Source organism: Zalophus californianus, chromosome 2 (genome assembly GCF_009762305.2).
Source record: "Zalophus californianus isolate mZalCal1 chromosome 2, mZalCal1.pri.v2, whole genome shotgun sequence".
Classification (NCBI taxonomy): domain Eukaryota; kingdom Metazoa; phylum Chordata; class Mammalia; order Carnivora; family Otariidae; genus Zalophus; species Zalophus californianus.
In genome coordinates this window covers 20,322,106-20,466,284 of record NC_045596.1, presented here as the reverse complement: position 1 = coordinate 20,466,284, position 144,179 = coordinate 20,322,106, and the positions used below count along the sequence as shown (strand labels likewise).

Below are 144,179 nucleotides of genomic sequence, written 5' to 3'. Positions count from 1 at the left end.
TCACGGACCCATGGCCCCGCTCTTGAAGGGGGAAGGGGTGCTGGTCCTTTCACAAGCCATGACCCGATTCATTGAACAGCATAACAAAAACCACGTGACTCCAGGAGAACATCAGCTGCTGGTGAGCAAGGAATTTTGTCTGCCTCATTTCCTGTCTCATCCCGAGCCCCTGGAGAAACACCTCTAAACATCTCAGCACTGACAGCATGTGGCCAATGGTCAGCCAACAAGAATGGCTAATGCCTGTCTCCCTCACGCAATTGTGAGTTTCCCGCAGAGAAGACTAAGCTGGTTCCTCTTTGTATCCCCTGAACTCCAGCATTTGTTCCTTATTCACTCAACAAATATTTATGATGTGCACCATTCCAGGCATAAAAGATACAGCCAGAAAATAAAAAAGGTCCAAATCCCCCCACCTTCAAGATTTACTGGAAGAGTCCTGTGTGCCTGGAACCATCCGAGGCCACGGGGACACACCAATGAACCAGGCAGAGGTCCCAGCTCTCAGGAGCATTGTAGTGCAGGATAAAAGACAAGAAGCAAGCAAGCAGATAAATAAATGAAACCATCACTGACTGAGAGAAAGGCTATCCCAGCATCCAGCAGGGCCTCCGCTGGTGTGTGAAAAGGAGAGGTAGGGGGTGGATGCTAGAACACGCTCAGGAAAGGAGAAGGTCATGGCTCGGAGGCCAGCTGTGCCATTCCGCAGCTGAGCGGCCTTGTGCGGTCTCGTCGGCTCTCCAAGACCAAGTTTCTTTGTCTACTGCACCTACTGCGTGGGGAGGCTGTGCTGACCAAGTGAGTTGAGCATGGGAGCGAGGCAGAGAGAGAGGAAGCAGGCAAGCCGGCCCCTATGCCAGGTGAAGGGGAAGCCGAGCTGTTAGGGGTTACTTGTGACCCACACTCACGTCCCCTCCTGGGGCTGAAACCAGGCAAAGGCAATAGCCCTGCGATACCCAACCCCTCCCCAGGCTTCATGAAACACCTGGGACTGCTTTTGCAGGAATTTTTCCTCCAACACTCAGATGCCAATTAACATTAATGTTCGGCTGAAAAAGTCCCGCCAAGCCATTCCTGTCCCAGATTCAACTGGGACCAAGCAACTCAGTGTCTCCCTGGATCGACTGAGTGCACGCACAGCCCACTCCAACCACATCAAATGCAGAACAACTCAAGGAGCAGGGAAGACCTTGCCTGGGGGATCAGTCCTCAAATCAAATCACATCTGTATCTGATCACTCATTCATCCAACAAATGTTTATCCCAAATCTCGATGTAGCGGGTGTTGTTGGACTGGGGTGCAAAAATGGCGCAGGTCGCCATGTTTTTACAGGTGCCAGTTCCTGTCCTGGAATGTCCTTATGGATCCCCCGACCATCACTGCTTCCCCATCTGCCTATCTCCCTTCATCCGGTGAACTTCATCCCTCAAGGCTAAGTTCAGGTACATCTCTTGGCCACCTCTCCCAGTCTAGATGCCCCTCTGCTATGCCCCCACATGACCCCACCCTGGGATCAGCTCTGTCTTGTGCTTGGTCTGCTGTGTGGTTCTCCAGTCTCACTAGACCGTGACCTTCTTGAGGGCCTTGAACTGTAGTTGCAACTTGATAAATATGTGCTGAATGGGTATTTCTGACCCACTTTGTCCATCACAGATTCAAAAAAGGGCAATGTCTGAAAAATTGGTTCATAATATATAGACAGGAGCCCCTGCTATCTGTCCTGATGATATTCAGCCAAAATGTTTCTCAAGACCGTGTATATAAAATACCCCACAGTGCTGAGCAGGAACTGAGTAACCAGTTGTGTTACGGTATCGTTGTGTGATCTCTTTGATGATGTTAATGATGATTATGAGAGAAGATATTTAAACTTGGCTGGAGGAAGGGACTGGAGGTCAGAAGACCATGACTGTTAACCATGACTTCCAAACTTGTGCTGTGACCTTGGACAAATCCTGCTGATTCCAGCACTATCATCACCTGGAAATTGGGAGTAAAAGCCCTTTCCTAGTCCGTCTGAGTTTCTGACGGGCAATACAGTTTAAGCCTGTAGCCCTCATCCTACCTCCCTTCCAGGCCCAAGCACCAATTTAATTCCGTCTGGAGCGAGGTCGAGAGTAGGCCCTGAATCCCAGGGTCTGCAAAGCCATCCGTGGTGACATCCTGTTCCTTTTCTGGTCTATGCTCTCCAGACCCTTGTGTTCCTACCACGCATTTCCTGAGGCACATGGCTAAGGATGATCCCACCTGAAAGCCAGCCGGAAAAAGTCACTGCCACAAGTAATGCTTGAATGGTTGTGGGATGCCCTTTAAAGAGCCCCGAATTGGGTCACAGTGAAGACCTGCATGAGTGACCCAGCCAGCCCACACGATGCACATAGCATAGTCAAGGCTGTTGTTACCTGTCAGAAAACAATGACCAGGGCCTTTGGGGACACCGTGGCCAACTCTAGGGCAAGTAGTGATAATGACACCCATCATTCTGCAACCCACATTTTCTGGAACATTCAAGACAATGCTCCTAGGGCCTGGGTTTTATCCCACTCGACCCACACTTCCCCCCACCCCCCTCCCCAGAACCTTGGGGCATGGATGAAGGGCTGAGACATTTGGGGATATCTGGGAGTTATTTTGATGGATACCAGTAAAGGCATCGTGGTTCTATTGGGGGAATCCATTGATCCACATGGCCCTCTGGACCTCTCTGGCCAGGCCCTCAGAGGAGCTCTAAAGCTTGGCCAGAAGAAGAAGGGAAAATGGAGAAGAAACAGGAGAGCTTTAGAGGCTCAGGGCCCCCACAGTAAACCTAGAGGCTAAGCTGATTCCCCTCTCCCCCTGGCCTTGGACCTAAACCTCTCTAGGAAACCTAAATTACCTCTTTACAGACCTTCCTGCAGGGCCATGATGTCACCTCTTCCAGGAAGTCCTCCCTGACCTGGTTGCATAAGCCTGGCCAGTTTTGGCATTGACTGTTGGAGCTCCCCATACCACCTGTGCTTATCACTACACTCATGTCACAGAGTCCTAATTGCCTATTTTCATGTGAACTCTAGGGGGTAAGAATAAAGTTAGAGCAATTAAGACAAAAAGTCAAGCTGGAAAATGGCCTGGAGCACAGCAGACAGAGTTGAAAAGCCATGCACAAGTGGAAAACAGAAGTGGTAAGAGGAGCTCTACTTATTGAAAAGTGAGACCATCCCCTTTCATGCTCCCACATTCCCACGTACCCTCAGATTCCAGAACACTGGCAGCCAGGCTTGCATGCCCCAGGTTAAAGGCTGGGGGGTACTTTACCAGAGGGATCAAGCTCAGAAACCAGCCTAGGAGAAAAGACCCACACGTGCTACATTTGGAGGCTTGACAAAGAAAAACCTTGGCCCCTGCCCAGCTGTCCCACCATGATTCCTACAGGTCAACCCGGTCCTCCCTTTGGTTTGTTAGAGCCTCGTTCTTAAAGATGGACAGGCACTCAAGGTGCACCAGACATCCGAGGAAGGCCTCCCACAAGAAAGTCAGAGACAAAACCAACACCAAGAAGAAACTCACTGGGAGGAGAGGCACCTCAGGGAACAGAAGAAAACTTTGGAGAGCCCACAAAATCTCAAAGACAAAAGAGAACGGATTGCCCCATGGAACAAGAACAGAGTACTTGAAAAAGAGATACTCCAAAAACAGAAAAGGCATTTGGAAATAAAAGTTATAGTGATTGATTACATATGCGCATATGTTCAATAGAAGAAGAAAATACAGAGAAAATAGAAAGGAGAAACTTATCAAAGAAAGAAGAGTATGCTCCCCAAATTGAAGAACAACATTTTCCAGATTTAAGGGGCTTATCCAGTACCTAACAGTGAATTAAAAAACTGCCCCATAGAAAAGTGACAGAGGTGTTAGCTAACACTACAGTGGTAATCATATTGTGATATATAAATGTATCAAATCAACAGGTTGTACACCTTAAAGTTACACAATGCAATATGTCCATGACATTTCAATACAAAAATAAATAATAAAAAGTGCCATATAAAGGCCCATCGTCATGAAATTTCAGGACAAAAGGGTTAAAAAGAAAATCCTAAAAGCATCCCAGTTGGGAATCAGTAACACATGGGACTTCAAACTGGAAGCTAGAGGATAATGAGCAAAGCCTTCAAATTTCTGACGGGGAATGACTTTTATTCCAGATCCTACATCCAGTCAAACCATCAAAAACATGTGAGGATAGATGACAGTTTCCGACACGCCTGATGCAGTCCCTTCCTCGCCCTTCCTGGGCTCTCCTCTCCTCCACAACGGGGTTGAGCTAGCTGCTTTCTGCCATCCATGCTCAATGGGGGCCAGATCACCCCCACATGGGCAAAAGTTGGTTCTTAGGTGGTGTGAAAAAAATCATATTCTTTTTAGTATAAAGCACAGTTATATATGCCATACATAAATCAATATATAGCCTCTCCAGGGTATGAACATTGTAGGGGGAGAGGCAGTTAGGCGAAAAATGTCCCCTTGGGGAGACGAAAATAGAGAAAAGGTTGAGAAAGATTAGGTTAGTCAACGGAAGACACTGGCAAGAGACTGAGGAGCGAAGCCATTGGAGAGGAAGCCCTTTCTCTACTCGGCCTCTCTGCTCTCTGGGGCAACATCCTCAGCAGTGGCCACATCTCTGCCTTAAATCCAGCAACTTCCGGCTTAGGCTGGCATGACCCCGCCCCCGGGCTCCAGTGACACCATCTCCCAGGTCTCTGGGGATGGCAGGAGCATCCTGCTGTTGCTAACCCGTGTTCGGGGCCGCCCCATCCTGTCTGGCTTCTTAGTTCTTCCATCCCTCGGGTTCAATCCCCTCTGTTGACTATAGGAGGGAAATATGGCAGCCCTCTTTGGCCTCGTAAGCTCTGTACTTTATACGGCTGTGAAAAGCGTTGTTGTAGCTTCATTAAAAGATTTAAAACTTCCAAAAGGAATAGTGGTTCATTTTTTCAAATAAAATTAGTAATAGCTGGCCCAAAGCAAAAGGGGTGGGAGGCAGGGTGGAGGGAAGACAGCGAACAAGCCATGTTTCCAGTGATGAGCACAGAAGCCACGTGATGGTTGCCCAGCTGTCGGGGAGCCCAGCACAGGGTCTATAGAGCGCACTGCACATCCTAACAGGAGCCTGCTGGATGAGATGAGGGGGCGCAGGTGGGCCAGAGGGACTGTCAACACAGGCCAGTGACTGCAGGGCCCCAGCGTGCCCCTCCTGGGACTCCTGCTGGTCACAGGTTGGGTGGAATGGCCAAGAGACTTCCATTCGATCAGCCCAGTGCCCCCGCAGACGCCTGGGGGGATTCCCCCCCCATAACGTCTTCTCCCATTTCTAGGTCTTCCCGGATCCGCATGGATGAGCCAAGGTTGTCAAAAGAATTTGAAGAGTTAGTATTTTTGTTTAAATCAATGAAAAGAAGTGTCCCTTCTCCTTTTCATGCATCAGGAAACCACAAAGTTCCCCGAGGCAAGTTCAGCTTACCCTTCATTGCTGAACCCAAGCCCTCCTCTCTGGATTTTTTTTTTTTTTTTTTTTAAGGAGCACAAAAGGTCCCTCCAAAATCGATTCTTATTTCTATAGTCAGTGAGGAGACTCATGTAGGCTCCATTCTTTCTCAGCCTCTGTTCCCCAAACTGGTAAAAGTGGGCATCAGGTGAAAAGCAAGTTCAAGATAGCTAGCTGTGTGTTCTACTGAGCCCAGGGCTTCACCTTTCTGTTCAAGAAAACTAGGAAGAAAGATAAAGAACCAGAGAAGGAAGGGAAGGAACGAGACAGAGAGACACAGATGGGCTCGGAAACAGACCTGATGGTTGTGATCATTTTTCTCTTCTTTCTTTTTATTTGTATTCATTTATTTGCTTATTTGTGTTTTCTAATCTGGTACAGCATAAAGAGAAAAAACGTTGGAGTTTTCCTTGTTTTGTTTTCTGTCAGAAACTAAAGTGGGGAGGGAAGGAGCAAGGAAGACACAAAGGAAACACTCAGAAATGTTAACACTGGAACTCATTGGTGAGCCTGAGGGCAAACCTTCTTACTTATTTATCTTTTCCACCCTTTCTACTAGGACCATTCTTGGCTTCTGTAATAACAACAAAAATCCCTGTACACAAAACAAAAACAGCAATAAAGATTTTGTCTTGTTTCTGAAAAAGACTAAAACTACTCCAAACTATAAACAGAGTTTTGTTTTGTTTTTTTTTTCTGAATGATAAGATTTGGGGCACGTTTTTCCTTTTTACTTATCTCTGATTTGCAAATGTCAACAAAGAAAAGATATCACTTGCGTAAGAAGGAATATCAAGGCAGTTGTGTTTCACGCCTTCCCTCGACACACCCCATCACCCCGGGATACCCCACGAGGGTCCCCAAACTGTAGCAGGAACAAAGCCACCAGAGAGACTTTCAGTCCCTTTTTCACCTCTCTTTCATTGCCTCAGGGAGGCAGAACCAATATCAGGACTTCCAAAGAGGACCTCACCTTTCCTCGGGGATAGGTTCAGAATCACACGGCAGAGAATTTTCTTCCACAGGGTTCTTAAGCTCAAATCAACACATTTATTCTTCCAGTAGGTTGTAGGGTCTTTGAGGGAAGGAAGTATTCCCCAGTCATTGTTATATCCCTCACAGTGCCTATTAAATTATCTATAATAGGTGGCCGGTGCTTTATCATTCATTCAACAAACTTTTATTGGGGGATCCACGGAACACCATCAACTCAGTGAGGTCCTAGGAGATGGACCAGGGCCTGGGCACTGCCCTAAAGGTCCCCTACTTCTCCCATCTGTGTGGAGGACAAAGTGTCCACAATAGTTACAACCCAGAGTGACAAAGATTAGGCTGCACCAGACTCAGCAGGGTCAGCTGTTGAAATGTTTAAAGTTGCAGGGCACTGGGTGTCTGGGATGCTAAATCAATCCATGTGTTTCCAAGGTCTGAGAATCCGTGGACCCATGGCTATCTGTTTGTTCCACTGACTTGCTTCAACCTAACTCCAGCTTCCAGAGCCCGGGGCTCCGCCCTACTCTGTACAGAGCTCCCCTCATCCACTCTCCCCTTGGCTGTTGGGCCGTCCATTGTCAAGGACACTAATTAGATGGATTGGAATATCCAAGCTCGCCTCCCCTCACCCTACAGGAGGCTGGGCTCTGTTCCTCAGTAAAGACTGATGGGATTCTAGTAGAACAAACAAAAAGTTCCAATAGCACCTTTGTTGATATGCGGGAGTCTAATCAAAATCCTCAACGAAGTTCCTCGGAATCACATTACTCCTGCCATGTGCCACGTGGAAACACCAGGACAATGCTCCTGAAGAGTGGAGTGCCTCCTTCATGGGCCATCTCATCATCCACCCATTCAATACCCAGACTGACTGCCTACCCTTGGCCAAGTCATACCAGGCTCTAGGGACACCGAGAAAAGAAGCTCGGGTCTGGTGGGAAGAGAGAAGTGCAAGCAATCCTGTAAAAGGAAAGCCCATGGAAAGTGGGGTGTGTGGACACGGAGGCTGGGGAAGGAGAAGGCACTGGGCAGAGGAGACCACGTGAGCCGGAGATGCAGACAGGTGAGAGGCTGACAACTGGGGGGACCATGGGAGCTGGGAAGACGAATAAAGAGGTGAGGCCTAGCAGTAGTCAGGAGCCGCACCGAGATGAACCCTGCATACCACAAAAAAGAGATTGTGCCGGGTCCCACAGCGGCTGGAGTCACTGACGAATTTTGAGCAGGGGAGTGACGCATCTAAAGTGGGAGAGCATTTCAAGGAAAAGTAGTCAATAGAGTGATCCAAAAAAAAAAAAAAAAAAAAAAGGAGAAGTTTAAAAATTCCTAAGCATCGGATTTGGGAACTCGGAGGTGATTTGGGTCCTTCTGGCATCTGCTGGGGAGGTCGGAACATCTGGAGAGGGGACGGGTACCGGCAGGGAGAAAGGTAAAGAGGGAGTTTATTACCACAGGCCAGGTGAACAGGGCCCAGGGGCTGAGCCAGGGCTGGGGCAGTGGTGATAAAGGAGGGGGGCAGACAGGAGGTCCAAGGGGCAGAATCAGCAAGATTTAGCAGCTGGTTGCAGTGGGGGAGGTAGGGTATGGTCGGAAGTGAGAAATGAGCCCTGGATCTGGCCCTGCTGAGATCACCGGGGTGCGTGACAAGGCTAGTTTTCTAGGCAGCAGTGGAAACGGAGGAGAGTTTGGGGCAAGTTCAAAAGAGGAGAGAACAGGAAGTGTAGACAGTTGCTTCCGGTTTCATGGGGCAGGGGGAGGGTGGGGAGACGGAGACAGAGGGCAGCAGCTGAAGGCTCTTTTATTTAAAATTGGGGGTGTTATAGCACACTTGTATGCTGACGGGAAGAAATCAGAAGAGGACGAGAACCTAAGGGTACAGGAACAAGGAGACCCATGTGGGGTGAGGGCTGGTAGGACTGGTCCAGAAAGAACGTGGAGGGGTCATCCATGCTGTGGGAGCGGAGGCAGATGCGCCAACAGAGGCTGGTAAGAGCATCTTTTCCCTGCTTGACTTACTTCACTCAGCATAACCCGCCCCCCCCCCCCAGTTCCATCCATGTTGATGCGTGGAACATAAGCAATAGCACAGAGGACCATAGGGGAAGGGAGGGAAATCTGAAGGGGGAGAAATCAGAGAGGGAGACGAACCCTGAGAGACCATGGACTCCGGGAAACAAACTGAGGGTTTCAGAGGGGAGCGGGTAACAGGGTGATGGGTATTAAGGAGGGCACGTGTTGTGATGAGCACTGGGTGTTATATGTAACTAATGAATCATTGAATACTACATCAAAAACTAGTGAGGTACTATATAGTGGCTAACTGAACATAATTTAAAAAAAGAGCATCTTTTCCGTTTGTGTATATTTTCTCAACGAAATAGAAAGCTGCATGGGGGAGCTGCGAGCATGAGGATGGGAAGGAGGTTTGGGGAGTCTCAGAAGGGAGGAAATGGAGTGTGATTGCTCTCAAGGAGAACAAGAGAGGACACTGAGCTTTGGGAAAGAAAATGGTGATCCAGGTGCCTGCAGCCCCAGGAGATCATGCAGAGGTGACCAAATGACCAAGACAAGGAGGGGGCAAGTGTGAGCCCTGGGAGAGGCGAAGAGCCCCAACAGGACTAAAAAACCCCATGAAAGCACAGACAGTATCAACCACTCTGGGTGTGGGGTGCAGAGAGTCACAGGGGAAATGGGGTCCTCAAGCTAGAGCCTGGTTTTTACTTGGGAGTGTGTCAATAATTGGGGGCTCCAGGGGGCACCATGGCAAACATTAGGAGTGAAGTCAGAAGTTATAAAATAGCCATTGAAAAGTTACTTTCCAGTTGATAAAAGTGGACACTTTCCTTCACAGCTTTGCAAACAAAGCCAATATACTCTTGTTTAATTAGTGATATAGAGTGATATAAGTGAACATATGATACAGTTACCATAGGGGTGGGTCCTGGATCACCCTGGGTCATCCAATGTCCTTTTCCCTCCTCAAGCTGACTGTGACGAAGAGTTCGTCCCCCAGAGAAACCACAGAGCTCTGACAGCTCTTTTCTTCACTGTTCCCAGAAGACAGACCGTCTGCCACTGGTGCACCTGTTGGTCCGCCCTGCCCCACCCCCCGCCCCACCCCCCCACGGCACCAACAGTCCCTGCAGAGAAATAACTCATCCAGACCCAGGAGCCCAGTGCACCGACCTCGTCCCTCCCTGGAGGGCAGGTGGGAAGTTTTCAACCACAGAAATGCACTGTGTCCATGAGTCACGGGGAAGGTGATCTTACATCACCCCCTCAGGCATCCCATCCACTTCTGACTTTACATGCCCAACCCTGCCCTCTGTCTCCACTTCAGAAGAGCCGTTTCAGTGTCTAAATCTCATTTGTGGGGCGACTGGGTGGCTCAGTCGGTTGAGCATCTGACTCTTGGTTTCAGCTCAGGTCATGATCTCAGGGTCGTGGGATCACGCCCTGCACTGTGGCTTTGCATGGAATCTGCTTGGGATTCTTTCTCCCTCTCCCTCTGCCCCTCTCCCCCCGCCCTCTCTCTCTCTAAAATAAATAAATCTTTTAAAAAGTCTCCTTTGCATCCACCACCCTTGCTCCACCCACACCCTCATGGCTCCGCTGTGGATGCCACATGCATGACGCAGCCTTTTCCTGGCCAATCCCTGGCAAAAAAGACAGACATATCATCCCAGGAGAAACAGTCATTCCTCCCCAGGCTGCAGGATGGGTGCCAGATCCCTGGTTTTATCAGCAAAACCCAGGGGTCCTTCACTGCCCTTGCTAGCTGATAAAAGCCGAGAAGAGTGTTAGCCATGGTTCACAATCTTTTGAGAGGTTCTGGAAAGAAGAACTGCCATCAGCTGATTGTCTGCTCCCGATATTGGGATCAGGCTCCACTGTGGCTGCAGGGTGAGACGCTGCAAGTGACCGAATCTGGCAGGGGGCTCCGAGAGTCAGGAGGGGTCAGACTGCTGAAGTGTGTCCTCTGTGCTGCAGGAACAGCCAGGTTCTGCCATCAGTGGATTGGAGTTTGAATCCTGACTGCACCAGTATAATTTTGAGCAATGCCCTAACCCCAGCTGCGCACCAGTGTCCTGGCCTCCCAGAAGGACCCGCCAAGACATTCTCTCCTCCTCCCCGCTCAGGGTGGTTGTGCAGATTCCACTGCTAAGGCAAAGCAAGACTCAGACACTAGGGAGCAAAGCTTGATAAACGTCCCATCCCTTCCCGGGTGAGGTTTGTATTTATAGGACTCTAAACATCGCTGATGGAATCCCAGGCCCCACCGAGGTGGAAATGGGGCTAATATAAACCAAGGCATCCCCTTGGAACATAGGAAGGCAGGAATGAGACCGTGCAAAGAACAGCTCTCCAGACCTGTCGGGGGTCCGCTAGTGGGCCAGCACGGCCCTTGAGGGCCTGCCCGGGCCTCTCTCAATGACTCCGACGTCATCCCACCTCCCGTGCACTAACTGGTGGGGCTCTCCCAAAGGTCGGTGCTCTTTCTGCTTCCAGGTCTTTGTACATGCTGTTTCCTCTGCCTAGAAAGCCCTTCCTCCTCTTCTTCACCTGGATATCCCTGACTCATTCCTCAGAACTAAGCTCGGGGGGCTGTCTCCCAACCAGGAAGCCTTCCAGGCTCCCACCCAGGCCGTGCTGGGCACCAGGACTGTAAGTATCTGCTTGCTTGTCCATCTCCCCACCGGACCAGGAGCCCTGGAGCCAGGGACTAGAATTCACAGACATATTAACGTTTCTGGCATCTGGCACATCGAAGGCACGCAATATATGTTTGATTCATTCACTCAACGAGTATTTACTGAGCACTTGCTATGTCCCTGACACGAGTACTGCAGTTAACAAAAAGTCGAATTCCCTGCCATCATGAAGCCAGGAGACAGACATTAAAAAGTAATCCAACAGGGGCGCCTGGGTGGCTCAGTCAGGTGAGCATCCGACTCTTGATTTTGGCTCAGGTCATGATCTCAGGGTGGTGAGATCGAGGCCTGCGTCAGGCTCCTCGCTGGGTGTGGGGCTTGCCTAGGATTCTCTCTCCCTCTCCCTCTGCCCCACCCTCTCTCTCTCTCAAAGAAAAAAGAAAGTAACCAAATAAGTATAAGCCAACTCATACGAAGTACCAAGAAGAAAAACTGAAGCAGGGTAATAAGGATGGGGGGGTGTGCTGGGCAGGGGCAGCTGCTATTTTATGCAGGGTGCTGAGGGAGGGTGTGGAAGCGGGGTGGGCATTTGAGCAGAGCCCTGAAGTGAGCCAGGATAGGCCATATGGATATTTGCAGCAAGCTGACTGCCCAGATTTAAATTCCAGCTCTGTCACTCATCATCTGTGTGATTTTAAGAAAGTCTCCTAACTTCTTTATGCCTCAGTTTCCTCGTCTATAAAATGGGAATAATCATAGAGTTGTTGAGAGGTTTGGTTTTTTTTTACTGTAAAATAGACATAAATTAAATTTGCCATCTTAACCATTTTCAAGTGCACTATTTAGTGGCATGAAGTACATTCGCATTGTTGTGCAAACATCACCACCATCCATCTCCAGAACCCCTTTCATGTTCCAAAACTGGAGTTCTGTGCCCATTGAACAATGATGCCCCTCTCCCCTGGCCCCTGGCAACCACCATCCAACTTTCTGTTTCTAGGGGGTTCACCAATCCAGGTGCTTCATTCACAGACATGGAATCTTACATTGTTTGTCCCTTTGTGGCTGGTTTATTTCACTTAAACATCATGTTCTCAAGGTTCATTCATGTTGTAGCATATGCCGGAATTTCCTTCCTTCTTAAGGCTGAATAATAAATATTCCATTGTATGTATGTGTGTGTAGATATCTACACACACTCATATCCCAGGAGAAACAATAATTCCTCCCCAGGCTGCTATAAACATTTTGTTTAACCATTCATCCATCAGTGGACACTTGTGATGTTTCCATCTTTTGGCCATGTGGATATGGCTGCGATGAATACGGGTATACAAATATCGCTTCAAGACCCTGCTTCCAGTTCTTTTGGATGTATACCCAGAAGTGGAATTATTGCATCATATAGTAATTCTACTTTTCATTTTTTGAGGAACTGCCATACTATTTTCAAAAGTGACTGCATCATTTTATATTCCCCACCAACAGTGTATGAGGATTCCAGGTTCTCCACATTCTTGCTGATACTTATTTCCTTCCTTCCTTCCTTCCCTCCTTCCTTCCTTTCTTCTTTCCTTCCTTCCTTCCTTCCTTCTTTCCTTCTTTTACTTTTTTTCTTTTTTTCTTTCTTTCTATTCATAGTAGCCATGCCAATGGGTATGTACTGATAGGTTTGGTGACTTCATACCTCGTCTCTAGGAAGTGCTCCATTAATGTGAGCCAAAATTCCCTGGGTCTTGACCATCTTCTGTGACTTTCTTCCTCCAACAGTTGGAATGAGGCCGCACCGAATGACGTGCTGTTCCTCGAGGTGAGGCCGAGTCTTCTCCCCTCTGCTTCCTGCCCAAACTGTCCTTCACTTGGATGGCCCGTCCCCCATCTCTGCCTGGTCAGAGCCCTCCTAGGCACCCCAGCTGCCGGCTGGCTGCTTCATTCCCACCGTGAGGTCTCATTCTCTCTTCATCCCGATGTTTCCCTCTACTGCATCCAGCGTGAACTTAACCTCATTCAGTTAGTTGTTCTTCCATTTATTTTTTAAATTGTGGTAAAATACTCATAATGGAAAATTTCACCCCACTTTTAAAAAATGTTACCAGTTGAATGGTACAAAATACATTCATATTGTTGTGCAACCGTACCATGGTCCATCTCCAGACATTTTTTTAAAGATTTTATTAATTTATTTATTTATTTATTTATGTATTTGAGAACAAGTGCACACAAGCAGGGGGAGGGGCAGAAGGAGAAGGAGAAGCAGACTCTCCCCGCCAAGCAGAGAGCCTGACATGGGACTCGATCCCATGACCCTGGGATCATGACCTGAGCCAAAGGCCGACGCTTAACCGACTGAGCCACCCAGGCGCCCCAGAACTTTTTATGCTGCAAACTGGAATTCTGTCCCCATGAAACACCAACTCCTCATGCCCGCCTCCCTTATCTCGCATGTCCCAGGCCACGGAAGGCCCAGAGACGAAAGAAGCTGTCACACTTCCACCAAGATTTTAAAGTTCCGAGGCCAGGGCCCGGGGTGAAGCGGAGCGACTTCGGAGGGTGGACAAGGGGCCTCGGGGCAGAGGAAGCTGGTTCAGAGAGAGGGCCTCGTGGGGAGCAGCAGTGGCTCGGGGTCACCGCTGTGGGGCGCCTGGGAGAGTGGCCGAGAGGAGCCAGAGGACCTCGCCCACAGCCCCTCCCTGTCCCTCTCTGAGCCCCCGCATCCCCATCTGTACAGAGGAGGCCACAGCAGCGCCTGGGCCTCCGACTCCGCAGGGCACCGGATGAGAAGAAGAATCCGAAAGAGTAAAGGCCTGGGGCAGCCCTAACGCCCGGGGTGACGAGGGACACGGCGCCGGCGGTCCTGTCCCGTCCGTGGCCACACACCACAGGAGGCCTGGAGAAACCCACCCCTCCACCTCGGGCCACCCAGCCAGCCGTCAGGGCCCAGACTCTGCAGCCCGCGGCCCTTGGCCTCTCTCCTTCCTGGCTGTGTGTTCCCGGGCAAGTTACTTAACCTCTCTGTGCCTCTGTTTCTTGGTAAATCACAGCTCACAAGAGTTCCCACTTCACAGGGTTGTTATCATTAAATGGATTCCTGCTGATAAAGGACTCACGGTGCCATCCAAAGAGTGTGTGCTACGATCCTGTGGGGCAGAGGGGCTAGGGCGGAGCGGTCGCTTGTCACAGAAGCCACGGAGGGCCGTGCGTCCCGGCTCCCAAGAGCGGAAACACGCCAGGGTTGTCGCTCTTCGGGGTCATTGCTCCACCTCCTAATCCCCTTGTCTTAACTGCTCCTGTTTGACGCTGTCACCACCGCTGTCCACTAGAGGGAGCCACCTCCCCCTGCCTCTCTCCCCTCGCTGTCTCTGAGTCTCTGTGGGTCTCTGTGTCTCTTCTCTCTCTTTGCCTCTCTCTCTCTGTCTCCTTTCTCTCTCTCCCTGTGTGTCTCTGTCTCTGCTTCTGTCTCTCCCTCTCTCTTTGTCTCTCTCTGTCTCTGTCTCTTCTCTCTCCCTGTGTCTCTCTGTCTCCCTCTCTGTGTGTGTGTCTATCTGTCTCCCTGTCTCTGTCTCTCTCTGTCTCCCTCTCTGTGTCTCTGTCTCTCCCTCACTCCCCTTCTTTCTCTCTCTCTGGATCTCGGTTTCTCTGTCACTGTCTGTCTCTCTCTCTCTGACAAGCCTGCTTTGGTAACACTCCTCTTTCTTCTTAGCAAACCCACATGGCTTCGATCTTTCTGAAACAGTGTTCACCAAGAAACCCAGACATCTATATGATCCCACGAGTTCAAACCAAAGTTTACAAAGTCTGGGTTCGCACTTTGCCCAGAGGCCACGCCGAACCAGGCCAGCTCCCCAACCAAGACGGTGCTGACCTGCAGGGCCCGGTGGGTCCTCATGTCCTTCCAGAGTCTGGCCTTTCTGTCCACCGCCCTGTCTGGGGAGCTCGGCCTGACTCCCACCCGGGGAGCAGAAGACTGATTCTGGGTAGCGGGGAGGGGGGCGCACTCTCCTGACCCTCCTCAGTCTCTTCCTCCTCCCCCAGACCAGGGGCTGGGGAGGCCAGAGGCACCATTAAAGGGCTCAGTGGTTATTTCCTTCCGGGAGAGCCATGAGGCCAGGCGCCCCCCAGCACACGGTCAGGGGCACAGACTCTCCAGTTGCAGGGCCTTGGCTCGCTGCTCAGAGATGAATTCCCCCTCCGAAGCCCTCCTGCTGTAACCTCCCCAGGGAAGGCTGCAGTCCAGGCCAGCCGTTCCTGGCCTCCCGGGAGTGGCTCCTCTGTCGAGGCCGGCAGGTGACTGCCCCTGCTGGTGACCTGCCGCTAACCCTGCTGGGCCCTGGGCCCAGTCATCTTTATCCCAGACGCCCAGCCCTCCATGGCTGCCTGGCCCCATGGCTGTTGAGAAGAAGAGATGGAGGAATGGAGGGGAAGGAAGGGAGGTGAGGACGGGCGAAGGAGGACGGAGGGAGGGGCGAGGGAGGGACGGAGGGAGGGGCGAGGGAGGACAGGGGGAGGAGCGAAGGAGGGACGGAGGGCGGGGCGAGGGAGGGACGGAGGGGCGAGGGCGGGGCGGGGGGAGGGGCGAGGGCGGGGCGGGGGAGGAGCGAGGGAGGACGAGGGGAGGGGCGAGGGAGGACGAGGGGAGGGGGAGAGGGAGGGACGGAGGGAGGGGCGAAGGAGGATGGAGGGAGGGGAGAGGGAGGGATGGAGGGAGGGGAGAGGGAGGGATGGAGGGAGGGGAGAGGGAGGGATGGAGGGAGGGGAGAGGGAGGGACGGAGGGAGGGGAGAGGCGTCATGGAGAGCAATTTCAAGGAAGGAGCCAGACATTAGGAAGCAAAAGTGATGGTGCCAAGGCACCACGTCTACCCTCCTTGAACCCATGAAGAGTTTAGATGACTTGCCATTTGGGCCACGGAGCCTTGCAGGGTAGACTAAGGATAGACAGAGCTTGAGCCTAGGTCTGCCGAATCCAGGGCGCCCGGAGCTTCTGCACTGTTGGTTCAGGACACCCAGGGCACCGGGCGAAGACGAGGCAGGCCATTGCATGCTGTTGTGAGGCTGTGGACGGGCTGCACAGGGCGCCCCCCCCCCCCCCCCCCCGGGAAGGGCCCTGATGCCGCCCTACTGCACTGCAGCGCCAGGAGCCCCCAAAGGGAGGGACTGGATGGGCTGCTGGCCTCTCTGCCCCCCACCTGTACTATCACTTCCCGCTCCCGGAGAATGCTTTCAGGGGGGTACAGTGGCCCCCGGGAATCCACAGATTCGGGTCACCTGCAGGAACCCCCCGGCGCAGGTCTGCGGTGTGGAACTGGCGCACTTGCCCCGCCCGGCAGCTGTATCCCCTGTGGGCCGCTCTCGTGGCTGCCGAGCGAACCCAGTGGCGGGCCTGGTTCAGAGCTCAGTGTCACCTCGTGGTGCCCCGTTGTTTCCCCTTTTGTGGCGAGAGCTCGATGGAGGATAGTAGTATTCCTAAATATTACAATTATTTTTAGAACCTCAAGAAGTGTATCATTCAGGGAGGGAGAGGGGTGGCATGCCCCGAGGGTTGAGTTGAGTTTACTAAAGGGGTTACAGTTACTTTATACAAGCAGGGAGCCCACGTGATACAATCCAACTGGCCTGGCACAGGTTCGGGGACTCAGTGACAGAGACGGGTAGGGGAGCAAGGGGAGGGTATCCCGGGCTTCTGCTCCCCTTTGACGACTGAAGGGCCCTCCTCAGCTTCCAGGAGTCCTCAGCTGTCAGCCCTTGTGGGGGGCACCAGGGCCCGGAACCTTCCCCTCAAGGGGGTGAAACATTTTGGCAACACTACAGAGGTGGTGAGGAGCTAGAGAGAGGAACTCTGACGCTCCGCTGAGGGTGTAAATGGGTACTGACCAACTGGAGATCCATCTGGCAGGACTAAGGACGGTGGGATGTCTGCAGAGCACTTGAACTAGAATTCCACTCTGAGATATATATTCTAGAGAAACTCTAGCAAGAGTGCGAGGACACTGGGACAAAAATGGTCATTAACATATTGTTTGTAATAGCAGAAACTTGCAACAGCCTAAATGCCCATTGGCAGAAGACAGCGTCAACAGCTTGCCATGTATTAACACGATGGAATGTTCTACACACACGAAGTGACTGAACTCTAGCTCTGTGTATCAACATCAGGCAAATGGCCAAAGGATAATGTTGAGCAAAAAAAAAAGAAGGTGAGTTGCACCAGGCTGTATATAGTGGTATAACAATCTCTAATGTGTATGTATATATAGATATATATACATACACATTAGAGATTATATATATATATATAATTATTATAGAATAAAAAACTTTAAGATATGTAAACTTTAACACCACATGCAATAGCATAATTATTTAGGGAGACAATATTTGTATTAATAATATAAAAACATGCCTGGGAATAATAACTAAACTCAGAGGGAGGGGAGAGAGGGAAGAATCAGGGAAGGGTACAGAAGGGGGCTCTAATTGTGTCTGTATTGCTTTTTTTAAAACTGAAGAAAATCGGGCAAAATGTTAAAATTCTATAAACCTGGTAGCAGGTACACGGGTGCTCATTAGATTACTTGCTCTTCTGCTCACTGGAACCTTGCATAAATTTTCAAGGTCTCTAATATTTCATGAATCTCATTCTGGGCCCCCAGGGCTGAATATTTTCATCACCCCTTAATTAACTAACTTGGCTCGCTTGTCCCTAAACACTTGCAACCTCCTCTAACCTCTCCCCACAGGCTCTCTAAAAGCCACCCCAGGCTCCCCCCAGCCCGGCCTGGAGTCCTGGAGAACGCACCCTTGTTAAATACAGTGTTTGCTTCAATTTGTTTGAAGCACCATCTCATACGCAACCTGCCTCCCAAAACACTTGACTTAGTTGTGCGTAAGCCCTGGAGAGGCTTTGAGCACGACAAAAGGAGTCCGGAAAACCTCATCTTCCTCACCAGCTAACTCTGGAAGGCCCTGGTACCGGGAAGCCTGAGGACATCCATGCAGAAGCGAAGGCTTTTCCTGTCATTGTCACCCCCAGAGGGCCTGGCTCCCCTCCGAGCCCTCAGCTGATCTCCACCCTTGGGAGGTTTTGGGGGGGCGGGGGTTGTTGCCTGCCTTTCCCAAAAGCAAAGACCAACCCCCAGGATTTCGAGAATTTCACTTTGGGGCAGAAAGCAATGCCCCTCCAAGTTATTTCTCCAAATCCACACTAAACAGGCCTTTAAGGACATATCTAATCAGCTTGGCCTTGGGTCCTGACAAGAAAAACCAAAGTGGTCCTTTGTTTCCGACCTCAGAAACCCCCACTCCCACACTTTTGGTTCTCTGCCTCCTCCACCCCCTGCTAGAGGGAAGATGAGAACTCACTCACTCCAGGTGACACAGGAGGACAAGACAGAACCCCGGGAGGGCGGGAAGGGGGGGGCGAGTCCGTCCTTCCATCCTGGCCTTGCCGGCCTTCATCCCTGGGCTCCGCAAGGCCCCCTTTACAAAGGGGGCTGCTCCCCACCCCCCACTGTGCTCCCACACCGAGCACCTGCTGGCCAGGTGGCGGTGAATCTGACAATGACTCCCTGCCTCCTCGGAGCTCACCTTCTAGCAGGGAGACAGGCGATTTACAAGGAAACAAATAATCAGCTGATGTAATTGCAGGTGGGGACACATGCTTGGTAGAAAAGCAAAGTGGGAGCGTGGGAGAAGGCAGGACTGAGACAGGAGGCGTGGGAGGGAGTCCAGGGCCTCATCTGCAGGATCAGGAGGCCTCTCTAGGGCGGTGACTTCTGAGCAGAGCAGACATCTGAACAAAGGCTAGGAGCCAGGCATGGAGACATCTGCGGGGGAAGCAGTCCAAGAAGAGGGGCCTGTGAGGAGCTAATAAGAGGTGCAGGGAGCGAGACAGCCAGGGGGAGCCCTTGTCATGGGGCAATGTCCTGGCTGCCATTTTACAGAAGAAGAAACAGAGGGTCCAGGAGGTTACAGGGCTTGCCAAGACCACGCAGCCAGTACGTGCTAGCTGAAGCCAGGCCTGACTTGGAGAGGCATGACGCCCCACTGTTTCCCTGTCATAAGACATACACAGATCCACATCCCCAATCTACAAACCACAAAATCCTAAAGGCTCCGATTCGAGAGAGTCCACGCACTGCTGGTATGGCATGATCTGTGACACCTCAGGGGGATCCAGGACAGCACCCGCAACTAAACATTGCAACATAGCTCGCCACAATTCAACACGTTCATACTTCGGCAGTAAAACAGACTCATCGTCATGCTCGGTGGGCTAAATAAGAACCGAAGCCCAAATAAGAACTGTTCAGGTGAGGTTTGGCCACCAAATTCAGGTCACGTTTGGTGCCAAATTAGTTACCAAAATCAATACGTGACTTTTGGATTTCAGAGCCCTTAGGGTGTCCACTCAAAGCATGGGGGGGTGCAGTGTTATAACCTCTGAAGTGACAACCCTGTGCAGACAGCGGTGGAGAAACCAGCTGGAACCCAGGTCCCCCACTTGCCCTCTCCCCACTCGCTGGAACCCAGGTCCCCCATTTGCCCCCTCCCTGCTCCCCTGCACACACCACAGGGCCGTTGCAGATGTTGCTTCCTCCATCAGGAATGAATCTATCCCAGATATTCAACTGGACTCCCCTCCCACCTCATTCAGATCTTTTCTGGAAGGCCCTGCCTAACCTAAAATAGCAACTTCTTCCCTCTTCCTTCCTTCCTCCTGAGCTCCTTAATCTGCTTCACATTTCTTTATAAGAAGCGCCATTATCTGAAATAATCTTGCTCATTTCTTTACTTCATGGTCTATCCCTCCCACCATGAGCACGTAAGACCATAAGGGCAAGGATGGAGTGTCAATGGATATGTATCACCAGTCCCCACAGTGGTGAGAGCACATAGGAAGTGCTCGATAAATGTTTGTTAAATGAATAAATGACATCCTAACTTCTTAGCATGACACACAGTCTCTCCCTGATCTGGTCTCTGCCCACTTCGCCAGCCAGATGTCCTGTTCCTCTCTCCAAGAATACTCCAGCCACACTGAACACTTATGGGCTGGGGAGGTGACCCAGTCATTGACAGGCCCCAAGTCTTCACAACAGAATGTGCTATTTGTCTGGAATGCCCTTCCCTACCTTGTCTGTCTACGGACAACCTGCTCTTATTTCTAGATTCAGCTTGAGCACTACATCCTGACAAAGCCTTCCCAGGCTCCCACAGACCAGGCTACCCCTCTCACTCCTTTGTCTGGTACCTCCCGTACTCAAGCCTCTACACCTCTTATCTCACTTAGGTACTTGTCCATCTGTGTCCTCCTCCAGCTGCTCAAGGGCAAGGCCAGGGTCTCCATCTTGCATCTGCTGGAGCCAGCACAGAGCCTGGTACCCAGCATGTGCCCAGGGAATGTTGGTTGAGTAAGAGAAAGAATCAGCCAAATCTCCTGAGTTTTATTTTTCTTAATATTACTCTTAAAATTACAAAAGTAATCCATGCTAATTAGTTTTTGTGCAAATACCCAAGTGTGCATATACAGGGAAAAGTAAAATTTTGAATTTTTTAGAACTCTCTTGAGCTGCTCCTGACCCCCAAGCACATCCCCTCTAGTTTGGGGGAGCCCAGGCAGAGAGCCAGACGGTGCAGGGAAAGGAGACGGCCCAGGACCCTGACCATGGCCTACCCGGGTCCTCCATGCATGTACCAAGCAGAAGTGGGAGTGAAACCCCCTGGTGAGGAGGTTGAGGCTGACACAGCTGACTAGCTGACTCCTCTCCTAGAAACTTGGGACACCCTCTGCCTTCCCCTCCCCCCAGTCCAGGAAGAAAAAAAATGTGCCGATGATGCTTTCTTATCACTTTGGGGTTGCCCACATTAGAACTTCCTGGAGAAGTTGGTAACATTAGCATCAGGAAAATGGATTCGTTGATCGTTCAGCCTTTCTATTTCTTCTTCTTCTCCTGTTTTTGGAAATAAACAGATTCTTTCTCAAGCTGGACCTTCACCATGGCCTTGGTGTTCCCCTTCTGCAGAAACCAAACACAACCACTGAAGGCCCTCGGCGGCCAGGCCCACACAGCACTCCAAGGCAGCCTTGGAGTCTACCAGAAGGTAGACTCGGGCAAGCCAGCCAACTTACAGCTCAAAAGTTGGCATCCCACATGGTTTTACTACAGAGAAACGATGCCCCGGTTGGCAGACGAGTCTCTGGATGGCTCGAAAATCGTACTTCTCATTGTAAGTTGTGATTTTTAGGTTTTTTTCACTCCTAAAAGAGCTCTAGGCACTGCCTTTCCAGAGTCTACTCCATGTCCCTCTTACTGCCTTCTCCATTGTCCCTGCCTCTGGCCCCCAAGCCTGACACTTTGCCAAGGTCTCCTGTCATTGGTTTGGTTGACCAAGTGTATCAGTTCCACGCCTCAATGTAAAACGTAATTCACATTTGCCTGGTAACCTCAGGTTCACGGTTTGCTTTTGCATCAATTATCTGATTGAACCCTCTCCTCGTGGGGTGCAGAGACCCATGTTACAGGTGAGCAGACTGAGCAGCAAAAAAGGGAAAGCGATTCACTCAAAATTGCACAACTGGTTATGTAGCGCACTGAGACACAGACGGGCACAGTCTGATCCTGAGCTGGGTGCTTCTCCGTCTACACCACGGCATACCAGGGGAGATTATCTGCTTCATCTGAAATAAAGAGAAGAAGCTCCCTGGGCTCAGATCTGGTTTGCAGAGACTTGGCTAAAGGCACCAAGAAGGTCAGAATCCACAGGAAATACGGGAGCCAGAATGGTGCCTTGTGCAGGAAAATGGTGAAGAAGATTGAACTAAGCCAGCACAGGACAGCACTTTAAAATGGGAGAATGTTTAGAAATATTTTAATGTGGGTTAACCCAATACAACATTAATCAGAAAAAAAAAAGTAACCAGACAGCATTTAAAATTCCAGAGATTCCCCAAAACCATAAAACAGAACTGGTTTCCATTGTGCCTTCTGTGGCAAAACCAAATGGAAAGATGAGCCTCAGGGATCCGGCACTGTGGTTCCTGCATGAAAACGGTGGCCGGCGGTGCCTGGCCCTGGGACAGTGAAGTCTACCCAGCGGAGGCTGGAGGACCTGAAAATCCACTAGAAGCTCCACCACATTGCTGGCTTATCATAAACGGGTTGATCTATGTAACAATTTTATGTTAACATTTCTAAAACATTTCTAAAAAATAGAACTATAGAGAAGAATAAGAGAGGTGTTAGAGTTCATCATTTTAATAAGCATCACAGGGTGGGCTGGGCACTGAAATGAGACTCAGTAGAATGGGGAGGATTATGTTATGTCTGACCAAATATATGACTCGGGCCCGGCAGGGCTGATTCTCTTAGATTCAGTAGCACTACAGTCTACACGGCTTCTGGAGTATTACAGAGTCACGCTTGGCTCCAACTGGTGGTGGGAGCTTGACATTCCAATGGCCCAGGACAAACAGCAGCCTTTCCATGAGTCAGGCTAGGACACACTCCTCATGAGCTATCACCTGCCTTCTGGATCCCAGCTCACGTGAGATATCGAGTCCCCTGGAAGGCACCATGTCACACAAAGGAATTTTGCAGCTAGGGACATCTCAGAATAATGGGGTTTTATTTCCCAGTGACCCTGGAGTCAGTCCTTACAGATACCACAGTTTTGAATAAAATGGTGGCCCCAAAGTTCTCGCTGCTTTACCCTGGGCCATCTCTGGATTCTTCCCCATCCCATTTCCCCAGGCAGGACCCTTGAACTGGCTCTTCACAGAAGATGACTTACAAATGGCCAATAAATATATGAGAAGGTGTTCAACTTCACAAGTCCTATGGAAATGCATGTGAAACTACAATGGGATAGCACCACACACCAAACAGAAAGGCCAAGGTGAAAGAGGGGGACAATGCCAAGTCTCGGCAAAGAGATGGTGCAGTTGGAACATTCCTATACTGCAGTACGACCATTGGAAAAACTGTTGGCATACATCTCATGACTCACTCCTAGGTATATGCCAACAGAAATGCTTATATGTGTTACCCAAAATACATGTACATGAGTGTCACAGTCGTTTCATTTCGAATAGCCTGACGCTGAAAACAACTCAATGTCTATCAGCAATAGAATAGATAAATCAATTCTGGTATATTCAGACAATGGAATAGGAGAAGCCAATGAGAATATCAGATTGTCACTACACATAACACAAATGAATCTCACAAAGATGATGCTGAAAGAAAGAAATTAAACACATCACAAAAATGTAGAGTGCATATAGGTCTGCTTATATGAAGTTCAAGGCAGGCAAAAGTAATGGATGGTCAGCATGGGAGTTACCTTTTGGGGAGGGGGCATTGAGGAGGCTTCTGGGATACTGACAATATCCTGTTTCTTAATCTGAGGGCTGGTTACCTGGAAGTTTTCAGGTCATGATAATTCATCAGAGTATACAGTGATAATGTGCTTACTTTTCTTAATGTATGTAATACTTCACTGAAGGATTTTAAGACACCATTAGTTTAATAGGAATACAGGATAAATATAGGCTTCAATGGTGCTGGGTTAGAATGGTATAGACAATCTCACATATTTTCACGTTGGCGGAGCAGGTTGATGACTAGAGTCATGGATAGTTGAAAACACCTACAGATGGAGTAGCCTGGGTGCTACAAATAGGAACAAATAGGAGTCTGAACAGGAGTCAAAAGCTAGAATGGATGGCAAGTAGCAGGAACGGCACATGCTTGGCTGTTGGTCTGGACCATACCTGCACTTACAGATATGGATCACTGCCACAAACACCCTCGTCCAACATAAGGGAAGCCTTTTTAATAGACCCTGTGTGGCCATCTGCCAAGGGACAAGCAGACTCCCCGCGGGGCTAGGAGCCTGATGTGGGGCTCGATCCCAAGACCCTGGGATCATGACCGGAGCTGAAGTCACTTACCCGACTGAACAACCCAGGCGCCCCTGTTGTGAATATTGAATGAGTTAAAACATGTAAAGTGCCATTTATTCATCTTCTATTCATTTATCAATCCCATCTAATATACTGCTTTCAGACTGGGTCCCAAGGATACCCCAAAGGTTCACTGATGGAAGATTCTTGGAGGTCCATGAAATTTTTCCAATAAAGGAGCCCATAACTAACTCAAGTTTCAGAAATCCTGATCAAGAGGCTCAAAACTTTGTTCTAAACATCAACAGGAGCCTCAAAGACATGTAAGCCCGAGTCCCTTGAAATCCCGCTCACAATATCCTGTTGAATAAAAAAGCAAGTTGCAAAATAATATGTATTGTATGATCTCAGTCTTACTAAAATATATGTATGGACTTGAAACAAACTTGGATGGATAAATATCCAGGTGCATTCTCTCTAGATGATGGGTTGTGGGTGTGTTTTTATTATTTGCTTTTCTGATCTTTTCTGTATTTTCCACATATTCTACCACAAAGATATATTACTTTGGAAATTTAGGAAAAAAATACATAAATGTTTATTATTTTAAAAAAATCACTCCTAGCCAGAAGGCATAGAAAAATCATATAGCTCCTAGCTGAACGTACATATGTTCTCACGTAAATGTTAAAAAGACTTGAGCCTGTATCTTTATTTAACACCTCTCACAGCTTTTCTGTCCTCTATCATATGCTAGTCCCTCGGTTTCTGGGAGAGGGAGTGTGAGGACTATGAATTCCACACAGTGCCCAGCGGAGCGCTGCTCACAGAGGACACCCGCGTGCAAAATAACCAGCATCACTGTTACAGAATCGACTGCCGATGTGGGGGCATCCGGCCAAGACAGACCTGTAACAGGCACTTTACATGTTTTAACTCATTCAATACTCACAACAGGGACGCCTGGGTTGTTCAGTCGGGTAAGTGTCTGACTTTAGCTCAGGTCACGATCCCAGGGTCCTGGGATCGAGCCCAACGTCAGGCTCCCTGCCCAGTGGGGAGTCTGCTTGCCCCTCTCCCTCTGCTCTCCCCCCACCCTCCGCCTCTCAAATAAATTTTTAAAAAATCTTAAAAAACGTATTCACAACCTTCTGCAGTGCGTAGCATGGTAATCCTCAATTTACAGATAAAAAAACTGAGGCACAGAGAAATTAGGTGACTTACTCAAGGTCACTCCCCAGGCATTGTGTGGGAGAGGAGGGGTGGAACCGGTGGGGGGGAATCTAGAACCACCAGAGTTCTCACCCCTTCCCTTGCCCACAGGGAGGAACGGGGGCAGCTGACATTTCTGAGCACTTTCTCCGAGAGCAAGGGGAGCTTCACGCTTTCCACCCATTGGCTCACCTACTTCTCTGACACCTTCCGCAGGCCCAGCTGAAGGGTAAGGCTTCTCTGCCCCCAGTTTCCAGCTGAAGGAGCCAAGGCTTCATGAGTTAGCCAAGGCCTCCCAGGAGGCTGGGGAGGCACCAGGCCTCACAGCCAGCCGGTCCAAGCCTGGAGCCCACCCTCACACCACAGGTCCACCCAACATCTTCATGCTTTTGGATAAACACTTGTCCAGGTGGTGGGATCTCAAAAGCAAGCCCCGGGCTCACTATTTTTACCCACCATTTTATGGGAGGAGGGACGATGAGGCTTGTGTCTGTAAGTGGGGAAAGGAATGCAAGGGAGGGAAGGGCCTGAGAGCTCTCTTTAGCTCAGCCTGCAGTTAGCCTGAGACCAAAGACCTGTGACTTCTCACCCTTGTCACAGCCCCCCTGAGGAGTTAAAGTGGGTCTTGCCAAGGGGTTGACATTTCCTCATAAAGCAGGACAGAACATCCTAAGCATGGGGGTTCGACACAGTAGTGCTGGGCCTCAGTGTCCACCGTTCACAGCAACGTGCTGTTAAGAAGGAAAGAGCTGGGAGCACTTCAGAGTTGTTCCGATGAGGCTGGGGTTGCTGTGGACCCCTCCCCAAGGGGTGACTCTGGGCAAGTCAGTTTACCTCTGGAGCCCGTGACTCTGCTAGGAAACGCTGACCACAGCGTCGCCTTGAGGCTTAAAGACGGTGTCCTCGGAGCACCGCGACTGTCACCCAGGAGCCTGTCTGTGCATCCTGTTAAGGGCAACACGGTGTTAAGGGGATGCAGTCCCCAGGGCCGCGTGTGGTAGGTGTTAAGGATGAGGATGCGTGTGAGGAGGACAAGCAGGAGGGGCAAGAAAGGAAGGAGGGTGTTGATGTGGACATACTGCCTCTCACAGAAGTATGAGCTCCAAAGTCATGGAATAAAACGGAAATGAAGAATAGAGGCAGACACCTGGGTCTAAACAACAAGCCACAGGGGTGCCTGGGTGGCTCAGTCGGTTGAACATCTGACTCTTGATTTCGGCTCGGGTCATGGTCTTGGGTCATGAGATCAAGCCCTGCATTGGGCTCCACGCTCAGTGGGGAGTCTGCTTGAGATCCTCTCTCTCTCTCTCTCTCTTTTCCCTCCCTCTGCCCCCCACTCCACTCTCTTTTTCTCTCTCTCTCTCAAATAAATAAATCAATCTTTAAAAAACAAAGAAGTGACAAGCCACTAACTACTCCATGGGATTTCTCACCTGAGGAGTCTTCACTCCCCATCTTACTGGGCCTCTCAGGATCTTCCACGGTTGACCACCTCTCCTTCCTGAAGGCTCTACCTGGCTTCTCTGACACCTGTGAGCCCGGGCTCCCTCCTACCCCCCAGCTGCTCCTTCTTGGGTTCCTTTGCAGGTCCATCCCTTTCGCAGAGTTCCCACATCTGGGAGGTCTATGGTTCTACCAAGACCCTGTGCTTGTCTTACTCTCTGTTCTCTCCTTAGATCATCACTCCCAGGCCAATTTCTGAAGTTATAGTCCACTTTTATTTTTCATTCTTCATTTTTAATTCTTTTTAAGTAAGCTCTGGACCCAGCATGGGGCTTGAACTCATGACCCCGAGATCAAGAGTCGCATGCCCTACCACCTGAGCCAGCCAGGTGCCCCTATATTCCAGTTTTAAACCACTCTTCTGAACACCCCTGACAGCCAGCAACCACACCTGGATATATCAAAGGCACCTCCAATACCATGTGTCCAAAGTCAAGCTAAAGATTATACTTGGAAATAAAAATTACATACACACACACACACACACACACACACACACACACTGCAATCACATACATTTTCAGGGACATCAGACAAGACAGAGATACCCATGAGACAAGGAGACAAGAACAGGATCTCGCAGAAGAAGGTGGGGGTGGAGGACGAAAATTATAATAATCAAGGAACAAGAAAGAGCTCTTGGAAATTAAAATATGCTAGAAAAAATTAAAATTAAAAGACTGGAAGACAAAGTTGAGGAAATCTCTCAGAAAATAAAGCCAAAAAGCAAGGAGATTTTTTAAAAAGAAAGAGAAAAAAGATTTTAAAAATAAGAAAATCAGTTCACACAAAGTCCAGAAGAAGAGAACAGACAAACATGAAGGGAAGAAAAAACAAATCAAGAAATCATAATTTTTTTTTTTTTAAGTCTCAGAGCTGAAGGACACAGGTTGCAGTGGTGAGCGGGGGCCGTCTTATTCTGACTTGTGACAGCCACTTTTTAAATTTTCAGGAATTTGTCAAGGTGGTTTCTAAACACAGCTACAAAGAAAAAAGTAACATTATGTAAACTTACAATTAAATAAATTGTATTAGAAACAAATGTAAGGAACTCTCAAAATGCCTTACTTCTCATCAGTTTGTAACATTTTACGAGTTACTATTATTCTCTGTGCTTTTGAGGTTGTTTACGCCCGTTGCGTCTGTGAGGCACTTCGTTGTCTGACTTTGTCTTACTCTTGAACACAAACGGAAACATCAAGCAACAACCATTCCGGAAGTACACGTGTTCGGCGATGACACGAACACCCTCTTTGCTGAACCGGCTAATAAACGGGGATTTGCTCGTAATCCGATTTTGTCCAATTGCACCTGGATTGCAGCTAACGGCCGGTTACAGTGTAAGAGTTCAGCAACAGCAAGGAAAGCAGTCTTTGCGAATCGACTGGCCATATAGAATTTACAGCAAAGCCTACTGCATATTTTATTATTCTTTGTAAATGGTGGGCCTGGCTTTCCAGACAAAAGCCCCATTAAGATCCCAATAAATGAATGCAAGGAGTCCCACATGGAAACCCATCAGTGAGATCTCAGAATACTTGGGTCGGGGGGGAGGGATGATGCTAAATGCATCCAGAGGAGAAAACAGACACAAAACCACAACCCAGGTCATCACGTAGGAAGCACAGATCACCGGCAACACAGACGGCTGGGAGAGGGTAAGGGAGCAGCGCCTTCTAAACCCCGAGGGGAAACGGTTTCTAACCTGGAAACGTGCACCCAACCCAAGTGCCAATGGATGTCACAGCAAAGACATTTGCAGAGACAAGATGTCTCAAAGTCTACTGTCATGTACCCTTCCTCAGGAAGCTTCTGGAAAATGTGCTCCCCCCAAAACGGGGGGCGGGGGGTGTTGACTCAGAAAGAGGAGGGAAGGGATCCAGGAAGCAGAGGTGAAGGGGATCCTGGGGTGCTGATGGAGGGGGTGCAGGCTCCAGCCGTGACAGCTTCGGGAAGACCGGAGCAGGACAAAAGGCTCGGCCTGGTTTGCGTACATTTTTTGACAGTCATCTCCCACATCAATTTTAAGACGCCTGGTACTTGTGTTTGAAAAACCCTTGGGTTTGGTTCAATCAAAAGAAAGTGCATCTGAGTCTTGTTTTCTAGTCTGTCACTCAGGTGTTCCTTAGGCTTCCCAGAGACTTTTGTGAAGGCTGCAAAGTACCGAGTTGGGGGTGGGGGGTGGAGATCGAGGTCACCAAGAAACTGGGGCAGGGGACACATGGCCAGGCAAGGCATTTAGTGAGCACTGACTGCATTTCTTTTTTTTAAAGAAAGCAAGACTTTTATTTATTTATTTATTTTAAAGATTTTATTTATTTATTTGAGAGAGAGAGAATGAGAGACAGAGAGCATGAGAGGGAAGAGGGTCAGAGGGAGAAGCAGACTCCCTGCTGAGCAGGGAGCCCGACGTGGGACTCGATCCCGGGACTCCAGGATCATGACCTGAACCGAAGGCAGTCGCTTAACCAACTGAGCCACCCAGGCGCCCGCACTGACTGCATTTCTCTGGCCACTCGGCACCAAGGTAAGCACCAGGCGTTTGCAAAGCATCACCACCACATTGTCCCACGAGTCACCCACGCCAGGACCAGCCAGATGCAACAGTCTTGAAACTGATAGCGTCACGGGGGGACTGGGGAGGGGGGACACTGGCTGTGGAGGAAGGCGGCAGTGCCCCTGGCTGCTGGTTACTAATCCATGCCATTTACAGTGTCCACGTCCCTTCCCCCGGATACTCCACTTCGGAGGTGTGACTCTGAGTAAGGCGGCTTCTTCCTTCCCTCAGGCCTGTGCATGCAAATGAGCTCTTGCTCCTTGAAAATGGCCACGGGGCAGGCCACGGGGGAGGCCACATTTCTACTCCAACCCAAACCGCTGCCTTTCCACAAGTTTAGGGAGGACCTCCTTGGCAGCTCCACAGCCCCCGGTGGCATATTCTCTTGAATCCCCTCAGTGGAAAAAGACTGTCACCCTTTGAGAGTCTGGAGGGCACGCACAGCCAGAACAGATGTCCAAAGTAATAGGAAATGGGAATATTTTCTTTGACCAGAAAGCAAACTTGAACCAAAGCAGCGAGGTGACGGTGATGATCTAGAGCTAGCCCCGCAAGTGAGCAGGTTTACAGAATGTGGGTCTGGGCCTGGGTCCCTGCGGTGCAGGACCACTGTCCCATTTCACAGACGAGGAAGATGAGGCTCAGAGACATTAAGCAGACTGGTTAAGGCCTCGTGGCTACTAAGTGGCAGAGTGTGGCCTGTGAGCTGGCTCCGTCTGCCCCCCAGAGCTCTGTCAGGACTGGGGAAGGGGCTGGGGGACTGCTCCTTGAGGAGGCAGCCTTCGTGCAGGGTGGTAAGACAGAGGGCCTGGCATGGGCGGGGGATGGAGGGGAGCTGGGTGACCCTGGGAGAACTGTAACGGGGAGCAGAGACCAATACAGACAGAGAAGCCTCAACACTTCTGTGCAAGGGTTTAAAAAGCCACACACCGCTTTTTTTTTTTTTTTTTTTTTGCAGTGAGCCCAAATTAGCAAATTATTGTAAGAAGTTTCCATTTTCTTGCTTCTGAGAATTTCAGGGGGCCTTGACGTGGCTCTGTGGACAAGTGGTGGGCCGGGAGAGCCACTGCCAGGATGTGGATTTGCAAACCTTGGGAGTTGCCCAGGTGAAATCCAAAATTGGCCCCATGTGCAGAGGGCAAAGAGAGACTGAAGAAAGTCAGGCCACTCCAGGCTGGTAGGTGGCAGGTGTCATAAAGCTGCAAGACCAGGAGATCTGCACCCCCCGCCCCTGCCACCACCACTTCTGCCCACTACATCCGTAAAACCATGTGGAGACCTTGACGTGGTTCAGTTACATAGACCATCCAGATGGTCTCAACACCAAGGCTACCTCCTTGAAACAGCTCCCTCTGTGGGAACGGTGGACAGAAGGTACATTCCAAGGTCAGGGAAGGGGGTGGGGAGCCTGGGACTGCCTGGGCCCAGCTCATGGGTCAACCAGAGGTCACATCCTCTTAATGACCTCTTCCAACACAGGAATAGCCAAAGAATGCCTTGAAATTAGATTTTACACTTGTAAAAAAAAAAAAAAAGATTTTACACTGGTTTTGTATATAACACGGTGCTGCTGAGGTCCTTGAAAATTTTCCTGGCAACCGATGAAATATTACCCTTCTCCCTGCAAACTTTTTGTACAGTGCATTGGCTTAGCAAATTTTTTTTTCAAAAATAGACCAAAACTTCTCTACTTAAAATGAACAGGACCCAAATTAGTAAGATTGGAGCCGAAGTAGATGATCGTTGTGGCCCGCACCCACAGCAGACTCACACAGCCCAGACTCACACAGCCTGGCCACGGCAGGATGGAAAGAGCAAACCGGAGGGGTTGCCAGCTTGAAAAGGAAAAGGGCACGTCAGCCAGGCCCCGAGGGCGTTCTCCTCGGTGCCCGGGCCTGGGCCCCCCCGGGAGGCCCTCAGTACTTGGGGACAGTACTGTCTCCCATTCTAAGTAAAAGTTGAAAACTGCAGCTCGATCACCTGCCCCCAAAACCACATAAAAGCTTGCCTGGTCATGAGTCCAAAGATGAACACAGGAAGGATGGCACTTGCGTGGCCCAGGGTGACGTGAAAATATGGAAACCCCTGTCCAGAATCCCCAGGCGGCAACAGCAGGGTGACAGCCTGAACATACAGATGGATAGTCAGCAGCCGGACCGTATATAAAAGGGGGGCTCTGACCCACAGCCTGCAGCAGCCTGCCCAGGACACCAGCACCTCAGCCACCACGCTCAGCCCAGGAAGCCAGCCTGGTAGCCGTCACTCCTGCAGGAAGTCATGCTGCTCTCTCTAGTGACAATCCAGGGGGCCAAACGATAACGCCTGTACCAACCCACCCCAAGTGGCCGGGACTTGATCACTAACCAGCAGCTTCCTTAGTGTTTGCTCCCATTTCCGACTTGGCACCAACCAGAGAGCGCCCAACCTGCGCCCCGCACGGGTCCCAGAGGCTGCCCAGTTTCCAGGCTGCCCGCCTTCAGGTTCCCGGCCAGGACCCTACCCTCGGCTCCCCTACAAAGCTTCCCCACCCCCCCCAACCACCTTCGAGTCTCTCTGCCAACACACAGGTGACAGCAGCTGACCCCCTGCTCGGAGTAAACAGCCTTTGCTTGGGCTCACTTGGCTGGTCTTCATTTAGCCCCAACTAAGCCTGGCCCTTCCGCACACGAGGCCCCAGGTCACACCCACCTGTCGCCCAACCGAGCCTCACAGGAACTGCGCAAACAAGTCAACTACTGCCCTCTGCTGGGATTTCCGACCATCCTCCCACCGGCGAGCCAAGAAGACCTCAGGGACCCCGCCTCCGGGCGGGGACCCTCCCACACAGTCTCCCCCTCTGGGATGTCCATCCCTGGCAGAGCACTGCCTGGCGACCCTCCTGGGTGGAGGCATTCCCATAGAGCACCCTCAGAAATGCACGTGGCCGTGGCCGTGGCCGTGGTGGTGGCCGTGGCCGTGGGGAGCAGTCCCTCCTACCTTGGATGGCTCAGCTCTGTGGACCTGGCCCTGCGGGCTGGGAGCCTCAGGCACTGGCCCACTGGGGGCTCAAGTTAGACTTCTCAGGCACCAGGGGGCGCTGTGGCTTCCCAAACAGAACTGGAGTGGGCCCAGATCCCCACCAGTTTCAGGGGCAGGGCTTCCCAGGGGGCACGGATCTTGAGTGAGTGGCATTGCTGAGCCAATCTGCAAATTTGTTCCTTTGACTTCCACTTCTCAAATGGAAGCTGCATTGTTATATGCCCCGCTCTGCCACCCCCCAGCCTGTCTCACCCCATCAAACCCCCCTTTGCCTGTCGGGAGAGTAAATAGGATCATGGGTGTGTGATGTTCTGAGCTACTTTGTCTAAAGACACAAGACGTCCCCGGTGTTTGCCTGACACTGCATTATCACAGCTTCTAGCCTATAATTAATGGCCCAAGTGTGTTTTCCTAGTTTGTATTTCCTGGAGGCTGTCTTCCTCGGGGTTCACAGCTGACCATTCTGGTTTCTATGGTTTTCCCACCGCAAACTGCAAATCCGCCCTCTGCTTGGCCCATGTTTTCATTCTGAGGATCAATTCCCTGCCTCCCCACCCCCGCCCCCTGCCAAGCTCGCCTGCTCTCCGTTTTCTGTGGGCCCTTACCCACTGCAAGTCTGCAGACCAACGAAATGCAACACAATCTTGATGAACTGGGCCCTGCTGGGGAGAAAGCACGGCTCTCTCGCTGACACCTGGGCCACACACATTCCAGAACCTCCTCAGGAGGCAAAGGAAGACGACACGGGTGGCTACTTGTGGGCAGTACTGCCTGGGAGGAAACCACCCTCCTCTTGGGGGTCAGAACTTGGGGTTCGTGTCCTGACTCGACCACCTGCCACCCCCATGTCTGCAGGAGAAAAAGCATTGCTCTCCCTCGCGGCCTGTTTCCTCACAGAGCTGACAGCAATCCTGAATGAAGGGGCTCAGCCTGAGCGGAAGCCTCGTGGTCATCGGTCCACGAGGCACAGATATGATGGTGACCAGGCCACTCTGGGAAGACCGTGCTCAGGAGATGGCTGTGGGCAAGGCAGCTGGTGGCGGCGGGGGGGGGGGGGGGGGGGCGCGGGGAGGGGGATCTCCGAACAACACAGACCCCAGATGCGAGGGCCCTGCAGCACACCGCCTGGCCTCACACCCCTACCCCACCCCCTGCTGCCCGTGTCGTTACCATGGACAGGTTAGAAAACTGCCCTCCACCTCAGTTTCCTCATCTGTGAAACAGGGATGGTGTCAGTAAGAGCACTTGCCTTGTGGGACTGTGGCGGGGCATCAATGCCCTATTCACGAGCGGTGCTGGGCATGGCGCCTGGCTCCTACCAAGCCCTCAAACACGGTTAGCAATCTTTGTTATCTGGGCTTCGATCGTCAGTTTTGCATCCTGGCTCTACCACCTACGACTGCGATTGAGACACAGCGAAACCCTCTGAACTTATTTTCTTTTCTGTAAAATAAGGGTAGCAATGCCTTGATCGCAGAGCTAATCAGAGGATTCTACGGGATCCCGCGGTCCTTCCCATGCTGTTCCTCCTCTGGGACAGACGTCTGCGTAGGAGAACTTCGACAAGCCGCATGTAGACAAGGAGGAAGGGGATGGGCGTCCACGGGTGCAGGAAGGGACCCTCTGATCACGACCAGCCTCAGACCTGGCCCCAGAGCGCCTGCAACCCCAAGCACTCGGGATTTTCACATACAACCTGGCAGACCCACGGGTTCCCAGGGCGAGGTCTGCAGACGCAGAGCCAGCAGACGCTGACGTGCACCTTCACACGGCGGGGGGAAGGCGGATGGTTCAGTGTGAGCTCCTCCGGGGCCCTGTTTGGCCCTTGAGCCAGGGCTCACTCGAGCCCACGGTCCTAAGCAGTCGCCATGTTCTGCCACATAACTGTTTCCGCCAACAGCATGCACCGAGGACAGGATTAGGCGGGACGGCCACCCGAGCCACGGCCTCCTGGAGCCAGCGGGGGCAGCTGCGGCCTCTGATCTCACCTCAGCTACAGCCTTTAATGGATGGCCCAGATGGAAGAAGTACTAACCTGTGGCTGATCCGCGAATTACACTCTCCACGCTCACGTGTGGCTTCATATCTTATGCTGCACCGCATCCCTCTAAGCGTGGGCACGTGTTTCCAGCTCCTCTGGGGCAGTTGGCCTGGGACTCGGGAGCCGGGCTGGGCCTCAGCCTGCCTAGGTTCGAAGCCCAGCCTCACCAGCCCCCAAGTGACCGTAAGTGAGTCGCTGACTCCCTCCAGGCCTTTGGAAGCACAGACAGCTTCCGGTTCTCTTCTGTCGCAATCACTCCTATCCTTGCCACTCCCGGGTGACCTCAGGTCCACGCCCTCCTACCTTCCCCACCATCACTGCTGTCACTGTTTGGTGACTGTCACGGCCTTCCTGAAACCCTGGCCACTCCGTTCCTGACCTACCCAGCTCTGGTGAGTCCCTCCTCCTTGCCGGGGCCGGCGGCGGGGGGGCGGGGAACAGCCCCCAGCACCACAGTCGCACTGCAGGAAACGCGGCGTTCCACCTCCTCTGGAAGGGTCACTGCAAATGGCCCTCTCCAGCCACCGTCTCTCCCTGTGCTCCCACCGCTGATTCCAAAATTCCACAATTCTCCACCCTCCGAGCCACCGCCCTGTCACTGTGGTACCACCTTCCCAACACCCTCGCCCCCTCTGCCTGGTCGTAATGGGCTGACAAAACCCAAACCCGGATTAAACCCAACACCCCAGCGGGAGAAAATGATCCCGTGGAACGGACACCATGTCTCCAGGGCGCCCTCGACATTCCCAGTTCCCCAGCAAGCAGGGGGGAAGTCACTGCTCGTGGCTCTCTGCTGAGACCGTGACACCTAGTTCCCAGGGGAAATTGTACGTACCGCCCGCCTGTGTCCCCACACAGCCCCCGTTAGGGTGCAAGGGACATCGTGCTCCAGCCCAATGCTGAGCCCTCCCCTGGTCGCTGGCTCTCAGGCTTTTTGCCTTCTTAAGGATTTCACTCTCACGCTTCCCCTTTTCTCGAGACATGGTCAGTTTCTCCCCCTTCAGCACGTCACTGCTGTGGATGTATAAATATGCCTTGTGTCATCGGTCTTTTTTAAAGCTCCCTGATGCCATTCATGCCCCCTCCTACTCTTCAGCAAAATTCTTCGTGCGTTGCCCCCGTGGGCAGCTCTGCTTCTCGCCTCACCCCTGCCCCACACCCACACCCACTCCCACCGGGCTCCTGCCACCGCCACCCTGGGAAACTATGCCTGTCGGTGTCATGACTGATTTTTTTTTTTAACTAAAAGTCATCTTTTAAATACATGATTTCTTAAGCTTACAAAAACAGAGGCCTTAAAATTTATGTGGAAGCTGAAGATGAGGGATTCTGATTTGGAAATCTAGGTGTAAGGTCACTAGTATTTGGGTGGAGGAGAGGCTCCCGGAAGATCGGTAATTGTCACTTTCAGGGGCACAGCCTGGGCCAACCATGATAGTTTTTATGGAGACGAATGTAATCTGTCAATCAGTTTGCAATTTTGGGGGTACCACCCATTTGTGAACAAATTCGAAGCACTGTAATGTTAAAATTTCAGGATAATTTCTTTCAGATCTCAAACCAGTGTCCACTTTGCTGTATGCTAGGATGTTTGGTAAGCCGATCATCCAGTATTTCTTGAGCAACTACCATGTGCTAGGCACTACGGTAGGCACTGGGTATGAAGAGGTGAACAAATGGGCATGATCTCTGTCACAGGGTTTATAATCCAATTTAGGCAATAAGATAAGCACCAGATTAGGCCATAACTGCAAATCAGGACATCTGGCATGACAGGGAAGGGGAGGAGAGACTCCTGAAAACTCAGTGGGCTTTTCCGAAGAAGACATTGGCTGAGGAATTTAATGTGAGGAGTAAGCCTGTGAAGTGTTAGGGAAAGGCATTCCTGGCAAACGGCACGTCCCAAGGCTCTGCAAACGGCAGAAAGAATCCGGTTCCTCCAAGAAGAGGAAAGAAAGCCAGTATGTGCCAGAGGAAAGTCCCAAGATGGCTGCCAGGGAAGACTGCGGGGGCAACATGCCCACAGGACTGAAAGCTGCTGCAGATGCAACCACCATGACTCAAGTGTTCAGACATACTAGCCAATCCTCATCACTCCCTTCCTCCACTTCTTGGCAGCACTGGACATGAAGGCTCCCCTGACCAGGTTTCCGTTAAAGGCGTCACCTGGGTCTCCACCTGCTTCCAGGGACCACTCTTTCCACATCTCCTCCGATGGCTCCTCCCCCAGCAGGGAGACAATGAGCTCTACACCCCGTAGGACCCCACGGCCATGGTCTTCGCCCCTTCCATGTGCACTCTGTGACTCAGAGATCTTGACTTTACAAGCTAAGACAGCAAACCGTACCATACACATATTAAATTTTATCCTTCACACCTCTTCCTGCAACAGGCGGGCAGGACACAGTGGTGCAAACTAAGTGGTGGAAGGAAAAAGGGGAAGCAACATGTTACCAATGTGAGAACATTTTCGCCGCATCATTTGACATGCTGACAGTCGTGGGTATCAGTTTATAGTATCTAGTTGGGCTCCTAAATATCCGGTTCTACTGGGGCGCCTGGGTGGCTCAGTCGGGTAAGTGTCTGCCTTCAGCTCAGGTCATGATCTCAGGGTCCTGGGATCGAGTCCCGCATCAGGCTCTCTGCTCAGCGTAGTCTGCTTCTCCCTCTGCCTCTCTCTCTGTGCTTACTCTCTCTCAAATAAATGAAATCTTTAAAAAAAAAAAAAAAAGGAAAATAAATACCCAGTTCTGCTATCTGAAAAGTGGAAAAAATACAAATTAAAATAATCATGGTCACTCTGCAACAGGAATCAGGAATACAGAACTGAATAAAAACAGTTCCTAAGGTTTCCAGCCTGGCTGGGGGGATATGGGAACACTGGCAGTTGGAAGGGCAGGAGGCACGAATTACAAACTTGTCTCCTTGTTTTAACATTGAAAGCATCTATGGAGCCAGTCCGCACAGTGTCACACGGCCATGCCGCGGGGTGGACTGACCACCCGTACCGCAGCCACCACACAGGCCACTTAGCGCCTGGGGGTGCTGTGTGCTTAGTCTGACTGCACACCCCAGAGCGAGGGTGTCATTGATGAGCCGTAATCACCGGTTAGCCAGCCTGCTTGGCCCACACAGACACACTTGGCATCTACTACTCGGTGGAACGTGGGCTTAAGGCTGAACTGTGGCCTTCTGGGATTGGGTTCTATACGCTGCAGTGCCCAGACTTGGGATAATTAGGCCCGCCGTTGTTTAAACAGATTTACAGAACTGTGAGCATGTTGCATGTAAAATTAATCACATCAGGGTCATCTGTAAGGAAAAAAATATATCCGTTTTCAATGCATCTAAGGGAGCAGCTTTTAATTAAAAAATGATAAACGTCTAATTACTAAAAAATAGCTTCCATAGACTATAAAGGTTCTCAACTTCAGTGGGCATAAGATCAGGTGAGCTGTTAAAAATGCAGGCCTGGGCCCTGTCTCCACATTCCAAGTGGTCTTGGGTGGCCCCCATAAATGTGTATTATTAATCACCGGCCCAGGAAGTTTTGATGTGATGGTGTGTGCTTCATGGAAGATCCTGTTCCAGTGAGCCCAGAAAGTGAAAAACATTATCTATAAATTAATAATTCATTTTCTTAGGACCAACCCTTTAATAATTGAGAATTTCTAAACTGAATATTCCTAAGACTTCACGTACTACTTCCTGCTCTAAAATAATCCTTACTCTCATGCTCTAAGGTTTCTGTGACCTTGACTTAGTATAATCCTAAGTACCATCTCCCTCTGCTCAGTGAGAATGAAAAATGGTATATTGGACAAATGTATATTCTAATAAATGCAATCAGTCTATAATAATTGTCACAAATGCAAGAGGTACCAAAGAAATTGATTTGCCCTGGAAAACTCATGCAACCCACGATTTCAATTATGGCATCCTCTAGAAGTATGTAGCACATTTGCTTGCTGGATTTCCTCGAGAACTGCAAGTATTTAGATTAACTCAGACATCTATGTCTGTACCTATATCTAAGAGGCATTCCTTAGTTATGGGGTCATAAACCCAAGGTTATACTATAATAAATAGTTTTCTTCACATTTATATTCAAATGCTCTAAATAAAGAAGATAAAATGTTTTAGCATTTTGCTAAGTGTAAAATTTTTTATTTTGGAAAAAAATCAAGAACAAAAGGACAAAAAAACCAAACCTACAGAGCCAGAGAATTAGCAAGACTATTATCACAATCCCATTAAGTCGGGCACCAAAAAAAAAAAAAAAAAAAGGCTATTTGAATTCCTAAAATATCAACACATCTTATCCTGGAAAAGAGCAGCACAGAATTTTATTAAGTGCTGATCTTTATCAGGTGTCTCCTGTGTGCCAACCACAAAGCTCTAGGACACCCATTTGGTCCTCAAACCCTGAGACAGGTAGTTGATTATCTCCACTCTATGGAGGTCAGGGCCCAGAACCCCACGCACAGCCTGTGTGTGCCAGTGCCCAGCACTCAGGATCCCACATGTCCCACTTTCAAAACTCAAATTCCACACCTGCTGCTAAATAAACCAGAAGTGATAGTCTATAATGCTCAAATTCTAAGTATTAAAAGCAGAGTTTCTGACAGTGTGGAAATCACAGCCTACGTCTAAAAATATAATGATAAAACAGATTATCTGCACTCCACTTATTAAAACTTGAAAAGGAATTCAGATATCAGTTCAAACTTTTCTACTGCGATATAATACAAATCCAGCTCCTAAATCATTTATCATATACATTAAAATCATTAATGAAGAAACTATCCTCCTAAAATTAGGAATGATTCACAATTATTTAACTCGATGATAAGGGATAGCTAGTACATCAGTAGAACTAGTACCGATGCCTGGTTCAAGATGATGGCAGAGTGTGGGAGTCTCGGTTTCAATTCATCCACAGGCTGGAACTGCAGAAAGCAAGCATGCACATATCAAAAAATCTTTATAAATTTCATGCTGAAGTCACATGGGGCAGATTACTGTCTAATAAAGAACTGGTGGCTCATTGTGAAATTGCAATTTAATCTAACAAGCTGTAATGTTGCCTGAGAGATTACCTTTCTTGCTCACAAAAGCTAATTCAAGACATCTGCACAATGCCATGAAACTGACCAACCACCAAGAAGCATTTATGTAAATTACATATTAAGCGTGTTCGAGGCCTGCTATGTGCAAGGCCGCACGCGGTCACAGCCAGGATCCTGAAGATCATAGTTCTAATCGCCAAGCTCACGCACACAACAGTGGCTTCTTGTCAGTTTTCCCTTCAAAACCGACACAGATCAGACCAACTGAGGTACCTGGAGTATCTAAAGCATGATGTACCTAAAATCCAAGTGCAACAGGTACTATTAAAGAAACAGACAAATGACACAGAATCCGGCAGTTACCCACTCATGTGGTTATAGTATATTTTCCTGCCTGAAGATATTTAAAGCTTCAAAAAGTGAAGCTTTCATTTATCGGTGAACTGATACTAGAATTCATATATAAAACGGAAACTCTTTGAAAGTCTCATGAGAATACTACCCAACTTTAGGAATGAGCACCAGGAAATCAATAGGAGCTCATTTGCACTAATGTTAAGTTAGACTTAGTTGATCCCATGTTTCTTGTGTTCATAAGGCGTTGCACAGAAAGCCACCATGTGTCTCTGACCAATTATAAACAGAGGAAAAAGACACATCTAAATGCTGCCAATTCAAAGGATTCAGAGCTCAAATCCAGTAACAAAATGAGATAATTATGTAGGTGTCAAGCAGTGTTTTTGCTGTTTAGATCATAAGGACAGTATCCATCTTCTGGCTTATTTAGCATTACAGTAAGGCAGTATAACTTTGAAAACATAATTCTGGAAAGCATTCTGGAGACTGAGAATCAACTAGAAAGGGGAAGATGGAAAAGGAGGAATAAATGTTATCTACGTTTTTAAAATATTAAAGCATCAAGACTTCCAGTGATGAATGACTATTTAAATGTAATTTCTGCTTGATATAGGAATGATTCCTGACACCTTTTAAGAGAAAAGACTGAAATTTTCCTCACATTCAATTTATGTTTTCTTTAAACATGAGTTCTGCATGCACACAGTATTGAAAAGCAATCTCAGCAAAAAAAAAAAGTCTATCATAGTGACTCTACTACTGAGAAGCTGAGGCAGAATAAGGAAAAATAAAATGTATGGTTTATTTCTTTGTTATACAAAGAAAATTAGAAGTGGTCCAAAACATCTTTGTCCATCTCCCATGTCCTCCCTGACATACCGAGAACATACAAAATAAGGGCAAACTAGATCAGGAGTCCAGCTCAGGGTCAAGTTTTTCCACCTTGATGACTACATCTGGAGCTGTGGCAGCAGCTCTGGCCTGCTGGTTCTCCGCCTCTGACTCCGACAGCACCTCCTCCTTTATCTTCATGGGCTTATTACTGGCTTCCTCCTCTTCATCCGAAGACTCATCAAGCTCCCATTCATCATCTATGTCCATTTCAAATACTCTTACATGACGGAGGTTTGAGCTTAACTGGAGAAGAAAAGGTCAAATAAAGACTCTCTGAATTAATGGCTGAACTAATACATAATATATAAGAAATCAGAAGCTTAAAGAATGGCTTTGTATGAAAGTTATTTTCCCATCAATTTACAACAAAATCACTAAACTTAGCCTCATTTGCTGGAGAAGAATCTCTATATACAACAGTGACAATTTCATGATAATTAAAATCTAGGGGTGCCTAGTGACTCAGTCGCAAGAGCATGAGATACTTGATCTCAGGGTCACGAGTTCGAGCCCCATGTTGGGTGTCGAGACTACTCAAAAAATAAATAAATAAATAACATCTAGAATTGTATTCCTCAGTCAGCTTTCTGAGAATGAGAAAGCTACATAGCTAAGACTACAACATGTTCATAATCAATAAAAGCAATACACCACAAAATGTTTACACTTTCTGAAAGGACCTTATAGATCCAAAGTCACTTCCTCCTGTTACTCTCAGTCAGTAAACAATCTGTAAATACTTACCACACAGGACACTTTGCGAAAACCGTTCCCAGCAACATACTGAGCTTTCATACTTTCCAGTAATCGCCAATGCTTCTCAAAATGCATGGTACGTGTGGGAATAGCACTGCACTGTTCATCTAGCCTGGAGAGGGGAAAAACCAACCCCGGAATGAAAAGGCGATCTTCTCCCTGGTTACAAGGGGTAGTATTAGGATCCACCATGGGTTCGATTTCTACCAATATTCCCATTTCCAAAATAATTCTATCAGCCACTGTTTAAAAAGTATTTTCCTATATCCTAGGAAAATACTGCAATTCCAAATAGCCAGAATGGTGCCTTACTAAGGTTTCTGATTCCAGCTCAAGGAAAGCAAACAGACACATTTTTTAAATTAGAGAAGGGTTAGGGTTAGCTGTGTACCTCCATGTGGCTACTGACGTCCTAATTCTAGAAGGAAACCACTAGGAGCAAATCTAAAATAACCAATTCTATCATTAACTGGGGTTAATGCTACCCTTAAAAATAGCATAGAAGTCCCATTCACCACTCCAAATAATTCCCCACCTTATTTGAGCAAATACTCTTGATTTATTTGTAAAGCAAAAGGGCAGAAGAGCTGTTGAAGTCAGTATTTTTTTAAAGAAAAGTACTTCTGCTCAGCTGACTTTCCTATCCCTAGTAAGCACTGTCTAGCATGCCTAAGGAGCTAGAATGTACAATACACATTCAAAAGCATTTAACCGTTAGGTCAGCAAGACTTTCTTACTGATGAGTTAGTTACCTTGTGGAGTAAGCCCCAGTGAACTGATATTCTGCAGCATCCTCGCCATTATACACTGAAGCCAACGGCAACTGGACCAGGAGTCTATCTCTCCCTTCGCGCCCCACAGTGTCTTTCAGAACTACTGTTACGGTCTCATCATCATAAAACTGTGCGTCTAAGCAGCTGTAGGCACTAGAAGTGAAGGACGTTCTGTTACATCACAGATGATCAGGACTACTGAGGAAGTACTGTGGTACCACGCAAAAAATTAATACAACAAAAACCAAGTGACATTCTACACTAGTACACTAAAAATACATCATGAGTTTGCATTAAAATCAGTTACCGATTGCAGTGATTATTCACAAATAGAACTAGGCCCTAAAAACAGGTCATCATGAAAAAAGAAAAATCTGGGAGGGTGAGGTTGGTTCACAGTTCCAGAAAACTCCTGATACCAATAGTCAGGCCTTAAGGCTGTGGAAATTCCACGAATGGCACCTTGTAGATATACTGCCTAAACAAACAGAGCTAACTAGACTGAGAAGTAAAAATAAGACTGACAGAGGAAAAGTCACAACAACTTCAAAGACATTCTCATAAAAATCTCCTTTTATGTAAGGAAAAGAGAGTGAGAAAAAAATTGGCCTGTGATGAGTGTCCACCCCACAGCCTCAGGGACAACTTTGGTATTGTTACCCTTTTATATCCTAAGAACATCCCAGAGCAGGGGGAATGAGGCCACCTCACGTTAGTGTTGGTCGTAATAGGAACTTCAGCCACATGCCCCCTGGAGCCACCTTGCTTTCATAACAGACAGGGGAGCTCAGAAGTATCAATCACGGGAAACCAGGGCTCTATAAACCCCTAAAGGGCAGTAAGGTTCTATTCAATTGTGAAGTCAATCAAAGTATAAGCTATGTGAGCAATTCTGTGCCCTCTGCTGCAAGTTACAAAGGCCTCGTGGGCATGACATCATCACTGTACCTGAGTCTAACCACATTTCTGTACATATCATTTGTACATGTAAACAATCTCAACCAGGGCACCTGGGTGGCTCAGATGGTTAAGCGTCTGCCTTCGGCTCAGGTCATGATCCCGGGGTCCTGGGATCAAGTTCTGCATCGGGCTCCCTGCTAGGCGAGGAGCCTGCTTCTCCCTCTGTCTCTGCCTCTCTCTGACTCTCATGAATAAATAAACATTTAAAAACATATTAAAACAAAAAAAATTAACCTTAAAAAAAAAAATCTCATCCAAACAAGATTCAAGATTTACCTTCTTCTCACTTTTTCGGTTGTAGCATATGTGAAGCTCCCAAACTTAACAGCAATTAGACCGTTACTTACAGATCTTGAAGAAAGAAGGGGAGAAAAAAGAGACTGTGGAACAACCTGGATAGCCAATAATCAAAATGCTTGAAAGAATATGATTGTCGGTGTTAGTATATTTACCTAAACTGCCAAGTCCCAGACCCAAAATACCATTATGCTCATTCTGCAACAGTGACAGCTAATTTAAACACCTGGACAGACAAACCTCCATCAAAATTACAACTTGCTTTAAAATCTTAGTCACTCAAGTAGGTAGATACCTTATAAAATTAAGGACAATTGGGACAACCAAATTACTTCTCTTTGGCCCCATCTTGGGTCTCAAAACATTTCCTTCAAATTCACATTAAAAACCATTTGAGATACTAAAAACGAATACATTGAGAAACACGTATTCTGTATGAGATTTATTTTTTAGAACTTTTACTTCAGATTCTCAAAAGAAGTCTCTATAGGCAGGCCTCTTGTTTAATGAAAGGCATACCTAGCCTGAGGCAAAAATCCTTTCTATAAGGAACCCAAACCACGGTTTTGAACAGCTACAAGTTCATGAGATAATATCCTGAGTGTTCCACTGTTGTATTTTTCCTAACGCTAAAGAAACTCTGCAAGTCACAGCTATACCTGTACACCATTAATAATCTAGACTCAGAAGGGATCATATAGCTTCCTGATTTGGCATTATCCTCTTAATGATGTGAAAACTAAGACTAAGAACAGTTCAGCGACAAGCCTAAAGTCATAAGGTAGCTTAACTGAACTCCAAAATGTAGGGGAGGGAAACTGTATGTTTATTATTAAAAATAATACATTCTCATTCTCGAACTCAAACTTTAGATTAATACTTACTGAGAAATATCAGTATGTCTCCTTAAGATGCACATTTTATAAAGTGAATCTTCTAAAATAGTAAAAAGAAGATAATGTAGGTTTGAGGTTTTATTATTCCACCTAAGGAAAAAAATTTAATGTCAAAACATGATAGTCAGCTGTCACAGTAGAGAACGAAACTGTTTTGCTCGCATGAGATGGGGAGAAACACACACTTACAGGAAGGGAAATTTGAATAATCTGCGTGTACAGTCCTGACTAAAAAAAAAGAAAAAAAGGTAAGAAAAAATTAAATTGGCCGCTGAATTTTACCACCCAAAAAGTAAACATAATTACCTTCTAGCATCCCTATATAATGGAATACAGATTGCTTGATTCATCGATCTTCCAATGACATCCTAAATAAAATAGATTAAAACAATCCCATTAAAGCATTTACATACACACAGGTATGTATTCTACATCTACAGAAAGTCCCTGACCTTCACTGCTCAAGTCTAGTAAAAAACCATCCAGATCACCAAGCTTTCACATGAGAAACTTCAATGACAGTCCTAACAGCAAGGAAAAGAGACAGAAGAAACTCTGAAAAGAACACGGGAAAGAAGCACAGACTAAGAACTCCCAGCCCATCTCCCTGTCTCAAGGCACAGACCTGCCCTCCTGCGGCAGTGCGCTAGACACAAGACAGCTCTCTAGCCAAGACCATTTACAAGAAGTTTGTTCTGGGAACAAATAAGATAATAAGGAAGCCAACACTCTCAATAACCTTGTTATCTGTTCACTTTTTAGTTTATGTAAGAAACTAACGATAAGAGGAAATGTTAGGGTGAGCCCAAGGAGCCTGCCATTTTTGTTAGCCAAAAGGTGAATAGCAGCATTTTCATATGGCTCCCCTGAGTAACTGTGATCGTTTACATAAGTGAGCCCCATATTGTAGATATTCTCCCTCCTCCACAAAGGCACGCATTTCTTTTTCAAACTTACTGCTGGTTTTTGCAAGCACAGATCAATAATGTTCTCCATCCGCCTTTTCACAAAATGCAATGATTTTCGAGGATAATATGGAAACAGCAAAGGACTTTCTGGTTTCAAACAAGAAGAGAAACAAAAACACAAAGCTATATTAAACCAAATGATTAGGAGAAAATAATCTCTTGTCTGAGGCAGCCCGCACCGCATCTCTGGCGGCAGCTATCTCCCTGGTCGCTTCATTATCCCTGCACACAACCTCACCACACATGACTGTGGCCTCCCGCCTTTCTCTCCTCATCCCCTGCCGCTGGCCCACTAAAACCCACCACACCCACTGCAGGCCGAGTCCTAGCAGCTCGATACTCTCTTTTCTATTTTCTCCACCCAAATCTGACAGTATGCTTCTGCTGGGTATAAGAAGGAAAGGGTGATTTGGGAACCACAAGACACATAATAGAGTTCGTTCTCTACTCTGCCACAGTGGAGTGACAACAGCAGTCCAGTATTGTTTTCCAAGAGTGTAATACTAAAAACAGAAACAAGAGACAAGACCCTAGTGCTATGTAAATAAGCACTTTACTTTTCAAAAGGCTACTTTACCAGTAGAAAGTAATACATAATTCAGCGTTCACTGGTAGCGATTCCGCGAGATTCCTTTCTATCTGTTACTTCTATTGCTCACAACAGCTGTAAAAGTAAGCACCGCACTCTCCAACTTAACAGATTAAAAAAATGAGGCTCAGGAGGTTTGGGCAATTTGTCCAGTGTGAAAATGATGAAGAATCCACACCTGTGACTCCAACCCTCGGGCTCCCAGGCCCACCACCCTCTTCTCCTGAGCTCTGTAGGCTTCCCTCACTTGAGGCATCTCATATCCCAGCTATGCTGGACAAAATGGGTTTTAATCAGTTAACATTTTAAGCTCCCCACAGGTGACAGATGCTGTGGGAGCAGAGAAAGATATCTGGTCTTTGTCCCTGGTTCCTGGCACAGAGCTTCTAAAACCCTCAGAATTTCTTTAGTGATAGGGGTGACAGGAACATCTTTTGGTGTAAGGAGGCGAATCTGGGTAGATCGCTAGATAGTTTCAGGATGAAGCCTGATTACCAGAAAGACTAAGCCCCGACAGAAGCCTGGACTTTTTGGCCCTCATCCCCCAACTTCCAGGGTGGGGAGAGGAGCTGAAGTTGAATCCAATCACCAGGAATCAATGGTTTAATCCATCGCACCCCATAAAGAACCCCTGAACAGACAGCTTCCGGCTGCTGGGAGGGTGGCATGCCCAGTGCAGACGCGGAAGCTCTGAGCCCCTTTCCCCATACCCTGCCCTATGCATCTCTTCCACTTGGCTGTTCCGACTTGTATCTTTATAATAAAGCAGTAAACCATTTTAGCAAATTACCAACCTGAAAGGCGGTGAGGGGTTGTGGGGACAGAAATGTGGGCCACCCAGGGACCCGATCCTTAGGCCTGAAGTTGGAAGCGGAGGCAGTCTTGTGGGACTGAGCCATGGAAGTTGTGGAGTCTGGGTAGTTAGCATCAGAACGCAACTGCAGGACACCCAGTCGGTGTCAGAATTGGTCTCAGGAGGAAAAACCTCCCATTTTAGTGTCAAAAGTGTTCTGAGTAACAACAGCTCACATGATAGCATCCTGATTGCTCAGGAGCCATGAGCCAGGCAACAAGTGCTCTACCTACATTTACTGAATCTTCACAACAGCATTTCGAGGGAGGCACTACTATCGTCCTCGTTTTACTGAGGAGAAAACTGGGGCACAGAGAGGTTAGATGGTCTGCTCTCAGCCACACTACGAGGAAGTCGTAGAGCAGGTTCCAACCCCCGCGGCCCAGAGCACCAGCATTCACCCATCGTACAACACCGACGCTCCCTCATGTACCCTGAGAAAGTACATGTAGCAGATAGTTAGCACATGATTTTTGCAAAGTGCTAGAAAGAAGTTTCGTGAAAGTTTTCTTAACAGTCCCACAATGATGGGGCATCTGGGTGGCACAGTCGGTGGGGAATCTGAGCCCAGGTTTCGGCTCAGATCATGATCTCAGGGTTGTGGGACTGAGCTCTGCAGTGGACTCCATGCTCAGCCCAGAATCTGCTCGGGATTCGCTCTCCCTCTCCTTCTGTCCCTCCCCAACACACTCTCTCTAATAAATAAATAAATCTTAAAAAAAAAAAAAAAAAAAAACAGAAACAGTTCCATAATGAGAGTCTGTATTTCTTCACACTAGACTAAGAAACGGGAGAATTAATGAGCTTGTTCCAATTCACATACTAAAAAAACCTTGAGCATTTAAGAGATGGGAGTTAATAATACGAAGTGTTATCTTGGTTAAATATGATGCTCCTAGCTAAGATTAGGCCTTCCTGTTCAGTCATAGAAGATGTGAGGAAAAAAGGGGTAGGGCCTATTTTTAGCCCATCCAAGTCCAGGACCAGTATTAGCCCACTCCCAGACAGGGTTCAGGTGCCACCATTCCTGGCACACTGCCATGAGCCCTCCTCAGGCTGGGGATGCATCCTGATTAAACAGCAATAGCTTTATTCTCCCTCCATTCAATAACTAACTGACATTAATAGATCTCAAGCAATACAAAATGTCCTGCTCTGAAAAAGAATTTGGACTTCTAGCATTAAAACAAAAGAGCAGCAAGCCAAGTTCTGAGCTTCAGAGAATTCTCTCCTTCCCCCATCCATCCTCATTCATTCATTCATTTATTCAGATAAACAGCAACCAGACAGAGTGGCAGAGGTTACCACCGAGTCAAGTTAAAAACTCAGGCTTTGAGGTCAGCAGAACCCTACTTCCATCAGGTACCAGCTTGTGTAATCTTGGGCCTTCTCTGACCTTCAGCTTCCTTGTTAGGAAATGGGGATAACAGGTGTCTACCCCCTAGGCTCCTGGGGGCATTAAGGGAGGGGCTATTACCCTAGGGACCTAAGAAACTGACAGGCTGTGATCAGATTACTCTGTGAGAAAGCAAAGAAATACAACTTCAAAAATATTTGCATCTACAATAGTGAAGTTCTGATATATTTAGTGGTTGCTATTTTGTGTTGCATCCTGAGTAATGCTGGATCATTTTCCTATACCAACATTCAAGATCCTAGAGAATGAAAGGCACAAATACACACAAACCTACAATCTCAGGAGAAGAGTTAAGCATCACTATGCTTTTAGGAGTTAACAGATTGGAATCAGCCAAAGACTTCTCTCACTAGCAGGCTCTATAATTTTCTTCCCAATATCCTATTTTTTTTATAGGGTACAAAACAGACAATGTAAGAATACCTGGGAATAAGCAATATTACCCCATCGCAGTTAATTTCAGAATGTTTTCTATCATGGTAATGTCATATACTATTTGTTATTTTGCTGTTTCTCTAATCAAAAACAATAGGCACAAATGATCTAAAGACCTGAAATAAATATTCAGTAATTGTCCAGCAACACTCATAGTTAATATAGTGGTCTCAAAGCAAGTATAAACATGGTCAAAATCCACTAAGTTCATTAAATACCTTTAAGGTGGTTGCTATTTTGAAGAAAATCATACCACTGGTTTCCTTCTGTGTTAGGCGGTGACACGAGATCATCATCTTCATCTTTCAAGTACTAGAATTAACACCAAATCAAAATTTTAAATGTTGTAAACAAAGAAGAAGGCTTCACAGACTTTATAGTTAACATTATTCTATTTAAAAAGTGATTCTGTTTTACTGCCAAGTGCTCTGAAATTGCATTGCTATTATTCCAAGTGAAGTGACCAAAATCCGCTAAATGCCAAGCCACTTAGCAGGCTGCAAACTTCTGGAAGATCAGGATGCTATGGATGCAGAGACCACGCACTGAGTTTAAATTTTGTGTTCCATTTTCATGAAGGACATTTTAATCTTTTATATGCGTGTGTGTGTGTGTGTGTGTGTGTGTGTGTGTGTGTGTGTGTGTTATAAATTAATTTTAAAAGTATCAACTGTCGATCTACTCCAGGGCAATAGTCCTCAAAGTGTGGTCGACAGACCCCTGGGAGCCCCAAAGATGCTTTAAGGAATAATGCAGTCAATACTACTTTCATAATGTCAGAATGGTATTTGCCCTTTCAACTGTGTTGACGTCTGCACTGAGGGCCAAAAGCACAGGTGGGGAAAACTGCTGGTACTGGGAGGCAAGGTGGTGGCCTCAAGCCATACTAGTGCGCATTGTATTCCTTTTTGCCACTTACTGACGGTTTCACTTATTATTTAATGAAGCTATTAAAATAATTAATTTTATTAAATCTCAACCCTGGAGTACAAATCTTTTTACTGTTCTCTATGAGAGAACTTTTACCGATACCAAAGTACAATGGCGACCATGAGGAAAAACATTTAAGAAATTGTTTTAGTTGTGGGTAAGCCAGGCACTTTGTTGCTGTTAACGGAATTCCATTTTTATTTGAAAGAATGCCTGGTAGATAAGCTATGATCATTCGTACGAGGATATTTGGTAGACAGTTTCTTGAAAATAAAGCAAGACTGTCACATTAAGAAAAACAACTGGCAGTATTTGTTGCCAATGATAAAATTTAAACATTTAGGCAAAAATTAAAATTTTGGAAAATCTAAATCTGCCACTGTGTGCTTGACAGCCACAGTACTTAAAAATTTTCTGATGATATTGGTACGGATATTCATAAAATCTGACTTTTGGTTACTGCATGGGGAAATGTGTCAGCATTTGGAAGATCTGCATAACTCAATGAACCAGTATTTTCCAAACGACCAATACATAATATTACAAAAAATCATGCATGGGTAAAAGATCCATTCGAAGCACAAGACAGATGAATGGATTTTAATGTATCAGAGTATGAAAAGTTCACTGATGCAATTTTAGATTCCACATTAAAGCCAACCTTTAAGACACTATCTCTTATCAAGACTTGGTATAATATCAAAAAACATCCACAATTATCTGAAAAAGCCATTACAATACTTCTCCCTTTCTAAAACCTATGTGAGGCCAGATTTTCTTTACATACATTGACCACAGAAACCCAACACAACCGACTAAAGAAGCAATGAGAAGCTGTTTTCTATTAAGCCAGACAGCAAAGAGATTTGCAAAACTACAAAACGATGCCACTCTTCACTAAGCTGTTTTATAAAACATAGTCATTTTTCATTAAAAATATTTATGTTAACATGTAATGGTTAAGTGGAACTATTGTTACTTTTAAATAATTTTGTATTCTGTTTCATTTCTAATGCCTACTAACATCTACCATTGATAAAGATAACCCACATTAGCAAAAACTCTTTGGGGTCTTCAATAATTATTAAGAATATAAGAGTTCTGGGCGCCTGGGTGGCTCAGTTGGTTGAGCGATTGCCTTCGGCTCAGGTCATGATCCTGGAGTCCTGGGATCAAGTCCCACATCGGGCTCCCTGCTCAGTGGGGAGTCTGCTTCTCCCTCTGACCCTCTTCCCTCTCATGCTCTCTATCTCTCATTCTCTCTCTCAAATAAATAAATAAAATCTTTAAAAAAAAAAAAGAATATAACAGTTCTGAGACCAAAAGTCTAAAACTGCTCCTTTTTGGTTACTTTACTAAAAGAACAGGGCTGCTGTGTAAGCTGGCATTGTGTTATTTTCCAGAAACTTTGAATAATAAAGACTAACACTGCTAAAGTTTTAACATTAGTTTTTAATAATTTCTTTTTTTTAAGATTTTATTTATTTGACAGAGAGAGACACAGTGAGAGAGGGAACACAAGCAGGGGGAGTGGGAAAGGGAGAAGCAGGTTTCCCTGCTGAGCAGGCAGCCCGATGTGGGGCTCGATCCCAGGACTCCGGGATCATGACCTGAGCCAAAGGCAGACGCTTAACAACTGAGCCACCCAGGCGCCCCAGCTTTTAATAATTTCTAAAAAAAGTAATAACCAAGTTCAATCAAAAGCCCATACCTGACCAACTTTTTCAACATTAAAGTATTTTCCTTTTCGATTATAAAGGTCTGGAGCCTAGAAAGAATAAGCATAGTTTAACTCTTAAGTCAACTCACAAAAGAGAAAGAAAAAAATTCTTAAGCTTAACGAAAGTCTTTATTTTTTGAGAGAGCTGTTAGTGGCAGTTATCTTTCTTTTAGGGATTGGACGACACATATCCAAACAAAAGTTGAATTTATAAAGGCTCTAAAATAAGTATTGCCATTAATTAGTTCAATAGTTTAAAAAGTACAACTGCTAAAAATGTCAATTAAATTAGATTAAATGTGATTACTTCTCACCGTTACCCAGGTTTATTGCAATTCTTTAAAAAGAGAAAAATTATATAAATACCAATTTCCTACCTCATTGAAATGTTCAGTAAGAAATTCGGCAACAAATGTGATATCTTTTTGAGTCATCTATCAAAACCAAAAAGGAAAAGAAAAACAAATCAAGATAAAAGAAAGCTTCCCAATAGATCTTATATTTTTGTAACAATAAATGTGACTTTTTTTTTACTATCTACTAAAAGCCATGATACAAAGAGGCAACACTGCTTCAAAGAAACATCAATAGAAATCCAAAAGATTACACAACTGTGAAAATATGAAATCTTGAGGCTCTGACAAGCCTGTAATTAAACATTTTAAACCCATTTTCCAATCAGCTAATCCAGTAGCTACAGAATTCCTTATGGCCTAAAGTTGTTTATTATTTTAGGCCTTGTGCTAAGACTGTGTGTGCAGGGTCCCTGCTCTGGAAGAGGAGACTGTACGTCCAGAGAAGTCATCTTGCCTTGAGTGAAGACCTACAAGTCAACAGTGATGCTCACACAGAAATCAGGCGGGAATGTTGCCCTAGTCTGAAAGTTCTTACTTAAAGGAAAGTCCACGGCCACTTGTCACAATCCTTGTAGTCAGAAAAACTGTTTACCAGACACCAGCATTGGGACTAATATCTAAAGTACCAGATTTCCAAGGAAATAAAAATGCATTCAAAACTTAAGGAAGGTAAAGAATACAAGCACCTACATAATACAGGTTACAAAATCTTACATAAACATGAAAATTATAAAATTAGATAGCCATGGTAAAGGTATTTTGTGTGATGAAAAATAAAACAAATTTCTTAAAGGAAAAAAAAAGGGTTTACTAAGCTGTATTTATCGTCTACAGCCTGACATCTTGTAAACTGGCAACGGTGTAAGAATACCAAGACAAGCAGCCAAGCTGAGCTCAGCTAGAGCGGCATTAACACGCTGGAAAACGTACTACCACATACTACCTTATTCAGCTCCGGAAGCACATGGTCCTCCGTCATTCTCAGCATTGCTGGCAACAGAAATAAAAAAAACTGTCTTTAAAGGAAAGCTACAAACGTAATTTTAATATAGATACATTTCAAAGACTAAATGTGTTTCACTGGACTAAATCTTCAATATTCAACCAAAGAAATCTTTTCACCAAAGAAAACATTTTCCTTCTAAATACTAAAGCATGAAGACTTTAAATTTGACTTGTATTTTCAGGTTCAAAATGGCTGGTCTAATGATCCTACTAAACTATTATTTTTTATTTTCTCCTTCAACTCAACCCATTGCCACTCTGGACAGACCGATGTGACGGATGCTTTGTATGAAGGCGATGTGTGCAGATCGGATTCTTTCCTCTCCTAACACAGGGCATTTCTTCTCCTAAAATCTGCAAGCAATTCGTTCCTCCAAAAGCCTTAGAATACCAAACAAACTTGTTTCTCTCCCCTGGGTCTTTTGCAACACAAAGATATTTACACTAAGACTTTCATGTATATACATACACTTATATACACATATGTTTACAGACTCTTTAATATCTGCAGACGATTCATTTTGTACTTTCTGAGGGTTGTGTTTTTATATTATGTTCACCTAAGTCAAGAGGAATGCTGCACATGTTTCTGCACAGTGTTTGAATGTCCTTCTTAATTGCATTCGGTCAGGAATAAACATGCTAGATGTGATTCTGCAAACACAGATTATTTTAGAAACTGTTCTTAATTAGTTCAAACTTCTAAATTATCTGAAAAGCAAGCCATGATCTAGTCTACTCATTCATTCATTCATTCATCTGTCCAAAAATTATTCATTGAGCATACTATAGGTGCTGGGGATACAATGGTATAAAAGCAGTCCTGCCTTCAGAGCCTACATTTTTCAAAGGAGCAAACCAAGGCCGTACAGCTAACGAGTGGCAGAGCCGGGATTATAATGAGGTCTCTGGTTCTCCGATCCAGCGTGCTTTCTGTAATGCCCTGCTCTAATGATAAGGACTGAGCAGTAATTCATTTCTCTTCTAATCAGACTTCTCATTAGTTAGGACATGCAATAAGAATATAAGCTGCCTCAACTACTCCAGTAATTACAAGTAAAACCAAACCTCTTCTGTAAAAGAAAATTATTTCAAAGACCTCATTCAGTTTTAATATCGTAATTTATTCTAATCAGCATCTCTGATATTAAACAGGCTGGCCTGATAAACACTCTGGCTCCCCATTCTGGCTAGCACTGGTACGGTTTTGAGAAAAAAGTGAAGAATTTTAAACGCCAACATCTGCGGATCCCATTTTTTTTTTATCACAAGCAATTACATTAGGCTGACAAATACAAAGTCTGTTTATAAGATACCAGAATTGAAGATTTGGGCATTTGTTTAAAAGATATGAGCACATTACAGATAATTTAACTTCTATTTTATTTACTCTTTAGAATTTTAACAAACATGGGATAAATCCCATTTAAAACTAAATTTTGCCTGTGTTGGAAGGGAATGTATGCTGGATTATTTCAAAGATATTAAGGGGGGGGGGGGTCACAAAAATAGTACAAATGGACCTACATAAAATATGCACACGCTGTAGAGTAAGCATTAATACACTATCAAGTCAATAAATCCTGGTTAACTACCTACAAATGAAAAGACACTGTGGAGACACAAAGAAAGGCAACGAGTGGTCTGCATTCTAGTTAGCTAGGGCACAAGTGTCTGATGGAAAGGATGCTAGAAACTTCTTGTTCAGTGCTGTTCAATGTGGCACTGACAGTGTGTGGCTACAGAGTACTTCAAATGTGCATAGTGTGACTAAAGAACTAAGTATGTAGCTTACATAATTTCAACTAATTTATTTATTTTAAAGATTTTATTATTTGAGAAAGAGAGAGAGTGCACGCGCACAAGCGGTGGAGAGAGAGAGGCAGGCTCCCCGCTGAGCAGAGAGCCTGACGTAGGGCTCGATCCCAGGACCCTGGGATCATGACCTGAGCTGAAGGCAGCTGCTTAACCAACTGATTCAACCAGGTGCCCTATAATTTCAAATAATTTAAAGAGCCACAGGTGGCTACTGGCTACCCTAACGGATGGCATACATCTAGAAACAGAAGATCAAGAAACAGAACAGAAAATAAGCTACTCAAGAACAGAGGCCAGATCTTTGCTTTTCCCGCCCTCTCATTTTAAAAAACCTAACACCTACCAGTGCTTAATACATAGCAGAGATTCAAAAGTGTTATTTTAACCTAAGGAGAAGTTACAAAGTTAAAAAAAAAAAATGTTAACCATCAGCAGTGAGTGACAGGGACAATCAGTGCTACAAGTGACATCTGGGGGGGCTGGGCCTGGTGGTACAGAAGGAGGAAGGCGGGCCACGTGTTGAAACCACTGACACCCGTGAAGGGTACAGAGGGGTCATTTATACCATTTGTTCTACTCGTACGGTTACTTGAAATTTTACCAGAATAACTGAAATGTTCTAAATTGATACTCCCACAATTTTTAAAGAAGTGTTAAGATAACAAGAATGCTTTATTAAATTAACTTACCCACATAAAGCCAGCGAAAAAACGCTTTGAAGTTTTTCATACTACTATCTATAACTCTGAAAAGATAAAAGAAATCAGCAAAAAAACGCTTTGAGGTTCTTCATACTACTATCTGTAACTCTGAAAACATAAAAACAAACCAGAAATAAAATTATGATTTGTGGTTCATGTATCATCGTTCAATTGTTGTGGGATATAATACTCCTTACCATTCTCTTTTATCCTATCTGGAGGACATTTAAACCTTTGATTTTACAAATCAAACACATACCTAAAAATAAAGCTTCAGAAGAGCAAATCCTGGTTCTTTTCACAAATAAAGCAAATGACTCAGGCTCTGACTGGTTATAACAACCTTACCACAAACTGTAATAGCCTTTCCCAGCATTCAGTAAAGTATGAAATCCTTTCCCACTTTGCAAATAAAAGAAGTTGGGGAAAAAAACGTTTTCAGCATTATTCTCAGTTAAAAAAATACTGGTCAGTAAGAAAAAACATCAACGCCAACAGAAAGTCATGATCATAAATTTGTACTATGTCACTGCCTCTGCTATCAGTGGACATTATTTTTGGAAGTTGATTTTTGATGCTTATAGTAACTGATCTCAAAAACTGAACTTCCTTAAGCTTTACAGAAATGGACCCCCCAAATTTAAGTATTATAATACTTATAAGTGGAAGTCATTGTAATTTTGATGAAACTGTCTCTAAATATGGACAGGGGTATCACTTTTTAAAAAATCTCTTTAAGCTCACATCTACAAGATAATTACTCAGCAAGTAATACCTGTACTTTTCTTTCCTAAATCTCAAAGCCCTTTCATACTAGTTTCATACTAGTATGAGCGGTGGGTCAGTATCATTAATCTAGCTCTCTAGAGTAAAACACTTGACATAAAAAGACTGCGACATTTCTGATGTTACCAAGCAACATAATCAAAACTCTCTTATGGCAAAAATGGGAAAAGGGAAGAAAAGTTCCTTTCTGTCTTTCCCAATCAATACTCTGACCCCCTCCCCACACCCGGAAGGCAATCCCTGCTCTGCTACAGGCGAACATCAAAATTCTCACCACCTCAATTTCTTCATCTATAATCTAAAATAATAATGCTATATTCAACTTACCACCAGCGAGCAAGAAGTTAAATAAACTACCTTGCGTTCATATTGAAAAGTGATCACAAAAAGCTTAATATTTTATATTTACTCTCTGCAAATACGGTGACCCAAAAAATAATTCAACACAGGGGAAAAGCAATGTCATCTCTCCTCTCATTTTGTCTTCTGAACACAAGTGTGTCTCCAACCTCTACCTTCTAAAACCCCATTAAAATGATAATGGACCGGTGGGGAGGGGTGTGTTATTAACTCACAACAACAAAAAGGACGGTAGAAAAGAAATTAATTTCAGAAATGTCAGAAAGGACACGAGGCTGACGAAGCTCAACAGAGGCGGCCGCATGCAGGACACGGAGAGGACATCCAGCAAGGAGACTTCCGGCCTGCGACATCCCAGGGACACTCAACCTTGGGAACGTCAGGCTTGACAGCAGCCCTCAGGATGACACGCGGGGCTGGACACAAGAGGACAAACTGAAATACAGAGCAGTCAGTATGTCCTTTCCCCCAAAATGTGAACGCCTACGGGTTTATCTCCCAAACGAAAACGAACGAACGGGGTTCTCCCAAGAAAGCACGTAAACTGGGAAGAACCGAGGTAGCTCCGTGCGGGCACTGGTGGCCCACGGCACAGCTCTGCACATCCCGGACAGGGCACCGAAGCCGGCTTTCTGCTGCCCCTGTCCGCACAGATTCCAAGCAACTTCAAATCGCCTCATGAATAAACATGAGTAAACACCGGAGCAGCAGGTACCAGAAGAGAGCTTGAAACAAGACACCAAGACAGACAGAAAAGTGACCCAGGAATGGGAGATCATTCAGGGAACAGCAGGCTTTTAAAAATATCTAATTAATGTCCTCAGAGATTTGAGAAGATGTCATCTACAAAGCAAGAGCACAGCTCTGAGAAATGATTAAAGAAGTAAGAAAACACATTTGGAAACTGAAAGACTAGGGCTGCTGCGATAAAGAATTCAATGCAAAGGTTCCGGTAACGGTCACGTCCTCCACCTCACCTGACTACTGATTCCAAAGCTGACAGCTTAGACCCCAGCACTGCCAACGTGAACCCTCTGACTTTTGGTTTTTTTGGTTTTTTTTTTTAAAGATTTTATTTATTTATTTGACAGAGAGAGACACAGCGAAAGAGGGAACACAAGCAGGGGGAGTGGGAGAGGGAGAGCAGGCTTCCTGCCGAGCAGGGAGCCCGATGTGGGGCTCGATCCCAGGACCCCGGGATCATGACCTGAGCTGAAGGCAGATGCTTAACCAACCGAGCCACCAGGGCACCCCCTCTCTGACTCTCAATGTCAAGCATGCCACTCACCAACAACCACCTCTCTTCCCAGGGACCTCCCTCCAGCACCTCAGCTTTCGTCTCCCCAAGACTACTGCCCACTGGTTCCCCACCTCTCCTCCCTGTCTCCCACTCACACCGTGTCCCCACTTCCCCCCCAAACCAGCTCAAATTCCAGGTTCATTTGAATCATGCCCTCGCTTTAATTCCCTCACTCTGGCTTCACTTTGGTCATGAAGCCTAGCAAATCTAAGTGCTCACCTGCTCTGTGCCCCGGCGCAGCTGGCTGACCCCAGCTGGAGAAAAGCCAACAGCCACGCTGACCGGGGTCACTTCTACTCTCACAAGGGCTCCCAAGTGGCCCTTAGCACCAGCAGCATCCGCCTATTTCTCCCGTTCTTTCTCCCACTGCCCGAGACAACCGGCTCACAGCTTTTCCTTTACTCTTAAACCACCTCCCCAACCTTACCTCCAGCTGACAGAACATTGCCTCATCTCATTAAGATGGTAAGAACAGTTGGAAGTGAACCTGCCCCAAGCCCCCATGGGCCCGGATACTAGCGTCTGTGACCGTTTCCGCAGCCTTCTCTCCCGCAATTGTGGACACACGATCTTTCCAGCCCATTCCACAATGCACCACATGGCCATCCCCTCCCGTACTTTTACTCCAGCAATCCTCTCCTCCGCCCACCATCAATCGCTCCCCTTCCAGAACACCCCATCAGATATAAATATGCTCTAACTGCTCCCATTGTAAGAAGATTAAAAAAACCCAACAACTGTTTTCAACTACAACAAAACTCCTCAAGAGACGACATCTGCTGTTTCTTTGCATCTGCTCTCATTCTGTATCCCAACAGCTCCACGACTCCATGACATGGCTCCAATCAAGGTCACCAATAATCAATTCTAGTAATACTCTGAATTTCTGTTCTATTCTTGGTCTTCATCTTACTTGACTTAGCAGCATCTGACAACCGATCCCTCATTCCTTCTTACAATGCTTCCATCGCTTGGCCTACAGGACACCCACTCTCCTGGTCTGCCTCTCTAGTTTCCTCTGCTAGTTCCCCATCAGCCCCATTTCTAAACGTTGAAATGTCCATCGCTGAAGTCTTTAGATCTGTCCTCTTCTCTAAGCACACTCACTACTACCTCATCCAGTCTCATGGCCCAAAATAACACCAAAGTGTTGATGGCTCCCAAACTGACATCTCCAGCCTGGACCCCTCCCTTGAATACTAGTCTCACATGATCAACAATGTCTTGGACAGTTCCATGAGATTATCTAACCGACATTTCAAATTTAATATGGCTGACACACTGACCAGGTCATCAAAATTCACACCACTAAGAAAGGGCAGACACAACCTCTGGATGTGACACCTTGAGAAGGACACTCCTCCAGTTATGTAGTATTCTGGCCAGGGATGTATAACCTGAATCTAATCATAAAAATACCAGATAAACCCATATTGAGGAACATAAAATACACATATACAGTTTATATATTCTCTCCCAAGCCTTCTCCATTTCAGTAAATGTCAATCCTACTCTTCCAGGTGCTCAGGACCTAAACTCATAATTACCCATGACTCCTATATTTTACCATCCACACACAATCATTCAGCAAATCCTATTATTTCTACTTTGAAAACATACCCAGATACTGACCTCTTTGGATTCTAACCACCATTTCTCTCTTGGCTTCTGTCGTTGCCCTCTTTTAATTTATTCTCAAAACTAAGCAAATAACAAAAGGATCTTTTAAAAACCTAAGTCATATCCTTTCACTCCATGACCTTAACTGCCGCTTCTTATATCCAGAGTAAAAGCCAAAGTCCTTCCAACTGCCTACAGACTCTATACAACATGGCCCATCCTCCTCTCTCAACTCATCCTCTCTCTCTCACACTCTGTTGCTCAATTCACTTCAGCTACAGTGGCTCTCAAGGCATGCTCCAAACTCAGTGCCTTCATACTTGCTGTCTCTTTTACCAAATATCAATGACTCACTTCTTCCAACATCACCATCTCAGTGAGGCCTGCCCTATAAGCAATCGCATCCCTTAGGTCCCGCTTCCCTGCTTGGTTTTTCTCACCACTACTTACACTATCTGCCTTGCTATATATTTTATTCATTCATTTCTTTATTGTCTATCTCACCACATTAAAATATAAGATCCATAAGGATTTTAGCAGTTTTGTTCACTGCTATATCCTCAGCATCTAGAATAAGGTTTAAAATATAGTTAAGTACTCAATAAATGTCTAAGATGAATGACAATGTTGGGTAAATAAGTCAAGAAAATTTCTCAGGAAACAGAAAAGACACAGATATGAGAAATATGTGAGGAAAAACAGAAGACACAGATCAGTTCACCGCCTAATATCTGACCAACCAAGTCTCTAGAACAAAAATCTAATTTCAAAAAAAAAAAGGGGCGCCTGGGTGGCTCAGTGGTTAGGTGACTTGCCTTCGGCTCAGGTCATGATCCCAGGGTCGTGGGATCGAGTCCCACATCGGGCTCCCTGCTCAGCGGGGAGTCTGCTTCTCCTTCTGACCCTCTCTCCTCTCATGCTCTCTCTCTCTCAAATAAATAAAAATCTTAAAAAAAAAAAAAAGAGAAAGAGAAAAGGAGATTACCAAAATAATAACAGAATTCAGGTTCAAATGGTATTTTCTTATTATCAGCACAATGAAAAGACCCATATCTAAAAACACTACTGTGAAATTTCAACATATCAAGGATAAAAAATGAAGCTTTGAGAGATGAGAAACAAAAAAAAAACCCCTACAGAGGGATGAGAATCAGAAGCACCAGACCTTCCATCAGTCACAAAAAGGCCAGCATACCATCGTATGCTTTGATGGCAATACTTTCAAAGTTCTCTGAGAAAATGATTTCCCCTTCATCATCCTATACCCACTGGACACCATCAATCAAGTGTGAAGGTAGGAGAAAAGACACACAGTTTATTGTCTCATAGCTACTTCCTGAGTAAGTTACTGGAGGATGTTTCCCAACAAAGTGATTAAAGGAAGCATGAAGCAAAGGAGATCATGAAGTCCGGACCTAAGAGAAAGCACCCAAGTGCCTGCCTGAGGGCTGCCGGGGTGGGGGTGGGGGGGGAGGCCAGAGGAGCCATCAGGGACTGAGGGGGCCCCAGGGCGTGATCCTGCCCTGCAGAGAGGGGGAGAATCTAAGGATGTGATAAAGGCAGAAAGAAGAAAACAAAGTCTAGGAAAAACAAACACAGAAGAAGAATTTCTGAAACTGGATAAATAAAAGAAATGCAGTACAGTTATACAACTCAGAAGTATGGAGGTAAGCTGCAGAAGAACTAAAAACAGAAACAGTTACAGGAGTTAAAAGGACTCCTCCTGGAGAGGGGACTGGAGTGAGGGTGGGGGGCGGGGGAGAGTATAATACTGCTTTAACTGATAAGATGGCTGTGTTATTGGCTTGTTTTAATCACGTAAAGGCAATAACTTTGATAAAAGCGTATAAAACCCATTTTAAGAAAATCATGACAATTTGCTGGGTTCTTGTTTATGAGAATAAAATATTCTCAGGTCAATGATTCCAGATATCCCCAGTACTTACTGAAGAAGTTCATTTGCCTTGAGTATGAAAGAACCCACAGCAGTAATAGCATCTAAAGAGAAATAAATAAATATCATTTTTCTAGTAAGTAAAGTGTGTTTAATGTATTCTATTGAAAAATTAAATTACTACCTTCAATTCCTGCAGCATCTAGTCCAAGAGGTTCATATTTTTGCTTCCATGAAGCCATTCCTTTCAGTTCACTCAAATGGTATAATAAAGACTCGGAGCCACTATCAAAACAGAGCAGAAATAAGTTATTATTACCATCATCAAGGTGGCAGACAGCTACTACCTCGCCTGAATATTTCCAAATTTTCAGAAATAAAAAAATGAGAATAACTTTAATTTTCTTTCTATGAGAAATGATCATTTCTCAAAATTTTCTCTAAAAGCTGTAACAGAACCATTTGGCCATCTGGACAAATGAGAGAAATACATGACCGTAAGATTTAATCTTACAAGATCACATTATGTTCTACAGTTAGCCCTGGCACTTTGAAGACAGTCATATGGTCATCTTATTTACCCAAAAGCTATGTATTTAACATTCAACAAACATGTATTAAGCTCTAGCTTTAAGTCAGCACTGTGCTACATACTGCGGACACAATAGTGAACAAAGCGAAAGGATCCTTACGGCACTAACAGTCTCATGGGGCGGGGGGGAACACTCATAACCACATCAGACAGTATATCATTCCAACTATCATAAATGCCTAGAAGAAAATGCACACGAGTGCAGGTGTAATGGAATAACCTGACCTAATCCGGGGAACTGGGGAAGGCCTCTCAGAGCAAGTGAGATTTGAGTTAAAGGGTTCAAGTGAAGAGCAAGGTGGGAGTGTTCCAGAAGGCCAGACAGATGCACAAAAGCCCTGAGTAGGAAGAAAAAAATGTCAAGTCTGGTAAGCCCACCAGTGTGCATGAAGCAGAGAGGCAGGTGTGTTAAAGGCCATGCAAAGGTCTTGGTCCTGAGAGCAAGAGGAAGGCCCTGGAAGTTTTTAAGTAAGAGTAACATGATCAGATCTGCTGTGGGGAATACATTTGAGGGGCACATATATATTTGTGGATTAGAAACCAGGCCAAAGGGCACTGCAGTGACCCAAGGCTGAGGTGATGCAGTAAGGGCTAGGGAACTCAGCATAAAGGGATTTATCAAAATTTAAGTCAAACTCTGAGCAGCCACATGCAAACTGCTTCACTGAGGGAGCTGTGGATAGAAATAGCATGAGACCTATAGATCAGAGACAGAGTTTGGCAGTGACAGTAACTTCAGGCCAGTATGGGTTTCAGTTTCTTCTTGTGTAAAAGGAGGATAATCATAATCAATACCTTGCCAAAGTGTTAAATGCAAAAACACACTAACATGCTTTGTACATTGTAAAATGATAAATATCATTTCTCTGCTCAAAAAAGGGTATATGGGGATGCCCGAGTGGCTCAGCTGGTTAAGCATCTGCCTTCAGCTCAGATCATGATCCCAGGGTCCTGAGATCGAGTCCCGCATTGGGCTCCTTGCTCAGCAGGGAGCCTGCTTTTCCCTCTCCCTGCCGCTCCCCTACTTGTGCGCTCTCTCTGACAAATAAATAAAATCTTAAAAAACAAACAAAAAGGGGCGCCTGGGTGGCTCAGTTGGTTAAGCGACTGCCTTCGGCTCAGGTCATGATCCTGGAGTCCCGGGATCGAGTCCCACATCGGGCTCCCTGCTCAGCAGGGGGTCTGCTTCTCCCTCTGACCCTCTTCCCTCTCGTGCTCTCATTCTCTCTCAAATAAATAAATAAAATCTTTAAAAAACAAACAAACAAACAAACAACAAACAAAAAAAGGTATATGCCTTTTCAAAATATACCTCATGGTTGTCTGGCTGGGGAAAAAAGCCCAGACAGAGAGCCTAACCCGGTGAACAGATGTTTGAAAATTATTTCAAGATTTACCATTACTGACTCTTTATATCTTGGGCACTCCAAGATTCCCCTCAAGTGCCAATGCAACAATTTTAGCTAGAAAAGTCTCAAAAAAAAAGAGAATGCCAGCTGATGAAGAAACACTGACACTAAGTACATGTAGACACAATACCAAAGATTCAACATCACCTTCATACCTCTGTAAATGACTTATAACCAATTTCTGTATACTAGAATATGATGACTCTATAGACTGGCCAAGCTTCTTTAAGCCCTAAGTAAGAGAAAAAAATATGTTTAGCATATAAGTAAGATATTGTGTGCTGCTCTAAAAAAAAAATCAAGAATGTGCACATAAGCCATTTAAAGACAGAGATATTTTAGCTGCACCTTTACTGTTAACTGGTTCATTAAGAGGGTCTGAAGTTCAGCACTGCAATGAAAAAGAAAGTATTTTTAGTCTTCTCTATTCAAAATGCGAATGCAGCACTTAAAACTTATAAAAGTAAAAACAACATTTTTAAGCAAAATAAAAAGAAATAGCCCAACAAAAATTAAAACTTTGTTGTAGTCACAAAGGGACAGAAAACAGGAAAAGTCAAGTCCAGAAACAGACTGAAGTATATTTAAGATGTACTGAATGCTAAAATGGCATTTCAGATCCATAAGGAGAAAGTGTAATACTCAATAAATTATGCTGGGCAATTATCTAAACCTTCAGAAAAAAAGAAGTTAGTCTTCCATAGCATATAACCAAATAAATCACATCTGGAACATGTAGATGGAATAAAACATAAACTCTAAAAAAACTCTAGAAGAAAACACAATCTTTTGAATACTCCTAAGATGGGAAAAGTCTTTTTTAAGAATAACGCTAAGGCAGATACCATAAAGGAAAAGACTGACGGGACCATAAAAAAACAAATTTTTTTACACATTTAGAAATACATATATGTATTATAGACACAGAAAATGATTACATTTACAAAAAATGCATAGAAAATCTAGAAAAATAGATACTATTTTTATTATGTACCAGAATTTTCTATTTTTTTACAATGAATATGAATTCCTTTCAAAATAAAAAACTACTGTAAAAAAGAAGAAAAAGCAAGAGCACCTAATATGAGTTTACTACCTTGCTTTTCCCCATAACAGCAAGTGCATGAATTCATCTTGCACAGAGGTGGTTGTGCTCTTCTCCTAGACAAAATGGATAACATCATGATATATATTTTTGAAATTATAACCATATGTATAATTCAAAATTAAAACTATAGGAGCATGACTCCCTTCCTTTTCCTTCTGCTTCCTTCAAATCCTGATTTAAACTGATTATCTGACTATCGGTTCGTGGAGAGTAGCCAGTCAGCTCTTCCAACGCCCGTCCTGACTCTCCACGCCCCACCTGCTGCAGTTCACAGACCCATCCTCACCTAGGTTGTTCCAATGCGAGGAGGGCCCTTCCTCTCTGGGGAAACAGTGTGCGATCAGACCCAGCCATCTGAAAGCTTGACCTTCAATTTTTACAAACCCAACCAGTATCCGTCAGGTAGCTAGGAAAGTCAATGAGGACAGCGCACCCGCTTTCACTCCTTCCAGGGGAAACCTCAGAAACATTACCTGCACAAACTTGGTGAGACGAGAATCCATCTGCATCAGTATTTCTTCCCAGGCTTCACACATACACGTTAGTGACAAATTTATATACTGTTAACAAGAAGGGGAAAAAAAAATAGCTATCAGAATAGTTAAAAAAAAAAAAAAGAAACTACATAAATCAATTTGCTAAGTAATACATGCTTCTTCCTGCCAACTATCTCAAAGAAATCCAGAATTTACTTTCAATCATTTTTAACTCACCCTGTGAAAGAGAAGACCACAGCTAATGCCTGATAACCACTTAACTATCAAACATTCAGAAATTAAGTTTTTATCTGGTAAAACAGACATCCTCCAGCTTTTTATATGTATGTTTCATGTACACGAACTGTCAAAATGCTGGTTGAGTCAGCTATTCAATTTTCAAACAGAATCCTTAAAAAGACACCGATGTGCAGAAATCTTTGACATCAAGTAAGTCAGGGGCTGTGGCAGACGGAAAAAGAACAGCCGCAGTTCTTTGTAGCTCCTCTATCCAGATGCAGACTCCATCTCCCTAGTCCCTGAATCTGGGCTGGCCTTGAGTCTTGCCATGACCGACACACAGCAGAAGGGACACCGAGTCCAAGGTCTCCAAAGGCTCTGCACGTTCCCCCTTGCACTCTTGACACCCCTGCTGTGGCTGCCACTTCAGGAACGAGCCTGGGCTAGCCTGCTGGGAGATGGCACATGTGGAGCCACCGCGGCTAAGAGACACTCAGACCAGCCAGCTGGCCACTGACACAGGACCAGGCTGGGCTGCGAAGAGCTGAAGCTCGCCCAGATCAACAGAACCTTCTAGCTGGCCCAGCCCAAACTGTGGGCTGACTAAGACACTGACCTACAGAACCATGGCTAATTTGGGGTGGGTTTTTATGTACAAGAGTGAACTGATATGATAGCTGTTTCCCATAATGCTTGATTTGCAGTACGCCTTTTCAAATTCCAGAATGTTATTTCACTTAGGGGATTATTTTTAAAAGATTTAAACTACTTTTTTCTTTTCTGGTGGGAATAGATTTTCAATTAAATTCCTTTTTCTTGTTAATGGACATTATAAGATTATGAGAATAGACACTTTATACCACAGTTAGCTTTACAGAATAAAATTTGCAAGTGTTTTATTTATAGACTGTTAGAAACTTAAGAGTAAATATTCACATAAAACAAGCTACAAATAAATACCTGTAAAAGCGCTGAAATGTGAGTAAACTTTCTAGCCATCCGAGTTACTTCAGGTAAGAAAGAGTACAACAGATTGGTCTCAAGCTGTAAAATCAAAATAAAGTGAGTTACAACCACACACACTTCTTTTAAAGATAAATCAGTCCCAGCTAAAAAAAAAAAAAAAAAAAAATCCTACAATTTAGAAGAGTCAAGGTCTAAGTATGTATCAGAAAGACTACGTCTGAATTCTGCTACCTTTGAGACTAGTACTTTCGAGACTAAAAGAACAGAACTTTAGGATTTTCTAATCTGCCATGTTTACGTGTGCGCAGGTCACACCTCTCTAGGTTAGCAATGCCATCTCCATAGCTAGATAAATAATCTATTTTGTAACACTATTATGAGAAATTTAAAAAATGATTACAAATATACATAAAAAGTTTTTAAAGAACTATAGGCTACTGATAAACACAAGCTAAATATCCATTATAATGGTATAAGAATTATATCTTAATAAAGCTGTTATTTAAAAAAATATCCATTACAAACTTCAAAGAAATAGTGTATCATTTTATTACAGCATCAAATGTAATCCTAGAAATATTTTCACAGAACCTTAAGATGAAAAGTAAATATGACCAACTATTCTGGGGAATCAGGAAGTCGAGGGTTCCCCGATGCTCTGAATACAACAATGAATACTGGAAAGCATCATACACAGTGTATCCTGCATCTTTTTGTTCTACTTTTGAGAATTCATGCATCCTTAAGCTAAGTGGCTGGGTTATTTGGCATGAAAATCTAGAGAAGGGGCGCCTAGCTGGCTCAGCTGGTGGAGTGCAACTCTTGATCCTGGGGTTGTGAGTTTGAGCCCTATGTTGGGTGTAGAGATTACTTAAAAATAAAACCTTAAAAAAAAAAAAAATCTAAGGAAGACTTTCCTAAAGGCAAGGCCACACTCTAAGTACTGTAAGGAGCCCACACAGTTTCCACAATCTACAATATAAACAGTGCAAAAGGTTTTTTCCAACTTTTTTTTTTTAAGATTTTATTTATTTATTTGACAGAAAGAGAGAGAGAGATCACCAGTAGGCAGACAGGCAGGCAGGCAGAGGGAGAGGGAGAAGCAGGCTCCCCACTGAGCAGGGAGCCCGATGCGGGGCTCAATCCCAGGACCCTGGGATCATGACCTGAGCCGAAGGCAGATGCTTAACAGACTGAGCCACCCAGGCGCCCCACTTTTTCCCAACATTAACTGACCATCTTACACAAGAGGGAATGTGTTGGTGAAGAGCACTGACTCTGGAGCCACACTGCCCAGGATCACTTCCATATGAGTGATACCGAGCAAGTTCTGCCGTTTCTACTTATCTATAAAATAGGAATAATAATAGGACCCACCTATTAGATTGCTGTGAGGATTCAAATGAATTATACTGAATCACTCAGTACTTGGCACATATTAAACAACAGATAAATATTAGCTTTTATTATTTTTAGGATCAGAGTCCTAAGAACACACCTGATAGAGGAGTGCCCAGGTGGCTTAGTTAAGCGTCCAACCCCTCATGGTCTCATGGGTGGTGAGATGGAGCCCTATGACAGGCTCTGCACTCAGCACAGAATCTGCTTGGGATTCTCACTCTGTCTCCCTCTCCCCCTCCCCCTGCTCACACTGTCTCTCTCAAATACATAAATAAATCTTAAAAAAAAAGAATACTTGGCACAAAGATAAACTGGTATAGCAACCAATTAACATGGTCATTAATAAACTATCAAAACACTGTTTTTATGAAAACTATACTGGGCCTTGGGAATAATAAAGTGTTCACTAGAGTAAGATTCTATATATGAGATTTAGAAGCTCCAAGGTGGTTTTTTTTTTCCTTGCTTTGTTTTAATAACAACTTTAAAAAATGAATTTACTGTCTGCTGCTACCAGATTTCCACACTTACCTGGAAGTATGAGACCTCCGAAGCACCGCCAGCAGAAACCTCTGTGACCACTGACAATGATTTCAAATCACTGGATAAACACAATGCAAGACAAGTACCAACGATCTGTAAAAAAGAGTCAAATCCCCTGGTCCATTTAGTATTATTGCTAGTCTGCACCTGCTTATAATACAGGCAACAGAAACTCATGGAACTCTCTAAAGCAGAAACACACATGCCTGACGCCTTCCACGCATGTGCAGGAGGGAAGGTGTTTGTCCCCCCCAGTCCACACCCCTCATGGACACACACCCCTCCATCGGGGGTCCAAATCAAGGGCTGGAGAGCCTACAATACATCCTCTTCTCCTCAGAAATGGCAAGAATAGGACGGAAAAGCTGTGGAGAAGACCGAGACTTAGCAACCAGCACAGATCTGGTCCTAAGTAGAAGATCGCTCCTCATGATGTTCGTCACATTCCAGTCACAAACTGTAGCTCTAGCCCTGACTACAGACTAGAAAACCATTGAATCGTAATCAAGTGTATCATGTCAATCTTTTTGTTAAGAAAAAGTTGACTAATTCCACTAATAGTACCTGATCTTCATAGATACCCTATCACCACTATTTTATCTTAGTAATAAAATTATCCTCTTAACATTTAAAAATGAATAACTCCAGTAACTGAAACTGAGAAAAATACCCGTGTTTTAATTTTTTTCCATAAATCAGTTAGCTGGTATATTCTAGGTGGTATATTCTAAGAGAAATGATGTGGAAAATTTTAAAGGAAAACTTACCCCCGTGACTCGAGCAATTTTGAACATTCCATACGCATAAAGCTCAATAAATCCAGAGCTTCCTCCGAGGACAAGAATATTAAGCCTAATTAAAAGGAATGTAACAAGCTGAGGACATCAGAGAAGACCGAGTTCTTAAACCAAGATATAAACTGTTCTTGCTCTCAGATAATCTGCATGCTAAGGCTTCCCTGCGGGGAAACTGAAACCCCAAACAAATTCACCAATACTCAATATTCAATTACACTGGGCTTCTTCCTTTTTTCAAAGGAACATAAATTTGCTCTAGCCTAAAAAACATCGGTTTATAGTAAAATAGGGCTATAGTATTTTAACAACTACTGTATTTATATACTCTCAATAACAACACAATCCTTTTTCCATCTAATAGAAAGTGCCATTAGTTGTTTCACGGCTCTGATGCTAAATGTATTAAAAGGGCTTAAAAAACTTGAAATATTTAATTTTAATTTTAGAAACTCTAGTAACATCTAACCTCCTTTACTTATTAAAATAAACAAAGGTACATTATAGTATTATTGAACATGACACAATCAAAGACCACACAATACAAACAAGTAAATAACAGACACTAATGTCTGTATATTGTTCAGTGGTGTTTGTCAGCAGGGAAATAACATGACACATAAAGGAACTGCCCTTGAAACTCTGAACTCTTGTCTCAAATATCAAACACCAACTTTAAGAAATTAGACTTGTTATTTAAGATATTTGCAAACTTTACCTGACGTCTCCCAAAAGCTTAATAATTTCATCAGAATTTTCTTCACTAAAATATAAAAATAATTGGGTTACCTTTCAACTACATCTTTCAACTAATAAAAGATTATTTTACTTGAAAACAAAAAAGGCATATCTTACCTAAAAATTTTTGAGGTGTTGCTGTAACTAGAGAAAAACAGAGACTAGTGTAAAAAGCGATAGAAATATATTTTTAAAAACACATGAGAAAATCATCACAGTGTTAAAGGAAAGAGAAATCTGCAAAAGATGGATTCCAATGAAATTAAACTCTGATACTTACTTTTTAGGCAGGGTAGGTAGTTTAGGTAAGAGAAGATTTGATTCATCCTCAGCATTATAAAAGGATGTTAGAACACTGAAAAGAAAAGCCAAGAAGAAGCACTACTAAAACACCAAAGATTTTACTTGTCTTTCCATTAAAAAGTACTTTTTTAAAAAACTGCCCAGTTTTACATATTATATACATTACCAAGTAAACAGATGCCACACATATTTTACTATTATAAAGCAGTCATTGTAATAATCACAAACAACAAACAAAAAAATAGGAAATTCTTCATTTACAAGGGGCCTTGTTTCTGGGGCGGGGGGAACCCAGCCACTTCACACTTAGAGGAATAAATATTAATAAATAATTTTCTCTATGTACTCAGTATTAGATACTAAGAATTTAGGATTTTTTTTTTAAAGATTTTATTTATTTGAGAGAGAGAGAATGAGAGAGAGAGAGCACGAGAGGGAAGAGGGTCAGAGGGAGAAGCAGACTCCCTGCCGAGCAGGGAGCCCGATGCGGGACTCGATCCCGGGACTCCAGGATCATGACCTGAGCCGAAGGCAGTCGCTTAACCAACTGAGCCACCCAGGTGCCCAGGATTTTTTTTTTTTTTTAAGATTCTATTTATTTGAGAGAAAGCAAGCAAGAGAGAGAGAGAGAGTATGAGCAGGAGGAGGGGCAGAGGAAAAGGGAAAAACAGACTCCTCGCTGAGCAAGAAGCCCGACATGGGGCTTGATCCCTGGACCCCAGCATCATGACCTGAGCTGAAGGCAGATGCTTAACTGACTGAGCCACACAGGCGTCCCAAGAATTTATGATTTTTTTAACTCTCATCTAAGAACCATCTAAATACATATGAGTACCAAGGAAGAATGGGTTTTAAAGAACACTGCAGTAATTATCTTATTTAACTGTGGGTTCTATGGTTTATACACATTTGGGGATTTGACAATCCAGCAGGTATCTAAGACGACACCACGCATTTTGAAATAGTCTTGCTTATTCCCTTTTCTCAATTCTACCTCAAAATAAGGGTGGTAATAAATGAGTGAAAAGGTGACTTGGCACGCATTTTTTTCCCACTTTAACACAAACTTGGTGTCCTGAGAGATCCTGGAATCTCTACATTATACTTCTAAACTATTAGTAGAAAGTATGTTAGGGATACACTTAGCAGGTAACTTGAATGGGACAGAAATGACATGGTATACTCTGTTCCTCTAAGCGTTGATAAATTCACATGACCATTTGCAACCCTGGATTATTTGATGATGCATTAACTATAGATAAATGTTTTATCTATAATGAATTTCAAACACCAGGTGAGATCCTTATTATTCAATTTTTTATAGACTCCCCCTTTAGTTAATTTGAAATTGAATTAAAAGTTTATTAGAAAGGAAAAACTGGGGCGCCCAGGTGGCTCAGTCATTAAGCGTCTGCCTTTAGCTCAGGTCATGATCCCAGGATCCTGGGATCAAGCCCTGCATCGGGCTCCCTGCTCGGCGGGAAGCCTGCTTCTCCCTCTCCCACTCCCCCTGCTTGTGTTCCCTGACTCGCTGTGTGTTTCTCTCTGTCAAATAAATAAATAAAATCTTTAAAAAAAAAAAAAAAGGAAGGAAAGACTATTGGTAAGAAAATTATCACATTTCCTAAAAAAAAAAAAAAAAAAAAACTTTTATTTTCACTATTAGATAAACCCATTTATTCTTTAGGCCATCTTGACTGCAAACCTGGTATATGACTTGAATGTAGACTAGGCAGAGTTACTTTCATGAGACCAGGAAACTATCAAGACCACAGACACAGAAAGAACTCATTCAGCATCAAAACAAAGCACTCAGGAGCACCTGGGTGGCTCAGTCAGTTAAGCATCTGCCTTCAGCTCAGGTCATGATCCCAGGGTACCGGGATGGAGCCCCACATCCCTACATCGGGCTCCCTGCTCAGCGGGGAGTCTGCTTCTCCATCTCCCTCAGCACCTCCCTCTGCTCATGCTCGCTCTCTCAAATAAATAAAATCTTTAAACAAACAAAACAAAACACCCCAGAGTGCTCAACTTAGCACTTTTTGTACTCTGAGGATATTTTGAAGATGCAAAAAAACGCCCAAGCTCTGAAAGAATTGGGTGGCAAAAAGGAACAAAGAACCTCAATTTGCTAATTAGTAATTTTAATTTCTATTACTTGCAAGTACAAATCACTACCATAGAATTTCACTCATAACGTGGAATTAAGAAAGAAAACATGAACACACGGGAAGGGGGAGAAAGAAAAAAGGGAGAGAGGGAAACAAGCCATAAAGATTCAGTGACAGAGAACAAACTGAGGGCTGATGGAGGGAGGTGGGTGGGGGATGGGTTAATGGGTGATGTACATGAAGGAGCGCACTTGTGATGAGCACTGGGTGTTGTATGTAAGTGATGAATCACTGAATTCTACTCCAGAAACCAATATTGCACTAACTACCTAAAATTTAAGTTAAAAAAAGAAAGAAGTACAAAGCACTGATATTAACTACTAAAAATAAAAAGCAAAGAAAAATCTTAGCCCTTCAGGCATATAAACCGAAAACCCAAAGTTAAATGCAGCCTGCCCATGCTCAGCACTCAGATCCTCCCAAGAGTGCGTTTTAATCCCGGCAGGCGCACAGCTGTCCCACGGCGGCTGCTGGAGTCGTCCCCCTACTCCATCCTCTACCTGCTTTCTGCCGTCACTTCCATCCAATGCATACAAGACACCGGGGCCTCCACAGAGAAGGAGTGCAAGCTTTCAGGTTTCTCTACATCGCACAGAACGATTTTCTTGGTGTCCGCAAGAGCAAAGGCCAAAACTGAAACAAGAGACGATGAAAACGAAATGGCTATTTCACTTCTTGCCCCGTTTCACCATTTTAAATGCATCATCATCATAGAAATTATTTAACCCAAAAATCCTTCCTTTAAATAATATTTTTAAAAATGGAAAGCTATCTTTACATGCAGTTATGCTGTCATCTAAGCTTATTTTCAAAGGCTCAAACTCTCATGAGTGACCTACTACTTTCTCGTGTACTGCCCTTATGTCTTACACATCTTCCACATCAAAGCCTCTGGACTGGGGCCCTGCTTCCAAGCAGAAGATACAGAATAGGTCTCAACAGACAAACAATAATATCCTATCACCAAGATATGCTGGTCTTGTGAACGTGCCCAAACGGTGAGAAGCGATTCCATCTGCTTAGTTCTTAGAAGGTTCAATATTCCCTTTTGTTCCTAACCCTGAATGGGAAACAAGACCATCAAACGCTGATGAGTCTTGTTTCTTTCACTGTGGCTGAATTACCTAGTACAGTTTCTCCACACAGGTCACTAACATCTTCCTAACACATCAAATTAAAAATTTCTAAGTAGAGGGCTATGCATTTCACGGTATACCAAGACACACAATTTTGCAAGATGTGAGGCAACCCACATCTCCTCTTCTTCAAACAATTTAAAGCAATCTTGAAATAATCATTACCCCAAAAACCTTATTTCACTGTCCAAAAACACGAGGCATATTTTTTTAATGATAAAAAGTTCATCTACTTCTATACATGTCAACACACACAGACTTTCATGATTTATTTTTGAGATTCTGGTGTTTTTGGATGAATAGTGCAAGATCTCATGATGTTACTTATAAAAGTCCTCTAATTTTACACATACTCTTTGTTTTTTTATTAAAAGATAAAACGAGAGCTGAACAGGCTTTCCGGGTGTTTTTACAGACTCATTTATATTTACCAGAAAAAAATTAAGCAATAAGGAATACATATTTTACAAAAATGATTCAGTCTTTTTTCCTTAAAGCACCAATGATAACAGATGAACTTTAAGCTGTATAATTTATAGCATTTTACTGTATTGACTCTATGTGTACAGCAGCTCAAATCACGACTGTCATTGTAAAAACAACAGGTGGAAGCCGTAAGCAGCTACAAAATAAAGGGCAGGAGGAGAAAGAGGAAGGAATGGGGTCAGAGCCAATAGTCTTTCAGGCGGGACAAGCATTCGTGCCAAGAGAATACTTATGAGCTACACGTTTAATGTTAACACACATCTTGCGGAGAAAAGACCACCGTGGTACTCGACGGACTAGTGAATGGTAGACGGAACGTGGGCCATCAGTGCAGGACAAGACAGTGCCAAGAGCAAAGCCTAAGTATGTTGTACATTCCCCAGATTTTATTTTACCGTTACCTTTGCCAAGAAGTCAAATTTCATTTTAGAGAGATCTCAGCCAAGAAACAACACAGTAAAATTAATCTCAACTCTATGAAAACACTTTAAAGCTTCCAAAAAGCAAAGCTCCCAGGCTGATATTTAGTATATAAGAATATAATAAGAACAATAAATTCTTTCAGGAAATAAGCTTTCTTTACAAAATACTTTTTGTTAATAATAATAATAATGTATTTTCAAAGAATCCTATCATTACGTTTGCCATCTGGTCTCCAAGCCAGACAGGTCACTTCCTTTCCTGTATTTTCGTTTGGTGGAAAACTCCAAACTCGATGAAAACTTGCAAGTCGATGAAGTAAAACCTAAGACAAAAGAGATACAATGGCAAAAAATTAAAAATCCATTTCCGAAACTGAAATAAACCTAGATCCTCACTATAATCTTTAAAAATAATCTTAAGCATAATATTTAGCTATCAGAAGAAATTAGAAGACAACAAGGTCTGAATGAACTGAAGGTATATTCAAAGCGACGGGTGAAACAAGACCTAATTTAACCCTGTACTCTATACATTTTCCCATCTTCTATGTCAATAAGAGACTTATCTTTCAGAAAGAAATAAGGTTGTCCAAAAAGATCATGACAGAAAAAGAAATAAGGAACATAAATCACAGAAAAGTAGCTGTAATAGTCAAATAACACCAAACTTGGAATCGGACACCTTGGGATGGAACTTCAGCTGTGTTGCTTACTGGCCATAGGTCTCGGGCAAGTCACTTAGCCATTCTAAATTTCCACTTCCACACGGGAAAATTCCTAGGGTCAAGATGTGTCCCAGAGCTCCTTCTGACTCAGAAATAAGGCTGTCCCTACTCCATCCTCTACACAACCACTGAAAATAAGGAACTGCATGCATCCCTGCAGACCCTCCCACACCTTCTTAGGTCCCCACACTCACAGCTTCACCTCTCCCACCTTTAGCTCACAGCACTCTTCACTCCTGGTACACTGGCCCCCACAGGGAATCCTTCATTCCCTAAACACAGTGCTCTTTTCCGCGCCTGTCTCTGCCATTCCTTATTTCCAAAACCTTTCCTCTGTGCCCTCTGAAATTCACAATCAGGTATCATCAAGATGCCCACATCTTCCTTCTCTTCTCTGAAATGTGCTTCTCACCCAAGGACACCACTTTCCAGCAGGATTCTCAGGTGATAGCCGTGCTGCATCCCATGTTCCCCATTCTACTGGGCCAGGAGATGAAGGTGGTTTCTTCCTTGATCCCCGATGCCATTTCTGGATGACTTTTCTTCTCTAAAATCCTCTAACTCTGAATCATATGCAATCACACCATACCACCCACTACCCCTCTTAACTGCAGTTCCCTAAAGACCCCTAGGCCATCCCCCTCATTCCTGGAAGATCTGGACTCCTGTCTGACTCACTCATGCTTTCCAACACTATTCATCCCCATTTTTGGTGAGTTCAAGAGCTATGATGTCCTGGCTTTTCAGTGCCCAACTACCTTTCTTCCAATGATCACATCTTCTATTCACCTCAATCACTCCCGGGGTCATGCCCTTGATCTTGTCTTTACAGTTACAAGTGCTGCCATAATGTCTCAAACCTCCCACCTTCCATCACTGTCTCTGTCCTTCTAGTTCATCCCTACGAATACCCAACTTCAATTCTTCAACCTCACCAAGTCCTACAACCCACTGATTCCACCTACTCATTGTCCCTCACTCACACAAGCCCCCACTTCCATACTTAATCCGAGGATCATCATTACCATCGCTCCTCTGACATGTAACTTTAACTCCTTTGCATCTTTCTTGCTATGTCACATTTGCAAAACGACAACCCTGGTGAAACCCAACCATGCCTACACCCACGCAGTCGAACAGAACAGCAGAGACACAACCGTGCTCACTAGATTCCCTCAAACTACAAGACCACTAACCTCCATGGCTCTTAACACTGACCAGCAATCTTAGTAAGTGTCCCTAGTCCGCCTGCCTTGTCAGCTTTTCATACCCCGCCTTTCCCCTCAAACTTCCAATATTTTCTTCTCCATCCTCACTCGTGGACAGCACTCTCTCTCTTCACTGAGGAAATGGAAACAAGTGCCCACTATTACATCCACACATTTAGTCGCACCGATGCCCCATTCTCTCCCTTCTGGCCTGCTGCTCTGGCTCTCCTCTGTACAGCATGAAGAGTTCCAAGGCGCAGTGGCAAAGGAGAGGGACCAGAAGACATCACGGAGGGCCTTGAGGAAGGAGACATCAAGGCCTGATGAGAAGCTATTAGTCAAAAGAGCGAGGCAGCTTTGCAGGCTGCTAAGTATTCCTTACCACCTGGTGGCCACGCCAGTCTGCACACAACACAACTCTCACCTGGCCAGGTAACTCTCAGGAAACCTGCCCAAAGGCCAAAGGAGGAAAGATGCAGAGCTGAAGGTTTCCTCACACAATGGCTGCCTGGTAACCAGGACTCTCAGGAGAAAGGCAGATGCAGTGGGTATACCTGACGAAGCCTAGTGTGATAGGAACTAGAAACGCCAAGTGCCAACACTCAGGTACACTGCGTCAGGAACCCCGGGAAGCATCACTCCCTTCCTAAATGTAAAGGTATTTTTAATAGGAGGTGGCGATCCGATCCATAGTAGGAAACCTGGACAAGAGATTCTGGATTTTTTAACCTATCCTCTGTGGCAGCTACATGCATGCACATTCACAGCTCCGGTATGACAGTAACTCATCTTCGTTCTGTTACGAAACCGTAAGCAAATTCAGGACAGGGTCTGTGGATCTACTATGTCTAGTTGATGAGTGACACATTATGGGCTTTTAAAAAGCCCATTTAACAAAAGACTAAAAGAGACTCGGGGAATGCAGGGCTGTGCGACTATGCTGTGTGAAAAGTGTTGTTTTCGCCATGAAATACGGGCAATGGGCACATAAATGATCCTTTCTGTATATGCTCCCTTCTACTTCCACCTAAGGTTTACAGCTGCTTGGAAAGGAAGGGGGCGGGGTCCACAGGCGGCCCAGCGAGTCCACAAAAGGGGAAACTGAGGCTGGGCCAGGCTGCAACGCGCTTGCTGTCGGGTCGGGCTCACTCACCTCGCCCGCCGTGTTGGCCAAGGCGATGAGATCCCGCTTGGGTGACCAGACCAGGAAAATGATCTCCTGCGGCAGCTGCTTCTCTCCCACCACCCGGAAGGACGGAAAACAGGTCGGAAAGCGCAACATGGGGGCGGCCCTGCAATGACACCCCAGTCAGAGGCCGGCAGGGGCATCCCGCGGCCGCCCCGCCCCGGCCCTCCCCCGAGCGCTCCGACCCCGGCGGTACCTGCGAGACCCTTCTCCGCGGCCTACGCGGCCCGGGCGGCCTCTCCCTCCCTCCGGGGGTCGCGCGCCCCCGCCGCCGCGCCGCCGCGCCGCCGCGCCGCCCCGCCGCCGAGCGCTGCAGGCACTTCCGGCGCCCGGACTTCCTCGCGAGAGGACCAGAAAGCGCGCGGGGAGGGGGCGCGCGGGGCGTTCCCGAGGCCGCACTCCCGCCCGCAGGTAAGGCGTGGTCCCACGTGTGTACGCGCGCCCGCTGGCTTCGTACGTTTCCCCGGAAATTCGCTGCTAACGGGTCACTGGGCGGGCCTAGGTTTGGGGGTGAGGCCTCAGAGACTTCGAGGAAAAGAAAAGGAACGCAAACACTAGGTCGTGATCGGCTGGAGCCTCCCTTGACAGCCTCTAAAGGGGTAGTTAACAGTCCCAGTTGCTCAGTAGAATCACCTGGAGAGTTTATTTTTTTAAACCCCTCCCCTAACCCAGGCAGCACCCCAGATCAATTAAAAGAGAATTGATAAGGAATGCGAGCCAGTACTTATTAACTGTCTAGGCGAGTCCAGTTTGCAGCCAAGGTGGGAGGGCCCTGCTCCAAAACCTCTGAGTAGGCAAATACCTTGATTATCCCATTAAGCCACAACAACTCATTGGTGGTGGTAGCCCCACCGTAATAAATGAGGGCTGTGGGCTCATCCAGGATTTATCCTACAGCTGTCTGAGGCTCTACCAGGAGAAAGAATCTGGGCTACACAAATGCACGGAGCATGGGCTCTGCCCTAAAAGGCTTACAGTTCAGCTTGGCCAACAATAAGATGCTGCTTTATGCAGGACAAATTTAAATGTTAGCATGTTCAAAAGTTGACATAAGTTATGACCCCGGTTAAGGGAATGTGACCATATCATCCTGTGAATCTTGAACTTAAAATCTATGGTAGAAAACCATCTACTTTTCACTTATTCAAAGGAGAAAGTGGTAGAATCTCCAAGTTTAACAAGCCCCATCTTCTTGCCCTCTATCTGGATCTAGCCCCTGGGAAGTAGGTGTCAGAGGTAGACTCATTTATTCAGCAGCAAATATTTGAGGCACTATTTTGTGGCACTGTTCTTACCTGATGCCTAACCTGCTTCCCTCTCAAGAGACAGGCTTTTCCCCTTGCCTTTGCTGCAATTTAGCACGACCCCCAAATTCTTCCAGAGGCAACATTTTTTATTATTTTTTTGTATTATTGTTTCAGGGGTACAGGTCTGAGATTCATCAGTCTTACACAATTCACAGCGCTCACCATAGCACATACCCTCCCCAGTGTCCATCACCCAGCCACCCCATCCCTCCCATCCCCCTCCACTCTAGCAACCCTGTTTGTTTCCTGAGATTAAGAGTCTCTTATGGTTTGTCTCCCTCTCTGGTTTCATCCCATTACATTTTTCCCTCTCTTCCCCCATGAGCCTCTGCCTTGGTTCTCAAATTCCACATATCAGCGGGCTCATATGATAATTGTCCTTCTCTGACTTATTTCCCTTGGCATAATACCCTCTAGTTCCATCCATGTCATCGCAAATGGCAAGATTTCAATTTTTGATTGCTGCGTAATATTCCATTGTATATATATATACCACTTCTTATTTATCCATTCATCTGTCAATGGACGTCTAGGCTCTTTCCATAGTTTGGCTACTGTGGACATTGCTGCTATAAACATTGGGGTGCACATGCCCCTTCGGGTCACTACCTTTGTATCTTTGAGGTAAATACCCAATAGTGCAACTGCTGGGTCGTAGGTTATCTCTATTTTCAACTTTTTGAGGAACCTCCATACTGTTTTCCAGGGGGGCTGCACCAGCTTGCATTCCCACCAAAGGAGGGTACCCCTTTCTCCGCATCCTCGCCAACATCTGTCATTTCCTGACTTGTTAATTTTAGCCATTCTGACTGGTGTGAGGTGGTATCTCATTGTGGTTTTCTATTTCTCTGATGCCAAGTGATGTTGCGAACTTTTTCATGTGTCTATTGGCCATTTGGATGTCTTCTTCACAGAAATGTCTGTTCATGTCTTCCGCCCATCTCTTGATTTGTTTTTTGAGTGTTGAGTTTGACAAATTCTTTATAGGTCTCGGATACTAGCCCTTTATCTGATATGTCATTCACAGATATCTTCTCCCATTCTGTCGGCTGTCTTCTGGTTTTGTTGGCTGTTTCAGAGACAACATTTCTAAGGTGAGAATGGACTTGCCTTTATTATTCATAAAATGCATTTTTAGGCATTATTTAATGTTCTGGGGTGGCAGTAATGGATAATCTGGATGCTAGGGTGGCGGGGGGATGGGGTAGGCAATATCCATCCACCTAACATTCTTACGGAAATTGAATGCCCATTTTCTTGAAACTTATCCTGATTATGAACCCTCATATAAACACATGAGAAGGACTGTTAATAGGGGTATACACTCAGTACTACCAGACAGAGGAGAGTAGTGCATTCACAGAGGAGAATTTCCCAGAAGGTATTATAGCCCAGGAAACAGCACAGCAGTGGAGTTCCACATGTGGCCAGGGAACAGCAGATGACTTTATGTGGCCATAGCACAGGTATACTGGTGGGACTGGGGGACACTGTGAATTATCCAAAGTAGTCATAGGACAAAGTAGCCACTAACACAGTGTTTCCAGCCTTTTCTTTTCCCACTGACCCATAAAGGATATTTTGGGCCTTACTCCTTTTCTTTGCCTTCCCCGTTCTCTAAGGAAAACATTGCTTTGGCAAATTGGTTTACTTATGCTTCTGTGGCACAGAATCAAGAGGAAAAGGGAAGAATACCCAGGTGCTTTTTAAGGAGGCAAGGGCAGGAGATAGAAATGGTATAGGATTGGCTTTGGAATGGCCAGGCAGCTGTCAACAGATTTATGGGGGGAGGGGGGCGCATATTGTTGGTTGCATCACACTGGTTCATTGGTTATTCAGGACCTGAACTCATGTGACAGGGGTGATGACTGGAGGTGTAAAGATGGGCAGGAAGACTAGTTAGGTGGCGGTGGGGGAGTCACAATTCCAGACGTTTCTGAAGTAGAATACTAAGAACTGGTTATTGATTAGACTGAGGGAATGAAAGCACGGGAATAGTCAAGACTAAGGTTGGGATATTTGGGTATGCAGACTCAGGGAACAGAGAAATGGTTGTTGCTGGATCAGAGCAGAGGTAATGAGGAAGTATGAAGGGGAAGGGAGGGAAAGCAGACCAGAGGAGAGGAGTTGAGTGAGGACTATGTTCAGGTGGAGGTGTGTGCACATCTGTGATGACCAACAGGCACCTGGAATGGCAGGTTCGAAAGGGAAAAGTCGGAGCCTGAGCAAAGATGTGGGAATCACTGTATACAAGAATGGGAGATGGAACTATGTGGGATGTGACTAATCTAGGCCATGTGAGAGGCTGTTATTGTGAGAGGTCTATTTTGAAGTCATAAAATAGGTGAAACATACAAAATAAGAAATTGACCGAATTTGCTGGAAAGAGATAAATGTAGAAAATTGGTGTTGGAATCTCTTGCCCTACCATGGTTGCATTTATTAGGTAACAAAAAATCCCAACTTAAAGTGGCAGAAGTAATAACTAGAATGTATTGGCCCATGTAAATTACAAGTCCAGAAGTAGGGCCAACTTCAGGTCAGGCTAGATCTAGCAACCTGGAGTCATCAGGGTGTACATCATCCTAAGTCTGGCTCCCCACGTGGTCACTGGAAAGCTATCAACAGCAACTGGATCTACATGCATCTGCATTCAGAGAGAGAAAAAACACCTCTTCACCAATCACAAGACTGAAGTCCTGAGTTTTGCTGTAATTAGACCAACCCCTATCATGAGCCTACCTGAAATGAGTCACAGGTAAAGGGTATGGAATTATGCCCAATTAAAAGTCCTCCCCAAGAGCTGGAGAGGATTGCAGTCATCTCTCTCCCAAACCCCACGGCAGGCACATGATGGAGAGGATGGGAAAGATCCTGCTGATGCAACCAATCAACACTGTTCAATAGGACAATCAATCACAATTACCCAAGTTTTAAGTACAAAAGGCATTTGGGAGATGGTCCCTCCTGGCAGAGAGTCTAAATTTGGGGTGTTTTGTTTGTCTCTGCAAAAGAAATTCAGAGACCAACTGATGAAATTCCAATCCAAAGAAAGAGGTTCTAGTAAGAGCTGCAGACCCAGTATTCATATGTCTAGAAATTTATCCTAAGGAAACAAAAGATTTGGTCATAAGTATGTTTAGCATAGGGTTGTTTACGAGAGTGAAAAAATGCAAACAACTTAGATGTCCAACCATAAGACATTGATTTAAGTCTGATTTCTCCCACTCCTCGCCCCTACATTCACAGGTGAAGAAACTGGCCCATCTCCTCAGGCTCAGTTTCTTAGAGACCAGCAGCTATTACGCTTCTGTCTGCAGTGGTACTAAGCAACTAAATAGTGTGAGAATCTTGTGACCGTCCAGCTAACGGGATAAAACTCATTCCTCAGAGCTCTGAGATACGCTTGCTCACGCTGGGTGCTGCTTTCCCTCTTGCTGAGTTAACATTTATACTAAACCGCCTGAAATCAAATTGTCAAGATCTTATCTGCACTTGATTGCAATGACCTTGGCCGACCCTCGACTAACGTGACCCCTGTCCTAATGTCCCAATTAAAATCCCATCAAATAAGTGAAATTGGATTTTCCTTTGCAGTCTGGGCAAGCTTTCCTTACCTAGGCAGCTCTAAGCGTATTAGCTTCGTCCTCATGTGGCACAGTTAAGGTTTTGAGACCTCAAGCAGTATATGACATGGCATTTCTCTTCACTCAGTCCCGATTTACGAGCAGCTACCACCTGGTGGGCGAGGAAATGTGTCAACCTGGCCACCTGCTTCCTGGGGTCGTTGGGGGGGGGGGATCGGTGAAGTCACGTGGGCAGCAGTTGGTTGTCTCGGACGTCACTGTGTGCAATGCACAGCTCTAGGAGCTAGAGAACACACACCACAGTGTCCGCAGGCCCCTGCTACCAATGAGCTTCTAATCTGTACAGGGGAAATAAGCACAAAAAAGTCGATCTAATACAGAGCATACTTTAAGTACCTTAAAGAAGAAGAAATGAAAAGACACAAACACACATATTTTTATTTCACTGGCAAGATATATACTATTCCAGTGGAGACACCAACAAGGACATTGTGAAGGAGATAGCATCACATCAGGACCTTTTGTGGGCTGTGATTTTACTTTAAAAATTAGTCAAACTTCTCCTAGATGCCTCGTATTTTGTAGATGACTTTGAAGGGACCAGACATCAACCTAAGTGTTTTTCTTAAAATAACTTTGGAAGCTGAATTATTCTAAGCTTAAAGGCTATCAATCTTGCTCACACAGCACATCCCAACCTTAAACACACATCTAAACCCTCAGTATCAAGACAGTCTTCCTACTGACTCTAAATACCTGCCAATATTGTTTAGGTCTGTCTTCCTTTTTTCAGTCCTTATAGGAAAGAGAAAAGACCAAGGGGAGCCTGGGTGGCTCAGTCGGTCGATCTTGATCTCAGCTCAGTTCTTGATCTAGGGGTCATGAGTTCAAGCCCCACATACTTAACAAAAATAAATGAATAAAAATGAAAAATAAATACAAGAAAGAGCAAAGACCAAGTCCTCTCCATATCTTAGGCATGCCTACTGTTAAGAATTGACTCGTATCCTCTAAATCCAAATGCTGAGGCCCTAGCCCCCAGTACTTCAGAATGGGACTGAATTTGGAGATGGGCCTTTAAAATGGAAATTAAGGTAAAATAAGGCCATTGAGTGGGCCCTAATCCAATCTGACTAGTATCCTTGTAAGAAGAGGAAATTTGGATACAAGAGATACCGGGGAATCATACACACAGAAGAAACACCATGGGAAGAGTGAGAAGGTAGTAAGCTAAGGAGAGAGGCAGCAGAAGATCCAAACTTGCCAATACCTTGATCTTGGACTTCCAGCCTCCAGGACTGGGAGAAAATAAATTATTGTTATTTAAGCCGCCAGTCTCTGATATTTTGTTATGGCAGCCCTAAAACTAATGCACCCACCATCTGGAAACTTCTAGAAAATTCCATGCTTTCATCAAATTTTTATTGAGCACCTATAATGCATGAGAGATATAAGATGGTATAAAATGGGTACTGACATTAAGAAACTGAAATCTTTGGGGGAAGTAGAATCTGTAAATCTAATCACAGAATAATACATGAAAAGTGCCTCAAATGTGGTTGCCGAACACCCAGGCTTCAGAGAGGAAGGTACCGGCTGGTAGCGGGGACTCAGGCAAGACTTCCCAAAGAGAGTGGGACTTGGGCCAGGGCCTGAAGGCTCCCTAAGACTTTAATACATGGCATATGGAGGGAAACACTCCAAACAGAAAGAAGAGGGTGAGATGAAAACAGTGGGGCATACTGAAGAAATAAATTAGTCTAAATACCAAACTAAATGTAAGAAAAACCTGAAATCTGATCATTCAGGGCCTACAAAGTAACTCTGGATTTCCTTAAATTTTGTAACATAAGCAAGAAGGGCAATGAAATTTAGCTGTCATAATTTAAGAAAAACATCCTTTTAAAAAGCTTAGAAAGTTTTATGTGTCAAATTTAGGGATTTTCCTCTATTACTGTTTTGAGTAGGTATCTTAATGTTCAGATATGCAGATTTCTAATTAGAACAAATGACTTCATCTCCCATCCCACTTTACCTCCCAGAGACATTTTTACATCCTATTAGTTTACGCCCTGAGAAAAGAAAATCCTTAAAATTAGTATTAATTGAACAAAGAACAGAATCACCAAATTTCTTTTTTTTTTTTTAAGATTTATTGATTGGCAGCGGGGTGGGGGGTGGGTAGGAGAAGAGGTAGAGAAGCTCAAGCTGACTGCCCGCTGAATGCAGAGCCCAACATGGGGCTCAATCTCACAACCCTGACATCATGACCTGAGCCGAAATCAAGAGCTGGACGCTTAACCAACTGAGCCACCCAGGGGGCCCCAGAATCACCAAGTCTCTTATTTTTAACTTCCTAAGCAGTTAAAGCTTTAAAGTACATAATTCCTGATTATAAGTAATACCCTATTTCAATTCTAAGGTGTACTTTTTTTTCACATTTCAGTATTTCTGAAAACAGGATACCCCTAAAATTTAATGCACAAAATTAATGAGCTATGGGGTTCCTCCCCCTGAAAGGCTACAATCACATCAACAGTGCATTTTACAATTGACGGTACCTTAGAACTCAGGAAATGGGGTGATGATAACCCCTGGCCAGCAGGACCCAGTTCTTCAGGAATCATGGTCCCTCAGGTGTCTGAGTTTCAGGGGAGATTTCAAGAGATTTTACCATGGTTTTGGGGGACAACATGAAAGTCAGGTAAAGTCTAGGCCTGTGGCTGAATCGGGGGTGGGGGGAACACTCACAATGATTCTGCAAAAGGTTCATATCTCACCCAGTCACCTCTGAATCCATCCCTCTGATCACCATAGCAACCCACGTGGAAAAGGGGGCAAGGGAAGGGTTTTCTGATGCTTGTTAAGTCCAGGGGGCTTAGCTCATCTTTTGATGCCGCCAGATATACGCCCCTATCCACTGATCAGGGCCACGCTTGTGCCTTCCACATCAAGCATCAAACAGTCCTAACTTTAAGACCAGACAGAATTTCCAGGCCAGATGGGGTGCAGCTCTTGTACCCTCACTCCCAGGGCTCTAGCTAAGCCCAAGCAAGCATGCCTCCAAACCTGCTCTAAAGCAGCTGTTTGGGAATAAGAGAAAAGTCATTATGCAAATGCAAGCAATTCAAAAGTATGCAATCTGAAGGCGATCATGTCAGGTACCTAGCAGAGAAATGGGGAGACGAACTGTTTGTTCTCAGAGTTCAAGCCCAGTCCCTTCCCTGCTATGATCCTGGACCACCAGATGATTACCATGAGGGCTCCAGCTATCTGCTGGTTAACATTTGTTAACATTTCTCACCAACACAACTGAGAGCCAGGCACATGTGCCTCATTTAACGTCACCCCGAAAACAAGCCTGTGGTATAACTACTGTTATATAATAAAATAATTACATAATAACAAAGAAACAGGCTGCGAGTGAATGACCTGGTCAAGGACAGAGTCAGGAAGGGTTCGTCCCAACAGAGATGAGAGGTTTTAATCCCCAAACTCTCCTGCCTTCTGCTATTACTTTTACAAAGAAATAACCTTACTGCTTAGGTTAAAAGACACTGAGATGACACAGCAAGTCATAACTCTAAATGTCTCATTCATCCTACAACATTTAAATGACTCTATTACATCAAAGGATACTGTAAAAAGTACTTGAGAAACAAATATTTAATAATAAAATCATAATTATAATCTTTATATCTTTAGCTTTGTCAAAACTCTTCCCATTATCTTTGTCTAAAAATAATTGTTCAGGGGAGCCTGGGTGGCTCAGTTGGTTAAGCAACTGCCTTTGGCTCGAGTCATGATCCCGGAGTCCCGGGATCAACTCCCGCATCGGGCTCCCTGCTTGGCATGGAGTCTGCTTCACCCTTTGACCCTGCCCCCTTTGTGCTCAATCTCTTTCTCACTCTCTCTCAAAATAAATAAAATCTTTAAAAAAAAAAATAATTGTTCATTGTACTTTTCTTTGCAAGTGGGGTTTACGTCATCACACGTTTTGATATTTAACTTAAAACATTTCTGGACCTAATTTAACATACTCGTGTTCAATGTAAACAAGACCTCAAGTTTTCACTTTCATTTTTCTTCTGACACTTTCTGCAAAAGAACACGCTTGCCCATTTTTCAAAAGAGGCCAAAATCATATGATTGGGTGAGATTTAAAGAGAGAAAAAAAGGCACACAGAGAGATCTGGTCAACCAGTTCAGGATGCAACACCTCCCCAGGTCCCCAGAGAGGCTGGAGAAGGGTCCATAAACCAGCAAATACCACCTGCCTATTATCTGCCTTAGAAAGGTGCATACCTTTGAAAGCAACAGAATTTAAGTCCAGTGTGGCACTTTCAGAAAATGGCATCAAAGGTTGGACTATAAATCTTTCTTATTCTCAAGTCACTGGACATTTAAGAGCAAAGATATTGATGGGCTCTTTCTCTCCTGTTCTTCTTCCTTGTAACAGATGTATGATTCATGGATTGTCCTTTAGTGGTCCCCATTTTCATCTTATTACTTTTTCTTTGCTTCTGCTTTCTGACAGCTCTGAAAAACAAGGTGCTAAATTATTTTGTAGAATAAGCATAGTGAATTATGTAATTATGTTGGAATTTAATTAACCAGCTGACCAAATAAGAAAACAGAAGGAAAAGAATTTACTGTATCATAAGCATAAATCCTCAAGATCCTAACCATAATAACAAGGAGACAGTGAGAGGCCTGACTAAGCAAAATGCTTGAGTAAAGATATTTCTTTGAAAGACGGTTACTACAGATTTATTTGGGACAAACCCACCACAGAGGTAAAGAGTCAAGCCAGGAAAAACCACTGCTGTGCTGAACCATACGGTAGCCTCTAGCCAGTGTGTGGCAACAGAGCACCTGGGATGTGGTGAGAGCGAGGAGCGAGTTAGAAGTGCTCTAAATGTAAAATGCACACCAGATGTTGAAGAAAGAATGCAAAGTATCTTGGCAATAATTTTTATGTTGATTGTGTGTTCAAATAACATTTGAGATATATATTAAATTTTAAAAATAGGAAAGCCCGTGAGTTAGGAGGTTTCCTTGCTATTGTTTTGGTTTCAGTGCATCTGTATGGCTCAGCTCAGCACTTCGGTCTCCAAATCCTGGAATGACGTTTTTCAGGAAAAGGACCAATACATTTGGCAGTTAGCAGAGGCAGAGATATGAAATAGCACAATGCACAAATGGACAACACTTACAGAGGCCCATCTTATAAGCCCTAAACTAATTTTCCTTTCCTTTCCTCAGTGGGTCTAAAAGTCTGGACAGGTGCCACACAGGATGTCCACATTTTGTGGTCTTTGTCTTCTTGAAAGCCTAGCTTCACAATGAACGAGCTGGAACTCACACTCTGAAGACACTAAACCACACCAGGACAACACAGATCCTTAGCTTTTGGTGCTCTCTGAACTAAGTTACAGACGATCTACAACTGAGAAAGATTACTGGTCTGTTCGTTCACTTTCTCCAAGCCGGCAGAATCATGCAGTTTATCATATGGCACACCGAAGAAAGGGCTGGGGCTGCCAGCACCAGCAAACCTGGAAAATCCCCACGGGTAACTGGCGATATCATAGATTCACTTCTCCTAAACCCCAAGTCCTGGGGAAAAGCTTACTCTTTATCTTTCCAGGACCCAAATCTGCGATTCATAAGCAGAATATAATCCCTCCACGGAGCAAACTCTGGCCTCACTTTTGGTTCACACAACATACATAGCAAGTGTTGGAAATACAAAAATGAGTGGGCATCATCTTTGACCCCAACGATCTGGGAGACTGAGACAAGGCAGATGTCACCTTTCATTTTCCTTCCCCCAACTCTTTTTCTGGGGAAGAAACTGAGGCTATGAAATCCTCCAATGAGGAAGTAGCAGAACCAGCTTGATTCTAGAACCTGTGCTCTTAATTACCTTGATACTATATAGTCTGCTATAAATTATTCAGATATATAATGTGCTAAGCATATTGTAATCACTAAACAAATATTAGCTATTATTAGGGGCACCACATGACTATTCTTCAGAATTTTGCTTGACAACTTTCCCTTTTTCCATATTTAGATTTTGGATTATAGACTATCAGTTCAAAAATAAAACAAATACCACAGCCATCTTTATACTCTTCTGTGTATGTTACGTAAATCTCCTTTCCCTCCAGCCATTATTTTAAGAAGGCTAATGCCCTGGTAAGTGATGACTTAGCAAATTTAATGAAGTAGAATCTCTTGATGGCACAGTCAATGAAGCTGTGTATGTATACAAAATTTAAACACGTTTTCTTTGGCTTTTCCACTTTTAAGAACTAAACATGAACCAGACCTCACTAGTAGATATGTAAACAAAAGCAAAAGAAAATATTCATTTTAATATGAATAAACAAACTTTCCAGAGATAAAGTCTGTCAACGGAGTATAAATTGAACTGCCTGAGTATAAATCAATTCATTGTTTTGTTTTGCCTTAAAATTGAACTGACCTAGTGTTTGTCCTCTAAATTATAGGTATTTATGTACTGATAAAAACGATTAACCACAAGAGGGAGCCAGCACCATTCCAGTTCAGGAGAAAAGGCAAATTAAACTCAAGAAAAACAAGTTAATATAAGAGAGCTATGAGATATCTTTTATGCCACATATGCTAAAAAGATGATTAGAATTATTTTTTACTATTGTAAAGAAAAAAACATTTTGCCTTGTCAATTTCATTAGGAAAATTTTTTGAAAGCAATACCCGAAGGTAACTGTTCACAGGAGTTTAGGAGTCTTTTCTGAGAGAAAAAAGTAATACTATTTAAGATTTTTCAGGTATACTGCATCCTAATGGATTTGCTCCTTGAATTAAACTTGATAAAATCTAATACTGAAAGATACTAAATGGTTTCCTTCAATGAAAACAATAGAATACCACCAAGCCAACTAGCCCAGGCTATGGAGGACCAACAAAGAGCCTACAATACATTACCAAAATACAAATTCAGTTTCCCTGTATCATAAGATCACAGACTAAAAGTCTGAGCATGTCACTAACTCTGTTTGCAACCAGAATTACCCTGTACCTGGTGCAATAATCCCAGACTAATAGCTTATTAGGTGGTCCTCTATTCTTAAAGGTTTCTTTTTTTTTTTAAGATTTTATTTATTTATTTGACAGAGACAGACACAGCTAGAGAGGAAACACAAGCAGGGGGAGCGGGAGAGGGAGAAGCAGGCTTCCTGCAGAGCAGGGAGCCTGATGCGGGGCTCGACCCCAGGACCCTGAGATCATGACCCGAGCCGAAGGCAGACGCTTAATGACTGAGCCACCCGGGCGCCCCTATTCTTAAAGGTTTCTAAGAAAAATCTCTTATAAGATTCTTCAATACACTTCTTAATTTAGAAACTTCCATTTCTACCCTGGATTACTTAGTGGAAATAATTGTTTAAAGTAAATTTGATGAAAAGTAATGGAAAAATAAAACGGTAGGTAGAATTCAAATGGCTGGGCCTTAATGGGAAAAACTAACTGCCACTGACCAAAAAAAAAAAATGAACAAATGGAAAAGAATTCTAATACAATCATAAATAGTTACAGTAACATCAGATATTTCTAATACTAAGAAATTATTTTTATCACAAGTTATAAGATAGCTCAAAAATTTTATGCTGATCCCAATTCTCACATAATGTTAAATTTGGCTATCTGGTTTTCATAACAATAAAACAAGAAGTCTCAACTATCATCCCTTTTAGTTGTTTTTTTTTTAAGCGTAATCATTCACATGAGCCCAGCTGAAATAGCAATGGTTTTTCTAAATATGCTGTTGTCATTGGTATAACTTTGTTCTGAGTGATAACCAACACCAAATATTGGTGGAAGAGGTGAAAATAAGCATAGAAAAAAAGAGTAAAAATTAAAATTTTACATATTTAAATAGTCAATGTTTCTTAGAAGGTCTGATATAATTGAAAGAGATAACTTCATTTTCCGAAGTGTTCACTGTGGGACTACACACTACATTCCAACTGAAATGCCTTCTCCAGCCTCGCCTGCTGTCACACGTCTGCATCTGATCTGTCCTGACTTAAATATCATGTCTGTCAATAGAGGCCGGACTCTCTCCCCACAAATTATAATTTCACATGAACCACAGGAGATAAAAAGTTAATCAGTTTCTACCTTCTACTTTGGTGATTTTCATGTCTTACCTGTAAAATGTTAAGCTCTTTCACTCATCTTCGTGCCCTCCCACCCCCTCATCTATGGAAACAGTAAGTAACAGTAAAAACAGCAAATAATTCAGCACTTCTGAATCCTCTATTGTATACTTTTGTGGAGGACACACAAGGAAAATTTCTTCTAGGCAATAAAAGAATTCAACTTACTTGTTCACTTTCTTAGATGCAGCGATCTTAGGACAAGTACTACGTTTGTGGTCTAATTCACCACAAATAAAGCAGCCATCTTTAGGGCCCCCGCAAGAATGATCTGGAAGAGCACAGTGACTACAGATGCTACAGTGGATCCAGGCTATAAAATAAAAATTAAGTTTTAGAAGAAGTTCATTTAATACAATTTTTCATTTGATCAACCTTTATGACAGGGAAGCATGAATAGTGTTTACTTCAAATATTGTGACTGGTCTGCATAGCTGGTTATAATTTGGCTAAAGACGCCAAGGTTAAGAGGTTGGAATCCCACATAAAGCAACTAACTTCTTTCTGATACATGGCAACCAATGCAGCCCTTCTTCAATGAGTCATGAGCAGAGAGCCCCACTGACACAGCGGGGTCTGGCTGAGTGACACAAAGCCCTAAAAAAATGAGCCAAACCAAATGCCACACTGGAACAGGTTACAAAGTCATGTCTCTCTATGAAAGAGAGAGTGTGTATTTTGGTAACTGCCAAAATTAAAAAGCAAGTAAATCAATGCAGGTCTTTATATTAATTTTTTTTCTCTCATAAATACAATTAAATAAAAATCCCATTTAGGTGAAGAAAAACTCTGAAATGTTTGCATAGGATCTCAAACACTGAGTCTAAATACTTACAAGGTTTTACACACTTTTTGCAGAGAAAGCAATGGTTCCATTTCCTGCCATCCTACAAAAAGAATTTTTAAATCATGTTTAATGTATCATTAAAAATCAAGTTCTACAATTAAAAATTAAAATGTCTTATTAAAATCTGTGTAAATTATTCATTCCTTACTTCTCACTTTCCTTCACAATTAAATACTTTGATTTTAATCTATGCATTTCTCCACTCAACTCAAATGCCTCCTTGTTGGGCCCCAATTTCCTTAACTGGAAAACTAGGGGATTTATCTACATGATCTTGAACGTCCACTCCAGTTCAAGCAACCCAATCGGCACAAAGAAGGACTCGATGAAAATTTCAAGAGAATTAATGATTCATAACTTTTACTTGTCTGTGCAGCATAATCCTTAATGAAATTCATATTTGAGAACTTTATATAATTTAAAAAGATACAGATTATAGGATACTGTTTGGATAATGTTAAATCTGTGAAATAAAACTACCTAGAAAAGTATATAAGACACTTACTTACATGTCCAGTTTAACGGGTCTTATAAAGTACACACTGATGAATCCCAACAGGTCAAGAGCACACTGTCAGGCCCCTAGACGCTCCTGCGGGTAGCTCTTCCCAATCCAGCATTCCTCTTCCCCACCAAGTAACACCTACTCTGGTTTCTGTGATCGTCACTTCCTTGCTTTTGTTTATTTTTACCACTTATGTGGTAAATAATAAAGTTTTGTTTTCCTCATTTTGAGCTTTATAAAAATGACCTGGGCATAATTTTTTTTAAATAAAGAACACAGATAGTATCTAAGCTGATTGAAAATACACGTAATCAGATGTGCTACCACAGTTAAAAACAAGTATAACCAATAATAAAATTGTAAAGTTATGCAAAATGTACCTTATGATAGTTATTAAAATACAGCCTTTCCTTTGGAGAATCATTTGTGCGTATCAGCCAAACTAAACTTCACCTGTTCTTTCTGACTGGATTTAGTTAAAATAAATAGGCCACCTTACGGGTCATCCCACCTCCTTAAAACAATAAGTAGGAGGTATGTCCCTGTCCTTCCTGACCTGTAAAAACTGGAGAGTACTTATCTACTAGGGCTTTGTGCAGAGTGACTCAGTTAATCCATGTACAGCCCTTAGGGAAGGTCCTGGGACATAAAAAGTGCACAGTATATGTTCTTTATTATTTCATCACAATAGGGACGGTATCTCATAGTTCAGTTCCTTATTTGAAACATCTTAATTTTACCCTCAACAAAGGTTAGCACTCACCTCATGCCTTATTTGAAATATTCCTGATTTTAGCAGTCATACAGTACCTCACATAAAAGTGAATTTAGGGGCTCCTGGGTGGCTCAGTCGGTTAAGCATCTGCCTTCAGCTCGGGTCATGATCCCCGAGTCCTGGGACTGAGCCCCGCTTCAGGCTCCCTGCTTAGTGGGGAGTCTGCTTCTCCCTCTGCCCCTCCCCCCAGCTTGCGCGTGTGCTCTCTCTCTCTCAAATAAAAAAAATCTCTTAAAAAAATAACATTAAGCAAATGTAATGAAACAAGTAAGCTAAAATAAAATGAATATATATGAATAAAAATGCATTCTGTAGAAACTATACCTTGGAGGTACAAGAATTACAGTGCTCACAGTGTTGATTCTCTAGGGAAACATATCGTTGACACAGAGGGCAAAATCTAAGGAGGAAAGAAAGACTTAAGTCAGCTGCATATTTTCAAGAAGATTCACAGAGCAGATAAATAATGTCACTTGTTATAAAAATGGAGTGTAATCCAAATACAATTCAAAATTAGAGACCAAATTTAAAGGTAGCAGAAGAACTATATGAGTCAATATTAAAAGCATTTTCCTGTTGGATATATGGAGCCCCACTAGGATCTTACCTGTACCCTTCTTCGCTAGGAAGGATTATTTTGTTGGGTGGAATATTGGTGAAAATACGCACAGGAGACTGTTTTCGACCTGTCTTCCCATGTTTATAAAGTGCATGATTATCATAATCTACCTAGAAAGTTTAAAAAATTGAAAAAGAAAATTTACTCAAAGGAGTAAAACATCTATGAAGATTCTTTAACCAATAAAGAACAAGCTGATGCCAAGAAAGGAATTAAACCAAAGTATTTAAGAAGAAATTCTTAAGAGCAAGAGTTTACTTATTAATCAACAGAGAGGCCTCTATAGCAGTGAAATTTCATTATAAAAAAGGTAAACTTTGTTATAAATTCATATTGCCTGGTCTTAAGAGAACAACTATAATCTTTTATCCAATACAACAGACTTCACAAAGAAGGCCTATTATGGAATTACAAGTTCGGCTTTTGACGCTAAAGAATATCCACCCTTGAAGATGTGTGATGCCTCAGTGGGGGCTTTTCATTTTTGTGTGTGAGATGGGCTACTTGTCAGTTCGCAGGTCACTGAGTCTCAGTACAGCCTTACTCTGACGCCCCCCACCATTCACCATTTGACCCCTCATGTCCTGGCCGAGCACAGGGTTGGGGACCAGAGAGGCTCTGCCACTCACCTGTTGCGCCGTGAGGCAAATTTACATAATTCTCACCTGGAAATGGAGGTTACTGAGCCCTGCCTCAGAGATCTGGGAAGGTTACGTGAGACAATGTGTGTACAATGCCCAGTTCAGGGCCTGGCATACGGTAGAGACAGAAAGATGCAAATGAAGGGAGAGCTTCACAGCAACAGTTGTGACTATTTTGGACACTGACCTCTCCTCAAGACCCCTACCTCAGCTTTCAGCCTTGGCAGATCATCCTGAAAGGAAGCTGGAGCTAACAGGCTCAATGTCTATTAGCTTCTTGCTCTCGTCTCCTTCTCCAACCTCTCTGCTATCCACACACGTTCTCACTTTGGTTTTAAGCCTGCTCTGAATCCGCCTGGTCACTAAGTCCATCTTTCTTTAGAACACTAATTCTCCAAGTGCAGGTACTGGATCAGCAACATCAGCGTCGCCTCTGAGATCTTGTTAGAAAAGCACATTATCGCCCCACCAAAGGACCTCATAATACAGACTGGGGGTCAGGCCCCGCAATCTGTATTCTTAACAAGCCCTCCTGGCACACTAAAGTTTGAGAACCATTGCTCTAGATTATCCACAAGAATACGGTGAGATTTTTATGAAGTAAGTAAAGGTAGAACCCAACTTTCAAATACGTTATAATGAACTATTTAGATTCTAAACAAGAATACGCTTAAGAATTTTTCAAAAGAACTGGCTCGCAAGCTAGATCTATTTAATAAACAAAGCACAAAAATGTAAGGACTTACTGACAATGGAAAGAGAGGGCTTTAATGAGAAATTCCTAAGCTCTCCGTACGGCCCTGCCCACGGCTACCACTTTAACAGGTGAACGAGTTCAGGAAGACTGATCAATAAGCTTTAGCAGTGGGGGGGAAAGTAAGTGCCATACAAGGAGGCCCCGCTAGACAAGGGACAGTGTGGACAAACCAAACCAAACCAAACCTGGGGGTTCTGGTTAACTGTCAGCATGGTGAATCCACAGTCTGGCTAACTGTACTAAAGCTGGCATGGGCTCACGGCCGCCCTTATGGAAGAGTGATAACATAACAAGCAAAGGATGAGGTCAGATCACATGTGAAGCCCTGCATTCAGTCACTGCATTTGAAGGGAGACCCTGATAAAACCAGTTCATTTCCACCAAAAGTAATGGGAATAAAGAGGATTTGACGTTTAACATTTTGGGGGAATTTATTCAGAAAAGCGCAAACTAGGAGGATCTGATAGCTACTTTATAACTGAAGGGGTGTCAGTGGAATCAAAATGAGACTTAGCCTTTATTGCTTTGGAGAACAGAAGGAGGACCAATGGTTAGAAGTTAATAGGGAGCATATTTTATCTCAATATGAGAAAATTTTCCAACGATTAGAGCTATTAAATAAATTGAGTTGCCTTGTAAGGCTGCAGGACTTTGCTCGTTGAAAGCATTCAAGTGAGGCTGGGTGACGGCTTGTCATGAATTTAGCAGAGAGGATTATTACAGTGGGAAGTTAGCCTACAGTACACCCCTCATGGTTCTTTCCAACTTTAAAATTCTATGAATATATGTCACCTGTTAGAGGCTAAGATACAAAAGCAGATTTTACTTCAAAATCACCTTAAAATAGTACCATTAAGTAGTTTTTAAAAAATGATTTAAATTCATAATTTTCCCTCATGCACTCTTCTATATAATTTATAAATATATGACACTTTATTAAATTCAACAAAGATATTTTGAACATGTGAGTGTCACAAGAAAAAAAAATTCTTCCCAAGAGAACCTTTCAAAGATCTTTAAATGTTGGAAAAGAGGGCCTTAGGAAGATTTCTAGTAAATGGAAGATTCCATGCAATACAACAGATAGCAGATGGAAGAGAAGGAAAGAAAGAACAATCTCTTTATGGTTACCCAAGGAGTCAGAGAACGTATGTGTCAGGAAGGTGGTTGATTGCTTGATTTTGCATAACCTAATTGAGATTATTATTATTTTTAAATGCGGGTTTGTTGTGCGAATTAACTATAAACATATGGTATGTAAAACGCATGCTGCTAGGGTAAATTAATGTACCTCTAACATACATCCATATTTCATAGCTTCATCCACACAAATAAATGTCCTATGGAAGTGCTGTAAAGCAAACACAATTTTGCAAATTGCCTATCACTAGTAGTAGAGCTGATACACCATTTTTCCATCATTATCTCTGACATTTCACTCACAATGATGATGAGAGGCATTTTCAAATAGAAAATTTCTCCCATGGAACTGATTAATGTGATGAAGTACTGTATAGAAATGAGGGAAAGCAAAGAATCTCTGCAATTCTTAACTTTTAATTTTATCTATACGCAAATTTCTTCTGTGACATGAGACTGAAACCAGTTATACGGAAACCAAGATGTTCAAGTCAACAGACATTTATTTTGCACCTACTATGTTCTAGGCATCCGGTCGGGAAACAAAGATGAAGACAGAGTACTTGTATTTTCCTAACTCCCTCGGGATTGTGTTCTATTTAATTTCAGTGCATCAAAAGATCGCCATCGGTCAACTTCCACCAGAGCAAAAAGGTCTTTTAGTCATATTCCCCATATCGCACTTACCTCTTATTTAAAATTATATCTATATATATGTATATTATGTATATATTATGGCCCTTGTCACTCCAAACCCATTAAATGTTTGTGTTTAAGAATTTCAGCTGTCATCCTGTAACTTGTCAGAAATTCCTGTCAAAATATCTTCACTTCTGAACATGAAACTAACCCCGAAAAACAGTTTTCTACACAGGATGATTTTTTGAGGGATAGCTTTAAAAAAAAAAAAAAGCCTCTACTTCTAACAATCCACACAAATGTCCCAGATGAAGTAGGAACAAGAGATCATAGCATGTTCCTGGTGGAAGGAAAGTGAGGAGATCTAGTTCAGATATGGTAAATTCAGGACCTGAATTCTACCACGCCCAAACCCGGCCTGTGGCAGACATCACTAATCAATCACACACTACCCGCCCCCCCACCCCCACCACCACCCCGCCACTGAGCCTGGTATTCTCCAGAAAGTCACTACCAATTTATCAGGCTTAGCACTAAAGCACTAAAAGTGAAACTTATCTGCCATCTCTTTCCTGATTCAATCATTTTATTTTATACGTAAGGAAACAGAGGCCAAGAAAGATAAACTGACTTCTCCCTCTTAAGATTAAAGAGCCTCTAAAAGGCAGTGTGCTAGGACTCACACTTTTGACTCTGGGTCAAAATTTCTTTTCCTTATCACATCCTTCCTTTCTAATCTGCCCTCAAATAAAACTCTTGCTTTCCTAGGTCTCTGATGACTGTTTTATTCTGTACTCATCAAGTGCCTTTATCACTGAAGAGTCTACATAATTTCTATTTTATGAAGATCTGCGGCATTTCTGCCTCCCTCTTACCTGAAAAGTATTTCAAAAAAAGAGATTTAGTGATTTTGGAGTTTTTTTTTTACTGCATTGTGGTTTGGAAGCTTATAATCATCTTAGGCAATGTGAGAAAGAAGGTCTAATCAAGGTGTATGGCAAAAGACCTGTGAAGGAGGACAAGAGACTTTCAAATTTTTCATTTGATGAAGGCAGCTAATATACAAAAAAAGAAATTACTACAAAATAAGGTTAAAATAACAAGAGAAAGAAAAGGAAAAAAGTAAAAGTTTCAGAAAGAATAATAATAATAATAATAAATCCAGAGAAACTTTCAAGAAAGAAAGAAAGAAAGAAATTAGGAAAAGCATGAAAGATCATCAAGGTGAGGTACAACAAATAAGGCTCATGAACACAATAGGAGATATGGTGAAATCAGTTTCTCCAACTGAGCATGCAATGGGCAAGTAATGTTCTTATCTTTAGTAGAAATCAGGAAAAATGAATATCTGTTTTGTTTCACAGATTTTATTCTAGTTTTTCCTTTCAAAGTTTGGCTTTCTCTTTTTTTTTTTTAAGATTTTTTTTTTTATTTATTCATGAAAGACAGACAGAGAGAGAGAGGCAGAGGGAGAAGCAGGCTCCCAAGCAGCAGGGAGCCTGACGTGGGACTTGATCCCAGGACCCTGGGATCATGACCTGAGCCGAAGGCAGACGCTTAACCATCTGAGCCACCCAGGCACCCAAAGTTTGGCTTTCTCTTTACTAAAAAGACTGCTTTTCACCTTGTCTGATACCCTGTCTGATAAAGCATAGTTAGAAACTTTCTTCACCAGAACACTGAATTGTATAATTATTTTTAATAAGCTTGGACCTTGGAACTATTTCTCAAAACTGAGACTCCAGTATTTCCACAAGCTCCTTTCTAGTAACACAGACCGTCGAAACAAGCCATGGCTGGTTTCTCCACATGAACCTCTCTCATCCACTCTACTCTGGATCTGCCTTCTTTGGCCTCCTTGCCATTTCACACTCTTGCCTGCAGTGAAAACTCATTTCTAAATGTGCACGGAACAGTTTTCCGAGGGACCCTATGTTTCATATACTATACAAAAAAAAAAAAAAAAAAAGCCCCGAAGAAGAGTTTTACCCGCACCCAGGGACTATCTGAATGGTCTGGACAGTGCTGAGAGCAATAACCTTTGGTCTACATTTGCTGTGTGTTCGGGACAAGGCTAAGCCTTTTCATGTGTTGTCTCATATAACTCCTAAAACCTTATGAGGCAGGTATAGTATTACTCTGCTCTTTTAACAGGTCACATGAGCTGCAGAGAGTTAGATAAAATGTGTAGGCCTAACTAGTACGTGGCAGAACCAGGATTAAAACCCAGTTCCTTTTCAATTCCGGAGTTCACGCTATTTTTCACTCAACATGTGTAAGGCACCTACTCTGTGCCAGACATTGTTCTAGATGATTATTCACTGTCGAAGGCAGCAAGCGCTCCTGCCAACTGAAAATAGTTTATTTAGTTAACATCTTTAGGATATGTCTGCTATCTCTGCACTGCAAATGTCAATACTAGAAGTACCCCTCAGACAAGAAACAGAAAACTATGTGCTCTAAAAAGGAAAGTAAACCAGATTTGGGAAGAATTATGATGTGGATTTTACCTAACGCAGAGCTCAAGAAGTCAAGGTTAAAATGGCTTGTGCTATAAACTTTGGAAAGTAACTGTTATATGGTTCAGTAGCCATAAAAATGTCCATTAAATCTGATAACATAATTTTTGGAATTCTATTTCAGTTTTGGAAATTTATTTTAAGGAAGTTATGTAAAATATGGAAAAAATTATGTGAATAAGAGATGATTATGGCAGTGTTACTTATAGTACCTTAAAGGTGGAAGCAACCTGTGTGTCTAAGAAAAACAATGCTAACAATTGATAATATAATCTGCTAAGAAATAATTTGAAGGGATTAAAAAGCAGGTGCCTGGGAGGCTCAGTTGGTTAAGCATCTGCCTTCGGCTCAGGTCATGATCTCGGGGTCCTGAGATCAAACCTCCCATTGGGCCCCCTGCTCAGCGGGAAGCCTGCTTCTCCCTCTCCCTCTGCCTGCCCCTCCCCCTGCTTGTGCTCTCTGTCAAATGAATAAATAAAATCTTAAAAAAAAAATAAAGTGATTAAAAGCACAAAGCTTATGGAGCTACATTTAAAAATGTACACTTACTTACATAAGACAGTGAAGAAAGCGAAATTTGGACTCATCTGCTATGATTACAAACCTGTAGAACGTGTCAAATTAGGATATTTGCTACTTGGGGTGAATGGCAGGTAGGGGTTTGTCCTCTCATTTTTTTGGTAACATTGTTTCTTTCAGAATTTCTAGGTAATTTTCCTAATAGTAAATGCCTTCAAGATTAGAAAGATGAGATCCAAGTGCTAGCTTGGAACAGGCAGTGAAGACATGTTCATTTTCAGTTCCAGGGCTGAAAAGCCTTCATCAAGGTAGTCCATTGCTAAGAAAGCTCAAACAGAAAAATGTCATTACAAAAGAGGAAGCAGTGGCCACTTGGCAGCCCCACACAGTGCTGGTGACAGGGCTTAACTTCAGAACCCAAGGAAATGAATAGCAGGAAGTGGATACTAAAGCAGCAGGAGTTGAGGGCAGAGGTGGGAGGGAGGGCCGGTCAGCTCCACCCGGACATCAGCGCTCTCGCCCCCACACGCAGGCCTCAGCCTTTCTGCTCCTCTGCCACCTGCCAACCTGGACACACCTCCCTTCAGAGCCGCCAGCATCCTCGGAGTGGTACAGTAAAGTGTACTTGACATTGCACTGACCAGAAAAAGCGACTGACTTCTCTACAACCTCTGAACAGACAAAACTATTCATAACAATGACTCTGGGGTCAGTTAGGTCAGTGGGTCTAAAACCTACCCGCGCTGCAGGGTCACCTGGGAAGCTCGGTAAAATGTGCTTTCTTGGGGCTCTACCTTCTAATTTTGATTTAGTAGGTGTATTTTGGTACCTAAGAATCTATATCTTTAATAAACACCCCTAAGAATTACGTTTAGGAACCTCTGGACTAAGCAATACATGGTACAATTTTAGTGTTTAATACAGCTTATGATAGTTTAATTTCCTAAAATCGATGGACAGTCTGATCAGAGTATTTATTTAAGAGGCATATCCATCAACTGTGCCAGAAAACAAAATATTTACTATACCTGGTAATCCAGCATGCAGAAGCTCGGAAAAAACTGACGAATTCGGGATTCAAAAAAATAAGGGAAAATCCAGAATATGGGTAGTTCTTTGTGACTGCTATCTAATGGACCACAAAAAAGGAAAAGAAAATAAGAAATTGATATTTTAAAAAAATAAAAGCTGTAACTGAAATACTTCTAATACTGGGAGAAATTGCAATTGTTCAATGTACTTAAATCATACAAAAGAAGAGAACATTTACCAGAATGCCATTTACAACTTGACCTTTCCCAAAAGTCAATGGAAACATTCTTTTACATCTAAACGCAGGTATAAAGGGTATATAAAAGTGATCCTTACACGCATAATCACTATATTCTAGGTAAAGGCAAAGATATCACTAATTAATTAACAATCCCATTTTACAGACAGGGCAACTGAAGCCATAAGATTTAAGTAATTTGTTCTTCATTGCTTCCTCAGTTAACACTGACTTTATCCATTCTGATCAGTGGACTTAAGAACTGAAAATAAGTGGAATACTTAACACTGAGTCATGTTTTAGATTTCTTTTGCATTCTGTCTCCAAAGCACACTATTTATGTAGCACAATAAAGGAGAAGCTCGATCACAAATTCCTGACACTCTTACAGTTTATCAATTTGCAAGCTGGAAACTAAAAAGATTGTACCAACTAATTACACAATTAATTAAATAAAATATTTTGAAGGCCTAAGCCACTTTAAGCTGAATAATAACACCCAGCCACTAACCCACCTCTACTATGTGGGTGTCTATTTGTCACTGATAACCACTGTAAGGCTAGTGCATAACCGATCTTCCTACCTAAATCTTGGCACAGTTTAGAGCTCTGAGCCAGAGGCTGGGCACCCTCTTAGAGCTGTGCGCAAGACTTTAGGAACATGGAATGTAAGATCCATGAGGGCAGGAATATGTGTCCGTCTGGTTCAGTACTCTATTTCTAGCACCTAAACAGTACCTGTTACAACAGGGGCCACTCAGTAAATAGTTATTGAATAAATGACAACAGTTTACTGCTATTCTTCATAATGTCCCCTTATGCTCACCTACAAGTCATTTTGAGAACACGTGATTAGGATAATACAAAGTGTATCATGATAATGAAGTCTGCCACATTCTCAAATAAGCCTGTTAAAAAAAAACAAAAAAAACAAAAAAAACACAAGAACCCAAGACATGTATATTTTATCAGAGCTCTGATTCACTGAGCTCTGCTAATATTTGACAGGAAGTAGATACACAGATACATGTTTATTCTGCAGTAAGTAATAAATTACACACCTTGGCTTTGACCTTCTTTCCACATAGCAATTAACTTCTTGAATGTAACAGCCAGAGGTTCAACCAAGCCACCAAAAGGAGGATCTGTCACCATAATGACTCCCTCACCTTTATCTTCCTGTAAAAATGTTCTGCATACTTCAAGGGCAGCCTGGAACAAATAAAAATTCACTTCTAAATGAGGACTAGAGGGAGGCACTCCATCCTATTCAGAGAATGCATTAGGCTCACTCCCACTGTTTGTACTGAAACTTCACCCATCCTGCCACCCCAGAGTCCCTCAGTGACATCCTGAAGCCTCTCCCATTCAGCCCCCAAGAGATTTTATCTTTTGGGTTCCTTGATAAGCGGGTTTTTAAAATTGCAAATTCAAGCACCATCACTATCAGAGGACTACACATTTCAAATGGTTAAATTAAAAAACTAAATTTAGTAACCTGAGAGAGAAAAACTCATTACCCATGAAGACTATCTAAAATGCTTAATTCAATCCCACAAACAGAAGCGGGGACTGAGCTAAACACTGGAGACACAAAGACGAGTAAGACCTATTTTTTCCCTGTCCGGTTTGTCCACCACCACGAGTTCACACATTACCAGTCACCCTCGCACACGCTGCTGAGCAGCAGGTACCGGACAGACGTGTTCGGACACGCACGGTAAGTAAACGAATGAAAGTCCATAAATAACAAAGCTTAGCCAGGCCATGAAACCAGGCTATTAACACATTTTCCCAACAGACCAAGTGAAGTGTTTTTAGTCATTGTAAAATTAACATTACGCACTGTCTGTTTATTATTTTCTGCTTCAGGAGAAGAGATAATAAGAGATATACCTATAATACCAACTCCAGTCCCACTGACTTTGTAGTCCTTTTCAAGCACTCACCTATAAAAGCAAATCAGCACAGTATACAAAATAGCCTACGACTTTAAAGTTTAATGGCATTTTAAACTTTAATAAACCCATATGTACTTTATAATAAAATATATATTACTCTACTACTAAATCAATTTAGAAGACTCAGTTGATGAGAGGAAAAACGACAACATCCTAATCCGCTTTCCCGAGGAGAGTCTTTATTAACTTCCTACTGGAAGTCCTAGAGCAAGGGATGGTGTGTCAGGAAGGTTAATCATTTTTCAAGTGCTGCCTGGCACTTCCTTAACCTGCCTACAGGAACAAGGACTTAAAATACAGATGATGTTACTGAAAAACCTTCCAGTTCTTAGACTTAAAGGTAGGAAAAGAAAATAAACAAGTAAATGAAACCTACACTCTTAGCCAAATTAAAAAACCAATAGAGTACATTTGTTTCCAGGTAAGAATCAACGGTGTGACGTCCAGTCGGGACCTGCTGAGGGTCCTGATGTTGACCACCTGTGGAAACCAGATGCTTGCTTATGCCGCCAGTGTCAACAGTGCCTTACCTCTTCCCTCCATCTCAATCATCACGAAAAAAGTCCTTGGTACTTTATTATTTTTTTTAAAGATTTATTTACTGATTTGTTTGAGAGAGTGTGTGGGTGCGCACACTAGCGGGGGAGGGGCATAAGGGGAGGGAGAGAGAGAAGCAGACTCCCCACTGAGCAGGGAGCCAATGCGGGGCTCAATCCCGGGACCCCAGGACCACGATCTGAGCCAAAGGCAGACGCTTAACCTACTGAGCCACCCAGACGCCCCAAAAGTGCTTGGTACTTTAAATAACCATGCCCTGTACATACTTCAACCTCCCTGATCATTAAGGCATATGGCATTTTCTATTACCTGAAAGACTATATGATTTTCTATGAGAAAATCCTGCAAAAGGAACTCCTGCTTTTTAATCCAGTGGGCTGTGAACTGCTTACGGGCCTCAACAGAAGCTTATATCCCCCAAAGCACCCTGCACACCTTCATAGGCGCCTGGTAGACACTTAAATACTCAGTGATTGGTAAGTAGATGGTAAGCCTCCACTGAAAACCTTGACTCAGGAACTAGGCAGAAAAAGGGCAGATAGTAAAATCATCCAAGACAATAGTTTACTGTAGATCAGTCTCTATGGTCGCATTGCTATGTAGAGGCTGCTCCTAAAATATAGAGAAAGGAAAAGCCGAGCTAGACGACTGTTTTCTTCTGGGAAAAATAAAGTGGAGCTCAGTCTTGGCAGCTTATTCCAACCATTATTTTAGAAGCTTAAAAGGTAATTCCATAAGCTTTCAATAAAAGTTAAAAAGAATTTTCTAGAAAAAGGCTAATTACATGTTACATTCTTAAAATATAAACAACGGTTAGCCAACCGTTAGGTATTCAAACATCATTTCACTCTTATCTCACCATTACTGTTCAAGATAGAAAGCAAAGTCATGGTATGAAAAACAAGCACATAAACAAACCCAACCCACTACTGCAGCATCCACCAGTAATACAGACGTGGTTATTTTACCTACTCTGACGCCGGCCCTGACTGCACCTGCCCCCTGACCACACCCTGGAGCTTGAGGCCCCAGAGTTTCAAGAAGCCATTCTGAATACCTCTACATCAATATTCCACCTGCCCCACAAACTCAACATTTCCAATTTTCACTTCCAACCTTTCCTATCCTGTTTTGAAGAATGAAATACAAAGCCAGGCTGGACCACTAAGTCATCTTTGACTTCTCCCCCAGGACACTTACCACCAAGTCTTCCAGTGTCCATCTGTGAAATGCCTACTGAACCCACCTCTCTCATTCCCTCATCACCACTGGCCTAGCTGAGAAGTCCACCATCGTCTGTTGTCAAGTGAGTTTGCAATTCCTCTCTCCTTCACATTCATCTAATCAGTTCTTAAATCCTAGAAATTATTGACCACATAAGCCCTTCGGAAAACTAACTATGTCTAATTCTAAATTGCTATTTATTTCAATACTTGGTTTTCATGGCTATCACAGCTAAAAAATATATATTTCAATGCGGACTGAGTCTCATGGAAGGAGTGCATCCTTGGCTAGACTGAACCAGGAGACTGATTTTCCAGTCCCAACCAACAATTTAAAATTTGTTTTCATTTCCTAGATACGTAGTTTTTTAGTTTTGCTTGGTTTTTGTTCTACCATTAATTAACATCTTAAAACACAATATATACTTATACATGGTTTACAATTTTTTAAAAAATTCATACACGTGCATATATGGATATGTGCTTCAGGTAGTCTTGATCATTTCAAACAGTTGCGGCCAATTCCTGTCAGGTGTGATTACTTGGTTAGGTATAGTTTTTATTTTGTAATACAACTGGCAAAGAGCTCAAACTAGGAGAAGTATCAGCTCTGCTATGCTGTTTATTTACAGTGACATTACTAACATCATATTATTGAAAGAAGCTACCCCCTGCTACCCATGGACGGCCTCCCTCATTATCACCATCCCCCCACCAGAGCAGTGCATGTGCTGCAACTAATGAACCTACATTGACACATCATTATCATCCAGAGTTAACAGATTAGGGGTCCCTCTTGACCCCGTCTAATTTTTAAGAATTAGTTTAATAAAACTATAAATCCCCTTAACTGGGACATGACATTTACCAGGGAGGCAGACATCAAACAACTACCCAAAGAATTTTTTAATTATAGTATCATATAGCTACAGAGGAGAGCCTGACCTTGTCTGGGGGTCAGGGGAGGCTAGAGAAGGTGACTTGTAACAGAGCTTTGAAGGACAAGGTGAAGTTAACGAAGACGAAGGCAGAGGGAACGGCATGGGTAAAAGCCCACTTGGCAGAAAAGCCAAAGCCAGGCCCAGATGAAAGCCATACACCTGGAACACAAACACAAACCCCAGAGCGGGAACAAGACAGACTGGGGGGTGGCAGGGGTCAGATCAGGCAGAGCCCTGGGAGCCTTGGTAAGAAAGTGGGTCTGTATCCAAAGAGCAGTGAAAAGTCACAAAAGAAGAACAGCACAGTTCACTTCTAGATGCTCGTTACACACTCAGTAGATGAAGAAAAAAAAATGCCAATCAATAAATGGTGGAACAGCCATGATTCGATCTTGAGGGACTCTAATAAGAGAGGAGGTACTCTGGAATTCGTTCTTCCACAATAAGAAGGATAACGGTTGTAATTCTTACCTTTCCATCAAAGAAGTGATGGTTAAACATGTTATAATGGCAAAAGCTATCTTCCATATAAAATTGTGAATACCTGTAAAATAATGTATTACTGTAGTTATTTGTCCAGTTATGGCTATATAGTAAGTAAATACAAACTAAATTTTAAAACTATGAGATCACACCTTTAATAAAAGCAATTTCATCATTCCTTAGTGTTTTGGAATATAAAGAATACTTCCCCAAAATCTCAGGGAGTCAGTCACAATGAATGAATATCAAACTTCAGTTATGTTCCCAAGTTAATAAGCCAATGACAAAACTACAGAAGACTCACATATAAAGTTCACATGTTCCTTCAGACCACAGAATAATACAGAAACAATGAGAGCACTGATTGTTATGCCATTTAAGTTTGAGATGGGTTGGCAATTAAAATACACCTCATACTTAATAATTTTAAGAAAAACACTGAATCAACATTTCTGCTCAACAGCTGTTAATTATTTTCTTCTGTGGTTAAAAAAAATTTAATACAAAGCATTTGTCTATTGCAGATTAGCTCAATAAAATATGCTTCTCAATATATAAGAAAAATAAGTACATGCCTTTCATATTTACTGAATTAGTGCCAGGAAAGAGAGATATTTACTTACTGATTGAACCATTTTATTCTTCTAAGATACTACTTTAAAATGCAATCAGTAATGAATGAGAGTACCAGCTTTGGGCATTAACATTTTATAAATTTTTGCTAATTTACTAAAAATTTATAGCACATTATGATTTAAATTTACATTTATTTGATTTCTTATAAGACTGAGCTTTCTTTACACCTTAATTATCTGTCTCCACGCTTTCCCCATTTTTACATATACGGGTCTTGGTAGTTCTGGCTGAATTCTGAGTTTTTTGTATAATGTTTGTTATCACAATAGGATTCTGAACTTACAAAATTTTGCTATAAACAATTCACATATGAACCACATCATCCTTTTACAGAATTCATAATCTAGTGAAAAAAATCAGGGACACATGCTTTTTACACAACTTATTTAACCAAATTGTGAGAGCAGCACTTTGCTTCTACTTCTACTCCTCCCTTACCGTCCATAACTGTCTTACCACCCATGGTGACTATTTCATCTAACGGGCAGCCCTGCTTTATTCTCTTCATATTACACTATGGTTAAAAGTACAGGCTCTAGGGGTGCCTGGGTGGTTCAGTCGTTAAGCGTCTGCCTTCGGCTCAGGTCACAATCCCGGGGTCCTGGGATCGAGCCCCGCATCGGGCTCCCTGCTCCGCGGGAAGCCTGCTTCTCCCTCTCCCACTCCCCCACTTGTGTTCCCTCTCTCACTGTGTCTCTCTCTGTCAAATAAATAAATAAATAAATAATCTTTAGAAAAAAAAAAATACAGGCTCTACAGTCAGATGGTCTGGTTTCAAACACTGGGTCTTAGGGCACCTGGGTGGCTCAGTTGGTTAGGCATTCAACTCTTTGATTTTGGCTCAGGTCATGATCTTGGGGTCGTAGGACTGAGCCCCCACAAAAGGATCTGCACTCAGCTTGTCCCTCTCCCTCCCCTTCTGCCCCTCCCCGTGTTCACTCACACGCTCTCTCTCTCAAATAAAATCTTAAAAAAAAAAAAAAAGCCTGGGTGTCGCACTTAGTACTTATGTAACCTTAGTGAGTTATTTAACCTATTGAGCCTGAGTTTCTTATCTACAAAATGGAAGAAATAATAGTGTCTACTCCAAAGGACTTGGTAAATACAAGTGAGATAATATATGTAAAGTGCTTAACACAAAGCAGCTACATACCATATACTGAAATGTTAGGCATCACTATTTTAATAAATATCAGCTATAAAGATTTATGTCTTAATGCTCCTCATATTAGGGAACCATGTTTATGTCCAACCAAAATTTCTCCTATAATCTAAACCCCTTTCTTCTTGTTCTGTAGAGACAGAACAGCTGTTCATTCTAAGTACCATGTCCCTTAATATCATTTGAGATACTGTCAGTACATCTGCTAATTTCATAAAACATAAATTTGCACTGAAGAAATAAAAGGTTTAGATAACTGAAAATACATTTAAACTATAGACTGTAACCTGATGAACATTCCAAAACCTGTGGGAAAATGTCAATTACCATTAGTAAACAAATGTCTTCCTAATTAACTCAATTCCAAACAACTAATATAGAGATAGCAGTTATTTTATATATAGGTATATCTCAATAGTAGTACTGCCGTGGATCAACTATCATTTGAGGATTTTCTTCTTTCTTATATTGCTTTGTAAGTGTGAACAAAGGAAAATACAATCCCTTTTAAAATATATTTCTACCCCCTCTCCACTTTTTCATATTGCTTCTCAAAGACACAATAGTCATTTTTTAAAAATTAAAAAAGAAATTTTATTTACATAAAATTCAGCACAGCACACTTGTCTAAAACATTCTGGGCAGCAGTAGGCAGAGTCAGAGAGAAAAAAGCCAAGATTTCAGCTCTGAGTTTCCATCAGATACAAACAAGGGAGCATAATTTTTCATATTTTAAATTATGAAAAATCACTGAACATTACCCTCTTAAAATGAAATTGGCCTCGAAGAATTATTCTCTCTATTGAATAAGGCAAACAAAACCAATCAGAAATGCATGCACTTGAAAACTGCAAAAGGACATTCATTTAATTTGGCCATTCATTCTCTTTAAATGAGAGTCAGTTACCAAGTGTGAAACATGCTCTATACACAGGAAATGTAATCAAGAGCTGAATAAAATTAGTCCATGAAATGAACCTAAGAAATTCATTTTTTTGATATAACTTTATTTGGATGATAGTTTGCCAAATAGAGTTTCACATCTTTCATGCTAAAATTAGAGCATATAAAAATCCATCTTAGCAAATGTTAACTTCATATTTTAGACCCCCTGAAGAGGATATTTATAGCATGTGTAACACTGGAGTTGAGGTAGTTAGTTCTCTGAAGCCTTGGACAGACCTTTTGTAGGGCAACAACAAACCAAAGTCAAAGTGCCAAAAGTTAACTACTCACTGTCACTCTATTCACATAGGAACTTGTTCCTGATTTAATTGTGGTCCTTGTGAGAAATCTGAACCAACTCCATACCCCATAATATCGTGAGTATGGACAACAGACTCAGTTGATTCTGGCCACTAATGTGTTTCAATAAATGAGCTCACTCTCTTGCTCTCTCTCTTTTTTTTTTTTTTTTAATTTTTGGAGGGAGAGCAGTGGGAGAGGGAGAGAGAATCCTAAGCAGGCTCCACACCCACCACAGACCCCAACGCTGGGCGTTGTCTCACCACCCTGAGATTATGACCTGAACTGAAATCAAGAGGCGGACGCTTAACCGACTGAGCCACCCAGGTGCCCCAACGAGCTCTCTCTTAATACCCAATGTCAACCTTTTACAGAACTGACTCAGCATAAAAGAAGCTAAGCTAACTAATACAACCCTTTCAGTTTTTGTTTCCACACATCCACAGAAGTTTATTGATATGAAAAGAAAAAAAATATCAGTATATTCAATAAGTTACAAAATAACTTTATCTACATCCCCTACTCTGTGCAGGAGATTTCAATATACAGGCCCAAGAAAGGTAAAACTACAAGACATATAGCTTAAATTAAGAGTTAAGGGTCTATGTAAATCTTTCAAATTAAAAGTAATTCAGCTATGATGAAAAGAGTTCTGGTGAATGGTTGCACCCAACAGTGTGAAGGCATTTAACTTACTTAACACTACTATACATGTGAATAACTAACATGGTAAATTTTAACCTACGTGTATTTCATCACAATTTTTTTAAAAAAGTAAATCAGTACACTAGCAATGAACAATACAAAATGAAATTTAAAAAAATTTAATGTATAATAGCAACAAAAAGAATAAAATATTTAGGAATAAGTTAACAGAAGACATGCAAGATCTGTACATTGAAAACTACAAAATATTGTTTAAACAAATTAAAAACGACCTAAATAAATGGAAAGACCTCTTATGTTCAAGAACTGGAAGACTTAATATTTAAAACTATTCCCCAAACTGGTACAAAAAAAAAAAATGCAGCAAAATCCCTATAAAAATTCCAGCTGGCTTTTTTGTAGAACTTGACAAGCTAATCCTAAAATTCATATGGAAATTCAAGGAACCCACAACAGCTAAAACAATCTTGAAAAAGAATACTCACACCTGTAATCAAGACAGTGTGGAACTGGCATAAGGATAAACATAGATCAGATGAAAGGAACTGTGAGTCTAAAAATAAATGCATACATTTGTGACCATTTGGTTTTCAGTAAGGTACCAAGACAATTCAATGAGAGAAGAATAATCATTTCAACAAATGGTGCTGAGGTAACTGGATAGTCACATGCAAAAGAATGAAGGTCTTGGACCCCTACCTCATACCATATATAAAAAAATAACTCAAAATGGATCAAAGACCTAAATGTAAGAGCTAAAATCATAAAACTGTTCAAAGAAAGCACAGTGTAAATATTCACGACCTTGAACTTGGCAAGATATGACACCTAAAACATGAGCAACCAAAGAAAAAGGAGGAAAACTGGACATAATCAAGTGAAAAGACAGCCCACAGAAAGGTAGAAAGTATTTATAAATCATATATCTGGTAAGGGTCTAGTATCCAGAATATATTTATTCTTTCAATTTAACAACAAAAAAAGACAAATAACCAATTAAAAAATGAGTAAAGGATTGAATAGATGCTTCTCCAAAAAGATAAACAAATGGCCTATAAGCACCTGAAAAGATGCTCAGCATCATGAGCCATCAATAAAATATAAAACAAAATCACAATGAGATACCACATTAGAAAGACAGACAATAGAGGCACCTGGGTGGTTCAGATGGTTAAGCATCTGACTTTTGATTTCAGCTCAGGTCATGATCTCAGGGTCATGACCTCAGGGTTGTGAGATCAAGCCGTGCATTGGGCTCCACGCTGGGCATGGGGCCTGCTTAAGATTCTCTCCCTCCATCTCCCTCTGCCTCTCCCCCTGCCTGTATGCACTCATGCTCTCTCTCAAAAAATTAAATAAATAATTTAAAAATACAAACAGACAATAACAAGAGCTGACAACAATATGGAGAAATTGGAACACCCATATATTGCTGGTGGAAATGTGAAATGGTAGTCACCTTAAAAAACAATTTAGCAGTTCCTCAGGAAGTTAAATGTACAGTTACCACGTAACCCAGCAATTCCAGTCCTAAGATAAATACCTGTTATGGGCTGAACTGTAACCCTTCAACATTAATCTATTGAATCCCTAGCCCCCAGTATCTCAGACCATGACTCTATTTGGAGACAGAGCTTTTAAAACAGTGATTAAAATAAAATGAGGTTATTAGGGGAGTCTGTGATGCAAGATGACTGGTGTCCTTATGAAAGAGAAACCGGGGTTGTACACACACAGAGGAAAGACCATGTGAGAACACGAGAAAAAAGCCAACTGCAACCAAAGGAGAGAGGCCTTAGAAGTCACCAAACCTACTGACACCTTGATCTTGAACTTCCAACCACCATAACTAAGACAATGAATTACTGTTGTTTAAGTCACCCAACCTATGGCTCTTTTGTTATCGCAGCCCTAACAAATTAACACAATACCCAAGAGATAATAAAACCTACATTCACACAAAACTTGCACACAAATGTTCACAGCTGCATTATTCAAAATAGCCAAACGTGGAAGCAACACAAATGTCCATAACCTGATGAATGGATAAACACAATTTGGTATATCCTTAAGATGGAGTATTATTCAGCCATAAAAAGGTATGACATCATGAACCTTGAAAATACTATGCTAAATGAAAGAAGCTAGATACTAAAGGCCACATACTGTATGAGTCCATTTTTATGAAATATCCAGAATAAGCAAATCTATAGACAGAAAATAGATTAGTGGTGGCCAAGGGGTGGGAGAGGGTTTCAGAAAAGAGGGGAGGTCAGTAATTGGGACCACTTTGATGGAGACACCTCCATCAAAGATGATGGAAATGTTTTGGAATTACGTAGTGGTGATGGTTGCACAACTTTGTGAATAATACTAAAAACCTCTTTTTTCTATGTGAAATATGTCTCAATTTAAAAGACAAAAATATGCCTGATACATAGTGGGGAAAAAAAGACTATCTGATTCTTACTTTTTAAAATGTTTATATGCATAAAAAAGGTCATAAAAAAAACATCCACAATGTTTTGGGTGACAGAATTAAAGATCATGTCTCTTTAAAAAGCTTAAAAAAAAAAAAAGTAAACCAGAGATCCTTGAAATTTGAACAAGTCAAGATGAATCACTGATTTTTTTCTAGGTTGTGTATAAACCAGTCCACCACAACTAGCTTAGAAAAAGCTTGACTTGAATGAAATCAGAATACAAATTATATGGTAACTTCAAAGAACCATACTATGAGATAACACTGTACCATTTTCACTGAGGTGAAAGTCCCAAAGGAGGAAGGTGAGTGCTACCGACAACTGAGACTCATTATGTTAAATAATTCGGTTTTGGACATGTGACTTGTGTGTGTGTGTGTGTGTGTGTGTGTGTGTGTGTGTGTGTGTGTGTTTGTGTGTGTGTGATGCACCTATGGTCAGAGAGGGGTTTCCTTTGGTGAACCCACTCCACGTGTGGGCACCCTACCTGCCAGGCCACATAGGTGGTTCTGGAACAGGCATATGGCCCCCATCAAGCCAGTCCTTCCCAGGAGCTGTGCTGCTGGGGCTCTCAGGAAAGAGAGCCATGTCTCCTGGACAGTTAAGCTGAGACTACAGAAGCTGAAAGCTACTGCTGCCAAAATCCTTGGCAGGGAGCATGAAGTAAACTGGAGCATAGAGCCAATCCAGAGAAAGACAGAACGAGAGGTGGAGAGAGAAAGACAGAGCCCAAACAACAATGCGCAAGGCCCAGGACCTCGCCTGCACTGAGGCCTGCTATATCCTAAGCTCATCATGTGAGCCAATACGTCCTCTTTGACATAAACAGATTTCCAGGGCTCCAATGAAATGTGCCCGATGAAGGAGTGCCTTATTCTAAATCTATGAATAACCTGCAAACCCGTTACTGACTCATGTGAATCTTCATGGAATAGGCACGGGGGTAGACAGAGACAGGGAGAGACGTTAGGACGACAACAGAGAAATGGGCTATATTAAAAAAGGCTTATATACAAGTTCAAAAGCAAATTTACTTCCAGAGGGTATCTTAATTTTTGGAGCCACACTGACTGGGTTTGAATCCTGACTTGGCCACTCATCACTGTGAGGTCAAGTTATTTCACCTCTTTCGTACCTTGATTTTCTCGTCTGGAAAATGAGGAGGGTAACAGCACCTACTGTACAGGGGAGGCTTTTGTGAGGACTGACTGAGGTAGAGCAGGGTTTCACAGGGGACTAGCACTCAATGCAAACACCATTTATTGTTTGTATTGTTACGATAAGAACCCCAAAGTTAAACTTCTACATTTAAAATAATACATTTACAGTAATTTAGCAGTCATTCTTTAGGAAAGGAATGTAAAACAAGAATCTGATATATCTATTCAGTGGAACGTCAATACAGCCACAAAAGGAGTAAAGTACTGTTACGTGCCATGAGCTGGATGAACACAGCAACATGTGAAAGAAGCCACAAGCAGAGGTCACATACGACAGGATGCCATGTATGGAACACACACAGGACAGACAGACCCACAGAGACGACAGCAGATCACTGATCATCAGGGGGAATTAGGGAGAGGGTTTCTTTTCAGTGTGACAGAAACGTTCCAGATGGGGGTGATTACTGCAAAACATAACAAATATACCGCAAACCACTGGCATATACACGTTAATGGGTTTTTAAACCCTGGTGGGTTTTCAGGGTACTGTATCTCAATTTAAGAAAAAAAATTGAGTTTCTCTTTAAAAAGTCTGTATTATCACCATTGGAATTCCGTTGTGCCAAGCATCACTCATGTTAAGCAGAGATTAGTGAACTGTGCTAGTCCTGTTAACAGGGAATGAAAGGCTACAGAAAGTGTGGCTTCTTTCTGAGAAATGTAGCTGCTTCTACTAGACACCCTAAAGTTGACCTGGAAATCTAAAAAAAATAAAAAATAAATTATAAAAGCTGTACTTCTTGTTGTGACTTTTTACACTTCAAAAATCTGTCCACCTTGTTTTTAGAGAGAAAGCACATGTAATTTCATAGGTTCTCTCCAATAAATACTGGAATATTGGCCAAACAGACCCTGTCAGATTAAATAAAAGGAAACACAGTACCTGCCTCCTTCAATATACCGGTAAAAGATACTAACAACACAGTGTTTTAGAGTCTCACCACAATCTGTGGAATTCAAACAACTACAGAAAGTAGTAAGACTACTCCAAGTTTATAGGATCCTGGAGACTGTGGATGGACACATATGCTACTAAATTACCACCTAAAGGGAACCACAACTTGTGCTCCTCCAACAGTCTCATCTCTGTTTGTCCCAACACGTCAGATGCCATTTAATTCTGACCCTCTCCCACAGACTCCACCTGTTTGCTAACCCTCTGCTGTAAGACCTGTCTATTCCCTGGTTGCACTCCCTTGACCTCAGGCTATATCCAGTGAAAGACAATATGCACATCATCTGGTAAAATATATTAAAATAAATTACAATGAATAAAATGTGTTAAAATAAAATTTATTAAAAGAATGAGAACAAATAAAATGAATTAAAATGAATTAACTAATTAAATATTAAAGTAAATATATTAAAACATCATGATGAAATAAAATCCTGGAATTTATCTTTGAAAAATAAGTGTATGAGAAGAAATTTCATTCAGTAAGAATTTCTCTCTAAATTACAAGCCCAAGTCAATGAGACACATTCACTGAAAAAATTTAGGAAGCACACCCAGCAAGAAAAAAAAAAAAAAAAAAAAAGAAATCCACTGCCTTCCTGTTTGAAATATGGAAGATTACAAGGGCAGTTTATATGACTAAAAAGGTGGCTTCTAACCAATTACTACTTCTGGACATTAAAGGATTGTAATAGGTAATAAACAATAAGAGAAAAACATTAAACAGAAACAGGAGACAACGAATAAGAATAAATATCATACTTTATAAACCTACCTAAAATCAATATCCAATAAAAGGCTTTTAATGTTAGACTTCTTTTCACCTGATGCTTTCAATCTGATCAGCTCATGCAACCTAAAACAATTAATGAAAGCAAACTTAATAAGGAATTACAAATGCCACAGATAATAAGCAAATAAACCAAAACAACCCCGGGCGCCTGGGTGGCTCAGTTGGTTAAGCGACTGCCTTCGGCTCAGGTCATGATCCTGGAGTCCTGGGATCGAGTCCCACATCGGGCTCCCTGCTCAGCGGGGAGTCTGCTTCTCCCTCTGACCCTCTTCCCTCTCGTGCTCTCTGGCTCTCATTCTCTCTCAAATAAATAAATAAAATCTTAAAAAAACCCCAAAAAACAAAAAAACAACCCCATCAATGTTCTCCTGGTATTTCTAATATTTCAATGAAACACTGAAAAGAATTTGGCAGATATAACCAAGGTTTCAGTTTTTTAAATATTTTTTTAAAAGGTAGAACTTGCTTGAAAAGGAGAAGTCTAAAATTATAAGCAATTAAAAAATCAAATCAGAAGGAATCTCCTATCATATATCAGAAATCTATAAAGATTTCTCTCAAATGTAATATAGATTACAAACTCCTCAAGAGAGGGACGGTGCTTTATACTTCTCTTGTATATTTAAAACTGCAACGCTATGTCCCAGAACATAGTAAATAACTACTTCATAATTTTTTCTTACAGTTTAAATACTGGGCATAGAAGTTTTTTAAAAAATCATATAACATACCTTGGTGTTCCAACACACAGTACTCTTGTGAATCCAAGGGTAGAAAGTAGGTCTACCAAGAACTGACAGCTCCGATCAGCAAACAAATACTGGGCATTTGTCTTCTTGTTTTCCAATGGATAAAGAAGCTGACTGGGCCTTTTCAACTGGGTGATAGAAATATCGCCTACTACTCGATGCTCCTGATGCTTCTCCCAATCGTCTGGCAACAGCAGTTGCTGACATCGTTGACAAAACTTTCTCTGAGACAGGGACAACGCAATAAACTTCGAGTACCTTCAAGATATAATTAAACACAAAGTAATATATTTTAAGTTTGTGGTTTTAAAGACAATTTGTTTGCTATTTTTAGTATGCACAAAGTACTATTACTTCCTTAAGAGTACCATGTAAAGAAGCCAAGGTAAAAAAAAAATCTGTGGAATGTTGGCTAGAATTTATGTCCGGCTGCATACCTACAAAGTAGAAAAGAATCAGCAATTTTATAAGAATTGAGATGCTCCAATTCAGTCACTGAATGAGGATCAATATCCATTTAAAATGTGAACATAAAATATTACTTAAACAACTTAGTAGTAATGGAGACTACTATCACGTTTAAATTTATTGACAAATCCATGTGTTCTAACTTTGAAGTGTTAAATAGTCTGGCTCAATGTGACAGTCATTTTCAAATGAGAAATTAAGGTCATTCTTCAATTTTTTATGGCATACTTAGCAAGAAATTACCTCCTAAAAGAAAAACTGTTCCTACAAAGTTCCTCTATTCTTAGCAGCACTGAGGAAAGCAGTTCTGAAAAAGCTCATCCCCAAAAAAGCAAGACAATATCCAAAGCCTTAAAAAAAAAACCATACTGAGCCCATTTGATCTCTTTCAAGTCATCCTCCTATCTGATTTCAAAGTTACCACTTTGGTTTTTTTTTCTCCTTTCATTTTATTAGAGATAATTAGAGAGAGAAAATAATCATGGTACGTTATTTTAAAACTGCTGATATTGTATATGCTGTACCAGATATGAAATCAGAGTAAGAAAAACAAACAACAATATTGAGGCCTACAGCAGGTCGGCAATGTCTAAATCTAAGCATGTCAAATAGTGCACTAAAGGATTCTTAACAGTTTAAGAAGAGTCACAGAGTTTCAACTGAACTAACCTCTAGAACTGTACTGTAAAAACTGTGAACTTCACATAGAATCAAAGTGGGTTTTAAAACTTTTTATATCTAAGCACAGCTTCACTTCAAAGCACCCAAGGCAGTGACAAATCGATATTCTGAATGGCTACAGCAAGAAATAAGCTTATCGTGCCAGTAATTTAAATGTTTCTATTTCCATGATAACTGTGCTTCTGACAGCTTTATCTATGGCTGGGAAGAAAAGGGAAAGCGGTATCAGGGGAAATTTTATAGTAATTCAAAGTAAGAATGTCAGTAGAGAAAAGGGCCTAAGACATTTCACGTCTTAGGAGACATGAAATGCAGTAGAAAGAACCAGGACATTCTCCAGCAACAGAAACACTGAATTTACCTTTCGTTATTAAATGCTAAGGGTCGAAGACCTCCATATCCAGCCATGATAGAGTCACAGAGACTAGATTTACCATCCTGGCCCTCAAAAATTTTTTTAAACAGACAAAGTAACATAATGGACAACCAGAAGCCCAACAGCGAATGAGAGAAGGGACCAGATGAGGGAGTCTACACCTGCCCAGTTTACTGCCTGTGGAGAGCCAGTTACCAGGGCTCGGAGAACCCAAACACAGCTCAACGATCTGATGAGGCAGAGCTGAGAAGTGGTGGAGGCAAGGGCGGCTAGAATTCACAGGGCCGAGTACTGGAGAATACATACATGCGGCCCACAGGCCTTTCTGGACAGGACACTGAGAAAGAGCTGCATGGTTTGCCATGATTCCCCTCATGTCGGTCGCTGACGACTGAGCAGCATGTGCATGTGAAGAAAGAACCCAGAGCGAGGGAGAGAAGCACTGGAAAGGAGCAGGTAGGACAATCGCCAGACACCCAACAGGATACAGAATGGTTGTCTACCAAAGTGCCCGAGTGAGAAGCCTCAGAAAGCACAAGCATCAGGTACGGTGCTGAAGAGGGTAACTAACTCGGGGGTGGGGTGGGGGGGCAATTAGCTCTACCCCTCAAGGTGCTCTAGTCTTGCCAAAAAGCCTAAAGGTGAGCCTTCAAAAGCAAGGAACGACAAACCTTTTCTGTACAGGATCAGCTCAATATTTATTACCAGGCCATCTGGTTTCTCTGTTACACCTACTCTGTGATTGTAGCACAAAAGGAACTACAAACCCAATGTAAATGAACAGGTATGACTAGAGTTGGCCTGCGCCCTGTAGTGTGCCAAATTCTGCTCAAGAGTATCAAACTATAGCCAAGTAACAACTGTGTTCCAGAACAAAGCTCAAAAATATGTAAAGGAATAAAAACTACACAGGATACAAGAAGGTAAAATGGACACTGGGCCAGCACTGAATCAAGTAGTACCACGGATATAAGAAACGGGAAAACATGACCCATGACTAGGGGCAAAATAAAAACCAACAAAACCAATCAGTTCATACTGAGTCAGAAATGACAGAGATGCTACCTATAATCAGTAGACAGAGACATCAGGACAATTTACTGTAACTATACTCCACACGTTCAAGCAGTAGAAAAAAGCATGAGCCTGTTAAGTAAAAACATAGAAAATATTAAAAAGACCCAAATTGAACTTTAAAGATATTTTCTAATTGTCTGAGCTGAAAAATACCCTAGATGGGATTAACAGCAATTTAGACATCACAGAAAAAAGAACAGTGTATATGAAGGCACAGCCTTAGAAATTATCCAAAATGAAACACCAAGGGACCAAAATACATGAAAATGGACCCCCAAGGGAGGTGGGCAGAAAAAATTTTGAAAAAATTATGGCTGAAATTTTCCAAAAATTACATCAAAAGATTCAAGACACTCAGAGAACCTCAAGTACAAGAAACACAAAGAAAACTATAAGATGCATCATAATAAAATTATTCAAAATCAGTGAAAAAGAGAAAATCTTAAAATCAGAAGAAAAAAGACATGTACAGAAGAACAAAGATTAAGAATAATATCAGATTTCTCACTGGAAACAATGCCAAAAAGAAGACAGTGAGGCAATACCAATTCTACACAAATTCTTCCGGGAGACTGAAGAGGAAAGTACAGTTCCCAATTCCTTTCATTAGGCCAGCATGACCCCAATGCCAAACAAGAACAAAAGAAAAGTTATCAGAAAACCAAAGAACAATAAACCTCATAAACACAAACTCAAAAATTAACGGAATTTGAGCAAGTCAAAGCCACAGTATATAAAGAAGGTAACAGAGCATGACTAAGTACAGGTTAGCCCAGGAATGCCAGGCTTCAATGTTTGCATTTGATCAATGCAATTCACCATATTAACAATCTTAAAAATATATATATATCATTTCATTAAATGCAGAAAAAAAGCACTTTCTCATCTACGAGAAAGATTCTCGGAAAACTAGGAACAGAAGAGAACTTCCACAACCTGATAAAAGGCATCTGAGAAAAACCTATAGCTTAACACCATATTGGTAAAAGACTGAACACATTCCTCCCAAGACTGGGACACAAGCAAAGATGTCTACTTTTACCATTTCTATTCAACACTGACTGGGATTCCAAGCACTTTGATGAGACAAGAAAAAGAAATAAAAGGCACCGACTGGAAAGGAAACATAAAAATTTTATTCACAGATAACATGATCATATATGTAGAAAGTCCTGAGGAAATATTTTTTAAAAAGTTGATGGGGCACCTGGGTGGCTCAGTCATTAAGCGTCTGCCTTCATTTCAGGTCATGATCCCAAGGTTCTGGGATCGAGCCCCGCATCGGGCTCCCTGCTCAGCAGGAAGCTTGCTTCTCCTTTTTCCACTCCCCCTGCTTGTGTTCCCTCTCTCGCTATGTCTCTCTCTCAAATAAATAAATAAATAAATAAATAAATAAATAAATAAAGTTGCTACAACTAGTAAGTAAACTCATCAAGATTACAGGATAGAAGATTAATATACAAAATCAATTGTACTGCTTATAGACTGGCTAATGTGCACATGATCAATCTCAAAAATCACACAAAGTGAATAACCAGACATCATCTATGTAATACAAAAGGAAATATACCCCATTACTTACAAAAGAGTATTGCCCCCTAAAACTGAACTTGAGTCTGATAATAGCACTACAAGAAATACAGGGATAGAATGAAAGTTAAACATTACAGCATGCAATCAACAAATCCAGAATGTGAGGAATTCTATAGGACAAATTACTCTGTTTCTTCAACAAATGATTAAAGATATCAACAATTACAACGCATAAACCCTGCCTGGATCCTGATTTGTAAAACCAATTATAAAATGGCATTTACAGGCTAATCCGAGAAATGTGAATACTAACTTCATGTTATGTAACATTAAAGAATTGTTCATTTTTTTAGGTATTTTAACAGTATTGTGATTATGTTTTTTTCAAAGGCCTTATTTCTTGAGATACATAGAAACGTATTTATGGGTAAAATTATATAATATCTACACTGAAGGTCAGAGTAGAAGGTACAAGTGAAATAAAATTAGCCACATACTGATGACTGATGAAGCTGTGTGTGGATGTGGGAGATTCTTCATACCATTCTCTCTGCTTTTGTATATGCCTGAAATTTTCCATAATAAAAGATCTTTAAAAGTGCTTTAATGAAAAGGCAAGAATTAAACTCAAAGAAAACAAGCAAAGATGACCCCAGAAAATACTAAGCAAGAAATGGGTTGTACTCAGCCCTAAATCACATGCGATTTGGTTTTTCATTCTTTGGCAACAGGAATATAATCTGGGAGATTTCTCAGAACTGAACAACACGAGTTTCCAGTTTGAAAGGATTTATCTAATCCCCAGCAAAATAGGATATAACAGACTCACATCAAGATAGGTTATCATGAAATGTCACACCTGTAGGAATAGTAAGATTCTAAAAAAAAAAAAAGACAAAGGGATCAAATGGCTCACAGATCATTTATGAGATCAGGAATGAACTTTCTGAACTTGAACTTCTCAACAACTGTAATGAAGACAAAAGTAAATGGAACATTGCCTTCCAAATCCTGAGGGAAAAATATTTCCAACCTAGAATTCCATCATCTGCCTAGGATCAACCAAGTATCAGCATAGATAAAGGTATCTTCAGAAATGCAGATTTCAAAATTGTTGGGTGGTAAAAATCAGACTTGTACAATACCAAATTTAACTCTAGAACAGTGTTCCTCACAGACTGGCCATGCACCGGTGCTGGCAGTCAACTGTTACCAGTTCCTGATGAGACAAAGACAGATATCAAGAGTATGTTTAGAAATTTTTGTATGTTTAGAAATTTTTGTACCAATTAGAGCACTTTTATGTCTGTTCAAACTAATAAAAAAATGTGGGCTTAGTAATATGTCTTCTCTTCTTTTCATTTTCTTTCCTAGTAATTTATTTTCATTATATTTACAGAAGTATCTGATCCCAATGGGTAGAGAATAAAAACAAGAACATAAAACAAGCAAACAAAAGACTGATCCTTTCACAGAGATCATTTAAGAAGTACTGCTCTGGAGGATGTGAAGCAACCCCGCAAATGTCCCAAGGAAAACATGTAATCTGAATAATTTTATAGTTGGATCAGTGCCATTTAAGAATAAAGGAAGTAAACAAATATTTTGGGACTTGGAAGAACGCAGGTTAGGTAATCATATAATTTGGGTCCTTACTGAAGAACCTAACGGACAGGTGGATGCCAGGTAAAGGGGACATTCCAGACTAGAGCATTTCTGAAAGCCCTCGGACAGATTTCTCTAAGAAGATGAAACCAATGGATTATGCTATATCTGAATGTTCTTAAAGGATTTAGACAACTGGCAGAGAGTTTGCAGTTGAAGCAGTGATAAGCACATAAATAAGCCAACAGCAGCTACAATAATAAAAAAAACCAAGACTATCATTAACTCCAAAGAAAACAAAAAGCTGTGTAGAAAAGAAAAAACTTATTTTGATTTAGTACACGGTTTAACTCTGAGCAGCACTTATATGGTTATAATAATGCAAACACTAAAACATGAATCTAACCAAAATTGTGATATAACCATATTCAAATGGGGTAGGAAAAAGGTATGGATGGGGGGGTAGGTGGAGGGGAGATGGCAGGAGAGAAAGACAAACGCTCAACTTTCACAGGAAATAGATAATTTCAAAACTTGATAAATCAAGAAGCAGCAGTATGAGCATGTTTTATATTTCAGAGACAGGAAGGTAAGTTCTAAAATAATTAGCCAAAAGAGCTGACTATAGTTGCTTCTGGGGAAGGGGAAATGCACAGGTGGAGGCAGGGGTGTTGTTCTTTGTAAAGCCTCTATTTGGTTTTTGAGCCATTTGATTCCATTGCCACATATTTTATTTTTTTACTGAAATTTAATTCATGTACCATACAATCTCCCTTTTAAAGTGTACAATTCAGTGGTTTTTAGAATGTTCATGGAGAACGTTCATGGAGTAATCATCACCACAATCTTATTCCAGAACAATCTCATCACCTCAAAAAGAAACCCTGTACCCATCAGCAGTCACTCCCCATTCCCCAACCCCCAGCCTCTAGCAACCATGAATCTACTTTCTGTCTCAACAGATTTGCCTGTTTAGGATATTTCATGTCAACGGAACCATACAATAGCCACATAGGGATTTTGATTTAAAATTTCTGATTAGGAGCGCCTGGGTGGCTCAGTTGTTAAGCATCTGCCTTCGGCTCAGGTCATGATCCCAGGGTCCTGGGATCAAGCCCCACGTCGGGCTCCCTGTTCAGCAGGAAGGCTGCTTCTCCCTCTTCCACTCCCCCTGCTGGCGTTCCCTCTCTTGCTGTCTCTCTCTGTCAAAAAATAAATAAAATCTTTAAAAATAAATAAATAAATACAATTTCTGATTACTTTAAGGCTTTTATTTAAAAAGAAAAAAACAGTAGAGGACGAATTTTAGCCAAATAGGAGATAAATGAAGGAACTACAGCGAAGGGGCTGTCAGTAAGCACCGAATCCATTTAACCACAGAATAAAAACAGAACAATATGAGTATTATAGTTACAGTATAAAATGAAAATAATATAAATCCAAATATAAGAGGTGGGGTAAGTCGCAGAGAAAGTGGGAGATCATGTAAGTATACTGATTTTCTCATGTGTTAAGAGTCAGAGGCCAAATGATAACATTTAAAACTGAAAAATCAAGTAAAAGCTGTAAGCAATATTGAAAGGCATAAAGGTTATCCCTAAAAAGAAATAATCAACCAAAACTGGATGGTGACTGTAGAGAAAGAGATGAGAAGATGAAATATACAAGTTCATCATTTCTCATTTTTAGATGTATGAAGACAATCTAAAAAAAAAACAGAAGGATTAAATATAGCATAAAAAGCTACAAAGGCAACCATAAGAACAAAAAAATAGAAGAAATACACATTAAAAAAAGAGAACATATGCCACATAGTGAAAGAGAGCAGAGAAGAAAACCAGAAAGCATAAAATAATACAGCAAAACCAAGATCAAGCATGCCTGTTATATCCACTCTGCAAATGAGCTAAATCTACCCACGAAAAGAAAGCCCATCAGACTGGATCACAGAGCAAGATCCAGCCATCCCATTTCATCGCTGCTTCTTCTTTTTTTTTTTTAAGATTATTTATTTATTTATTTGCTAGAGAGAGCGAGCATGGGCAAGAGAGAGTGAGCAAGAGTACAAGCAGGGGGAGCTGCAGGCAGAGGGAGAAGCAGGATCTCTGCTGAGCAAGGAGCCCGATGCGGGACTCAATCCTAGGGCCCTGAGATCATGACCTGAGCCAAAGGCAGCCTCTTAACCAACTGAGCCACCCAGGTGTCCCTCCATTTCATCGCTTCTAAGACGCATATGCTTTCACATTTTAGCATCTATGACATTGAGATATGGTATGTAATGCCATCAGCCAGACAGAGGTCATGACGTAGCTGGGATGGTCCCCCCACGTGCAAACCTGTCCCAGCCCTTCATGCTGTCATCTCCTCAACTCAGCACGGTGCACTGCTGGAACTACACGCGAGGGTCACTGCCATCACCTATAATTTCAGTCCCCAAAACGCCAAAGTATTATACACGTAGTCGGGAACTAAAACGGAGCAACAGAGCGTACGTTTCATATTAGGGAAGCAAATACTCATTCTTGAAAGAATGACAACAACAATCAAGGGCCTTAAAGGAAAAAAGAGAAGGAAGATCCCCATAGGTAAAGCTGTGTCAGGTTCTGTTACTTAAACACAATCAGAAGGACTGCCTATCTCTCACCAAGTGATGCCCACTGAGGGCAGGAGAAGCTGCCAAAACACCAGGAAGAGATGAAAGATGGTTTGAAACCATGAAGGACCGGGGTACAATTCGCTCATACACAGGACTCTCTGACGGTGCTTAGGACACCAAGTTTAATTACTTTGAAACAAAGGAAAAGAAGAATACTGTTAAATGAACCTCCACTTATATATCTTTGTGCCTTGTCAAAACCGTTTCTCAGAAAGTTTTTCTGCTAGTTTATTAACCTTTTCTTGACAAAAGATAAAGGGAGATCTCTGGCATACTTCTTTCTATTCAAAAGCACATCATAATCATTCAAGTATACTGCTTTAAATTTAACATTCAGAAACAAGGTTTTTTAGAAGTATGGTAGGAAGAACATGAGAGCGCGTAAGGGCTGGGGCTTACTCAGCGCTCTCTTCTCATTGTACTTTCTACACATACCCGGCAGGCAGAAGAAATTCATTCCACTGCATGGCTCAGCATGATTCACAATTTGCAGGCTAGCATTTTGAAATGTCATTTTTATTGATCTCTGTTTGATGTTCCATTTGCCTTTCCTGGAGTAGACGAATTATGTTTATGGCATTTCCCTAATAGCAGACCTTGAAAATCTGAGTTTAAATGAGCTCTGAAAAAACATAACCAAATGAAATATCAACTAAACAAAACTATATGGATGCACATAAATTAATGCTTATTTTAGCATTAAAATATATCTTCTCTAAGACTTCATAGGTCACAATAAGGTGCCAACATACTACATAATAGAATGACATTTCAGGGCGTTAAGAGGCAGCTAAAAACTATCAGGAAGTCAAATCTCAGACACAAGATGTAAATCTGTCAACTGAACACATGAAATATAAAGCATGGTTCAAAGAGTGAGATTAAAAAAAAGAGTATCAAATCCTGTTCTGTAGCGCACCCAGACATCTGCGGAGCACTGCCAGCTCCATAATAAAAATCAAGTAACGCGGGCCAATTTATCTTACTAGCTACCACAGTTCCTTTCTAACAATTTGGAGAAGAAATTATCAATGAAAAGCTATTGTGACTTCAACAGCGACAGATGAAGGTTTGCATTATAGAACAAGAATCATGTTTAAATGCATTTTAATACTTTCAAATGGACTACGGATTTCATAAGATAATTTATGACTGAGTTGTAGAAAGTTAACTTCGAAAACGGTTACAATCTCAAGTAATAGTACATCATCCTTAGGTTCATTTACACACAATGATGAACGGCTAGTCTCAATTTTCTCATCTAAGAGAAGTTAATAACATAGAGTAAGTTAGTAAACTTTTGATTTTAAAAAGCTGCAAGTTTAAATTTTTAGAGGAAAGCCTGCTTTCAAATGTCTTACTCCACAGAAGGCCCCTACACAAGCATGACAGCATCAATCCCAAAGTGAGGCAGCGAAATCAATGATACATTTCAAAAAGCTTCAACCTCTCCCCACCCTTCAAAACCTGTTCAAGTCCTTAAACTGTATTGATCGGCGATGGCATGAGGTAGCTGCGTCATTGCTGACTTTCCAGAGCACTCAGTTTTTCCTATCAATATTTTCTACATTTAGCACACTCTTCTTAGCATTGCATTATCTTTGCATATCTCAACTCCACTACCAGCATTTTAAGTTCTTTTTGAGCCCTTAATAAAGAATGAATACATGGATGGAAGGAAAGAAGGAAGGAAGCAAGTAAGCAAGCAAGCTTGGGCAACAAAATCCAAGGTTATGGGTTACAGATGATTTAAAATGTTGAGAATTATTTTATTAAGACCTGCTCTCAAGAATCAGCACTAGATTACAGATGAAAGTATGACCTCCAAGAAATGACCTTTTGAAAATTCTTTAATACTTCACATTTTAGCCAGTGTTTTTATTTTCTAATTAACATGAAATATGAATTTCCAAAATTATTATCAAAAAACACACCCTGGCAGTACAAAGACAGAACAGTGGTTTAGCTCCAGACTAAAATTTTATTATACAAGGAAACAAGATCACCTAGATTTTCTTATAGAGTTTAACTGAATTACCAATATCCTTGGTAACATAACATAAAAAAAGGCTTATCAGATAAAATCCATAAGGCAAAGTACAAGAGACTATGTATACATTATGGCTACGATCTTGTAAAACAAACTTCGGCACAGGTAAAAAAAAAAAAAAAAAGGCCAGGAGAAAATACTACAAAATGAACAAGATGATGGGTTCAAAGGGAGAAACAATGGGTGATGTTTTTCTATTTTCTACTTTGTGCAACTTTGATATTCTATTTTATGTCATTATGATAATCTCATTTATCTCTATATAACTCACGTTTTATCTTCTTAAATCTCCTTAAATCATTACACATATGTTAATTACGATCTGCTTTTATGTTTAAAAACAACATTTTAAAATCAGAGGCATAAGTCGGAGTCACTGCTAAGTCATTCTAATAGTGAGAGCTTAATGAAGTCACTCAACTTCACCAGGTCTTAATTTTCCCATCTAAGTGAACCACCTTAGCAAGATTACATAATTCTCCTGTCAAACACAGCACACTAGCCAGCTCACAGTAGTGCTCAATTTACATTAAGTCCCTTGTAAATATTTTTTGTTGTTGATTGAATTTCCATGTAGTAAGTAGTTATCACTGATTAAGTACTTTGGTTAGGAGTGATCAAGTTATCTTAAGAAACAGCCTCCTCCATCAAAAGACTTCATAATGTAACAAGTTCAAGAAAGGTATTTTTAAGAGAGCCCAGTTCTCCTTTCCACTTAACACAGATAAGACCTCAGAATCCTTCTGAACATAGCAGCCCAGGTAACTAAAGGAGTTGCCTTGAGAGTAAAAACCTATTTGTTACCAGCAACCCAGACCAGGGCCTTCTTAAGGAGCTTCTCCCAGCATTTACGAACAAGGCCTACGACACAGGAGAAGGTGGCTTTTCACAGGTCTCCAAAGAATTAAACCTAGGATTCAATTCCAGTCACCCAATAAAGCATTTCAACAATGAAGCTTTTTTAAAAAGAGATGTTCACAACTTCCAAAAATGTTTTAGTTCTTTTAGTATTTCAAAAAAGAAACATGGTAAATCTTCCTAACAGTGGATATGACAATGGATTCCTAGCTATATCATCAAAAGCAAAGAAAACAAAAGCAAAAATCTGATAAATTGGACTTCATCAAATTTAAAAACTCTGGTGCATCAAAGGACATCATCAAGAAAGTGAAAAGGCAATCTACAGAATAGGAGAGTTTGTACAAATCACGTATCTGTTAAGGGCATAACATCCCTTAACATATAAAGAAGTCCCACTATTCATCAACAAAAATTACAATCCTATTAAAAATGAACAAAGGGGGATGCCTGGGTGGCTCAGTCAGTTAAACGTCTGCCTTTGGCTCGGGTCGTGATCCCAGGGTCTTGGGATCGAGTCCTGCTTCTCCCTCTGCCTGCTGCTCCCCCTGCTTGTGCTCTCTCACTCTCTATCTCAAATAATGTAAAATCTTAAAAAAAAAAAAAATGAACAAAGGACTTGAATAGACATTTCTCCAAAGAAGATACATAAATGGCCAATAAGCACATGAAGATAATCAACATCATTACTCATTAGAGACCCAAAATTCAACACCACAATGACACAACACTTCACAACTACTAAGATAACCAAAAAAACAGAAAATGATAAGTGTTGACAAGGATGTGGAAAAAGTGGAACCCTCGTACACTGCTGGTGGGAAATGTAAAATGGTGCAGCCACTGTGGAAAAGAGTTTGGTGGTTCCCCGAAAAACTACACACAGAATTATGATATGATCCAATAATTCCACTCCTAGGTATATACACAAAAGAAATGAAAACAGAGACTCAAACAGATATTTGTATGCCAATGTTCACTGGAGCATTATTCACAACAACCAAAAGAGGAAAACAACCCAAGTGTTCACTGATAGATGAACAGATCAACAAGATGGGTGTGTGTGTATAATGGAATATTATTCAGCCATAAGACGAAGGAGGTTCTGACACATACTACAACATGGATGAACCCTGAAAACATGGTAAGTAAAATAAGCCAGGCATAAAAGGACAAATATATGATTCCACTTACATGAGGTAGCTAGAATAGTCAAATCCATAGAGTATAATAGAGGTTACCAGGATTTGGGAAGAATTGGAATGGGGAGTCACTGCTTAATAGTAACAGAGTTTCTCTTTGGGGTGATGAAAAGGTTTTGGAAATAGGTAATGGTAGAAATTGCACAACACTGTGGATATAATTAACGCCACTGAACTGTATACTTAATATTAAAATGGCAAATTTTATGTTACATATATTTTACCACAATAAATTTTTTTATTTTATTATTTTTTTAAATAATTTTTTTTAAATGAAAGTAAGTGCAAAGGCACAGGGAAAAACAAAACAAAACAAAAATAATAAATAAAAATGACAACACATCAGCACCTTTCCACACACTGCGTTCGGGATAGAGGAGGCTGACATTTTCGGTTATGAGCTTCTCGGGCAGCAAGTCTAGCTCCTGACAACTGAAAAGGAATAAAAGCACCATTTAATAAACTATCAAACTTGCTATCATCCTAGAAAAACTGGTATCACATTCTGACATCAAGAAGCCAATTAAAGCAGCTCAATGTTGTAAACAAGCATCTGTTTCAGGGGAAAACAAAAACAAAACACATTAAACTGGGAAAGTTCTAGAGTAGTATGAAGCAATACCTAACATATTAAAGCACTGAGAGATTATCTTACACATGGTGATTTTAACACGTGTGCAGAAGAGTTGTAGTAAACAAGACGGTTTTCTAATAAACCTAACAAAGCTGAAATTTTTCAAGACAAAACTTTCAGAAACTTGAACTGGAGCGGAGTCCTAGAGGATACCAAGCTCATAACTATATCTCTAAGTGCCTTCTTCGGTTATACAGTAGCTGTAAGGGATGCTCAATGCAAATGTTTAAAAAAAAATGTTTTTCTGGGGCGCCTGGGTGGCTCAGTTGGTTAAGCGACTGCCTTCGGCTCGGGTCATGATCCTGGAGTCCCGGGATCGAGTCCCGCATCGGGCTCCCTGCTCGGCGGGGAGTCTGCTTCTCCCTCTGACACTCTTCCCTCTCGTGCTCTCTATCTCTCATTCTCTCTCTCTCGAATGAATAAATAAAACCTTTAAAAAAAAATGTTTTTCTAAAACACTGCCTGGAATGATCACAACCTAAACTCTTTAGGGAGAAATTTGTATTTGCAAATAAGAGATCAGCCACCCAGTATTGACACCTCAGAGTCTTAAAAGGGAACGGTCTTTGAGACAGTCGTTTACAACATCAGCACTCAGAGTAAGTTTAGAGTAAGTATAAACTCCAGTCTGTCGAATCAAAAAGCACAGTATCTTCATCTATCTGAAGAGATTTACCTCATTTAACGCTCAAGTTGCATGTTTTTATTGGTTTAGACATTCTCAAATTGTCACATACATCAAAAATTTTTTAAAATGTCTAAAAAGTTGATATACCTTTTCATCTTCCCACTGAAAAAAATTACAGTCTTTTCTATCTCTACAGGCTGAGCAGGCATAAAATCTCCGTGTTTCTTCTTTCCCTTGGTTCACCTTTACAAACAGAAGAGTAGGTCCTAGTTCCAGAATGGGGAAAAAAACATGTCAAACAGTAGTTATCTACATCGAGTTCCTAGTTTTCACTGCCCTTAAATAAAATTTGATTTGGTTTTATGCACAATTTGTCATAATTAAGCCCACTGTTTACTTTTTTTCCCCCATCACATTTAGGCACTGATTACTTGAGGCATAACTCTTGAAAACTAGTCTCTGCAGAAAGAAAATGCCATTGTCAGTTGCTGTCTACACGGTGAATGATCTGGGTCCTGAGACGAAAAATATGGAAGGGATCCAGAGAACGGAGCACTTTGCCACCTCCACCCAGTTATCCTTTCAGTGAAAATCTGAGCTTTTGGAGTCGGATGTGGGCACATCCTCTCTCCACAAATTAGAGAAAAACTGGGTCTGGTTTCTGAGCAATAATTCATGCTATCCTTCCTCCTAACTTTTTAAAATAAAAAGACAGCAAAACAACCAATGAAATCCCCAAGTACTTGGCAATGGATTTACTAACATGCATCCCCTTTGCCTAGACTCTGCCTCTTCCCTTGAGAGGGAAAAAAAAAAAAAAAATGTAACAGCCACGGAGCAAAAACCACCACTGTGAGGACTTTCTATGACAGTTTCTTAAGTAAACTGAAAACACTACGTCCCCAGGAAAGGGCGTTTTTTGGCATCACACATGGTGAAACCGAGGAAGATACAAATCTGGAAGCCCTAAGAAGCCCAAGGCACCTTCAGGCTAACCTCCGCCCTTCGCGCCCGACAGCTCGGCTGAGCCCAGACGCACACCCACCGTGAGGACACAGCGGGGCGGGTGTGGCGGGATCGGAAGGAAATACCGCCTCCACTCCTGAGCTCGCCTGGCGCCCCGCGATCCCCTCTGCCTCCACTGTTGCCAGCCCATCCCCGGGGGCCGCCATCTTCCCGCCACCGTCCCGAAAGCCTCAGTCCATACCGAGGAGGCTGAGAAAGAGTGCCGCCGCGCCGCGCGAGGACTCACAGCGCCCCCGCGCGCCTAGGAGGAACTGAGCCCCGAAAAGCAGTCCCTTCTGCCCTGGCTGCGACTATGGGATCCCTGGCGGGCGGGCAGGGGTAGGGGTTTTGGTAGTAGGGGCCGGGGGTGGGGGTGTTTGCAGGCAATTTACTGGATCTGTGCAATAAGCTCACCTATTTTCTGCTTTACCCTCAGCACCTCAAGTACCTTCCTCTCATAAGAATACAGCCAGAAGATGAGATGACTCTTTGGAGCAAAGATTTGGTAGGGTTTTAAGACCAAAAGGCAGCATCACCACCACCAGCACCTGACAACAGAGATGGCTGCAGCAACCGCGTTTGAGGAAAACATCCTCTTCTTTTTTTTCCCAAAGTCAGAGTCACACTGTTCTCTTCTACCTCTTGGGCCACGCTACCCGTTGCACGTTATAGTTGCATATTCATCAACATTTATACATCAGAGAGAGAGAGAAATAAAACTCCCTCTTTGCATATGACATGATTGTCTCCTTAGAAAATGCTAAGGAATCTGCAAAAAGAATTCCAGCTGAAATTGAGTTCAGCAAGGTTGCAAGGGTAAACAAACATACAAAACTCAATCATACTTCCATGTACTAGGAATGATGCAATGAACACCGAAACTAGAAATAAAACACCACTTACAACTGCTCAGATAAATGAAATACTTAGGTGTAAATCTAACAAAATATGTACAGGACTTGTATGCAGAACACAATAAAATGTTAATGAAAAATTAACAAAATGTTAATGAAAAAAATCAACGACCTAAATAAATGTAGAGACTGTGTTACTACATTAAGAATACTCAACATAGTGAAGATGTCAGTTCTCCGCAGGTTTAGTGCATGTACAAGTTTAATACAATTTCAGGGGTGCCTGTGGCTCAGTTGGTTAAGCTTCTGCCTTCAGCTCAGGTCATGCATGATCCTGGGGTCCTGGAATGGAGCCCCACATTGGGCTCCCTGCTCGGTGGGAAGTCTGCTTCTCCCTCTCCCTCTGTGATCGCTCTTACTCTTGCTCTCTTTCAAATAAATAAAATCTTTAAAAAAAAAATTCTTGTAGGTACAGATTTGTGATCATTGAAAGACTTCTTTACAAAATTTGTAGTTGAGTTCATGAAATCACACCACCAAAAATAGTCACTGAATCTATATTTTCTGAATCTTTCTTAAATAACTCTGATTCTGTGGGGTGACCTATAGAAGCAGGCCAAACCAGTATGGATTTGCAGGCTTTACAGGTAACCTTCCCCAAACAGTAAAAGTACGACAAGGGTTGACCCAAATAAGGCAAATGAGAGAGTACAACTTAGTGTGAAAAAATGTGAAGGTTTCAAAAATGAGGCAGTTCCCTCTTTTCTGGGGCATAATTTTGGTAAGAAAAAAAACCAAACACCACCTCACCTTATATTCAGACATATATGGTAAAAGTCATGTACTCTGAATATCTGCTGAGAGGGGCATAAATAGGAGCTCACAAGAGTAAGTTGGGAATGTTTCTTTTTATTGTCTACTTGTACACGAAAATCCTTGAGCAGAGGATAGCTGAGGGACATCAGCAGGAGGTTCAAAGGAAACCAGTGGCAGAGCTGGAAATGGGTCCCTGAGGCCGGAGCGCAGAGACATACCCTGGGTACACGCCGTCTCACAGAGCAAAATCTCTGAAGCCGCTAAAATGAGCTCGGATTCAGCGACTCCCCCTCTTGAGGATGTGGACAAACCCCTGAGCTTCCCACAGAGACCAGGAAGACTCACTCCTTACTTGGTAAGTGGGGTAGAAGCACTCCCAACTCCAAAGCTACTGCAGAGAAAATGGTTCAAGCCCAAGGAGTATTTGGTAAGTAACAGCTGAGCGACTTCTCTGTATTCTGTAACTGACCCCCAGTTTCCCTTTGGAAATCCAACCCTCCCCAATTTTAGCCCATGTAGTGGGAGAAATACAAAGGGCCAGAGGGGCTGGCTTGGGTTTGGGCAGATGACTGGGGGCCTCTGCTGGAATGGTTGGGAAGGAAACTACAATAGTTAAATTTTGTCATCTTAGTGGCATCTGTCATGTTGATTGGTCACGTGTTACACAGGTTCAGCCTTCCCATCTTGGCTGGGCCAGGTGACTGGCTTGTCTAGGGTTGCCTTGGCAGGGGTAATTCATCTCTGCCTGATGTGTCTCTCATCCCCCTCCTGGAACCAGTGGGCCAGCCTGGAAACGTCTTTCTCATGGGAATGGCCAGAGCACAAGAGTTAAGAGAAAGGGGGGCGCCTGGGTGGCTCAGTTGGTTAAGCGACGGCCTTCGGCTCAGGTCATGATCCCAGGGTCCTGGGATCGAGCCCCGCATCGGGCTCCCTGCTCGGCGGGAAGCCTACTTCTCCCTCTCCCACTCCCCCCGCTTGTGTTCCCTCTCTCTCTCTCTCTCTCTCTCTCTGTCAATTAAATAAATAAAATCTTAAAAAAAAAAAAAGAGTTAAGAGAAAGGGACGAGCATCAGGAGGCCTAGGCTTGGAGCTCCCCCATCACTTCCGCCATATGCTTTTGGGTCAGGCGAGTCACGTGGCCAAGCGCTGCAAGCCTGGCAAAGGGCGTGGGTCAGAAGGGGGTGAAGAGGTGGAGCCAGTGGTACAATCCCTCCCTGAAGCACCTTTCACTGAAGCAACCATGTGGCTGTTGTCTTTATGGTAGTTATGGTTGTTGTGGTTTCCCACCACTTAAGGGGCACTTGCCTTGGCAGAAAGGCCAGAGCAGAACTAGGAAATAAGAATGTGTGAGGATACCATGTGAGCACCTAGATCCAGCCATGCCTGAAATTTTCACTTATATGGGTCATAAATTCCTCTGTCTCCTTAAGCCAGTTTGAGATGGGGCTGGTTCTATCAATCACCACCCAAGAATGCCAACTCTATGGCTCTATGGCTGTAGCCATTATATGGGATGGATGTATCTGTGTATTAATATTCCTCAAGACCCTTTGCCAGTCAAGACCAGCCAACCCTGCTCTCCATTCTCTCTGCCACACCCCCTGTCAGTCTGCCTATCCCCCTCCGCAGCTATCTTTTCTGGCCCTTGTCATGGAACCCTGTCTCCCCACCTGCCCTTCTTCTTGCTGCCCCAAAGCAAGTACACAGACCTATTTTATTATTATTATTATTATTAAAGTTCTACACCAATTCACGAACCTGATATCAAGAGTCGCATGCTCTACAGACTGAGCCAGCCAGGCACCCCACAGACCTATCTCTTTTTAAAGGGAAAACTGTCGGGAGAGACCATCAAAAACAAAGGAAATCTACAAAGACTTCACCGTGGCTGTCTCTGCTCTCTGGTTATGGATCCTAACTTCCCTGCTCACAGGGTCATTGCTATGGATTGAATTGTGTCCCCCCCCCACCCCAAACCCCGCCAAACTCATATGTTGAAACTCTAACCACCAATGTTATGGTGTGAGGTCTTTGAAATATAATTAGGTTTAGATGAAGTCATGAGGGTGAGCCCCCAAAGAGGAGTGATGCCCTTTATAAGAAGAGAATGAGACACCAGAGTTTGCTCGCCCTCCATACCTCTCCCCCTCCCTTTTCTTCCCTCCCTCTCTCTTTCTCTCTCTGGCTCTCTCTCTCTCTCTCTCCCTGCCCTGTGAGAACACAGGAAGAAGCAGACCACCCACAGGCCAGGAAGCAGGCTCTCAGCAGGGACTGAATCTACCAGCACCTTGATCTTGGGCTTCTCAGCCTGTAGAACTATGAGAAATAACTTTTTGCTGCTTAAGCCACGGGTCTGTGGTGTTGTTGTGGCAACCCCTTGACCAAGAGAGTCATGCATCCCCTTGACTTTCCCTCTCTGCTTTTATTTCTGAGGGAAAATCTCACCAAACCTCTCCCCACCCCTGGAAAGCATGAACTCTGACAACCTGGTTGGGGAAGGACTTGGATCCAAAGGGACTTCATGCGGTTTTCCTCAGATCTTTGAGAAACAGCAAGGACACCAAACACCCTGAAAGTAAGAACACTTGGATAAGCTACTGAGCCTCGCTAGTCATTTCTGATGTGCCGGGCTTGGCCAGCATCCTGGGGCCAGACAGACAGGAGCCCCAGGGGGAAGGGGCCTCAGAGAACAGCAGAGACAAGGAGCCCCTGGGAACCACTCCAGGAGCTCGGAAGGGGATGTACCAACTCGTCTCTTCCTGCCTGCGCTCGCCCCTCTAGCATGAGAGCTGAGAACAAGGGGCAGGAGAGAATGTGCGCTTAACGTGCGTGACAGTGACTGGTCCTGGGAACACAGAGAAATTAAACTTAAGGGGCACCTGGGTGGCTCAGTTGGTTAAGTGTCTGCCTTCAGCTCAAGTCATGATCTCAGGGTCCTGGGAAGAGTCCTGTGTCTGGCTCCCTGCTCAGCGGGGAGCCTGCTTCTCCCTCTCCTTTGGCTGCTCCCCCTGCTTGTGCTCTCTCACTCACCCTCTCTCTCTTAAATAAATAAAATCTTAAAAAAGAAAAGAAATGAAACTTAAAAATAAATAAATCTATGAAAAGCAAAGCTCCATGGGTGGTGGGTTGAGTAGTGTTCCCCCAAAGATTTGTACCCACCCAGAACCTTGGAATGTGACCTTGAAATAGGGTCTTTGCAGATGTAATGGGTTAAGGATAGAGGTGAGATCCTCCTGGATTCCAGTGAGCCCTAAATCTGACAAAAGTGTCCTTTTGAGGAGCAGAAAAGACACAGAGAGACATGCAGAGAAAGCCACATGAAGACAGAGGGAGGCACAGATGGGAGTCCTGCAGCCACCAGCCAGGTGACGCCTGGGGTGGCTAGAATCTAGGAAGAGGCAGGAAAGGATCATCCCCTAGAGCCTTGGGAGGGAGCATGGCACGGCTGACAGCCCTAGAGCTTTGAGAGAATACATTTCTGTTGTTTAAAGCCCCCCAGTTTGTGGCACTTTGTGACGGTAGCCCTAGCAAAGTAATATACCTCGTCGGGTGCCTTAAGTCCTCCTCCCAGAGAGCCCAGCTCTGCCGTTTATCTTCCAAGTGACTTTGGGGAGGTCGCTATCTGAATGTCAGTGCCCTCGCCTGTAAAAATAACCATGACTACCATCAAGGACTGGGCGCATTGGAGGACATGACAAAAAGAACATGGAGCACTCTGTCAACAGCCCAGCGATATGTACACGTTAGTTATTACACTATTGTTTTGTGGCTGTGCTCAAAATGTTTGAGGGACCCACTATAAGGAAGAGAATTCCATGTATTCCAGATCCCAGGTGAGATTATAAGAAGGCAGATTTAGGCTAAAAATGAACATGGACTTCCTGCACGCAGACCCTGGATTGTAGATTCTTTTGCAAGTGGCCTTTGGAAGGAAAAACCCTGTAAAGAAGTGAGGGGAGCTGGAAAGGGCAAGGGTAGTGCTGAGGCAGAGATGTCGTTGCAGCCGGAGTCGATCCTCAGCCTGATGCACAGGGAGCTTTGGTGTATGACCAGCCCCGTGGCACTGCCTGCTTTCAGGCGAGCCCTACTGTACCCCACCATCAGTCAATCCCAACTCCAGACTAAGAAGACGTCCCCTGTAAGACCCTTAAAGGAACTGACTCCACTGGGAGATTTATCTCCTTATTCTTCGCCCCTTTTCCTTCCTTCTGGTGGAATGCAGATGTGACGACTGAAGCTCCAGCAGCCATTTTGGACCTTGAGGTAACTGAGAGACAGAAGGCAAAAAGATAGGAGGAACTGGTCTGACTACAATTCTTTTATGTGAGAATAAACCCTCATTTATTTAAGCTACTTGTGTGTTTTGTTTTTTTTTAAGATTTTATTTAGCCCCGAGCCCCCAAGATTAGGTTGGGTGCTCCTCCTAGGTGCTCCTGCAGCAGCCCAAATGTACCTCAGTGGTTTTAATTATCACTCCACATTAAAATTGTCTGATTGCTGGCTTGTGTTTCCCTCTACACTGTAAGCCCTTTGACAGCAGTGATTGTATATTCTTCGTCTATCCACGGTACTGACACATAACAGACATTTAATACATATTTACCAATTAAATGGCAACTAAAATCAGACTCAGAAGGGACCACTGAGTCTCTTCATCTAGTGATTCCAACAAGGGCCATGCCATCTCCCAGGGAGCATTTTGGAAATGTGCAGAGGTGTTTTTGGTTGTCATGGGTTTGGGGGGGCCCTACTGGAATTTGGAAGGTTAGGGGTTAGGTGCCAAATGATTTGTAACAGTTGGGACAGTCCCATGCCACTAAGAATGAATTATACTAAGTCTTGCACAACCCTTTTTTAGAATCTGGAAAGACATGTATGTAGGCAAATAACATATTTCTACTTATTTGAACCTAGAATCTAACTTTGATTTACACAAACACAAAATATTTTTGTACCATTTTAACATACCTGAATATGCCAGGAATGCAACTGCTGTGCCTATCAAGGGGGAAATTATACTCTGCTTTTGTCCAGATAGAAAAAAAGAATCATTCACCATTGCGGAAAACTCGCATGAACGATAGCCACATGGCTCATGTTATCTGAGTGCCCCCCAAACAATCCCTCTGTACCTGCCTTTATAGCTGTTACAGTTATCATATTATATCTGTCAGCAACTTCTGGGGAACAAGCCAGTCCAAAGCAAAGGGCTAAAAAGAGCAGTCATTCTCCCCCATGCATCTCAGGTTGGCTGGGGGTTGGCTGATCTAGGCTGGGCTCAGCTGGGCGGTTCTGCTTCAGACTCAGTCTGCTGGGCTCGGCTCTGCACTTGGGTCGGGCTCAGGTCTGCCCCAGGTGTCTCACCATGGGCCCAGGCTGCAGGGCCAGCAGATAGCTGGGAGGAGCTCTTCTCATGATCAGAGCAGAGGTACAAGAGGGCAAGTCCCACTGCACAGCACCTTTCAAGCCTTAATCCTGTCTTGTCTGCTATTATGCCACTTGGTCAAAGTAGGCCACATTGGCAAGCCCAAAAATCAAGGGTTGGAAAAATAAAAGTATTCTTCTGCCTTGGAGGTGGAGGGATAGAGTGAATATTTTTGAACAAAAAAAATCGATTCCAGCTTAGGAGTGATCCTACACGAATCTCCTAATTTAGCTCTGATTTTAAAATGTCCTATATAGGGGCACCTGGGTGGCTCAGTCGGTTGGGCGCCTGCTTTCGGCTTGGGCCCTGATTCCAGGGTTCTGGGATTGAGTCACGCATCGGGCTCCCTGCTCAGCAGAGAGCCTGCTTCTTCCACTCACTCTGCCCCTACCCCCGCCCCCACCCTCCACTCATGCTCTCTTTCTCTCACACACTCTGTCTCACATAAATAAAGTCTTAATAAAAATGTCCTGTATAAGTAAAAAATTCAGTTTTTCCTTACTTATCTTAAATCTAAGTGTACTCATTATAAGAAAGCATGTGCATCTAACTACTTTGTCACAATGTAACAATGAGGTCATGCTAAGCATTTACATATGAAACACATGTTTCCATATGTGTTTAAAATAAGAGTAACTGTCCTCTTATTTTAAAATATTTTACAGGGGTGCCTTGGTGGCTCAGTCGGTTGGGCGTCCAACTCTTGATTTCAGCTCAGGTCTTGATCTCAGGGTCGCGAATTCAAGTCCCATGTTGGGCTCTGCACTGGGTGTGGAGCCTACTTAAAAAAAGAAAAGAACAAAAGAAAAAAATTTTATATATTTTATTTAAAATTAGGCTTTGAGGTAGATCTATTATGTATGAATTTCCATTTTACGGCAATCAAGGGGGTCTACAAAGCGTTCTTTACAGAAAGAGGACAAAGGGAGAAGGTTGGGGCCACAGACGTAATGCAATATCGTCCAGCTGGGCGAGGAGCAGGCAGTACGACTGAGTCACAAAGACCTTCCTGCAAATCCTGCCCCGTCATCCACAAACGAATTATGTAAGTTCAGACAGGCTGTTTAACATCTCCGAGACTTTCTCCGGCATACTATGGGGATAATAATACAAATCTTCTGGCTTGGTGGAAGGATGGAATGAGATCATGTGTGGGCCATTCAGGATCCTGGCAGGAAACAGAGGACATGCTCCAGTGGGGAAGTGGAGGGGTGTTTTATAAGGGGGCTGTTCACCAGCTTGGGGGCTAAGTTCTGTTCAGCTCCCCAGGGACTGTGCATTCTCTTAGGGCTATTAGCAGCAGGTGCCATTCCCACCCCTGGGTCTCCAGGGCCGAGGGGAGACACGGAAGGGGCAGGCCTACAAGAGCCATGACCTTCAGCACAGGACCTCGGTCAACCATGACAAGCCCACAGGGAAGAAGCTGGGGGGTATATACTCCAACCTCAGTCTCCCCCTTCGGACCCCAGAGCTTTCATCTGTCAGTGGTTCCTACTGCCAAAAACCAACAGAGATGAGATGTGGGGGTGCCTGTTGACGGCGTCCGTGGAGGTCAGCCTGCCAGAGCACAGAGCAGGAGGGGAAAAGTGGAAAGCAGATCTGGATGGGCAATTAGAAGATGTCCAGCATGAAAAACACTCAACACAGCCCATGGCAAAGTAAGGACTTTATAAGTGGTAGCGCTGTTAGATAAACACTCACACATACACACATAACATACATGCATGGGAAACTCAAATACCACCCCAAATTATGAATAGAACCTCCACTAGAATCTAGTTGACCTTGGAGGGGAAGGAAAAAAATCTTTTTCTTCTACCCACCTTGGGTTCTCTGGCTGAGGCCCCAACATTAGACTAACAAAAGACAGATTAACAAGAGAAAAAACAAGCAGAAGTTCATTAGCAGGTGTGTCCAGCATACACAGGGGAGCTTAGAGATGAGTGTCTCAAAGGGCTGGTTAGAAATGGGGCTTAGATAGCACCTTCACAAAAGAACGGTGTATTTTTAGAGACATGACAAAACAAAGGAAGAGGATTTTGAACTTCCCAAACTGGGGGAAGGCAAGGATATGGGGAAACAATGGTAAGGAAGGCTCTAGAATTGTCTGCAGTAAGTTCTGTCCTTGTAGGTGTGTGTGTATGGGGGGTGGAGGGGGTGGCATCTTTACATATTATGTCCTGCTTTTAGGCAAATATGGGGGGAAGGCAGAGGGCTCTTCTTAGATCTGCGTCCTCTCAATTGCCTTCAGCTCAAGATCACCCTTATGCCAAAGTGCCATATTTGGGAGTGGCCTATTCTGCTACCTTTCAACCTTACTTATCTTAAATCTAAGTGTACTCATTGTAAGAAAGCATGTGCCATCTGACTACTTTGTTATAATGTAACAATGAGGTCATACTAAGCATTTACATATGAAACACGTTTCCAAGTCCGAGTCAAAGGCTTTTTCTTTTTTTTAACTGCATTCTTCTACAGATTATGCTAAATTTCTGTATCAACAATGAAACTTGCCCTCTCCGAACCACGGGTGTTTGAAACTTAATATTTATCCTTGAAACGTATCAAAGGGGATGCTATCCGGAAAAATGAGCAGCATTTTAGCTAGTGATTCCGGAATTAGGCATTTCCAACTCCTCTCGCGCAGCACGGATAGATAGTGTAGCTATAGATTTTAACTTGCTTAGAAACTATGCTGGGGGTGCCTGGGGTTAAGCGGGTCAGTCGGTTAAGCGTCTGCCTTCAGCTCTGGCCATGATCTCAGGGTCCTGGGATCAGCTCAGCATTGCGCTCCCTGCTCAGCCTGGAGCCTGCTTCTCCCTTTCCCTCTGCCCCTCCCCTGGCTTATGCTCTCTCTCTTACACACACACACACACACACACACACACACACACACACACACACACACACACACACACACACACACACACACACACACACACACACACACACACACACACACACACACACACACACACACACACACACACACACACACACACACACACACACACACACACACACACACACACACCCATGCTAGGGAAGTGGCGATCTTGGTTTAAACCAGTACGTTGGTTTAAATACAGTTCCTGATTACCTTTAAGTAGTGCAATTTAAAAACAAGCACTTGAAGGATAGAATAGCTCTCTGGATTGGTCCCAAAGCCCCACTGAGATAAAAGGCCTTCGTATTTGTCCTGACAGGCATTCAGGCATGAGCGTCTCTGAATCCGGTTAAACCGGTTCCCTGGCAGCCAAGGGATCAGCCCTGAATGTGTGGACGACTGTCTGACTCTTGGGAAAGGCAGGGCTATCTGCTTTTCCCACTCTTTCCGCAAGCCTCCATGGTTTCAGAAGCCTGAACTGTCAGGTGGAACTGTGTAACAGAGCCAAGGAGCAGCCAGGCTTCTCGGAGTCAAAGGAAAAATGAACGCCTCTTTGTATACAGAGTAGACTCACTGCTTCTTTTTGATTTCACATGCTTTCAATTTTCAGGTCTAAAAAACCCACAGGCAGAAGTAACAGCCATCGACGGACACGTGAGCATTTAACTGGCTGGAACTTGGCGTCAGGATTTGAAACAAATAACCTTTTGAGATGTCATTTAGTTTCTTAGAGGATCAGGTTTGGAGAAATTGCTTACTTTCATCCAGTGACCTCAGGTGCCTTTCCCTCTCACACACCACGGAGAGCTTGAAGATAGCCCTTTGAATCCAAATCTGTGGCCCATGCTCCAGGAAAGATGTTTTTCAAATCCATATATTTGCACGTGCACATACTCTCTTTATGCAATAATCCAAACCCATAAACACAGATATAGCCTTATTTCATCATCTAAAGCCAAAAATCCAAAAATGCCATTAATGCATACAGGCAGATGCTTGGATAGAAACCCAATCCATAACTATCAGAATTTTTTTTAAGATTTTATTTATTTATTTGACAGAGAGAGAGTGAAAGCACATAAGCAAAGGAGAGGCAGAGGGAGAGGGAGAAGCAGGCTCACCGCTGAGCAGGGAGCCCGACGTGGGGCTCCATCCCAGGACCCAGAGATCATGACCTGAGCCGAAGGCAGCTGCTTAACCAAAACTGAGCCACCCAGGCGCCGCTAACTACCAGAATTTGTACCACACTTTTCACAAAATGTGTCTTAAATGTCCTTGTTACAAACCTCTGAAGTTACCATTAGCTTGTGTATTTTACATGTGGCGAGAAAGCTGGTTTGGGAAATTTGCAAGTTCTGTCCAAGGACACAGAGCTAATAAGGGGCAGAGCCAGGACTTAAACACAAGTCTATTCCAATTTAAAATTCTTAGTCAAAAGAGAATCGTGGCAGACTTTTCATTTATTGAAGATAAGCAACATTAGAACATAAGTTTACAGTATTTTGAAATGACAAAAGTCAAATCTATTGCATTACTTGGTGTTAGAATAAAAACTCTAAAGCTTAAGGATTTATTTTCTCAAAGAACTCTTTACATGGATTTTGAAACAGGCTAAAAACTTACTGAATAAAATGATTCTGATTAATAATGCAGTTTGCTTAGATAAATTCATTTTTGTTATATACTTACATTGTTCAATCCATGAGCCCACTTAATATTTAGGGGTCTTCCTATGAAAAGCATCGAGTAATAGCAAAATAGCTCACAGCAAAGAATGAAAGCTCACAGAAGTGAAATACAGCTTTGTTGTAAGTTATGAATTTTATTCTTGAGATTTTAGGCTTAATGAATATCACTCATGACAATATTCTCTTGATATTGTGACAGATTAGTACATTTGCTTGATGAAAACCAACTCATCATTATCATCCATCCTTCATCATCATCATCATCATCATCAAAAAAGAGAGCTAACTTAGAAAAAGTCATTGATAAAGAAGATGGGACAAAAATTAAGTTTTCAAAGAAATGGGCGGGGGGAATCTAACCACCCTCTGCACAGACAAGAATATTTTTTGATTTGTGAACAGAGTTCCTACTGCCATAGCTTTCTGGCTCCTTTGGGACTTCCTCCCCTACCATGATGAATTCTTCAATAAAAATGAGATCTCTTTTATCTAACTCTTGATGTAAATGCAGTATGAAATGTGCAGAGTCATCTATGAAATAGTCTTGTCAAAATGTTTAACCTGAACTGCATCAAGCTTTCCGATCTCACCTCCAGTTTATAGAAAACGTAGGGAATAGAAGATGAAGCTAAACAGTAAGAGGAAATAATTAGACAAATTCAGAAGGGAGGATGTTCCAAAAGTTACTGTTGTGGGGAAAGTGAAAGAACTGTTCTAGATTAGAAGATGGAACAAACAAATGCAATGAATAAAACTTGATTGGATCCCAACTCAAGGAAATCTGTTTCCTTGTTTCATTTCTTAATTTCTGATCCTCCTACCTTTTGCCTCTTTCCGGCCTTGGCTGCGCTGGTTATAGGCTCTCCAGTACAATACTGAGCAAGAGCACCGAGAGCAGGCATCCTTGTCACACAACCGATCTGAGGGAAAGTACAGAAGGCAGAATAATAGCGTCCCCGAAATGCCCACGTCCTGCTCTCCAGAACTTGGGAACATGTTGTATGGCCAAGGGAGGTTAAAGTTGCTCATGGATTTAGGTTGTGTATCAGCAGGCCTTAAAAAAGGGAGAAAACCTAGGTCATCTGGGTGGACCCAATATAATCACAAGGGTCCTTAAAAATGCAAGAGGGATGCAGAAGTCAGTGTCAGAGCTATGTGATGAGAAAAGAATTCAACCTCTTGTCGCTGGCTTTGTAGATGGGAGGAAGAAGGCTTTAAGTCAAGGAATGTGTGAAGCCTCTAGAAACTGGCAATGGTAGGAAAACAGACTCTCTCCCCTAGAGCCTCCAGAAAGGAATGCGGTCCTGCTCACCCCGTGATTCTAGCCCGGGGTGATTCTAGCCCTGAGACACCTGCATCAGACTTCGAACCTGCAGAACTTTAAGATAAAGGATCTGTATTGGTTTTGAGTCACTAAAGTTTGTGCCCATTTATTACAGCAGCAATAGAAAACTAACACAGATCCTTGAGACTTTCCGACAGTATGATGTTTGCCATAGGGTTTTTGTGGATTTGTTGTCTATTTGCTTTTGTATTCCTTCCAGTTTATTTCTGAAGTGTATTTTTAACTCTAATATTTGCTCTGAGCCCTGTCAGCTCTCATTTTATTTCCTCCTGTTGCTTGCTATCTAATCTGAGCTTTTCCAATATTGATGTTAGCCTTCTTTCTTAAGCTTCTATCATTCCTTGAATTTCTTCATAATTTTTAAAAATATTAGATCACAGATTTCCTCTGCTTTGCCAATGTTTTTGGGTATCTTCGCTTTCTGTGGGTATGTCATACAGGTCGTTATCCTTCTCTTAGAGCACAGTGTAAGATGTGGTTGTGTTAAGTGAGAAGGATTTCCCTGTCTTTTTAGAAGATTCCTGTGTAGGAGGTGAGGTGGGGCAGAATAGTTTCCTAATTTTGTGGTTCAAGGGTTCTCTCTGCTGCAGTTACTAAGCAGAGTTGGAGAACATGGTTTTCTGTGTACCGTGTTAGTACTTTCCATATTCAGTCTCCTTGGGTGCCCTCTTCCATCCGCGTCCGAACCTTCTCTCCTTTACCCATCCCCGCGCAGTCCTTCCTTTGCCAATGTGTGCTCCACACCCATCATTTCCCTCAGGCCTGACCCACATGCTCCCCAGGGCTACTTCTGCGAACTCTGTAGACCAGGTGGGCCTAGCAGTCTCCGACTGTTCTGCGGGCTCCTACTCCCAGCTGCCAGTCGAATGCTCAACAGCCCTGTTTCAGCTGTGGTTTTGGAACCACACCGCTAGTCC

At 43.1% G+C, this 144,179-nt stretch overlaps 2 protein-coding genes and 1 long non-coding RNA gene across 7 annotated transcripts; 1 reads left to right on the top strand and 2 right to left on the bottom strand.

Moving 5' to 3' along the window:
- Window positions 1-40,607: 40,607 nt before the first annotated feature.
- ANAPC4 (anaphase promoting complex subunit 4) lies at window positions 40,608-77,381 on the bottom strand. Of its 3 annotated transcripts, XM_027598836.1 has the most exons (29): window positions 77,258-77,381; window positions 77,029-77,167; window positions 74,160-74,265; window positions 72,399-72,531; window positions 69,705-69,779; window positions 69,542-69,568; window positions 69,405-69,449; window positions 68,660-68,744; window positions 67,881-67,985; window positions 65,943-66,026; window positions 64,740-64,826; window positions 64,255-64,319; window positions 63,507-63,549; window positions 63,314-63,390; window positions 61,342-61,442; window positions 61,210-61,261; window positions 55,186-55,241; window positions 52,617-52,663; window positions 51,695-51,751; window positions 51,309-51,365; window positions 48,886-48,979; window positions 45,363-45,460; window positions 44,712-44,773; window positions 44,595-44,633; window positions 44,394-44,495; window positions 43,489-43,563; window positions 42,232-42,405; window positions 41,468-41,591; window positions 40,608-40,966 (listed from the first exon to the last, which is right to left on the bottom strand). In XM_027598836.1, the coding sequence occupies exons 2-29, from the start codon at window positions 77,155-77,157 to the stop codon at window positions 40,739-40,741; spliced, it is 2,427 nt and encodes an 808-aa protein (XP_027454637.1). In that variant the 5' UTR covers window positions 77,158-77,167; window positions 77,258-77,381; the 3' UTR covers window positions 40,608-40,738. The 3 variants fall into 3 exon arrangements, with proteins under 3 accessions (XP_027454637.1, XP_027454638.1, XP_027454639.1); XM_027598837.1 differs by lacking the exon at window positions 51,309-51,365; XM_027598838.1 differs by lacking the exons at window positions 72,399-72,531; window positions 77,029-77,167; window positions 77,258-77,381 and having other exon boundaries at window positions 67,881-67,950; window positions 74,160-74,257.
- Window positions 77,382-77,533: 152 nt separating this feature from the next.
- LOC113925741 lies at window positions 77,534-108,737 on the top strand. The gene is made up of 5 exons (XR_003521039.1): window positions 77,534-77,660; window positions 79,396-79,462; window positions 102,779-102,926; window positions 104,107-104,221; window positions 108,616-108,737. It is a non-coding gene; the product is annotated as an uncharacterized LOC113925741 (long non-coding RNA).
- ZCCHC4 (zinc finger CCHC-type containing 4) lies at window positions 82,002-130,424 on the bottom strand. Of its 3 annotated transcripts, none has more exons than XR_003521038.1 (14): window positions 130,288-130,424; window positions 129,390-129,508; window positions 128,330-128,412; window positions 115,457-115,732; window positions 114,708-114,788; window positions 105,551-105,623; window positions 101,458-101,608; window positions 100,155-100,255; window positions 92,900-93,021; window positions 92,617-92,692; window positions 91,001-91,052; window positions 90,334-90,478; window positions 86,261-86,494; window positions 82,002-82,106 (listed from the first exon to the last, which is right to left on the bottom strand). XR_003521038.1 is itself a non-coding variant. In XM_027600348.1 (13 exons), the coding sequence occupies exons 1-13, from the start codon at window positions 130,412-130,414 to the stop codon at window positions 86,359-86,361; spliced, it is 1,542 nt and encodes a 513-aa protein (XP_027456149.1). In that variant the 5' UTR covers window positions 130,415-130,424; the 3' UTR covers window positions 82,380-86,358. The 3 variants fall into 3 exon arrangements, 1 of the variants encoding a protein (XP_027456149.1); XR_003521037.2 differs by lacking the exon at window positions 82,002-82,106 and adding an exon at window positions 82,150-82,293; XM_027600348.1 differs by lacking the exon at window positions 82,002-82,106 and having other exon boundaries at window positions 82,380-86,494.
- Window positions 130,425-144,179: the final 13,755 nt, after the last annotated feature.

What these genes read in the sequence shown, in the direction of transcription:
- ANAPC4 (XM_027598836.1), bottom strand. Translation starts at nt 77,157, where the DNA reads ATGTTGCGCTTTCCGACCTGTTTTCCGTCCTTCCGGGTGGTGGGAGAG. An exon ending in ACATTTCAGCGCTTTTACAG is followed by an intron (nt 64,827 to 65,942) that starts GTATTTATTTGT and finishes TCTTGTTAACAG; the next exon opens with TATATAAATTTGTCACTAAC. An exon ending in TTATATAGGGATGCTAGAAG is followed by an intron (nt 44,634 to 44,711) that starts GTAATTATGTTT and finishes CTTTTTTTTTAG; the next exon opens with TCAGGACTGTACACGCAGAT.
- ZCCHC4 (XM_027600348.1), bottom strand. Translation starts at nt 130,414, where the DNA reads ATGGCGGCCCCCGGGGATGGGCTGGCAACAGTGGAGGCAGAGGGGATC. An exon ending in CTGTGTGTTGGAACACCAAG is followed by an intron (nt 114,789 to 115,456) that starts GTATGTTATATG and finishes TAATTGTTTTAG; the next exon opens with GTTGCATGAGCTGATCAGAT. An exon ending in TCTGCATGCTGGATTACCAG is followed by an intron (nt 93,022 to 100,154) that starts GTATAGTAAATA and finishes TAAACTTTCTAG; the next exon opens with GTAGATTATGATAATCATGC.